This window comes from Cotesia glomerata, linkage group LG7 (assembly GCF_020080835.1).
Source record: "Cotesia glomerata isolate CgM1 linkage group LG7, MPM_Cglom_v2.3, whole genome shotgun sequence".
NCBI classification, from domain to species: Eukaryota; Metazoa; Arthropoda; class Insecta; order Hymenoptera; family Braconidae; genus Cotesia; species Cotesia glomerata.
Window position 1 is genome coordinate 9,999,362 of NC_058164.1, and position 121,860 is coordinate 10,121,221.

General features: G+C 32.1%; 11 protein-coding genes across 13 annotated transcripts; 3 read left to right on the forward strand and 8 right to left on the reverse strand.

Moving 5' to 3' along the window:
- Window positions 1-4,027: 4,027 nt before the first annotated feature.
- On the reverse strand, window positions 4,028-5,536 carry LOC123269549. Its single transcript, XM_044735338.1, has 2 exons — window positions 5,405-5,536; window positions 4,028-4,638 (listed from the first exon to the last, which is right to left on the reverse strand). Exons 1-2 carry the CDS (start codon window positions 5,414-5,416, stop codon window positions 4,285-4,287), a joined length of 366 nt encoding a protein of 121 aa, XP_044591273.1. The 5' UTR covers window positions 5,417-5,536; the 3' UTR covers window positions 4,028-4,284.
- Window positions 5,537-20,845: 15,309 nt separating this feature from the next.
- LOC123269054 (cuticle protein 38-like) lies at window positions 20,846-21,136 on the reverse strand. Its single transcript, XM_044734553.1, has one exon. It carries the CDS (start codon window positions 21,134-21,136, stop codon window positions 20,846-20,848), a length of 291 nt encoding a protein of 96 aa, XP_044590488.1.
- A 3,997-nt stretch (window positions 21,137-25,133) lies between these two features.
- LOC123268831 (cuticle protein 38-like) lies at window positions 25,134-25,693 on the forward strand. 2 transcript variants are annotated; one of them, XM_044734226.1, is made up of 2 exons: window positions 25,134-25,335; window positions 25,366-25,693. In XM_044734226.1, the coding sequence occupies exons 1-2, from the start codon at window positions 25,209-25,211 to the stop codon at window positions 25,587-25,589; spliced, it is 351 nt and encodes a 116-aa protein (XP_044590161.1). In that variant the 5' UTR covers window positions 25,134-25,208; the 3' UTR covers window positions 25,590-25,693. The 2 variants fall into 2 exon arrangements, with proteins under 2 accessions (XP_044590161.1, XP_044590160.1); XM_044734225.1 differs by having other exon boundaries at window positions 25,134-25,693.
- A 2,485-nt stretch (window positions 25,694-28,178) lies between these two features.
- Window positions 28,179-28,657, reverse strand: LOC123268931 (A-kinase anchor protein 14-like). Its single transcript, XM_044734392.1, has one exon. It carries the CDS (start codon window positions 28,574-28,576, stop codon window positions 28,277-28,279), a length of 300 nt encoding a protein of 99 aa, XP_044590327.1. The 5' UTR covers window positions 28,577-28,657; the 3' UTR covers window positions 28,179-28,276.
- A 5,179-nt stretch (window positions 28,658-33,836) lies between these two features.
- LOC123269504 (cuticle protein 65-like) lies at window positions 33,837-35,592 on the reverse strand. The gene is made up of 3 exons (XM_044735242.1): window positions 35,142-35,592; window positions 34,307-34,486; window positions 33,837-34,213 (listed from the first exon to the last, which is right to left on the reverse strand). Exons 1-3 carry the CDS (start codon window positions 35,151-35,153, stop codon window positions 33,962-33,964), a joined length of 444 nt encoding a protein of 147 aa, XP_044591177.1. The 5' UTR covers window positions 35,154-35,592; the 3' UTR covers window positions 33,837-33,961.
- Window positions 35,593-36,608: 1,016 nt separating this feature from the next.
- LOC123269065 (tubulin beta chain-like) lies at window positions 36,609-39,860 on the reverse strand. Its single transcript, XM_044734564.1, has 3 exons — window positions 39,123-39,860; window positions 38,572-39,036; window positions 36,609-37,475 (listed from the first exon to the last, which is right to left on the reverse strand). The coding sequence occupies exons 1-3, from the start codon at window positions 39,177-39,179 to the stop codon at window positions 36,660-36,662; spliced, it is 1,338 nt and encodes a 445-aa protein (XP_044590499.1). The 5' UTR covers window positions 39,180-39,860; the 3' UTR covers window positions 36,609-36,659.
- Window positions 39,861-42,785: 2,925 nt separating this feature from the next.
- On the reverse strand, window positions 42,786-43,671 carry LOC123268821 (wiskott-Aldrich syndrome protein family member 2-like). Of its 2 annotated transcripts, none has more exons than XM_044734202.1 (2): window positions 43,463-43,671; window positions 42,786-43,321 (listed from the first exon to the last, which is right to left on the reverse strand). In XM_044734202.1, the coding sequence occupies exons 1-2, from the start codon at window positions 43,597-43,599 to the stop codon at window positions 42,883-42,885; spliced, it is 576 nt and encodes a 191-aa protein (XP_044590137.1). In that variant the 5' UTR covers window positions 43,600-43,671; the 3' UTR covers window positions 42,786-42,882. The 2 variants fall into 2 exon arrangements, with proteins under 2 accessions (XP_044590137.1, XP_044590135.1); XM_044734200.1 differs by having other exon boundaries at window positions 42,786-43,417; window positions 43,544-43,670.
- A 4,293-nt stretch (window positions 43,672-47,964) lies between these two features.
- Window positions 47,965-49,698, reverse strand: LOC123269356. The gene is made up of 2 exons (XM_044734978.1): window positions 49,550-49,698; window positions 47,965-48,685 (listed from the first exon to the last, which is right to left on the reverse strand). The coding sequence occupies exons 1-2, from the start codon at window positions 49,565-49,567 to the stop codon at window positions 48,407-48,409; spliced, it is 297 nt and encodes a 98-aa protein (XP_044590913.1). The 5' UTR covers window positions 49,568-49,698; the 3' UTR covers window positions 47,965-48,406.
- Window positions 49,699-52,898: 3,200 nt separating this feature from the next.
- LOC123269055 (cuticle protein 16.5-like) lies at window positions 52,899-58,620 on the reverse strand. Its single transcript, XM_044734554.1, has 4 exons — window positions 58,550-58,620; window positions 58,099-58,467; window positions 53,336-53,428; window positions 52,899-53,249 (listed from the first exon to the last, which is right to left on the reverse strand). The coding sequence occupies exons 1-4, from the start codon at window positions 58,562-58,564 to the stop codon at window positions 52,920-52,922; spliced, it is 807 nt and encodes a 268-aa protein (XP_044590489.1). The 5' UTR covers window positions 58,565-58,620; the 3' UTR covers window positions 52,899-52,919.
- A 1,921-nt stretch (window positions 58,621-60,541) lies between these two features.
- Window positions 60,542-61,201, forward strand: LOC123268841 (cuticle protein 16.5-like). Its single transcript, XM_044734241.1, has 2 exons — window positions 60,542-60,636; window positions 60,802-61,201. Exons 1-2 carry the CDS (start codon window positions 60,625-60,627, stop codon window positions 61,060-61,062), a joined length of 273 nt encoding a protein of 90 aa, XP_044590176.1. The 5' UTR covers window positions 60,542-60,624; the 3' UTR covers window positions 61,063-61,201.
- A 45,666-nt stretch (window positions 61,202-106,867) lies between these two features.
- LOC123268771 (putative protein TPRXL) lies at window positions 106,868-107,846 on the forward strand. Its single transcript, XM_044734125.1, has one exon. The coding sequence runs from the start codon at window positions 107,104-107,106 to the stop codon at window positions 107,746-107,748; it is 645 nt and encodes a 214-aa protein (XP_044590060.1). The 5' UTR covers window positions 106,868-107,103; the 3' UTR covers window positions 107,749-107,846.
- Window positions 107,847-121,860: the final 14,014 nt, after the last annotated feature.

Genomic DNA, 121,860 nt, shown 5'->3' on the forward strand with positions numbered 1-121,860 from the left:
ATTTTCTTTGATATTCCGCTATCTTCGAATGTGAAAAGCCAAATAAAAACTTAATTCTTCATACCTTACTAGCAACCTGCAGTTACTATGTGAGAATTACGAATTATGAATAAAAGAACTTTGGATTCGTGGCTTTTCGATACTTTACATTACAATATACATAACTTGTGTACCTTTAAAATTAATTTAAAAAATAATATTGCTGTGACAGGATCAATTATCAATAATTTAATGGACAAATGTGATGTATCAAACAACTTAACATAAAAAATTGAGTATCACCAAATACATAAAATAGTAAAAAAGCACAAATTCACGTTAAGGCCTTTCTGATGATACTATAAGAATCCTTTTTAACATAAAATCTACCTTAATTATATGGATTAATACTTGATAAATAACGTCATTAATATGGACAAAACAAAATAAATTCATCATTAAATTTCATCTAGCGCAAAATCTTAATTTATTTAGAATTAATCCGAAAAAATAATCATAGGTAATAAATTAACTATCACTGGAAATCATGTGAAACCTTGAAAAAGCACCAATTCATATCAGGACCTTTTCAATGATACTAATTTAAACTTTGAAAATCCATTTTATCATATAAATACACAGGGGACAACATTTTTTCTTATTCTCTTGAGGGATATCATTCTGGTTCCGGCGCTCGAAAAAAAGCCAATAATCAAGATTTTTTTACACAAAAACTATTATAAATATTAATATAAAATTTATCCAGTTAAACAAATAAACTCTTAAATAACATAAAAAATATCTCAATTAATTTATTTTTAATATTTTTTATAAAAATAAACAACGGGTGAACGGAGCTCCTCTAAAAGTTGGTGTGTCGCTGACGAATATGATAATTTTATAACGGCTCATCTAAAATACAAAAACCAAAATTATTTACGTTCAATATATAAGTAGTTATTACGTCAACTACGAAGATTAATATTCATAGTTTTTAGTTCTAAAAGAATAGTAAAAAACCAAAATTTTGATTTGGTTGAAGCTGATGCAATAGCTACACGGAAAAAAGTAAACTATAATAAAAAACAGTCGATTTATAATAAGTAATGATCAACTTCTAAAAATTACCATTTCAAACAGTAAAATCGTGATTTTACTATTTACTTTATAATATTTACCATTTAAATGTTATACAATTTACTCTTTACATGGAAGAAAATACTATTTCAAACAGTAATATTCGCTATGTAAATGTCTAAAATATTAAAGTATAATAATTAAGAATTTTGACTTCGATATTTATCATTTCGTACCTAAAAAATAATCTTATGATATGTAAAAAGTATAAAATAAAGTTAGTAAATTTCTAATACAAGCAACGTCAATATTTACAAAGTAAAATAGTAAATTTTAAACGCAACGCTAAAAATCAAACTGTAATTATTGACTTGCTTGGACTGTTAAAATGTATATTTTAAAAGTATAATTTTAACTGTTTCAAATGTTAAATTCTCCCAGAGTGAGACCCCCTTCTCTTTCATCTAAGTTCCCCTTCTCCTCATAATATGGATTATATATTGAAATGGCAATTTTACCTGTTTGTAACTGTAATTTTTAAAAATGAGAGTCGTTATTTACTATAGTGACAGCTACTAATCACTTATTTTGGATATTAAATTATAAATTGTGGCTTTTATACTTTCTACATTAAGTTCTGTAATATTTATATTTTTGCCACCGTGATGTCCACTTTACTGTTTGAAACTATAAAAATTAACCGGAATCCGAGTGAATATTACAGTTTACTTTTTTCCGTGTACTACTATGTAGAATATGTGGTTTAAATTTCATTAAGATCGGGTCAGTGATTCCTGAGATAGCATGTTCGTCAACCAGAAAAACATAGTTCTAAGATAATCACGTTTTAAGGTTTTTAATTGAAAAAAAAAAATATATTACCTAAAGTCAATCAGCGATGCCGACACCATACTAAATCCCTTCAGCCTTTAAAAATTTTAATTTTTTTCACTCAAAAATTCACATAAAAATCATAAAATAATATACTTATGGTCCGATATATGTGCTTTCAAAAAATAATTTTTTCGAAAGTTACAAACCTGAATAATCCCTTAAGTATATAGATAAATTATTTAGTAGTACATAAAAAAAATCTTAAAATATTAAATTTAGGGGTGTGCGAATAATTCGAACTTACGAATTGTTCGTTCCGAATCGAATATTAATATTAAATTAATATTAATATAAAATTCGTCGCACTTTAAGCTAGGTAGATTTCAACTTCACTTATGAAACCTGCAATTATTTTAACTATAACTTTCAATGCTCATTTCAAATTTTTTTTTCGTGTCAATTACTATTCATTTTTGGAATAAAGCCACGGGAATGTTACAGTGATTGTACATTAAACGTTACAATGAATATTAGCAAGAATAATTACATGGTTAAAACGTCCCGTGCAAAAAAAATTTCGCTTCATTCTGAACTTAAATCTTAATTTCATTTTGAAGTTCATATTATGACACAAATATGTATTTATTTCTAAAATCAATCTAAATTTAAGAAAAGTTCATATGTAGAAACAAGAACGGCAAAAAAATTTTGAAAAATTTATTTCAAAATCAACTTCACTTATGACAACGCACTATCGTTATTAAAACGATAGTGCAGAAACTTACAATCACTCTAATAAATTCATTTTCAATTCATAATCATATTAATTTTTTTATATACTAATTAATATCCATTACATATTTATTACATAGCTTTGTAAGATTATTTTTAGATTTAAAATGTACACAGGAAAATATGAATTTAGCACATCGCTTGAAGAAATAAGATAAGAAATAAGGTATGTGTGATTTTAATTTAAGTTTAAAGTTTATTCATAGATAATTCATTACAAAATATGTATTGACAATTCAATTAATAGTTTGAACTTAAAGTAAGTTTAATTTAACTTTAAATCATGTGTAATTAATGAGTAACTGTTTGTAACAAAATTATTTTTCATTATTTGATTACTTTTTGATTAAATCATTTTAAATTTATAAGAAATGTGATTAAAAATTATGTAGCGTGTAGTATGAAAATTCGTATTGAAATTATGATAATTTGAATAATTTTTTTTATAATTGAAGTTTTAGAATAGATTTTAAAAGAAATGTTAGATTAGTTAATTAGTCTAAATTAACAAAAAATTAGACTCAAAATCGTGATTAAATAAAAAAATTATTGCTTATTTATATTAAACTCATAAAAAAAGGATTTTAAATGTTAATGATAAATTTGGTGACACGCGTTAATATCTCCGGACAAAATATCCCCGCGTTTTTGTTGGTTTAATTTTGAATAAACACACAAACACACTAAAAAAATAATGTTGAGATTAATTTTCAAATTATTATTGATGAATTTTTATATTTTTAAGAATTTTGTCGCGGGGATATTTTGTCCGGGGATATTAATGCACGTAACCGATAAATTTAGCCTAATTTAAACTAAGATAATTTCAGTACTTCAAATAGTTGATATTTTAAAATATTTTAAAATATCTAAATTTAGATTGATTTTAGAAAGAAATTCATATTTGTGTCATAATATGAACTTCAAAATGAAATTAAGATTTAAGTTCAGAATGAAGCGAAATTTTTTTTGCACGGGGTACAGGCTAATCCGATGGAATTTGAAATCTGTGCAAGTCAAAACAATACTTCAATTAAATTTCATGTCTAAATCTAAAAATACCCAGTGGAGCGGGTGGGTAACAGCTAGTAAATAAATAAATTTATAAATATAATATTTTTATGCACGATGTAATGGAATTCAAATTGGAAACAATAGAAGACCCAGTAATATTTCGGTGATTCGCGAATTTTTCGAACTATTCGGCAATTATTCGAAAATTTTCGAATTATTCGATTCGAATTTCCAATCGAATATCAATATTCGATTAGATTCGATTCGAACGATATTCGTACACCCCTAATTAAATTATGTATATCGTGTAAAAAAATAAAGAAAAGTGTTGTTAATTAGAAATAAAAAATATTTTATTGCATCGAAAACAAAATAGAAAATTTACAAATATTAAAAGTGTCATCAGGTCTCAACAAACGCAAAAAAACATTAACGACCTCTCAGAGGCTCATGAGACTGTCGAGTATAAAATTTGAAAGTGATAACATGATAAATTTGCAAAGTAACGATACTTCTTCAGACTTTTCATTAAACTACAAAATTTATCATGCTAAAAACTATCAAAAATTTGAATCAGCTGTTGAAGATTTAAAGGAAGTGTAAATTTGAGGCGTATGCGGTGTGAACAGTTTGAAGAAGGGGTGCGTCGTGAACAATGCTGTGGCCATGGTTTGAAACAGTTTTTTCAGAAACAAGAGTTGATACGGCTGGTTGGTAGATGGTCTTGACTGGTTGAATGTACTGAGTTTCTATTAGAGGAGCTGCATGCACTGCATGTACTCCTGTGTATACAAGGGGTAAAGATGGTTGAACAACTTTCGTATTGCCGTGGACGACAGTATTTCCATGGGATTCAATTATTTTTTCCTGGACCAAAGAGCTCGTTGGAATAACATAGCTGGGTTTAGCAGTTGCCACGGCAACAAAAGCAGCAAGAACGATCTGCAAATAAATTTTTGATTAGTAAATGTATATAAATAAAAATTGAACTGAAATAAGTGATTTTAAAATTTGAAAAAATTTAATCTTTTTTTAACGAGTAGTTGAGTTAATAAACATTAATAAATTTATGAAAGTAATTAAGATAGAATGACATTAATTATTTGATTTTACGTGTAAAAACAGATAATTAAAAAAAAATATTTAGAAAATGTAAATTTTTTCAAAAAAAATTGAGATTTTTGAAAAAATTTTTCTTTAATTATTCGAATTCTTAGTATTTATTTCGCTTTTTATAGATCATAGATCTTAATAAGAGTTCGGCGACTAGTTTGGCATGTGCGAACTTCCGCGTTAGGCATGTGCGGAAAATGTTATTTAAATATTCTATTTTCGATGAACTTAACAGGCGAGAACATCTTTTTCTCGCTTTGCTCTCACGGAGTTCAACGAAACTATCTCTGTCTCACTCCCAACAGCAGATCAATTGCAGTTTCGATTGGTTTCACGAAATGAATGAAATTTTTGAAAAAAACGCTTTGTGGTGAAATAGTTTATTAAATTATCTATTATCTCTAAAAATGTTTTTTCAAAATATCCATTGGTTTCGCTAAACCGATTGAAACTGCAATCACTGGCCTCGCATGTTAAAAAAAATTGTTATTGTTGAAAAAAAATTAAAAATATCATTTTCATTAATTGAAATATCGTTAACCCGATTTGCAAGTAAGTATCAGTAATTGAAATTATAAATCAAAATGATACTTACCAACTTGAACATGATGAATTGATAAACTTTTGAATGCGTCTGTTACGGCCTCAAGAACCTTCTGACTGATCTTCTCGGTCCACATATACAGCTTATATACCTCGTCCACCTATTGGTCGTAGGGACCTTCAAATGCATTCAGAATAAAATCCAGCGTACACATAGAGATGGAGATGATAATAGTACATAATACCCCACCTCTCACTCATTACTTTTTGATCACCAATTACCAACACCTTCTTCCGTATTATTAATTTTCGACAACTCGATTTACTGTTACATCATTCGCAATAATCGATACTAAAAATTCTTCATTTTGCAGGCATGAATAGATTGTACCTGTCAGGAAGAGTTTGCTGAGGTGATTTTCGAGAAGTCATGCCATCAGGTTGATGAATAGCTAAATAATAATATTGTAAGAGAAATATTTACTTACGTTCAGAGAGCAAGGACAAAGTTGAACGACTTGTAGTTGTTAGTTGTACGGATATGTATATTTTAAAACATCCTGATTCGCTATCCAGCGCGTGCAAATTTTTTAATTCGAATTGCCCGTAAGTCGTAGTTAAAATTTTTATTGTTATTGTTAATGTGATTTAATTATTACATCAGAATAGTGAATTAAAGATTGACACATTGGTACTCATTATGACAGAGATAAAATTTAAATTTATGTAGATGAAGAATAAATAAATAGAATATATGTAGAGAAAGAATAAATTTTGAAAATGTCCTCGATGAGTTTAAATTATACATTGAAAAATTTAACTTATTTCCTAATACATGTCCAAAGTATTAAGTTTCTCGTAAAGCTGACGTTGATACGTTTCAATTAGATGTCGAAAATGTTTTTCTTTATCGCTAAAAAAAAAAGTCAGTTAAATTGATTGACCTTCATTCTATTGAATAGATCCCTAACCAAGGCCACTATGGTATTGTAACGTTCAAATGCACTTTCACTTACTCATGGGAATCACATTAACATGTGTTGTTCTAATGACACGTAACATCTACGATCTAAGAGGGTAATTTAGGTAACGAGTCGGTCACACCGACAGAATATAAATGTACATTTAACAACAACTAAATAATAAGCTTTATTGTATGAATGACGTGCAACGCGTTTACAATTTCTCAATGTTTAAAAAAATATTGCTGTACTTATCAAAAGTTACGTGAACTTTACTCGGACGATTTGTATGCCACAATATTTTGCTAACCAAATTTTAATTATGTAATCGAGATATCGAGAGTAGTCACAAAGAACTGTTGAGTTATTTAAAAGGGCAATGGATTTTCTTAGTTGATTTATTTTGTTATGTAGTTGTCACCATGTTATGTTAAAAAAAAAAAAATTAAGAGATCTCTGTACTTTTATTGCATAGTTTTCATAATAAAGTATATTTTATAATTACATTTTTATTAACTGACATAATAAAATTTATTTCTATGTTAGGAAAATGTTATAAACAAATCGGAGTACGCTCCGAAATGTCAAAAACATTGAGGAAGAAAAAATAATTTTTCTAAAAATGGTAAATTTAATTTATCCAGTTAATTTTTTTCATTCAGCTTAAAATTATTGAAAATTCAAAAGTTCATGAGTATAAATTTTTTTTTTTTATACTTAAGGGGTGCATAAAAATTAGAATGCAACATAACATTAAAAATTTGTATATTGATACAAAACAACTAGATCAAATTGGCAGTCCAGGGTAAAACAGTCACTTTGGACTTTGTGATACTATTTTGAAAACGGCTGCCAAATTAAAAAAGCAAATAACTGATATTTTTTAATTTTTTAAAAATTTTCCGTATAAAAAAAAAGTTTACACTCTAAACTGATAAAAAATTCGATTTATACAGAAAAGACATACAGACGAAAAAATACAAAAAAATTAGGAAACCTGTTGACCCTGAAGGCCATTCCTGCAACTTCCCGCTAATTCCGTTAATACCTGGGCGCTTAAAATTGCACCTACGAAGTTTTTGAGCTCTTCGGGCTCAAAAATACAATCTATGTGTTGTTTTGAGCTCTCCAAGCTCAAAAAGATACCTTTTATATGCTTTTGAGCTCTTTGAGCTCAAAAGTCTGATAAAAGTTTCATAGAACACTATTTTTTGAATTTTTAAACCGCAATAACTTTTGAATGAATGAACCGATTTTTACGCAGTTGGCGGCATTCTACGCAGTTTTTTAAACCTCATAAAGAATTTCTAAGTTTTAATTGGTCAAACTAGAAATTTTGGAGTAATTCCCAAAAAACACTTTTTTGAGTTTTATTTCCTTCACGATATCTCTCGAACGAATCAACCGATTTTGACCGGATTAGCGGCAATCGACGTCGTTTTTTTATGTTAAGAACTGAATAGTTTTTGGAGTTGATTGATAAAGCCGTTTAAAAGTTATTCCAAAAAAACCACTTTTGAAAAAAATTTTTTTTACAGTTTTTTTTAGATTTTACGAAATCCATCCGTCTGAATCAGTCCAAATTGTATTCAAAATTTAAGTTTGGCCAAGCCCTTTCGAATGGCACCAACCGCGATGAAATGGGTTTAACCGTTCAAAAGTTATAAGAGGTTTTCTTACTACGCCGGTCGAAAGTACGGGGTTCCCGCTGCGATTTCACGGAGGAAAGCCTCAGTTTTATGCCGTAATCAAGTCGCGCATGCGCCCTACGACGGGGAGCCGAAATAATGTATTCATGCACTGACGAGACACGAGGCGGCAGTAAGTCCGACAGTCGGTAGTCGCGCTCACTCTATTACTTATGTTTATAAGCCTAACCTTACTTGTGATTGTTATGAATGTATCTGTCTTGTTATGTGTCGATGATTTCAGGTTGGAACTAAGTTAATAAGAGAAAATAAATATTTATTTTAATGAAATGAGACTTATTAAATATTTAAATTACAAAAAAAAACGAGAAATATTTTTTATTCTGATAGATATTTTCAAATAAATAAATTCATTATTGAACAAATAATTATTTTAAAAAATACACAAACAGATTTTTTTCTTAATTTTTTTTTCTATGCATTTTACGATTATTATTTCATTTTTTTGTTTTTTTCTATTATTAAAATCAGAGTTAATTTATAATATATTTATAACTTTAAATTTATTAAATTAAATTAAGATCTTTTCTCAAAAGAAAGTAGTAATATGATAGATTATAAATTAATATCTTTATTGACAAGTGTATTTGATGCCTTCCCCCCCCCCCCCACCAGCAGCACTTGCTTCGCTCGTGCCGCAAATGTCGGGGGCAGGCATCAATTTTTTTTCAAAGCAATTTTTTGCGTACTTTCGACCGGATAGCAAGAAAACTAGTATACACTACACGGGCAGAAATTTGAGAGCCCTGAACTGCGCGCCATGATGCCCTCGGCTTTGCCTCGGGCACATGGCGCGCAGTGCAGGAATCTCAACTTTCTGCCCTTGTAGTGTAATATACTATTTATATTTTAAATGTTTTTTTTCAAATTTTTCGATTTTGATTTTGTTTTATTATTATTTTTTTTTTTTTGTTTAATTGAGGTCTTTTTAACTTTTCGCTAAGAAAATTGAAAATTTTCAAAAATCGGGAAGTTATTGGTTTTACCCCGTTTTTCGAAAATCGAGTTTTCATCAGATCTCGACACTTTGAGGTCCTAGGAAGCTTCCCTGACTATTCCCGCGAGGGTGTCACTATGTCTGTCTGTATGTGCGTGTGCGTGTGTGTGTGTGTGTTTTTTTTTTTTTTTTTTTTTTTTTTATTATAGAGGAGGTCAAATAAATTTACGTATATTATTTATCTTCTTTTTTAATATACTTATCTTCTTTTTTGATCATGCAGGTTACTAAGCTCTCAGGGGAGAGCGTGGTGCCAATAGTTTCATCAGTACTGCTTTTGTAGTCCTTCCACCGGTCACACTCAAAGAACGTGTGCTCGACGTTGTCAATTTTGTCTGGGCAGTATTTTCACGTTGGTGTGCTGTGCAGTCCCATCTTAAAAAGATAGGCATTGAACTGCACATGTCCCGTCAATAGCTGGGTCAAGAAAAAGTCAGTTTCTCCGTATTCTCGAGAAAGCCAGACGTTGATGTTTGGGATCAGGCGTGCCGTCCATCTGCCCGTCTCTCCCGATGTCCATCGGTCCTGCCACTCTTGTTGCGTTTCCGCCTTTATCCTCGCTCTTGCGTCCTTCATGTTTTCGTCACTGTTTTTAGCGTCATAGAGTTTCGCTCTCTCAAACGCGAGTAGGTCAATGGGTGCGGCTCCCGCAATGACCAATATAGCCGCCTTGGAAACCGTTCGATAGGCGCAGGCAACCCTGAGAGCGCCTCACCGCTGCACTGCCGCTATTTTTCGTCGGTAGGTCTTCTGTTTCAATATGTCTGCCCATATTTCTGCTCCATAAAGCAGTACCGAGTGGACTACTTCTAGAAGAACTCTTTTCTTTTTGGTTCTTGGTCCCATAGTGTTGGTCATGATTCTTGCTAGGCTAGTCACCGTCTTGCTGGCTTTCTTGCATGCACTGTCAAGATGTTTGCGGAAAGATAGTTTCTCATCTATCATTACCCCTAGATAGCGCCGGGCCCTTGTTGACGTCAGTGTTGTTCCTTCCATGTCCACAGCGAATGGTTTTGGGAACCATTTTTGACGTGTCAGAACAACCATCTCGGTTTTATGCTTGGCGAGTTTCAGGTGGTGTTTCTCAAGCCAGGTCTCGACGGCGTCAATGGTTTCCCGAACCAGTAATTCGGCCTCTTCTACGCTGTCTACTACTATCGTGGCCGCAACGTCGTCTGCAAAGCCCGTTAGCTCTACTTGCTTTGGTAACGAGATTTCAAGAAGCTCGTCGTAGTCCGCATTCCATAGATCGGGCCCCATTATTGAGCCTTGCGGTACGCCAGCCGTTATGGCGTATTCTTGTGGGCTTTCCGTAGTTTCCGCTATTAGCTTTCTTTCGTCCAGGTAGTTGTTGACTAGTGCCAGATTCTCTAGCTCCGCGTCAAACTTGTGCTCCAGAGCATCTAAAATGTTTCTCCAATTTGCGTTGTTAAATGCGTTTTTGACATCTAGCGTGAGGAAACATACTTTACGAGCTTTGAGGCTTCGGCGCTTCTGGTGAAGTTTTTCCAAGTCGTTTGGTGACAATATGGTAGGCTTTGCCCCAGATGTCCTTGTCGAGATCATTACAGATCTGTTTCCACAATATCGCTTTTCTTGCTTTAATGGCTCGGTTTTGCGTCTTTTTGGCCTGTTTGTACTCTTTCGAATACAAGTCCTCGCTTGGGGAGCGTTTCGCGGCTCTCGTTGCGCGACGACGTAGCTTATGACATCTTTTGCGAAGTTCTGCTATGTCTGTTGACCACCAGTACGCCGGCCTGTGGAAACTCCTATTTTTCAGACGCGGCATAGAGGCGTCACATGCGGCAGCAATCTCCTTCATCATATTTAGCACTGCCTTTTCCGTCTCGCTGCAGGTATCCGGAGTCGGGTTGTTCTGAAGGATAGACCAGCTTCGTGCAAGTGAAGCTCGCAATGCCTCTGGATCAAGCCTTCTGGCATTCCACTTCCACTTAGAAAAGTCGCGTTGTGAAACCGGAGTAGATGACAATCCAACGTTGGATGTCACAAACTGGTGGTCACTGCCACTGTATTCTTCGGATACAGTCCAGTCTTCGATCATGTTGGCAGTCCTTAGAGTCACCAACGAAATGTCGAGGATGGACTCTTGGTACCCTGGTCTTCTAAAGGTCGTGGTCCTCCCGGTGTTCAGCACTATGAGGTCGAGTCTAGCCACGACGTCAGCGACCTCGTTACCTCTGGTGTCGAAGAAAGCAGCGCCCCACTTAGCCGATTTAGCGTTGAAGTCTCCAGCTACGATGACTTCGCCGTTGAACTTAGTGACCGTATCTTCTATATTTGCCAGTTTCTGTCGGAACACACTAATTCCTTCGTTAGGTGAGAGATAGACGCTCATGAAGTAGGTTGTGGGTGTTTGAATCCAGACAAAACCTGCTCCACTTCCGCTGTTGTTGACGGTAACGTTCTTTGTGTTCACAATCCAAATTGCTGCCGTGCCAGTTTCGTTTGCGAACCATGTTTTACCTTCGATGTTTAGATATTGCTCGCAGATAAAGCAGACGTCGATTTTATCTTCAAAGACACGCTGGTGCAGCAGGTTTTGCGCCAAGGCGCACCTATTCAGGTTGCCTTGTAGTATGCGTGTCATTTCTGTTCTCTTTTGGCTTCTGCAAGTGCTGTGCGGAATGCCCTGCAAGCTCTAGTGCCAGAAATATGGCATAGACCATCCTGGGCATCTTTGTCCGGAGCACAAAGGAAGCATTTTGGCTTCTCCGTGCAGTTTACGGCCTTGTGGTTCTCTCCGCCACATTTGTAGCAGCACCTGCTTCTGTTTGGTCCTGCACACTGGCGTGTTTGGTGTCCAAAACTAAGACATTTAAAACAGCGGGTTACTTTTGCAACTGGGCGTATGCGACAGTTCACCCAACCGATCATTATATGGGCCTTGTCAAGGGCCTTAATCGCACTGGCCTCGTCTACTTCGCAGAAGGCTGCCCGATTTCCTCGTGGTGTGGGTTTTGTCAAATTTACCCGTTTGACCTCCAGGCTGTCAGTGAATTCACGTTTGAGTGCTTCACGGACTTCGCTCTCGGTAGAGATTTCGTCCAAGTCGAGGATCTCGATCGTTGTTGTTTGTGTTAGCGTCTTGACCGTGCCGATGTTTGCAGTGGCTGACCTTACTGCATCGGTGAAAGCCTTGCTGTCTTCGGTTTTTCGAGCCATTTCAAGGAGAACGCCTCCGTGTTTCGTCTTTTTAATAAACTTTATGTCTACGCCCGTCTCGACAGAGCTTACCTTGGCCTTGATTTCCTTTAGGATATCGGCATAAGTTTGGCTGTCTACTGGTTGGACAAGAACAGCCTTAGTTCTTGTCTTCTTTCTACTTGGTTTCTTAGAGGCACCCTTACTTGGCTGGTTTTGAGCTTTATTATTAGGGGGAGCCGCTGTTTCATGCTCTTTTTCCTTCTTCTTCCTATTTCGGTCCACTGTAGTCCAGACGTCCTCCCGGGCTGTCTTTTTCTGTGATGGCTTCTCAATTATTGAAGAAGGGCTGGGCGTGGACTGCTGCCTCTTCTTATTATTGTCCTTTCCTTGCTGTGGTAATTTTTTAGGAGTGATTAAAGATGGCTGTGGTTTTTTGATCAGACTCGGAGTTGTTTGGGTCGTTGAGGCCGACATGCCTGGTGATTTGTTGGCTAACCTATATGCTGTGGTGATAGATGTAACCAATTTTCTAATCTCATGATGGAGATTCTTCTTGTCTTTTATAAACTCGGCTAACTCTTCGATCTTGCTGCCGAGCCTCTCCATTGGTGACTGTTGGCCTGTAACGGTCGGTACAGAGTTGATTCTTCCTCGGTAGGTTTGATTAGTGACAGGAGCAAAAGGTCCTCCACTTTTTGGAGGAATGTTGCTCAGCTGTCCGTTCTCTGCCATCTGGGCTTTCTTACTCCCTGTAACCTTGCTATCATTGCTAGACAGCAGAGCCATGGGGTCTACTCCGCTGTTCAAACGGTTTTCTGAGCAAGGCCTCGTGACGTTGTCAAAATAATTTGGCAACGCAGGTAAGCTCAAAGATTCGGGGACTAGGATAGACAGAGGAACGAACGAACGAGACTCTTGTAAGGGGGATAGGTGATACGGCTCAAACAGGTCTTACGGCTGCACCTCCCCGCATGGGCCCCGCTGGTAACTGGTCGGGTTGTTATTATATTACCGATCAGGCTAACGCAGTCGTTGAATGGGTTGATACAGTTAACTAATTACGAGGAAAGATTGACATTAAAATCAACTCAATTCACATCTGTCCTATGATAGCGTAAATGCTTGAGGACAGGGTTTTTCCTTGCCGGCAAACTTGGCTGTGTATTTCCTATGTGGGGGTAGGACAAATATACGTGCGTGTATAGCTCTTTTGAGCCCAGGAAACGGCCTCTTCGGAGGTAGGCGAAAGCCTCACCATATATTCTTCTGTTCAAACGGTTTCTGAGCAAGGCCTCGTGTTCTGAGCAAGGCCTCGTGACGTTGTCAAAATAATTTGGCAACGCAGGTAAGCTCAAAGATTCGGGGACTAGACTAGACAGAAGAACGAACGAGACTCTTGTAAGGGGGGATAAGTGTTATGGCTCAAACAGGTCTTACGGCTGCACCTCCCCGCATGGGCCCCGCTGGTAACTGGTCGGGTTGTCATTATATTACCGATCAGGCTAACGCAGTCGTTGAATGGGTTGATACAGTTAACTAAGTACGAGGACAGATTGACATTAAATTCAACTCAATTCACATCTGTCCTATGATAGCGTAAATGCTTGAGGACAGGGTTTTTCCTTGCCGGCAAACTTGGCTGTGTATTTCCTATGTAAGGGTAGGATAGATATACGTGCGTGTATAGCTCTTTTGAGCCCAGGAAACGGCCTCTTCGGAGGTAGGCGAAAGCCTCGCCATATATTCTTCTGTTCAAACGGTCGCTTGATAACGACGAGTTTAGGCCCGTTTGCACGCCTTCCCTCGCCGGCACTGAGGTATCCCCCCTCTGCACCGTAGACGATGTTTGAAATTGATCTGTCATTTTCAGATCATCTTTTGCTAGGTTTTGGTCCACCCCGAGTATTCTATTTCCTCGGTACCCGACGCATCTGACGTGCAGATATGCCGGGCATTCCCCTATCCGCCTCCTGGGGAGGCGCCCGATGCGGGACCCAGCAAGCCCGACACGAGATGTGTGTGCGTGCGTGTGTGTGTGTGTATGTGTGTGCGTGCGCGCGCGTGTGTGTGTGTGTGTGTGTGTGTGTGTGTGTGTGTGTGTGTTTTTTATCTTAGGGGGGGGAATCCTTCTTACGGATTCCAGGCATAGTTGTTTGGCCTGGATATGTGGCGACTCGACGCAGTGTCATACTAAAACTCGACCCTAACGCCCCTACCCACTAAACCGTAAACCCCTTTTCTTCTTTCCTCTAATCCCTCATGGAAACCGCCGTCAGGCATTACTTCGTGAGGGGAGGATCCAGCTACCGCTATTCCTTCTGGTGGCTAAGGTGTTATTTTTCCTTCCTTCTAGTTTCTGTCATTTGCTCTTTTTCTTTCAATGGAACGCAGCTCTGTAAGCACTTCTGTGGCAAAAGTGCTTGTAGCGTTCCAAGCAGTTTGATTCGACAACATTGCATCTACTATTGTCTCTGGTTGGATTCTCCAGTTCAGGATCCTCTCTAACTCCTCACGCTGAGGATCGAAACGTGGACACACAAAGAAAACGTGCCTTGCGTCCTCAATAACCCCTGGACAAGACGGGCACTCCGGAGAATCGTCGTGCTTAAAGCGGTGCAGATACTCTCGAAAGCACCCATGTCCTGACAACATCTGCGTTAGGTAATAGTTGACTTCACCATGGTTTCGGCTCAGCCAAACGTCGATCTTTGGTATGAGGCGGTGTGTCCATCTTCCTTTTGCTGCGGCGTCCCACTCAAGTTGCCATCGCGAGATGCTGTGCTGCCGTTCTTCTGTTCTTAGTTCTTCAGCGCTCAGTGTAGTTGACCTCTTTCGATGGTAAAGGGCCCGTCTTTCTTTAGCTAAGACTCTAAGCGGCAGAGTTCCAGAAATGACGCACACTGCTTCCTCTGATAGTGTTCGGAAGGCGCTGGCTACTCTTAGCGCGCTCAGTCGGTAAACCGGACATGCTTTCCTCCATGATTCGTGGGTCTCAAGTGCGTCGGACCAAATGGATATACCATACGTGAGGACCGATGTAACTACTGATGATAGCAATAACCTCCTTGTCTGCTTCGGGCCACCGATGTTTGGCATCAATCGTACTAGGTTAGCCACTACTGCTGATGCTTTGGCGGTCACGTGTTCAACTTGTTGTTTGAAGTTAAGTCGGGAATCGAGCATCACTCCCAGATATCGAATGAATGGTTGGGATGTGATTTCTTGGTCTCCGACGTTTAAATTGATCGTTTCCACCACTTTTCTGCTAGTGATAAGTACAGCCTCGGTCTTCTGTTTAGCCAGTTGTAGGTTTACTGTGTCCATCCACTGGTTAATTCGCTCAAAGGTGATCGTGAACATATGATTTATCTCATCAATATGCTTGGCGACGATTACTACGGCTACGTCGTCCGCGTACGCTACCAGTTTGACATTTCTTGGTAGTTTCAGTCTCAGCAATCCGTTGTACATGATATTCCAGAGAAGTGGACCGAGAACAGAACCCTGCGGGACGCCTCCAGTAACATCATACTCCTTTGGACCATTCTTCGTGTCATATCTAAGGACTCTATTCGTGAAGTAGCTAGCGACTATCCTTCGTAGATATCCTGGTACGTTCATCTCTTGAAGAGCTTGCATGATGCGATCCCAGTTGGCGGAGTTGAAGGCATTTTTATGTCTAGGGTTGCCACCAGACAATATTTCTTCGTTCCACCCTTCCATCTGGTACCGGCGATTGCGTCTTTGGCTATACCGACAACCAGGTTGATTGCGTCCAGGGTTGATCGTCCTTTTCGAAATCCGTACTGATTGTCTGCTAATAGTGGATCGACAACTGCTTCTATCCTTTGGTGGATTATACGTTCGAGTATCTTACCGGCTGTATCCAACATGCAGAGTGGACGATAAGATGACGGTTCTTCCGGTGGCTTTTTCCTTTAGGAAGTAGTACCAGCCGTTGTTGTTTCCACTTCCGAGGAAAAATCCCTTCCTTCAAGCAGATGTTGTAGACATCGAGGAATAACGCTGGCGCTGCTTTAATAGATGTTTTCAAGGCAATATTAGGGATTCCGTCCAATCCCGGCGCTTTATTATTCCCGACGCGGTTACAAGCTTCCATCAGTTCTTCTTTCGTCACAGGTGGGATATCATTCAGTTCGTCTTGTGTCAACAGGTAGTTGAAAACGCGCTGTCGTGGAAACAGTGCAGTCACGATCTTCTGTAGGAGTTGAGGACACGTAGGAGACGGCATTGGCTGGTATTTCAAGTTTGCCATGACCACCTTGTAAGGTCTGCCCCACAAGTCTTTGTCCACCTCGTTGATTAGCTCTTTCCAGCAGTTCTTCTTGCTATCCTTGATGGCTTTGTTTAAGTCTCGACGAGCTTTCTTGTATTCTGCGACTAGTTCCGCTGAGTCATGCCGCCGATAACCACGCTGAGATATTCTTCTTTTCTTGAAACACTCTTTCCGTAGGAAGCTGATGTGGTCGTTCCACCAGTGCACCGAAGGTCTTTGGTTCATGCTCCGTTTACGGGGCATGCAGGTGTCGCAAGCCTGGGACACTCTCTTTATCAACTCCTTGGTCATTTCTTCTGCAGATCCAGTAGTAAGCGGTTCACTATTTAGGGCAGCTGCTAGTGCACTTGGGTCAAAGGATTTCAGCTTCCACCCAACGATGTCAAGTTTCTTAGCCGGTCTTCTAGGATTCGGGTCCTTTGATACTTCCCAGAGAATCGCGTTGTGATCGCTGGCCGTGTAGGTCTCCATCACTTTCCAGTCGTAGTTTCCTCTGATGAGGCTGCTGCTGACAAAAGTAAGATCCACAATAGAACTTGCGTCGCCTTTAGTGTACGTCGGCGCATCGCCACTGTTCAACAACACTACGTCTAACGTAGAAAAAGCTTCTAGTAGTTCTTTACCCCGAGCGTTGGTGTGTTTGCTGCCCCAATCCACTGCCCAGGCGTTGAAGTCCCCAGCTATTGCCACTGGGTAGTACTGCTTCGCGTCCTCCGTCAGTCGATCCAGAAAATCCATGAATTCAACAATAGTGAGGCTAGGTGGTGCGTAGCAGCTGTAAAAACGGATGCCATCTACCGATGCTGCTACAAAGCCGGCGCTGCCATTGTTAACGATACTCTGGAAGGGGAGCTTGCCGCAGGACCATATGACAGCTTTTGTGGTGCAGTCGGTTTCCCATGGTTGGGTACTCAGGTGCCTGTATGGCTCTGCTATTAGTACTAAGTCTAGCTCATGATCGCGCACAGTCTGCATGAGCAGGTCTTGCGCAGCCTCACAATGGTTGAGGTTGAGCTGTAGTATCTTCATGTTCTTTGGTTTGTCATCCTCTGAAGCGCCTCTTGGAATACCGGGCATTTGTGATTGCCGGCACAGTGGGCGGAGTCCTTTGCACTTGGATTTTCAGCGCATAGTGCACATTTGGCTGGGTTTTTACAGTCCGCGATTTTGTGCCCTTCTTGTCCGCACCTGATGCAAAGCTTGGATCGGTCTACGCTACTTTTGCACTGAGATCCATGATGCCCGAAGTGCCAGCACTTGAAACATTGGGTTGGTCTTCTCGTGGCTCTAATTCGGCAGTTGACCCAGCCGATCCGGATTTTACCGCTTCCTTCCAATATCTTCCGCGCTGCAGCTGCTGGTAGAGTCACTACGGCAGTCTGAGTACCTCTGTAGGCCTTACGGATCTTAATTGCCTCTAGCGATACCTCGCAAGATTCTCCGGTTGCCATATGCAAGGCGGCTTGAATGTCTGTGTGTGTGTGTGTGTGTGTGTGTGTGTGTGTGTGTGTGTGTGTGTGTGTGTGTGTGTGTGTGTGTGTGTGTGTGTGTGTGTGTGTGTGTGTGTGTGTGTGTGTGTGTGTGTGTGTGTGTGTGTGTGTAAGTATGTAAACCTCTTATAGCTTTTGAACGGTTGAACTGATTTCATCGCGGTTGGTGCCATTCGAAAGGGCTTCACCAAACTTAGATTTCCTGAAAATTTGAACCGATTCAGACCGATAGATTTTGAGAAATTTGGAGAAATCTAAAAAAAAAATAGGAAAAAAAATTTTTTTAAAAGTGGTTTTTTTTAGAATAACTTTTAAACGGCTCTCCCGATCAATTACAAACACTATTCAGCTTTCAACCTTGAAAAACCACGTCGATCACCGCCAATCCGGTCAAAATCGGTTGATTCGTTCGAGAGATATCGTGAACGAAAGAAAACCGAAAAAAGTGTTTTTTCGGAGCTACTCCGAAATTTCTAGTTTGACCAATTGAAACTTACAAATTCTTTATGAGGCTTAAAAAACTGCGTAGAATGCCGTCAACCACGTAAAAATCGGTTCATTCATTCAAAAATTATTGCGGTTTGAAAATTCAAAAAATAGTGTTCTATGAAACTTCTATCAGACTTTTGAGCTCAAAGAGCTCAAAAGCACAGAAAAGGTATCTTTTTGAGCTCGGAGAGCTCAAAGTAACACACAGATTGTATTTTTGAGTTCGAAGAGCTCAAAAAAAACGGCCATGTATTAACGGAATTAGCGGGAAGTTGCAGATAGGGTCAACCGTTTTCCTAATTTTTTTTTTTTGCTTCATGTTGATTTTTTTTTTCTGCGAGTTCTCGGCGATACTCAAGACTCGTAAGAATCATGATTTTCCCTCGACGCCGTTTTCTGGGAGGAGAATCTCTAGATTTTGATGGTAATAACTTTAGTAAAAAAAATTTTTTTTTATATGATTTTTTGGGGAGAGGGCCGTTGTGCCCCAGAAAAAAAAAATTTTTTTTTCGATTTTTAGCGAAATTTTAACTGATTCGTTCGAAATAGATGGAAAATAAATAAATTTAATGGTTAAAAGCCACAAAAATAAAAAATAGGCTTAAGGGGGCCGTCGTGCCCCAGGCTCCCCTAAATATTCTTACAAGATTTATTTTAACGAATCTATTTTTAGTTCTAATATATAAAATTTGTTGAATTAATCAAACTACTTTTGTTATCGTAACAAAATTATTAATTATTTGAACAAAATAATTTCGTTATTTTAACATCACTTTTTATACTAATTAACTGGTTTATGTTAAACCAGCTAAAGATATTTGTTACTTAATTCAATATTTAACTTTTTTTACTTGTTGTTTAATTTGATTCAATAACTTTTTGTCTCGATCCAAGACAATCGAATTCTTTTTTTTTTTTTTTTTTAGTGTATATATAATTATGAATCTTTCAAATTTTTAAAAACAGAATTTAGAATAATTAGTCCATAGTAAATGATTTTGGGAGTAATTTTTTTCATATGTAACGCTCGATTGCTTATATATTTGAAAAGGAGATTTTTACCGAAGTTTCTTATACCTTTTTCTTTATGTAAACACAATTTAAAAAAATTTCACTAGATTCTTACGTGAATAGAAATTACTTCATAAAAAAAATGTTTTTTAATGTACAAAAGAACTAGACAATAAAACTCTTCAAACTTGTGCAACTTGTAGTGCAACACTAAAATACTAAAGCATGTATATTTTACCACAAACATAATAGTACATAATGATACAATATAATAAGTTTTTATTACATGAATAAAAAACTCAAATTCAATGATTCAGTCTTTTAATTCATGTAAGAACTGGTAGTCAATTTATGAGTAGATTTGTATAAATCAACTCAAATAAAATGTACTATAACTTATTATGACCATAACTAAGTATATTATCAATGGATCAATCTTAATCTTGATGTTATTAAAATGTAATAAAATGAAAAACGTGCTCGATTAAATAAGTCAAAAACTCATAATTTTTCAAAAATAAAATAAATTTTGTAAACAAGATTAATTAAAAAAGAGAAATTTTATCAATAGTTAATGATGTTTTATTGATTGTTAAAAATCACACACTAATTAAAAAATACTAACTATGGTACTGAAATCAGGAGATATGACCATTTTTTTGATTTTATTAAAAAATAAATTAGTCTTAAAAAAGTATTTTTGAAAAATTGAAATATTTTTAATTTTTTTCTCTATATGTAATAATTTTTATACTAAACAAATTTTGGGAAGTATCCGATGCCTGTTAATTTCAGTAATGCGTATAGTCATATTTAAAGAATTATAATATAAAAATATTTATTTGGACCTATTTAAAAATCCTGTGCAATTTTATTATTTTTTTATAGCCATGAGGTTTGAAAATTATTCCAAAATTTTTAAAAATTAGCTGCCACTAATTTCACACTTACATTTCAGTTGTTTTCAACTAGCAGAAAAATGTTTTCTGTCTCCAGTTTTTTATGACTTGTCATAAACATCGGAGATGAAATACAATTCAAAAATTTAATTACCTTGTCTATTGATTGATGCAGTGATGAAGCATACAGAATATAATAGTACAACTATTTACTTGTCTATGCAATTAAATACTTATATTTAATTAAATTTAGGATTCATTATAATAACATAAAATATAATAAATTAAAGACTTGGCAGGTTAAATATAACTCAATAAAATTATAATTTTAGATAACTGAAGAAATATTTTTATTGCAAATGCTGTATCATTTTAATGCATGGAAAAACAATAAATTCAGTATAACAGTAAATTTTATATATTTTGTTGCTCAAAATTGTGAATTTATTGAAGATTCGAGTGTCCCATTACTGTTTATGGGTGAATAGCGACAGCGGGGTGAGCGTAGGCGAGAGGAGCCGCGGCGTAAGCTGTTGCAGCATAAGCCAATGGTTGTGCGTAAGTCAGTGGTGCGGCTGGTGCAACATATGCTGCAGGTTGAATTACTGGACTTTTTAATGTCACTTTGTATGAATTTGAATAGCTGGAGGCGGAGGGAGCGGCGACGTGAGCAAGCACTGGTGCAACTGCTACATAACCGGGCTTGGGTTCCGGAGCAGCGGTAACGAACGCAACCAAAGCAAAAAGTACAGCAAACTTGTACATACTTGTAAGTTTATAACTGTTCGTACTTCGTAACTGAAGATCGAATGATGCTCTAGCTTCGATTCCGAGCTGCTTTTATTCAAAATCTTGTACCTCAGAGCATCGACAGCTGACCTCCTCTTTCCCTCCCCTTGGTTGACTCTTCCACGCAAAACTAAAATCGACTTCCTGATAGGCAGCTTATTGGCTTTATATTACTCTTTACTTTGCTTGCACCATCTCGGCAGTGACTTGTTCTTGTGAATACTACTTTCGTCCATACCAGCTCGAGCATTGTCAAGGACTTGACTTGAGACACTCGTTTGCTGTCGATTTTTATTTTTTGTCAGTTACCACTTGTAAAGCCTTCAAGTTATTTTTAATATATAATATTAAATATTTAAAAGTAATGCAATAACTAGACTCTTATATCAACAATACATTTTTATAATTAATATTGATGATAATAATAACATACTCGTGATATCTATTTAATTTTTTTATCTTTTATTCTGTGTTGAATATTTTATTTTGGGATGCATTAATAACCATGAGATTATATTTTTGTAGCTATATTTTTTACTGCGAGAGCAGTACGAATACTGTCAAGGCTTTTTTAATATATTTATTCAGTGTTCTCCATAAATGGTTTGAGTAAATTCGACAGCTTTTATTTACCACGTAATTTATTTTGTCTCTTGCATGACTTAATTTTTTAAAAAAATACTCCGTTTTGCGATTTGTGGTAAAAATCGAATATTTGAAAATCAATTAAATCTTATTAAAACAGTATTTGATAGATTTATCAGACAATTACATATTTTTGACATAATAAAGATATTTTGATTTTAAACAGATTGATCCTATGAAAAATACGATACTTACTACAACTTATAATGAAGTTATATAACTAAACAAATATTTTCTTGGCTAAATTCTTAACCAATTAGATGTTTGCATTTTATTAAAAATTTAAGTAAGTCTATTTTGCTACTATGAATATTTTTCCATACTGAATTAGCTATAGTATAATAAATAGATTTATGAAGTAATACAGATTTTATAAATTTAATACGTTGCAATAAAAATTTGAGACAAAACGACTACATGCATTGCTAAGATCTTCGATGAATTTACAATTCACAAGAGAATATTTAAGTTTAGATAAATTAATTTGATAACTTTTATTCATTTTATTTAGTTGAAAATTTCTCATGAAATCTCACTGACAGCAACATGAAATGTAAAATGACAATTCAATCTTTCATTGTTACTAATCTTGTCATGGATAGCGTCAACAAAAAAAGTAATGTAATAAATATACACATAAAATTGATTAAAAAAAAAGTTCTTGAACCAAGAAAATTATTTTGAAGGGTATCGTCTTAAATCGTGTAGAGAAATTCTTGACCAAGGAATATTGACTGGAGCCAAGGAAAATTTCTTAGTCCAATAATTTTTTTACTTAATTCAAGATGATTAATTTTATCAAAATTATGTATTTGGTTTAAGAAATTTTTTCCTGAATCAAATTTACTTTTTTTTCATTGTTCATATTTTTTATAGCTAAAACAGGAAAAACCACCGAAAATAGTAAATAAATCCTGTTCCAGATTTAGAGAGTGATAAATAAATAATAGATAGTACGCGATACATACATTTTTATAAAAACAGTTCAAGTATAGAATCAAATTAAATTAAAAATAACTTTATAATACTATTAGAAAATAAATATTAAAAAAAACATTCATCCTCAAAATAGATCATTTTTAAAAGTAAAGATCGTGGTAAACTATAGATAATAGATATATAATTTTATTTAATCCTGGAACCAAAGCTTCCTCAAGACTATCAACAATACATATACGTTGATATTTATATACATTTGATACAGTGCTTATAGAATATTTTTAATTTTGAATAATGAATACATCAACAATAGCAACCACATTGATTGCAAGAAACAAAAAAGCATAATATTCTTCAAAATTATCAGTCACACCGCGTTCTCGACCGGAAAAGAAGTCCAGATATAAATATATTTTTTTACAGAAACGAAAATCTTTATTGTTTACAAACTAAATTCTAGATTTCTTCAAATGATGATTACTTAAGTTATTAATTATATAATGTAATGTAATATTGTATAAAATAATTAATTGTATAATAATTAATTAAATCATTATTCAGTAGATGATAATATTTTTGAATAAAAAGGTTAAAAATTTTTTTTTGAGCTTTTTAAGGAATTCTTTAACGCGTTTTGAAAAATTGAATTCTAAAAAATCTAAATTCAACGATAGTTTAGATTATCTGATATAAAAAGAATCAATATTCATTATTACTTCATCTTTTTTGTTACTTTAATATATTCGATCAGATTACAATTAATAATAAACTCCAAGTGAGAAGAAAATTCAAATTTTATTAAAAGATTTTTGTATCACAACACATTAAATATAAAGTTATCCGCAAAATATTTTTTATTTATTCTGGGTAGAAATAAACTCCAAACATTCGTAATTTTATTCAATAATAAAAAAATGACGGTACAATTGAGTATGAATCAATTTTTTGTCGATGGTATTGCTCAGTTTTTATTCCGAATTCTTTAACTTGTTCTGCTTCAAGAAATTTAAATATTTAATTTTGCTCTCGTTTTTTATTTAATCTCAATCTTCTTAACATTAAAATATATTTTATTTAATTCTTAAATAATTTTTTTAGTTAAATTCAGGCTTGGTATCCTTCATGAAGTTAAATCTTAAAATTAAGAAACATAATATCGAGCAAGAATATCAAATTTTTCAAGAATTAAGAATAAAAATAATGAGGGCAGGTGATCGCAAGATAATTTTTTTGCGTCTGACCAATGTAGTCTCCGTTGTAAAATTTTATCTAATTGAATGTGGATGATATATTATATTGTTCATCACGTAATCTTTGTTCTTATATAAAGGATTCAATAAAGTTTGACCCTCTCGTAGTTGTCTATTATTACCGATAAAATGAAGGTGATTGCAATGGTAATTGCCGGACTAGTGAAAATAGCTCAATTTACATAATACTGAAAATGTTGAGTGTTGATTGGTATACTATTCTATTACTTGAGTTTTTGAAATAGAATCCAATCTAAAATGAACTCACATGCAATATGTTATTTTTCTATAAATATAAGTCTAAAGTTGCAATAAATAGCATGGATTGTGTCACTGATGATAAAATTATTATCGTAACTGAATGCGTAGGTGCAATATGTGATTAATCATCGAAAATAGAAACTTCCTCATGTGTCCTAATATTCTTTGATACTAATTTAATGATACGTAATATTGTTACATTACTGAAGGTGAATAATTTATATTATATCATGTATATATAGACAATATCACGTACTATCAGTTGTATTATAGAATTAAGCCTATTACATATTAATTCATTAAAACTATTAATAAAAATATTAAACATTTTTTTCAAGTTAGCATGGATTTTAATTAAATGTAACACAAATTATTATTTTTTTAAAACTTTAATAATAATAAAATAATAGTAATTTTTTTATCATTATATAAACAAAGTTATGAAATTAACTCAAAAAAAAAAATAATATAAGTAAATTCGTTTAATGCATTTATTTACATACGCCTCACTCATAATAATTTTAGTTGTTCTTACAACCCATATGTCTCAATATAATGTTAAAAAAAATAACCAAAAAAAAAAAAACAACTGTACAGTAATAATATTACTGAAACATGAATTTATATTATATATTTAAATTGTTATTATAAAGTTTTTTGTTTAGACAATCGCGCAATCTGAAAATTAGCTCAGGTCAACAAAAAATTTTTTTTTAAGCCTTGGCCATGTCAATCTACAGAATTAAACTTTAAGCTTAACAACCAATAAAGAGATTGTCAGATATTGTGGTATCAAAAGAGAAAGATTATTTTAACAGTTTCTTTCCCTTCTTAAATTTTCAGGATCGAAAAGTAGGGAGACACTAGTATATAATCTCTCCGGAACGATGTTTGAGTACAATTCGATCATATTTTACGAACGAATAGTAAATAGTAAAAACAACTAAAAAACCATGTTCAAGTTTGTGACTTTGTTTGCTCTTGTGGCTTGTGCTTTCGCTGCACCTGCACCAGCACCAGGATACGCTGCCGGACACATCGTCGCTGCATCAGTCCACCCTCAGACCTACGTTGCTGCACCAGCAGTCCAAGCAACTTACGTCGCTGCACCAGCAGTCCATGCATCGTATGTTGCTGCACCGGCTGTTGCCTACCAATCAGCACCGCTTACAACATACGCTCACGCTGCTCCAGTAGTTACTGCCTACCACACTCCAGCTGCAAGCAGCCACCAACAGACCACTCAAATTCACAAATCAGAAGCAATTGTCACTCAACCAATTGCTCATCTCACTGCCTACCATGCTGCTCCAGCCTACGCTTACTACCACTAATCAACAATGAACCTGGCTCCATAAAAAAATTATATTTCATATATATTTTTTTGAATTCTGTATGATATGAATCAAAATTTATGAATAAAAGAATATTTGAATTTAAATATTAAGTCTCAGTAAAATTTATTGTTCTTGTTTTGTGCAAGCCTTTTTGATATGATTAAGAATTTAATTTCTTCAAACAAACTTTATTTTTATAGATTCTCTTTTAATTTATAGTTCATAGTGCTATTCAGCAAAATCAATAAATTATTTATGTGACTGACAGTAAAGTCGAGTAATTATTTATATACATAATTAATTTCGATAAAGATTTATTTTCTTAATTATAATGAAATTCAACTTCCAATTCCATGAGAAGTGATTATTCTAATAATTTTTTTGTGATATCGCTCTTTCTGTTGCTTTTATACTTTTTTGTTGGCTGATAATATCCATTTCTCGAATTTTGAAGCTCTGTTAATATGATTTTAGCGGAGTTTCACTGTATTCTAAATTTTTTATAAAAAAATTGTAAAATTACCTTGAAAAATTAAAAAAAATGGTCTATTTTTATAGACTGTTTAATGAAAATAAATTATAGGAGATAACATTCGATGTTGAAGTTGATTTAATGTGAATAAATTAAAAATGTTTTGTCTTTACTGCCACTACAACTCACACGGTCGACAAAGATCTCCTGAAGTTTCATAATATTTTTCTGCTGCAACTAACTCGTGCAGGTGAGTTATGAGTATTACTAATGTATTTTTTATTGTTTATACCATTACTTGTATAAAATTTTTAAAAGATCTAAATGTAACCGTGTATTTCGTCAGTGTATTTGCTATTATTTTATTAAATAGAAATCTTAACTGGTATAGAACTTACATAACTTTATTCAATTTCGTAAAACATTAATTTATATTCAATTTTATTATTTGAAGCTACAATGGAATCAATGAAGGACTCACAATACAACAAGTACTAGGATTTAAAGATGTAATCTTACTTTGATGACGTCAGATAAGATTTAAAAAAGTTAATATAACTTTTTTTATTAAAATAATTATAAACTTAAAGTATCTTCAAGTTATACTGAAAGTATATTCATTACTTGAAGCTGTTCAAATTTTAGGGTGACTGTTTTTTTTTTTTATTTTAAACTTTAAAGATTAATTATTTTAATAATAATCTCAAAAGAATTAAATATCTTCATCAATTATTCGCCAATTATTCCAGGACATAAATTATTATGAAAAATTTTTGTTCGTTTTAAAGTAATATTAAAATTATTTATTTATTTAGTGAAGTTAAATGCTATGACCCAAAAAATATAATTAAACTCTGTAATATATTTGAATGATAATAGTTTTGTGAACAACATATTTATTAGATAAAATTTCTATAGCTTTTTAACATAAATAATATCTTATAAAAGTTGAAATTATTATTTTATATCGGTTAATTTCGTATTGAAGTTTTTTAATCACTATAAACTCCAACAAGCATAAAAGATTAGTAATCATTTTTAAATTACCATACTGATCAGTGATCAATATTATAATCTAATCGGCCCTTGAATAAAAAAAAAACTGTCGAATGCCCAAAACCTAATCGAAATTGGTTCATCTTTTCGGGAGATATCATTAACGAAAAATTTGCAAAAAAAAAAATTTTTTATACCTTATATCTAAATTTTTTATTGGAAAATTTTTGGGTTGCAAATAAATTTGTTATCCTTAGAAAATAACGTTAAATGTCGATAATTGCATAAAAATCTATTGATTCCTTCGGAAGATTTCGCAAGCCAAAATTTTCAAAAAAGAGTTTTAGTAATGCAACTAAGGTAAAAGAACCCATTAGTGGCACATTTTTGTTCAATGAAAAAATGTTCTACTTGGAATAAAAATTAAAAATGTTTTTGATCTAAAGGTCTTAAAGATTAGAAATAATATATTCATTATTGAAATTAATGATTTCATTAATTGAATAAGTACCAAAATCAAAGATAGCGTCAGTAATAGGGTCTTTTACCTTATACTAGATTTTTGAGCTCAATAATTTATAAAATTGTATTCGTAAGCTTGAAAAGCTCCAAACTGCGTGATAGGCAAATTTTAGAGAGTTTTGAGCTTGAAAATATTGGAAAGTTCCAGAGATGACTTGCAGGATCAACCGCTTTTCAGATTTTTAAACTTTAAAATTGCTGATCTCAGTCTTATAGCAGTTTTAGAAAATGCACTTTGTTCTTTTGTAACCTCAGTTCGAATTTGAAAATAGCAACAAGTTTTGCGACCAAAACTACTCAACCATTTTTCAGATTTCCTTAACTACACCTTTGCTTCTTCATTATGTAATAATAGAAATGATATTCTTCAACTCCATCTACAATTTTGATTAAGCGCAGGATGTCAGAAAACAGCTATTTGACAATTCCACCAATAAAATTTCAATGAATACCAACCTGAATCTTTCAAAAAATGGAAATGAACATCGGAAACTTATATATACTTTAATTTACTTAAAATAATAAGTATACTCTTATATAATAAAATTACTATACTAATAAAAAGTTAAAAGGACTGTAAACAAGAAAACAATGGATTAAGATGATTGCATATTTTATTATACAGAAAAAATCAAATCATTTTTACCATGAAAATAAATAATTAAAATTGATACAGATACAGTGATGCCGAAGTTTAGTGATGAATGATGGCAGTGTGGGCGACTGGGATGGCGTGAGCTACGGGAACTGTATGAGCGATGAGAGGTGCTGCTTTGACAATCGGAGCTGCGTGAACAACAGGAATGGTCTTCACTAGAGGTGCAGCGGGAATCACTGGTACGACAGCCTTGGCTACTGGTGCGCGGTAACTATGAGATGAGCTAGTTGCCAAAGGTTGAACAGCAACAACAGGCGCTGCAGCAAGAATATGGCCAGGTTGTGGTGCAGCAGACACACAAGCAACGAATGCAACCAACACTACGAACTTCAGCATGGCTGATAACTTTTAGTTATAGTTTTACTTTAAAGCAAAATTAGCACGCTCTTCGACTTGGTCGTCGACTGTTTGATGCTTCTTTCGGCGACGACCGCTCTTTTTATATCCTCAACTCAACAATATCTGGTCCTTGTAACCTCCACATTCAAGATTCATACATGTGTGCTAATTTTGCTTTCGACTTTGCAACGAGCAAAAAAAATGGCCCAACGACCCTCAACATGTATGAGCCTGATCTTGCATGACCTTGGATCTTGAAGAAAGAGAGATCTCTAACCTGTCTGGTGTACGCGCAATTCAATGTTCGAGGGCTTTTCGAATTGAAGAGCTCATCTCGCCAGACAAATTACTCTGCTCACAATTTTTTTATTAATTAAAATTTTATTAATATTGGAGAATAATTGACCTATTAAACATAAAAGACATTATTTATTTATTTATTTCTTTTTTTTTTAAGATTTGAACATTGTATCAACATATATTTCAATTTTGTTAACTTAAGTCTATTCAATAATCGATGGATCATTATTAATGGAGTGCGTCAAATTATATATGCCACTCAGATTGATGAAAGAAGTCACAATATCGATTTATCTTAATGTCAAAATTGACAGTGATTTTTACTGTGTATCTCTGTTCCACTTTCATCATCATTGTACCCACTAAAGTTGTGCAATCAGTAATATATGAGCATAACTTTAGATTTGTATAATGCATAAACTGGTCCACCCATTAAATCTTCTTGTATGACGTTACCATAATGTAATTTTTTGGATAAATCGAGCAATGGAATCGTTGAAAAATAAATTGCTAAATTTGAAGTGATTACTCTCTTAAATCAAAATCGTGACTTTCGAATATGAAATAGTGACTATTCACTATTTAGTAGTGAAAAGTATATCACTATTTGAATTAGTGATCTACTCTGCACTGCAAAAATAGTGAATAGTCACTATAGTCACTATTTCGATTTAAGAGAGTAAATATATCAATATTGAAAGAAAATTATTTGTAAGTTTTTTACAAAATTGCTAAAAAAAGGTAAAAATTTTTTAATTAGAATAATGAATTAAAAATCAATCAAGATGTATTGTAAATTAAACTTTTAGTTATAATCTCTTGTATTGACAATTTCATTTATTGTATTTCTATCAAGAAGGAATTTTTAATAGAAAAAAAAAAAAAAAAAATAATAATTTCCAAGCTATCTCGGCGTAATTATTAAACAAAACAATCAATTAACTGCAGGAAATTTTTTATATCTCAATTAGCACTAACTGATCTGAAGGCGTCATTCACTTCTTTTAATTCTTACGTTTTTATTATTTTCAACAATGAATTAATTTTATGTTTGTAAAAGTTGAATTAAAATCGGAAACACTCTATTTTAATTATTATAAGTTATTAATACGATAAGAATAATTTGCGTTCATTTCATATATTTTTATTTTCTTATAGCCAGAGAGTTATGTATTTTTTTAACAAAATAAATTATATTATTCAATTAAAAAATTAATAACTTGGTTTAAAATTTTTTTTTCAAATTTTTCACACTCCTTTTCTAAGTTGTATTTTTTTAGAATTTCATGAAAGAAAGTTACTTAAATAAAAGTGTTTAAGATTTAAGATCAAGCTGAAGATGATTTTTTGTCTTAAAAAAAAAAAAAAAAAAACCGTAATTATTTCAAAAGTGCTATAGAGTTTTTTAATTTATTTAGCGCATAAAAAATAATTCAATAATAACTTTTAAGGATAAATTATTATTATTTACTTTTTTTTCATCATCGAAATTAATATAGAGTAACATGTTAAATCATTATAGGTTGCATATACATCTGATTATTTTAAATAAGAAGTTATTCAAGTTTGACTATAAAGCTATACTTATTAGATTTACGAAATCAATTTAACATGATGCACAAAATCATAATATAATAAAGAACAAAGCTTGGGATGTTGAAGATTTATTTAAGAGATAAAATCATTGCCTCGCCTCAACCTTGATCCACTCCAGTGTGTACCTCAAGTATTTTTTTTATCTCATCTGCGTTTCGTATGACGCAAGTACTCTATCTCTTTTCGACTTTCGACTACTAACCATAAGTACTTAGTTGAAGAGGTGATATTTAAAAGTCTGGAAGCTTGTATTGTTTGCTATCCATAGATTACACCTAGGGTAATACTTACACCTATAATAATACCTTTCAACTACATATATGTTTTGAAATATTTTTGACAAAAATATATAGATAGGTCTAATAAAATTTAAAGAAATCGAAAAACACGCAGCTAAAATTTGATTAATGTATTTAATTAAGAATCTAGCAATAGGGGAGCCTAGGGCACGACGGCCCCCTTAAGCCGATTTTTTCTTTTTGTGGCTTTTAACCATCATATTTATTTATTTTCCATCTATTTCGAACGAAACAGTCGAAATTTCGCAAAAAATCGAAAAAAAATTTTTTTTTTCTGGGGCACGACGGCCCCCTCCCCAAAAAATCATATAAAAAAATTTTTTTTTTTACTAAAGCTATTACCATCAAAATCTAGAGATTCTTCTCCCAGAAAACGGCGTCGAGGGAAAACCACGATTCTTACGAGTCTTGAGTATCGCCGAGAACTCACAGAAAAAAAAATCAACATGAAGCAAAAAAAAAAGACCTCAATTAGACAAAAAAAAAAAAAAAATAAAACAAAATCAAAATCAAAAAATTAAAAAAAAAAGAACATTTAAAATATAAAAATGATGATTGCCATTGTCTTTATTGCTATGGACTTTCTTCAGAGTCCTCAGAGTCATGGATTCAATGTAAAAATTGTAATAAATAGTCTTATGATTCTTGCACAGGTATTGGCGAAGATAATTCTGACGAATATGTCTGTGATAATTACGAATAATCGTATATTCATTAAAATATCTCGATGTGATTTCCTTATTATCGAACATTTATATTTCATGTTTTATTCAAAGTTTAATTTTTGTTAATGTCTTAAAAAATTATTATAAATTTCATTTTTAAGCTGTTAATTAGTTTTAAATAGATAATAGTCAAAAATATAATTAATTTCTTTTATTGCACTCAGAGGTTTTAAACCTACGTACAAGAAAAAATGTAGATGTTATTTAGCAATGAATTGGTTACATTAGTTTACATTAATTTTGAGATTAGGTTTCTGTCTGGTGCAGAGGATAACGTGATCAATAATTAATAATATAATTATTACTTATATATATTTTTTACAATTGTAAATTGACTATGTTTACAATTTTTTCAGTTGAATTTATCTCTAATGACAAATTTAAAATAAGAATGAAAAATTGTTTATGCCTGGAGGTAATACAGGCTAACAAAAATTATAAATAATTAGAGAAAATTGTGCAATAGACTAGATAGCCAATAACAATTGTAAACATAGTCAATTTACAATTGTAAAAAATATATATAAAAATAGACTAGTCTTTAGAAATAAAATTATTGTAAAATTGTAAAAAAATAATTATTACTGTTTTAATTCCAAAAAACTGTGTTTTCAATTTTTTATAAGCTATATAATTCAACTTTTCATTAAATTTTTCAGTTTAATTAAATTCATTCTGATTCATTGACCTGAAAAGGCCTAAAATAATGAATTCTTTAAATTTGTCGTTTTTTTTTCGAGTGATCCATTATGCTCCACGTATCACAGATTGGCCCAAAATATCATAAGAACATTATAGACGTCATAACTTGAGAGAAATTAAAAAAAAGATTTTTACCTAATTTTTGAGAGGGGCCGTCGTGCCCCAGGGGGGCCTTCGTGTCCCAGATTCCCCTATAATATTGTTATATTTATTTCGATTGCATTTAAAATTATTCACGTGACACTAAGTAATTTATGGAATGACTAAATTAATATACTTTCGAGTGTCTGTCAATCTTCACATTAATATTCTTGATTTATCAATGAAATTTTATTGAAGGAGATATGTTACACTGATAGGTTATTATGAAAGCATTTTAAAATATTAAATTTAAATGTAAAGAATGGGGGTTTTTCATAATTTACAATTGTATATATATTTATTTTTTACTCCGTTTTTCTATTAATTTTTTCTATATTTTTTCATAAATTAGACAGAAGAAATTCTAAACCTATTAAAATCATTACTTTATCGATTTACCAAACTTATTAAACGCAAAGGTAAGTTTGAAAAAATATGAGGAACAGTTGCATATAAAAGCTGTAAAACTAATAAAATCATAAAATTAACCGACATTTTAACAATTTTCTTTAAAAATTAAGAATAAAAATTTCTGTTTTTTAACAATTATTTATCGGAAATTTTTTTAACTTCTCGCTAAGAAAATTGAAAATTTTCAAGAGTTAGGAAGTTATTGGTTTAGCCCCGTTTTTTAAAAATCAGGTTTTCAACGGATGTTGACGTTTTGATGTCCTAGGAAGCTTTTCTTAAATCTTGAAAAACTCTTCATGTGAAATTTTTTGAAATTTTTTTCCCGTCACTTCCTTTAAATTTATTTAATAGTTTTCAAAAATTAGCTGTCAGCCGATTACACTTATAAATTATAATTTGGTTATACTTTCCTTTATAAAATAAACAAGATATTCGTGGAAGAAATGATAGAGGATCTCTACTAATAATTTATCAACGATGTGATAGCGAAAAACCTGAATAGAATCCTAAAAAAGGGAGTATACGTTTTTCGAGTGATGAATGCATACATTTTTATTTTTATTTGCCTCGCACATTTTGTAGCCTAAACGGCTTGATGGATTTACATAATATATCTTTCCATCTTTAAATACTGTTCTAATTTATTGTACGCAAATAAAAAATTAAATTGATTCGAGAGTAAAAGTCTTAAACCAAGACAATTATTTCAAAAAATTAAATTCTATTGAACTAAGAAGAAAAATTCTTAGATCGAGTGAAATTCATGTGCTCAAACAAATAAAAATTTCTTCAAAATGATATTCTCGGCTTAAGATTTTTACTCTTGAATCAATTTAATTTTTTTTTTTATCGGTATATAATTTATAGACAAAACTTTATGGCAAAATTACTGGATTTGCTAAATAAAAAGCTAAAAAATTCTAAGAATATAAAAAATCGCCCTAATTTAATATAAATGATTCAATCCTTAATTAGTTTTGATTTTATACCCTTTATCTAAAAATTCATTATTGTAAATATCACTAATTGCCTTATGTTTATTTAAATATCAGATGGACGAATTGACAAATAAAGAGTTCATAATTAGAGAATTGCAAAAATATTTATTATCCAAAAAATATAATTCATATAAAAACAACGATTATTTACATCCGTCCTTGGGTACTTAAGTTTACATCTTTCATTTAATTTAGTTCAATTTCTGGAATTTAGTGCCAGTATCCGTGTCCGTATCCATAACCATGTCCCACACCGTATCCGTGTCCCAAACCATAACCATGGCCGTAATTAGCGTATCCACTTCCATATCCGTGTCCTAAACCATAGGAACCGTATCCATGACCGTAGCTCAATCCAGAGTAATGAGGTGCAACGTAAGCGGCAACTGGAGTAGCGTAATGAATTTTAGTGACTGTTGGTGCCGCAAGTACTTTAGTCACTACAGGGGCAGAGTAGGCGATCTTTTGGAAAATAAAAATATAAATACCAATTAAGATAAAATATCCAATATTTATCTATTAATTAAATTATTTTAAATATTGACAATGTTATACCTTATGAGTGTTTGCGTAGCTGGTAGCAAGAGGAGTATGATACACAGTTGGTGAGTAGCTCACTGTTGGAGCATGGTATACACTGGGATAGTTGTGATAAGAGTATCCGTGACCGTAACCGTATGGAGCTACAAGTCCTGATCCTGCAGAAGCGTAGGCCACCAGGGCTAAGAAAACCACCTGAAAAAAATAATAGTCAATCTTTATTCATTTTCTTGGCTAGGGGTGATCATTGACATTGTTAGACGAGTATTGAAATAATTTATTCGTTTTTTTCTTGCTTAATTATCGTCAAATTAAAATTTTATGATTTTTTTTTTTAATTATAAACTTAGAGTATCGATATTAAATTTTAAATCATTAGTTTATTTCAATTTATTTTTTTAAGTGATTGTTTTGTACTTTTTTCACTAAGAAATTTAGTTATTTTTCGAGTGAAGATAAAAAATCTAAAGGTATTTTATAGAAACAAAATTGTTTTGTAATAGTAAAGCTAGCAGATAAAAAAAATTTGGATTCTGATTTTTAGAATTTTTCTTTTTTAAATTAAATTTAAAAATAATTTTTCGTGAAGAAATTAAAAAAATTTATAAGTCTAATTTTAGGAAGATATTTTTATTATCATTAATTAATTTTTTTTTAACAAAACTAAAGATCATACATTTTTGGCTATTAATTATTTAAAAGAAAATTTTAAGTTTAAAAAAAATGTATTGTTTTGAAAAAAATCTAATGAGATATCAACTAACTTTGATACAAAAATTTATGTTCCGTTTAGTGAAATATTGAATATAATAATTGATGAAAATGATCAAATGTTAAAAGAAACACTTACCAGCTTGAACATTTTGTTATAGTTGCTGTTGTAAACACAGAAGTATCTGATTCTGTCCTATCCCTAGGATCTCTTATATACCCCATCAATAGAAGAATCTTGAGAGAATGGACATACAATGCGTTGTGTGTTGTGATAGCGAAGGTTAGGAAAAAAATTTCCCCCATTCGTTGACTTACGGTGTAGAGTCACACTAGAAGCGTTAGAGCGTGACAATGATGCTGATGCCCTTCTCGATGGATCAATCGAAGTCATTGCGGGGATGTAATGTAGGATTTATCACTCGCTTGATCCTCATACCCGATCTTTCAATTCCAAGGATCGATAATCAATGATCGACGTTGAAGAGATACAGAGGTAGGGTCGCGAAGGCCAACGTTATTAAATTACAAAAGAAGAAATCGCTCAGAGTGAATTTGTCGTGAGAAAAAAAGTTATTCACTTTAGTGGCTACTGTTGATACCTTGAAACAAAAAGACATGATCACCTGCGTGTATATAATTATAATTATAATGTTATATGCGCATTTTTATACTTTTTTTCATACACCTTGGGAACTTGGGCTGTCAAGCGTAAAAACAAAATGAATAGACACACCCACGAAGGAGACACCATGAGCGATCAACTGTAAAGAGAGATGCGAGGTCGTTGAAATATTTTTATAGTTACTGTTACCGTTATTGTTTTTAAGAAATTTTTTCAAGGTCTCCTCCTAATCACTCAATTATCTATGATCTACAATAATAATAAAAAACAAATTGTATTATTTATTATTGCTTTTTAACTAGAGTATTATATTTATTTTTTGTTCCTTGAATAATTACATTCTTTCAAGTTTAGGACAAAGGTTACAATTGCCATATAACTACTAATCATCTTAGAATTGTGTGAATTGTTTGTAGAGTAAGGACAACGAGATTTCTCTTCTTGCATGATTATAACATATATTATTACAATATTGAAGACTAAAATTATAAAGATAAACATTATAATTAACGTTGTTGTTAGATAGGCTAATGGTTTATCGACAACTTTATAATCTTGAGTCATCGCGATAAATATCAACTTTGCTGTCTTTAATAATTTCATTTAATAAATAACATATTTAATTTCAATTTATTAAATTAGTCAATTTCTCGTATATCTGATTAAAATTTTAATCACCAATTTTTTAATAATTAATTAATTATGCAATGTTACTAACCAATAATAAAACATTTATAATTAAATGATCAACAAATCAAAGTAATGTAATTTAAAATTTTACACGATAAAAAATTTTCTGTCATTGCGTAAAAAAAAACGTTTGTGTAAAGTTTTTTTGTTAAATATTTTTCATACAAACTTTTTTAACAGAAAATTCCTTACTGTGTACGAATCCCATTTTAAAATTATTAAATAGTAATTTTAATAATAATTTGGGCGATTTGATGAAAAAAAAACATTTTTTTTAACTTTTTCTCAAAGTCAAAATCACAAAAAAAAAGAATGAAACAAAGAAAAAATGATCGAACGCATTCACGCATCTTCGCCTTCTTCATCTTCATCAAAGTCTCCTTCTTCATCTGCCGCAGCTTCCTGATACTGTTGATACTCAGAGACCAAGTCATTCATATTAGACTCAGCTTCAGTGAACTCCATTTCGTCCATCCCTTCGCCAGTGTACCAATGAAGAAATGCTTTGCGTCTGAACATGGCGGTAAATTGTTCAGAAACGCGCTTAAAAAGCTCCTGAATGGCAGTAGAATTTCCAATGAAAGTCGCAGACATTTTCAAACCTCGCGGTGGGATGTCACAGACCGCTGTCTTCACGTTACTTGGTATCCATTCGACAAAGTAAGTGCTGTTTTTGTTTTGTATGTTCAGCATTTGTTCATCGACTTCTTTCATAGACATCCTGCCGCGAAAAACAGCCGCCACGGTGAGATACTTTCCATGACGAGGATCGCAAGCAGCCATCATATTTTTGGCATCAAACATTTGCTGGGTTAATTCAGGAACGGTGAGTGCTCGGTATTGCTGTGAGCCTCTGGATGTCAATGGTGCGAACCCAGGGATGAAGAAATGAAGACGGGGAAATGGTACCATGTTGACAGCAAGCTTTCGTAAATCTGCATTTAGTTGACCAGGGAATCTCAGGCATGTTGTAACGCCACTTAACGTTGCGCTGACCAGGTGATTCAAATCTCCGTAGGTTGGAGTGGTTAGTTTCAAAGTTCGGAAGCAAATGTCGTAGAGTGCTTCGTTGTCAATGCAGTAAGATTCATCCGTGTTTTCTACCAGCTGATGAACTGATAATGTGCAGTTGTAGGGCTCCACTACTGTGTCAGATACCTTGAAAAATAGTTTATTTTATAGTATTAATTGGAAAAATAATAAGATAAATTGAAGAGAAAAAATAGTGTAAAGAATAAAAGGATACTTTTTCAAAAAATCTTATTTTTTTTTATATAATTTTAAGAATCTTCTTCGATAAAAAAATAGAGGATTCTTAGAATTAATAGATTTATAAAACATTATACTTAGTGTAAAATATTTTTTGTGTTTTTACTAACAGAAAAATATGTCTGAGCTTACACTGTAAATATTTTTTGTTATATCTTTAAAAAATGTTGGTTTTCGATTTTTTAACACTATTGTGCGTTAATTTAGTAAAATAGAGTTATCAACACGCAAATGTTAAATATTTAATACAAAGATTTTTTACACAAACTTTTTTTTAAACGATGACGGAAAATTAGTTTTTTAAGTTTATTCGTTTATTTTTTAGGATTATTATCATTTTATTATATCTCGAATGGCTAAAAATGGTGTTTGTATGAATATTCAAACTTATAATTCTTGCCAATAAAAATACGAGTCATTTTTTTTTACCTAAGTTTTATTCTAGATTATTCTATAAATTAAAAAAAAATTAATGTATTTCATTTTTTTTTATCGTTAGAATATTCTCAAAGAAGAATAGAAATTTTTTTGAATAAAAAAAAATGATTTAAAGAAAATTTGTTTTTTTATAAAGAATTTTTGCGTTTGTTCAAAATTCCTTGTTGATTTAAAATTTTGTTATTTTAATAGACCAAATATATTTTAATACTTCCTTTCTAAAAAATGACAAGTTGTTCTTTTTTGGAATGTTAGAGACTTTTAGAAAAATTAAAACACAACTGAAAGATTTTAGGGAAGACAGACTGTCGATTGAATTTAAAAAATGTTCATTGCTGATGAAATTTTTTTGTTTTTATCAAAATTTTTGTTTAAATTCAAGAGGTTAGAACTGAAGTGATGTAAGCAATAATTTTTATCACACTAATTTTGAACCCAAAAAATATCTTTTAAAGAAAATATATTTGAAAAAATTACCAAATTTTTCTAGGTTACAACTTTTCAACTCAAATCCCTTGAATAGTAAATATTAAAAAATAAAAATTACTTTTGGCGATGGGACAACACTGAAAGTCATCATAATGCGGTCCGGATATTCTTCCCGTATTTTTGAAATCAAGAGCGTGCCCATTCCTGCACCAGTGCCTCCGCCAAGTGAATGAGTAAGTTGAAATCCCTGGAGACAGTCACAGCTTTCAGCTTCTTTTCGGACCACATCCAACACGGAATCCACCAATTCAGCACCCTCAGTGTAATGACCTTTGGCCCAATTGTTCCCTGCACCACTCTGACCGAACACAAAATTGTCCGGACGAAATATCTGGCCAAAAGGCCCTGAACGAACAGCATCCATTGTTCCGGGTTCCAGATCAACTAAAATTGCTCGAGGTACGTATTTTCCTCCGGTTGCTTCATTGTAGTAGACGTTGATGCGCTCCAGCTGGAGGTCTGAGTTTCCGTGATAGGTTCCGGTTGGATCAATTCCATGCTCATCTGATATCACCTCCCAAAACTAAACAAAATTTAAATAAATAATTTTAAAAACTGTTTGTTTTTAAAAAATAAAAAAAAAATTAAATAAATAACAGTAATAATTACCTTAGCACCAATTTGATTGCCACATTGACCAGCTTGAAGATGAACAATCTCACGCATTTTTACTTATTTTATTGAACGTTTAAATTTTAAACAATATACTCAATCGAATTAGTTTTATTAATTTTAAAACGTAAGAAACCAAAACGCTTATGAAAGATTTATTAATGGGTTCAAAAGATCGAGGATGTTAATATTAGTTCAATGATCTGCTTGATGTAATGTTTCGTTGTTTTTTCACTCTCCAAGGTAACCGGATCTTGATTTAAGTCACAATATAAATCTAATTTTAACAAAATACTATCGCTTCTACATTCACGCAACTAACGAAACTTTTTTTTTTTATTTATAATTTAAAGTAAGCAAAGAATAAAAAATTGACTATTTAAATTGAATTATTTTGTGTTCTGTAACTTCATAATTAGCGTAGACTGTTGGTGTAGGCGAAAGGTTTCCAATTTTTATAATACTTGTCTGTAATTGATCGGATTCCATATGTTGAGTACTTATTGGCGATTGTTCTAATTGTAAGCCCATGCAATCGTTGTTACCAGCGGCATTTTCTTTTATTCTTTTAAATAACTTTCCCGGTAATAAAGGTGTTCTATTGAATTCTCTAAATCCTGGACGAAATATTTTATATTCGTTCGATGGAGTTTGATTTATTGTGGGTCTAGTAGCAAACACAAGTTTTCGCGGCATCGCGTAGTGAATAATATTGTCGTTAGACAATCAGAGTTATTTATCGTGAACTAATGACTCATTTTTTTATTAAAAAATATTGTCGTTAGTCAAAAAGACAAAATAAATGTTAATAACTCCGATTACATGAAGACAATTTTAAAAAATGCTTATCGATAATATGATTTATTCATTTTTATCATATGATATTTAAATTTTTAATGAAACGAAAAAATATTTTAACAGTAATATTGTTAAAATTTTTTTCATCTCTTGTGAAATTGAGATTTGTATTTTTTATAAAAAATTTAGATTATTGTTGTTATACCCTTTTTTTTTTTTTTTGAGAAAACTAATGTTTGCATAAAAAAAACGGCAGCTAATTATCGATAATTGGTTTCCAAGAAAATTCATATCTTTTATATAAAAAATTAAAACGTGTAAACTACAAAGTTTTAAATAATAACATACTTGTTAAAAAAATATCTAAAAAATTATTATAGCATGATATAAATAGTTTTCACTGAAACTTCCAGTTGGTTTTGAGCTTAAAAATTTTTTCACGATAACTTTTGAGCTCGTCAAGCTTAAAGATATGACTTCTTATTATTTTTTCAGCTCTGCAAGTTCAAAAATTCAATTGTCGATGAATTTTGGAACTAACTTTCATTTTGTTTTATAATAGGATTCTAAGAAAGCATTTTTTCGATTTCAACTGGGCTTGCTGACTGTAACTAGAGAAGCATATGTTCTTAAAAATCGATCGGTAAAATGATAAAGCAAATATGCAAGCAATTTTTTTTATTCTATTTAATAACTTCGAAACAATACCATTGTTTGATCTTAAAATTTAAGTGAATTGTAATTTTAATCAATTTTTTTATAAAAAACAAATTAAATTAAAAATTAATCTCAGACATTAAGAAAAAAAATTAGAAAAACGGTTGACCCTGAAGGCCATCCCTGCAACTTCCCGCTAATTCCATACCAAGGCGCTTAAAATTGTACTTATGACGTTTTTGAGCTCTCCGAGCTCAAAAATACAATTTATGTGTTATTTTGAGCTCTCCGAGCTCGAAGAGATAGCTTTGCTATGCTTTTGAGCTCTTCGAGCTCAAAAGTGTTATCAAAATTCGATGAAACACGATTTTTCTAATTTTCAAACTGCTGTAACTTTTTAATAAATCAACCGATTTTTACGCGGTAGGCGGCGATCGATGTGGTTTTTTAAGCTTTATAAAAAATTTGGAAAAAAAATTTCTCTGATGAAAAATTTCGGAGTTATTACAAAAAAACACGTTTTTCGATTTTTTTTCGACAGCGATATCTCACGAACGCATCAACCGATTCTGACCTTCTTTCATGGTTAAGAGCTGATTAGTTTTTGAAGTTGATCAGTTCAGCCAATTCGGAGATATTTAAAAAAAATGAAAAAAAAAACAACTTTTTTTATCACTTTTTTTGCAATTTCTCAAAATCTACTGGTCCGAATCGGTTTCAACTTACAGGAAATCTAAGTTTGACGAAGCCCTTTCGAATGACACCAATCGCGATGAAATCGATCAAGCCGTTCAAAAGTTACGAGAGGTTTACACACACACACACACACACACACACACACACACACACACACACACACACACACACACACACACACACACACACAGACGTACGGACATCATCGTGAAAATATTCAGGAAAGCTTCCTAGGACCTCGAAACGTCGAGATCCGATGAAAACTCGATTTTCGAAAAACGGGGTAAAACCAATAACTTCCCGATTTTTGAAAATTTTCAATTTTCTTAGCGGGAAGTTAAAAATATAAAGTTACTATGCCAATAATTTAGACGTTTATAAATATAAACGATAAAAAGTAACCTCCATTATTCTTAAAAAAAAAAAAAAAAACAATAATTCAAGGTTATCAAATTGGCAATTAAATTTGCAATTAAAAAAAAAATGTAATAATTATAAAATAGTCAAATTGTCATAAATATATAAATAAATTTTGTTTTTTAACTATTAAATTGATAATAAATACTTGATTTCAATTACATCTTTACTTTGAAATAAATTTGTAATGAAATATATCTTTCTATCGAGTTTATAAAGTCTGTATTATTACATCAAATCTTACAATGATGATCCCGTTGAAATACATTCATCAATTTTCTTCGCCGCTTTGTGTTGCCAAAGTCCAACAACAACATTAACCAGACTGAGTGTGGTAGTTCCAACGTTTGACCAGAAAAACATGTCGTTTTGAAGTTCTTCAAACTTTTTTTTCGTTACTTTAATTAAAGTTACAGTAAGTAATATAATAAAACTTACGAGACCAACTCCCAAGTGAGCTAAAACAGATTTTGTCAAAGCACCTGACAATGCTTCACATTCCGGTGTTAAAGATATTTTCTTCACAACATTGTTCAACCTGTTACCAAGACTTGAAACTGACAATCGATTCATTTTTATAATTTTAACGTAATATACTTTTGATAATTATTTATTCAATCTAGACTTTGTTTTCTTGTCTAATAATACGAATTTAGTTTTGAAAATTTTTGGATTAACTTTTTTCTTTATCTAAATATTATATAACTTTAACTTATATAACTTTAACAATTGGTTAAAAGTTTTGTGGAAATTTACTGAGGATTTCTCTTTATCTAATAAATAGTAAAAATATTTGAAAATTTTTTAATTTTAATTTAGAAGAATATAATAATTTTAATCGTTTATTTTTTTATCTAATTATAGCGTAAAATAATCAAAGTTTTTGTTCATAAAATTTGTTTTTATTTTTTTATATTATTGATTGCCAACTAACTGTGGAGTATTTTTAAAGTTTACAACTAAATAAACCATTATAAACCAAAAAAAAAGTTTTTTCATAATAAATAATTATATTTTCCAATAATATTGATTATTAAATAAATAAAAGATTCAATTTCTTCTGTATTTTACGCTTCTTCTAATTATGAAAACAAAAATTTCATTTTTTTTATTTTGAATATAATTACATTTTCTTTAACATGATGAAAACTGGTATATCTTCATAAATACCAAGAATATTTTTCTTAGGTTAGGTTACGTTTTTTTTTGTAAATTTCCAAACGTTGATGTTAAACTTTTCAAAGGTATAAAATACTATCGAGAGAGATAAACATATAATAGATAATATTTTGAATAATGTTTCTGTTTTTTTATATACAATAATGCCGACTACTATTATAGGAGCAATTATAAGCAATGAGTTAAGAGCTTTCGCTAAAAGCGGTTGTTTTTTTTCATATGAAAAATCAGCAGCATTATTTTGACTTGAATCTCGTTTAAATTTTTCACTGTATTCGCTTGAGTTTGATATGCTTCGAATGGGAAAAGCAGAACTCAAATTTGAATCTTCAATACCATTTCTCTCTTTGTAAATTTGAACTGCTTCTTTCATCACTGGAGAAGCTTCATCCACCGTAATTTTCGAAGGTGGTGGCGACGACGTTGATGGTAGTGATGGTTGTGGTGGTGGTGGTGGTGGCGGTGGTGGTGGTGATGATCGTGGTCGTTGTTGTGGTGGTGATGGTGGTGGTGGTGGTGGTGGTGATGATGGTGGTGGTGGTGATCGTGATGGTTGTGGTGGTGGTGGTGGTGGTGGTGGTGATCGTGGTCGTTGTTGTGGTGGTGATGGTGGTGGTGGTGGTGGTGGTGGTGGTGGTGGTGGTGGTGATCGTGGTCGTTGTTGTGGTGGTGATCGTGGTGGCAATGGCGGTGCTTTTCGTTTCAGTGAAGGCAATTTAGAGGCCATGATTGTTTTTTTTTCCTTGAGATTCAGATTTTTCTGGATTTTTGAATATTTATTTTTTATCTCTTCTATATATAGGTAATAATTATAATATAAAATTGACTTGATATTAAATTTTTATAGAAAACTGATTATTAATAACTAATTACTTACTTTTCTATTTTTAAATAATTAATTCAGCGTAATGTTTATTCATAAGTAAGTAGAACTACGGCTTTGTATCATTAAAAATCGATAATATTGTTCTCTAAAACTATTTTGCTTTTAACAGCAGTGATCCATTTACTTCTTTTCAATATAGTAATTGAGATCTTTCATATGAATAAAATATTTTCTTCTGAGAATAGAATTTTCATTTCTAATTTATCTTCTCCAAATAAAATCTTGGTGTTGATTTGGTGGTCTTGTTGCTAGGCAACGGTTGCATAGAGCGTTGCTAAGAGGAGGAAAATGAAGAGGAGCAGAGTATACGCTAAGCATCAAAAAGGAAGTAGATATTTTGAATTGTTCAATATTTTAATTGATAACTTCATCCATCCGTTTATTTCATTGGCTTCAATCAATTATTTTAATTCATACATTTCGTGATCAAAATAAAAAATTTAATCGTATTAAATTGTATAGATCATCTATCATATACGATAAAAATATATTTAATGTAGAAATTTAATTAATGTGTTGCATACCCGGGAAAAAAAGTTTAGATCTGCTCTGATCAAATTTGATCTGAGCCGATCAGATTTTATCTGAGCAGATCAGATTTTATCTGAGCAGATCAGATTTGATCTAAATTTAGATCTAAGTAGATATGGACAGATCTAATTTGATCTGCTTAGATCAAACCAGATCAAGTTTGATCAAAATGAAATTGAAAAGTAGATATGAATAGATATGTTTTGATCAAACTAGATCCACTCTGATCAAATTAGATCAATCCAGATCAAGTTTGATCGAAATGAAATTAAAAAGTAGATATGAATAGATCTGTTCTGATCAAACTAGATCTGATCAGATCAAATTAGACTAATCCAGATCAAGTTTGATCAAAATTAAATTAAAAATTAGATATAAATAGATCTAAATTGATCTATGCAGATCTAATTTAATCTGCATATTACTAGAAATTTGAATAGCGTGCTACGCGTGCGCCTAAATTTTAACCAATAATGAATCGTGGCCCGTTTTTTGCGAGTTTCGACCTTTGCCTAACTTCAAGACTTTCATGTATTTTAATTTAAAGGATTACGCGGGAAAAAAAGTTTAGATATGATCAGATCAAGTTAGATCAAATCAGATCAAGCTTGATGAATATATGTAATCATAAAGGCGATATGGATAGATCTAATTAGATCTGCTCTGATCAGAGCAGATCTACCTAGGTATGACTTTTTATACTTTATGTTCTAATAAATAGCTCTTACAATTGCACTAACTTGATCAGGTTTTTTTTTATTTAATACAAATTATAACCGGATGTTATTATTTCAATAGAAACTTTGAGTATTTTTCTTTACAATCACGTGCATGAAACCTGGTGTTGAGTAATTTATTTATTTGTAATTAATCATCAAAATTTTTGAAGATCAAGAATTTTCAATTTTAAAAATTTATAACTCAGAAACTATCAACTTACGGCAAATTTTATAAAAGTAATTTTCATCTTAAAATTGCCTAAATTATTGAAAAAAAAATATCCGATCTCAAAAAAAATTATTTCTCAAATAATTGTTTAAACAAATGGCTATAAACAATAGATGGCCCGGGATTTCGCAAAAATGACTGTGATATTCGGTTTCAGCGGGTTAAAATACATAAAGTAAGCATATTTTGTACACCGACCTCAAAATTTTAAGAAAAGATAATACAGTGCCTACACTATTATCTGAAGAGTAAATCAGTAAGTTATTTCTAGTAGCTGAATGGTACGCTCTTGGACTGACATGCAGGAGGAACCAGGTTCGAATCCTCAACATTGCAAATTGTTTTTCAACGATAATTCGACTTCAAATCACGGAAAATTGATATAAAATATAAAATTTCTAATTTGCAAGTAGAAATAAAATAAATTTTACTATTATTTTTATTTTATAAACTTTTTTATAAATTGATTCTGTTTCAAACGAACCAGATCTGAACAGATCAGATTTGATCTAATCAGATCAAATTTGATGTGGACAGATCTGATGAATTTGATCTGAGTTGATCAGAGCAGATCTAAACTTTTTTTCCCGGGTACTCATGATTATTATATACTATTAACTTCTAGAATAAATATTCTATTTTACTTTAAACATCATCGAAAATATTTGTAAAATAAGTGATGGAAAATAATCAATTAATTGACTTTTGAAAGAATTCATTAATGAAATATTTGTAGATCAAAATTTATAAGTGCATTTATGAATTTTATAAGTAAATAAAAATAACATTTAATTGTAAATAAATATTTGACATGTATACTAGTAAACTTAATTATAAGAGATTGTAAGCATTTATAAAAAATTTTAACATTATTTAGTAGAAAAAAAAATTTATGAATATTCAAACAATTTTATAATCACTGTCATGACAATGTAAGCTCATGGATAGGGCAATATAGTTATTGAATTACGAAAACGTCCGCTTACTTAATTTATTTCAGAGACCAAAGTAAAAAAAAATGGCAGTTTTAAATGCGTGTCAGTAAATGAAACACATTTGAAAAAATTTGCTTTTCACAAACGTATTAATCGAGTCGACGTGATTAATCAACTTTTTCATCGTGTGCTTAGTACGATAAAAGAACTATCCAAGACAAAAAAAATTAGAGACTCGCATTATTTCATATTACAAGTTACATATGAAGAGATATACTATTACTATATTTTACCAATAGAACTTTCTATGTAGTATTGAAAATATAAATAATAATTATATCCTCCCTTCTATTCTAATAAAAGACAATTTTAATTATTAATTTATACCAACAACTTGCAGTCATTATGTTACTCTCAGAATTACGAATTATGAATTAAAAAACTTTGGCTTTTATGAATAAAAGCATGTGAATTCTTAAAAAGGCACACCCATTGAAGTCAATACCTTTGCAATGATACACAGAAAAAAATTTTTAATAATTCTGAAGAACTTCATCTTCTTGATTTAAGTAAAAAAATTCTTAAACTAAAAAATTCTTCTTGTTTTAAGTGAATTTTACTTGATTCAAAAATTTTTCGTCTTATTCAAGACAACGGAACTCTTCTAAATTTTTAACTTCCCTCTAAGAAAATTTCAGATTTTCAAAAATCGGGAAGTTATTGGTTTTACCCCGTTTTTCGAAAATCGAGTTTTCATCGGATCTCGACGTTTCGAGGTCCTAGGAAGCTTTCCTGACTATTTTCACGATGATGTCCGTACGTCTGTGTGTGCGTGCGTGTGCGTGTGTGTGTGTGTGTGTGTGTGTGTGTGTGTGTGTATGTGTGTGTGTGTGTGTGTGTGTGCGTGTGTGGATGTAAGTATGTAAACTTCCTATAACTTTTGAACGGTTTGACCGATTTCATCGCGGTTGGTGCCATTCGAAAGGGCTTGGCCAAACTTAGATTTTGAATACAATTTGGACCGATTCGGACAGATAGATTTCGAAAAATCTAAAAAAAACTGTAAAAAAAATTTTTTTCAAAAGTAGTTTTTTTGGAATAACTTTCGAACGGCTTTATCGATCAACTAATTAAAAAACTAATTATCTTTTAACCTTGAAAAGCCACGTCGATCGCCGCTAATCCGGTCAAAATCGGTTGATTCATTCGAGAGACATCGTGCAGGAAAGAAAACCCAAAAAAGTGTTTTTTCGGAATTACTCCGAAATTTTAAGTTTGATCAATTTAAAACTAAATATTTTTCATAAGGCTTAAAAAACTGCGTCGAATGCCGCCAACCGCGTGTAAATCAGTTCATTCATTCAAAAGTTATTGCGGTTTGAAAACTCAAAAAATAGTGTTTTATCAACCTTCTATCAAACTTTTGAGCTTGAAAAGCTCAAAAGCATAGAAAAGTTATCTTTTTGAGCTCGGAGAGCTAAAAACAACACATAAATTGTATTTTTGAGCTCGCAGAGCTCAAAAACTTCGTAAATGCAATTTTAAGCGCCCTGGTATGGAATTAGCGGGAAGTTGCAGGGATGGCCTTCAGGGTTAACCGTTTTCCTAATTTTTTTTTTTTGTTTCAAAAATTTTTCTCTTGGATCAATTTAATTTTTTTTTCGGTGTATTTAACTAAACTAAAGAAACCCATTCTATCATATAAGTACACTAGGAATAAAACTTTCCTTATTCTATCAGTTATACAAATCAACAATATGTATATTGAAAATAAAAAAAAAATAGAATGATATATTTGATAAAATTTTTATATATTTTATAAATTTTAATATTTATACAAAAATTATAAAGTTAATTTGTATTTGTATGAATAAATTTTTTTGTAAAGACGGATTGAGAGATCAAGTGCTAGTGGCTCCATCGCCCTGTAATGATCAGTACCGATAAATCGGTAGATCATTATAACAAGCCAATTGACCACCAGTGGGTACATCAGTTCCTCGATCATTTCAATAAACAGGTAATGGTATCGTTTTAATCGTCATCCTCTTATCGATCACAGGATAACTGTTTATTCTAAAATCCGACTGAACTGATGTACTTAGAAATCAATATGTATTGTTATTATTGTTAATAATCATGACTCGGTAATCTTAATAAAAGTATCCTCATTAATATTTATAAATAATCAATGACTGATATCAAAAAGATTTTAGATGTCGGATCGAAAATCATTAACGGCGTGCAATGATGGGTGCTGCGTATGCTGAGTATGCTGCAGGGTATGCTGCATGGTATGCTGCTGGTAACGCTGAGTATGCGGCTGGATATGCTGAGTACGTTAATGGAGCTGCTGCTAATGGAGCAGCGGCCGCGACATAAGGTGCAGCGTACGCGTGGTTGATTGCATGTGCATTGTAACTACTTGCGTATGTTCCTACCGTGAGAGCAGCTGGTACTGCAGGCGCAATTATACCCGCGGAGCAAGCAGCCACCAGGGCGAAGAAGAGGATCTGTTTGAAATTCAAAAAAAAATTTTAATTAATAAAGTACGTTAAAAAAAAATTTGGAAAATTCAAAAATACACATTAAATTTTTAATAAAAAATATAATCTATTGCTGATTTATAAACTGAAAAAAAAAAAAGAAAATTTATTATTGTCGGCTTTTGACGTTTTTTGTATTTCAAATGTTTCGCAGTATTTTTTTTCAAACCAATCTGAGTGTCAGTTCTCATTAAAATGAATTTGCGCGTAGAGAAACAACTCATCGATATTTATATAGATGTACAGAAGACTGATAAAATTAATTTTTTGATTGTTAATTATAGTTAAACGACACCGAGTTTGGTAGCCATTTAAGATAGCAGTTCTTTTCGGGATAAAACGAGTCTATTTGAAGAAAAAATTTTTTAAAGAATTGATTTCTTGTCAATTCGTGCTTCTAAGCTACATACTTTTTTATATTGCTTTGTTGGTATAAGTATTTTTTTTTTATTTCTATTACACTGCATCAATTTTTTTTATTTACGGAATTAATTTTGATAAATTATCTGTACCATGGTTTGTAAGTTATTTTATTTTCATGAACTGACTTGAGTGTGACATGTAAAATAGTTAAAGTAAACAGACAAAAATCGTAGAATTTTTGGATAGTAAACACTCTCTAATGATTCGCATTGAGTCTAGTAATGAAAACAAAAAATTTACTAAATATATAATATATGAAAAAACAACAATTTTTGAATATTTTAATTGATGGTAAATTACTACTAAAAATTTTGTTAGTTTTGTTTAGACACTTAAATTTTGATCGGATTAGGTTCGAAAATTTTGCCTTATGTTATTAACTTTAGAAGATATTTTTCGGATACTCACAAGGCACTTGGTCATCATTGTAGAAGAATTAGTTGCTTATGAGGTTCGCTGAGGAAACTGCGATGCTATTGAAGAGTTTCCAGGTGCTTTTATACGGTCTTGCTTTAGATTGCTAACAAAGAAGCATCCCCTCCATCAAGGGGATCCCTCTTGCCGGTCATTCCTACCATACTTTCGCATACTAGATGGCCTTTGACTGACCGGAGGCCACACCCGATTGGAGGGGTTCGTGGTTCGTATTTTCTGAGACGTGAAACATCGAAGAGCTTCGAGAACACGTGCATCAAAATACAGCAATAGCTTGTACAATGATTATTTTAATATTATTGTTATTATTTTTTATTTTTTTATGAAAATTGAAACTTGCACGTGATGTGATCATTAACTTAATATTCACTCTTTGTTTCTATAACACTATCTTCTCTCCACGCAGTCACACGCAATTAATCCTTCAAGGTTTTTTACCCCAGGTTTTTTTTTTTTTTTCACCAATAATATCGATTATTCTTACCACTTACCACTCTTCAAAAAGTTCGAAAATTATATAAACAAGGTGAGAAAGTTTAGCTATAAATATATACGCATTAATTTGGTCACCGACATAAATTTTATTCCGTACGCGTTTGTGTACAAGAATCATAAATTTATTTTAAAACAATTGAAAAAATAACATTTCACTTTTTTAAATTGCGTATGAATATACGCATAATTCGGTCATTGAAAGAGAAATGCAAATACTGAATCCGTATGCGGACTATTAGATTTTCGGTTTTTTTCGACATAAATGTTGTACAGAAAAAAAAATTTTTTTGTTCATTGTTCGCACAATTGATACATAAGACTTGATTTAAATTCACAATGAGTCGGTCTCTGAAATTATTGAGACACGCTGTCAATCAAAAAGGTGTCATTGCAGTAATTGTTTATGTAATAAATTTTAAATTACAACAGAGATTGATCTATTTTATTTTATTCGTATCATTAATATTCAAGCTCATTCTCAAGAGCTTCATATAATATATGTATTATAATTTATATTATAGATATCCTTAATAGAGAGTTAATCCTTTTAAAATTATATATGTTGACATAATCAATCAAAATATTACCGTGTAATGAAAATATGAATAAGTAAAAGTCTCCAAAAATGGTAATCGATCGAAATTTTATTTAAGTGATTTTTTAAATCATCAAAATGATTTAAAATGTTGAATAAATGAAAACGTAATTCTCAGTAGAAATAAAATTTTTTAACTTTTGGTATTTCTCATTTTTTATTCCAGCGCATTGAGGATCGATTGCCACGTGCCACGGGAAGATTAGAACCTGACTGGTTCGTGTTCTGCACCAGACTCAGTCGTGTGCAAGAAAAAATGGAAGAAAAATTAGTTTACACCAGACTGAGTCGTGTGCGCACCAGAAAGAGTCGTGTGCGCACACGACTCGCTCGTGTTCTGCACCAGACTCAGTCGGGTGCTGCACCAGAATCCGTGCATAATAACCACTCTGGCGCCGCACACGACTGAGTCTGGTGCAAAACACGAACCAGTCGGGTTCTAATCTTCCGTGTGGATCAAGCTACCCTCATCTCCGCTACTGACATTAAAACACTGTTGGGAATACACTCGATAAAAAATGTTATTACATTGGTTCTTCTATTATCAACTATCACCCAAAAACCCACATGTCGATTTAAATTACATAACGTATAGACTTTCGTTTTTTGTAAATTGATCGAGCATTAATTGTGGGATAATATTCAACTTAACAATCAAGGTTCATTATCATATCGATGGAGCTTTCATGAGTAACATCACGCTCCTAAAATCTTGAGACAATTAGCTTTATTTCACGATTGACTAGATTAATATGTTATCTATATACACTATCTTTAAATAGAACTGCCATAATTAATCTGGACGTTTTATAATTATAATTTGTGGTCTATAACTTAAAATAAATAGACCAAAATTTGTATATACATCATGATTTTACGGAAGTAGTGTATTTTTAATTTATACACAAAAAAATATTAACTTGATTCAAGAGAAAAATTCTTGAACCAAAAATATTGTTTAAAAAAAATTCAATATATTGGTTTAATTTTAAAAATTCTTGAACAGAGAAATTTTTCTTGATTTAAGGAAATTTTATTTGATCCAAGAATTTATCGTCTTGATTAAAGACAATAAAACTCTTTGAAATAATTTTCTTGGCTGAACAATTTTCCTCTTCAATCGAGTAAATTTTTTTTTTTCCCTGTAATTTGATTTTTATTACATATACATAGCAAATACTTTTACTTACAATAATATGCATAATATGTGTAGAAATTTTTTAATTTATTTTTTAACACTAACAAGTGTTTCATTACTTAACTCATTTAAAAATTAACATCTATAAATTTGAATAAATAAAATCAAATTACACTTACAAAAAATCATCACATATTAACCGAAATAATGTCAGTCTTTTTGAATTATTGTTATCATCAGTGTAAGTTATTCTTGAATACTAATTGAGATAATAAATATCATGATAGTTAATGATATTTATCAATGTCTGATATTCTAAAGCATAAAATAGAAAATTTTCACGGGCTTATTTCTTAACTTTTTTTATTTATTTTTACTTATTCGCAAAGCAAAAACAATCTCTTTTCACATCAAAGATATTATCTGGATTAAATAACAAACCAAATATCTTTTTTATTTTTTTGGTAAATATTTTATTGATCTACATATCCCTTCCATCTGTTACTGTTGTAAGCCGTAATTCAAGGTTTCACATCCTGTGTTCGAAAAATCTGAGAGAAGGTAATTTTATTTATTGGAGATTGTTACAAATCAATGTTTTTAATGAACTCTTTTCTTTACCTTGTTGCAGACTCTCGGCATAAAAATAAAATAGGATAAATTAAAACTTTCGATAATCTTTGTACACTGACAAAAAATTAATTTGATTCAAGAAGAAAAATGATTGTATCTAGTAAAATTTATTTAAATCACAAAAAATTTCTTAGTTCAAGAAATTTTCTGTTTAATTCAACAAGAAAATATTCTTATACTTTTTTGGATCAAGATTTTTTTCTCTTAAATCAAATTAATTTCTTTATCAATATGCTTAACACCTTTATCAATTATTGATGTAAAGTAAAATCATAAACTTAATGTGCATGATAAAATGGGACTGAGTTTTATTAATGTACACAAATTTATTTATATGACAAAAAATTTTATTTAAAGTTCTTAAAAGAAAAGAAGAAAACATTGCAAGAGCAAAAGGTCAACAACAATAAATAATAAAAACATTCTACGAACGATAAACAAGTATTCATCAAGGCAAGGTAAAATTCACGTTGTAAAACATTTTAACCAAAAATAGCCGCGGATCTGTAGGCTGCAAATGGAGCACCGAAGAAACCAGGATGTGCCGCAACTACTGGAGCTGTTGGTGCTGAAATTATTGGTGCCGAAACAGCAGGAGCAACAACGTAAGGCGCGGCTAATGCTCTTGTACTGATATCAACTCTTGATGCATGAGGTGGAATATTGTGAGGAACTGCATGAGCATATCCAACCAAAGGGGCTGCTGCTGGCAGTGGTGCTGCTGCTAATGGTGCTGCAACAACCGGAGCGATCACTCCTGCCATACTGATTTGACAGGCGCAAGCCAATAAAATGGCACAGTTAAAGGTCAACTAAAAATAAAAATTTATTATTGATAAATTATTAGCTATGTTAACGGTCAAGTGATTAATTAATGAGTAAAATTTTTTGGACCTACACTTATCTTTCCGATCATAATTGAAGTATATTGATTAGTTTTATGTATTATTGTCGTCTTCACTGGACTGCAGTTGAAACTTGAATGATCATTGTTTTAATATCTTTCGCTTTTATATTGACCAAGACTCATTGAATGCTTTCTTCTTCGACGTGATTCAATTTTGAATGAGCTAATTGTTACGCAGTTGATGACGCAGGTTTCTTATACTCGCTGTTTTATACTATCATTTTTAAAACATCTTTTAATATCACGTTCATGTACGTTTTACATTTTTACCATCAACAAAAATTAATCAATTATATAATAGTGAATCAAAAGTTTAGATACTATCAGTTATATGACTAATTATTAGTCAGTATTATTTTAATAAGAACAATCGATGTATATATTTATTATTAATAGATACAATCGAAATAATATGTATAATTTTCTTCAAACCTTATGCTTATGAGTAGTAAATCAGTTAAATTAAATTGATTCGATACATAAACTGAATTTTACGTTCCTTTAAAATCAATGCGTATACTATATACTTAATAGTAATATTAAGGTACCCGTGAGTAATAAATTATTATTCATGATTTTTAATGATTCTGTAGATATAAGAGAGTAAATAAATTATTTTTTTTTCTACCTCGGTCGAAAGTACGCATCTTTTGCACCTATTTCGATGCAGAAAGTTAAAGATTTGTGCATTAATGCAAGTTTGTTGAATTCAAGAAATTTCAGTTTTATTTAATCTAAAAATTTTTCAAAAAAAATGTTTGTTAATTATTTTTTATTTGATTTTACATTAATTTTTTTGTATTTGATGCCTGCCCCCAATCCGATCAAAAAGTGCAGAGGAATTTTGTATAGAAAATTAAGGACTGAAAAATATATAAAAAAAGACTATTCGACAGCCGAAATGGAAGTAGATTTCTTAAATAAAGAAAACTTATTTTTTATAATATAATAGTAATAATAATATATAACTTAATTCATTAATTTAAAAAAAATTCAATAATTAATTTAAAACGATTTAGAAGTTCTTTGAGGAAAAATCAGTAATAACATAGAATTAGCGAATATTCAAAATTTTGAAATACTGTAATTTCTAAACTAATTGTCCGATTAAGCTCAAATTTGAACTCCATCTTCGTAATCGTTCATAGAATAAGTATGTTGAGTTTCATTAAAATCCCTTAAGAATTGTAGACGCTTTTGTACTGACAAACCGCGTTATATTGTATATATATGTAAATATATAAATAAACTTTTGAATCATATGTATATTTTCTGACTCAGCTCGTCGAGTTAAGTCGGAATATAGCTAAATTTTTTAAAAGTTGCGTCATGAGAATTAATACAAAATAGTTAGATTTTTATAAAACCTATACTAAAAAGAAAACATTCATACTTAAAAAAAAAATATACTTAAATGATGAATAAGATGAATAATATATTCATATTCATAAACGAAATAAAAATTTCTTATCGCTGATTAAAGTATTGGTGACAAACATTATTTTGACTTCAAAAATGTTGGTCTTGAATGTTTTACTGCCGTTTGAGAAAGTTATATAACTAATGGCTTCTTTTCTTGTATGTAGTCAAGTCACATATTTTTGTGTCTATGCCATTGTTTATGGAATTAGTTTGACCTCTTCAATTCATTGTTAAGTATTGTTCTTAAAAAGATTTTTTGGATTGATATTTTTGGTATGATTGCTCACGTTGATGTTAAACAGTGAGAAATTCATTATCGTATACTGATTCACGTATACATTTTGCCCTTTCTCGTTGGATAAAAAATATTGTATTTCATTTTTCATAGCTTAGATGATTTTTTTAAGATCAAGTTAATATTTTCAGACTCAAAATTTTTTAAACCAATTCAAGAAATTTTAAATTTTTTATAAGATAATTTTTATGATAATAAACTTTAACGAATAAACATCTATTAGAACTGAATATTAGAATTAAATGATGAAAAAATGTTTGAATTCCCATAAGTAATTTTTTTTTTTAATCGCAAATTCAACAGTCATGAACTAAAAAAATTTGTATCATCATATAGCAGAGACAAGCAAGATTATGAGATCAGAATTGACGTCGATAACCTGTTACTTAAAATAGTTCGCAATCGGAAGCTTTTGATTCTTAATGGATTCGGATTATGCAATTTAATTACAATCATGAATAATGTAACATTTTTGGTCGATCGCTTTCTCATATAACGTATATTTATTTCTATACTTCAAAAGATTCTTCCGTCATGTAAATTAATTTTTCTAATAACAAATTAACTTTACCATAGAAATACCGCGATGATAAGCCATATGTCAACAAAAGTACATAAATAATTATAAGAATGTATTTTATTAAATATAATAAGTATATTATTTTGAGTGCATCATTCTAAAACAAGGTTATTTTTCAATATTACGCAAATAATCACTTTCATATAAAAATAAATTGTAAATGAGAAAAAAAATAATTTTTAATTATGCACTAATAGAAGAATTAACTTGATGTAAGAATAAAAAGTCTTGAACTAATAAAATCATTTAGGGAATTTGATAATCTTTCATTGAGCAGCAAAATTTTTAAACTAAAAGATTTTCTTGATTTAAGTAAATTTTACTTGAATCAAGAATTTTTTTGATTAATTCAAGATCATAAAGTCTTTAAAATAACTTTCTTAGTTGATGACTTTTTCTTTTGAATTCAGTGAATTTTTTTATCAGTACACTGTAAAAAAATTTCGGTGTAAAGTTGGACCCAGGGACTTTTACACCGCCGTGTAAGTGTGAAATGTCGGTGTAAAATTTCCTCCGTGTTAAATTTTCACTCGTGTAAATTTAACACGGTGTAATTTACTGTTTTACACTATTCCGTGTTATTATTTATAACTTTGAAAATTTAATAACTATTACTAGCAGCTTTGCAGTCTCTATGTGACTGCCGTGACTTGTGAACTATAAATAAATAAAATTTTGGTTTCTGAAATGATGACTTTTGTTGAATTGCACTGTACTTTTTCAACTATTGACGTTTCTATAGGTATATATGAAAAATATAGCAAAATGCATGCGGGTACTCAAATGAAAGGTCTTGATGGGTGTAACATCGGGATGAGCTTATATCTTTAAAAATATCAATAATCACGAAATGACCTTGTATCTTGTGAACGATTGACATTTTTAAAGATATAAGCTCATCCCGATGTTACACTCATCAAGACCTTTCATTTGAGTACCCACATCAATTTTTCATATATTTATATATATTATATATATGTATATATGAAAAATATAGCAAAATGCATGTGGGTACTCAAATGAAAGGTCTTGATGGGTGTAACATCGGGATGAGCTTATATCTTTAAAAATATCAATAATTACGAAATGACCTTGTATCTTATGAACTATTGACATTTTTAAAGATATAAGCTCATCCTGATGTTACACTCATCGAGACCTTGCATTTGAGTACCTACATGCATTTTGATATATTTTTCATATATACATATATATAATACGAGAATTTTATATATTAGAGATATATAAATATATGAAAAATTGATGTGGGTACTTAAATGGAAGGTCTTGATGAGTGTAACATCGGGATGAGCTTATATCTTTAAAAATGTCAATAGTTCACAAGATACAAGGTCATTTTTTAATCATTGATATTTTTAAAGATATAAGCTTATCCCGATGTTACACTCATCAAGAGCGTTCATTTGAGTACTCACATGCATTTTGATATATTTTTCATATATACATATATGTAATATATATAAATATATGAAAAAATGATGTGGGTACTTAAATGAAGATTCTTGATGAGTGTAACATCGGATGAGCTTATATCTTTAAAAATATATAAAAATATATTTAGCACTATAAACATTCGCATTTTTATCAATAGACTCTAATATAGAATCCACCGTATAATTAGATAAATTTTTAACAGCTTGAATATTAATATTCTTGTTGCAGACTTTCCAATGATATTAAGATTTACGTTGGAATGATTTTAATCCGTAAAATAGCATAATATAAAAAAAAAAACATACTTTTAAATATTTATTTCTACATGTTTATATTTATGATTTAATATCGTATAAGTCTGAAACTAAACAATCAAATTAATTAATGAGAAATTTTCAGGAAATACATTTACATGCTTGGTGGTGTGAAATTTAGGATTCACACCGTTCAAATTTAACATTACACTTAGTGTGATTTTCACACCGTCCGTGTTAAAAATTTTAACACCGAATAATTTACACTACACCGAGTCCAAAAAATTTTTTACAGTGTATACGATCCCGCAGCAAAAAATTATCTGTTCTGTAATTACAGCTAACAAATTAAAAATTTAGTGTCAAAAATTGACCTTAAATTTAAAAATTTTCTTCAAGTAAAATTTTTTTTCGACAAACATCTAAAACATTGAAACATTTAGAATTTTATATATTATATTTATTATATATATATATATATATATATATATATATATATATATATATATATATATATATATATATATATATATATATATATATATATAATATACTCCCCCTTTATAAATTCCGAGAACGAAAACTCAGAACAATGGTTAACAATGCAACGATTTATGCCATGAATTATTATTACTACATCATAGCAGTAAAAAAAATAAAAGTTATAATTATGCTTAAAAAATGTTTATTTCATTAGATAACACGTATAAAAGATTTAAATACCAACAATTCAATTATAAACTCATTACTTTTTAAAAACTAATGGTCCAGATGCGACTGCTGGTGCAGTGTATGCAAGTGGATGAGCTGGTAGAGAGTACGCAAATGGATGAGCTGGTACAGAGTATGCAAATGGATGGGTTGCTGGAGCAGCAAAAGCAGCTGGTGCAGCAATAGCCGCTGGAGCAGCAATAGCAGCTGGTGCAGCAAGAGCAGCTGGTGCAGCAAGAGCAGCTGGCGCAGTGTAAGCCAAAGGAGCTGCCGCAAATGTATTGTAATTCCTTGCAATTACTTGGCTACTTCGTGCAGTAACTATTGGTGCAGGAACTCCAGGTGCTATTAATGGGGCTGGATGTACAATGCCTGCTGAAGCAGCCGCAATAAGGGATAAGATACACTAAAAAGAAGAAACAAGAAATAAGTCAGCAATAATAAAAATTAATTTTGATTCAGAAAAAAACAAAGGAACTTTGACTTACGATAAGGCTGAACATTTTAAAGTCTTATTGTTTGTTCTTCGAGTAATCAAAAGGAACTAAAAACTCACCAGCTATTGATCCATTTTATACTTATTGAAACTTAACCCCGCCACTACGCATCAAGTACGTTTTGCGGTAATTGTTTCGAAATCATCACAAATCAGTAAGTATTCAAGACAATACGTGAAAGTATTTTAATTCAAAACGAATCGTACATTTAAGTATTTCAAGACCACCATCACACTTCATGTGTTTTATAATAAATATTTTTTTTACTTGAACTAATTTCAAAAATTTATACTGATTAAAGAATCAGGGTAGATTTTTAAAGGTTGAAATTCTACGTAAAAAAATTATTTACGATAAAAAAATAATATTTAATATAGCTTGGAATTATTAAAATTTCCTGTTATTGAAATACATATTTGGTGTGTGTTAATCTTCAAAAAAGCTGAGGATGATCCGACAAATGGACGATAATAATGAAATTATATAATTATATCTCGTTATTTAATCTATTATACAAGTTGTGAGGACATGGGATATTCCATTACTTTATTTGTATGCTGAAAAATTTTGAAATACACATCGCTTATTATGTAGGGGTTATTATATAACCATCCCTTATGCGTTGCCGATTTATTTCTTGATCTATTAATTATTAATTTTATGCATTGTCATAATAAAAGTCTAATCTCATTTGTATATATATATATATATATATATATATATATATATATATATATATATATATATATATATATATATATATATCAATTCACTAATACATTAATTAATTTATAAACTCATTATTGTATGTTCATAAAAATAGATTATCAGTCCAATTGCAAATGAATTTTAATTGATTGACATTTGAATATCTTATATGATCCTAAATCTCCGTACTATTTAATTGGCAATTTAAGTGTAAGTGTTGAATCTTCAAGAATTATTCAAAATAATTCATTTATTTATTTATTTATTTATTTATAGTACTTTTATAAGTTACAAATAAAATTTTGATATAAGTAAAAAGAAATAATTACTCATTGATAATCATAATTTTTTATAACCTTCAATTGTCTGTTCTATCAAAATTGTTTATCAATCAAAATAATTTTGATGTTTTGCATAATTTTGTCTCACCCTTCAAAATCTTTTTGTCTACTTTTAACGAGATCTTTGTGAAATTACTGCTGCATACACCAAAATGCAAGATTTTACAACATATTGAACGGATGTTGATGAAACTTGGACCGGAATCCGTGAATTCTTGATCTGCATATGACTTACGTAATCTACATAATCTTTAGATTTTAAAACCTTAATCACATGGGTTAAGAAAGTAAGTTTTCAAGAAATGTCTAAAGATTACGTTTCAAGACAACGAAATACGTTTCAAAGAAAATACAAATTTTATTCTATTTATACTACAAAAAATACAAAAAAAGAAACTGTTAATGAAGATTTTAAAGGGATGAATTCAATAATCAAAAATACTTAACCCAAAGTTAATAATTGTGTATTGCGAATATTTTTTAAACCAGAATTTTCATTTATGAATTATTATTTATTTTGATTATTCAAATTTTTCTTTTCACAATATAAAAATTTCATATTTTTTATTTTTGGCGGACTATTTCTTATTATTATAATATAAAATATTGTTTATTAAATTTTCTTTGTCTAAAAAATAATTAAAAAAATAACTTCTGAAGGACAAATAAAAATTTTAATTAAAATAAAAATAATAAATAATCATTAGATAATAGTAATCGATCTAATTTATTAGATACAAGTTTAGACATAATTCGTACAAGTGCATGAAAGAAAAAAAAATATATCGTGTACCTAAATGAATTAACAATGACATAAAGAACAAAGAGTGGTGGTTAACAATCTCTTCTCGGTTGTTGATCGTCACGCTCGACAGGTTCTCTGTGAGAAAAATACGTCATGACCCTGAGAACTTTGCTTCTTGGGGGTATAAAAGCTTTTAGATTCACTTGGATCTTCACAGTTAGCCTTCAACTTGCTTATAGTTCGAATCGCAAACACAAATCCTCTCCATAATCATGTTCAAGCTGGTAAACTTATTAGTATAACACTACTATAGATACATACACTAAATCGATATGCTTAACTATCAATATTAAAAATTATATTTCTAACTTTTTGCTCAAACAATGAGAAAAGATAATAAATTTTAGTTTTTATCTAGAATAAACTAATCCAAAAATTTTCTATTACAGTGTGTTTTCTTTGCTATCTTGGCTTTTGCCGCCGCTGCACCAGCTCCAGCTCCAGGACCATCACCATTGTTCCAGTATGCTGCAGCACTTCCAGTGGCATCAAGTAGCCAATCAATCGTCCGAAACTACAACACACTTGCTGCTGCACCACTCACATACGCTGCAGCTCCAGCATACGCTGCAGCTCCAGCATACGCTGCAGCTCCAGCCTACGCTTACCATGCTCAAGCTTACGCCTACCCTGCTCAATATTATATTTAGATGATCAATATATAATTGAAAACTGGACCACATCAACATCAAATTTTTCAAAAACAGTCCATACTTTTTTGGATCTATCTGCATCATAATTCTAAATTTATATGTTAATTGAAAAATAAAACTGCCATTCAATCTTAAATTTATCTCAAATTTTTTTATCTACCTTGTATTAGTTAATAATGTTCCATGATTATTACACTGTTAAAAAAATTAACTCGATTCAAAAAAAAATTTTTTTAACTAAGAAGTTATTTTTTATTCAAGTACATTTTACTTGAGTTAGAAATAATAAAATTTTCCAAAATAATTTTTTTTAATTAAGATTTTTTCTCTCGAGTAAAATTAATTTCTTTAACAGTATACAACTGTTGAAAAACTAAAGTATTATTTTTGCTGGAGGAAATTTAAATTTAAAAATAAGCAAAAAAAGGTGCGACAAATATTTATGTAATTATGGAAATCTGCGGTAACTGCGGCTTTGATTAAGAAAGAAGTAGATAGAAGAAGAAGCATGTAATTTTCTGAGAGGGTGCTCGGTAAGTACGCGCGGTCAATGACTCTAGATGAAGGACTGCTTGGACCTTGGTTGGGTTCTTTATACTTAATACTCAACTTTCTCTACTACTCTATACATACGTGCAAGTACCTCAAGTTCAAGTTCACTAAGTATAAGTACACATATGCTGGACATTCAGTAGGTAGCTAACCAGTTCTCTATAGCGCAGTTTACTTCGTAGGTATTACCTTTTACTTTTAATTGGATGACGCACTTTGCACACTCTTAGATTCAGATAATGCTACTTATTTTGATGATCGAATATCAAGGTTCATTATTATTATCATTAATCATTAGCATTCAAATTGATCATTTCAAGTACTTAAAAACCCATTTTATTTAAATATACTCCTGTAATTGGTAGGTTTCAGTTAATTATGTATAAATGAATACTTTTAACTCATATTGTATAATGATTTTGCCGTATAAATGACCGTATTTTCGGCATGATATACAAACAAGACGTAATTGACAATTTAAACAATGCATAAAAATCAAATAAAAAATTCATTGCGTTCAATTTAAAATAATAACACAAACCTGCGGCGTATATAAAAGTTTCGTTGCATTTCATGATTGATCTTTGAATAAAATTTACTGATAATTCTATGAATAATAATTTACATTGAATGTCACGGTAACCATACTGAACATTAATACATTTTTTTTTATTTATATTTTTCCAATATCAAATTTTTAAATTTACATTAAAAAGTTATTGTTAGACATGAAGGATACGTTGAGTTCTTGTTAATTTATTTTTTTTTTTTTTTTTCATAAAACTAAAAATACCTGAGAAACACTAAAAAATTTTGGTGTATTAAATTTCTTTAAACGCTTGTAATGTATATCGGTACGCACGCAGTTATGTAATTTTACGGAATTATTGTAATTTAACGCAACATGGAATGAAATGTTTCAATTAAAGTTAAAAAATTGAACACTATTCATCATGTAATCTTTATACTGTCAATGTTTAAAATTTTAACATAAAATCAATTACACCACACCTGAAACCATCTATGTCTTACGGTAATGAGCTTAAAATTTAAGATAATAATATCATATTTCACATTCTGAGGCTAAAAGGAAATTGTTTTTAAAGTTAATCCATAAAAAAAGAGTAAAAAAAACATTGAAAAAAATTGACTTAATTCAAAAGAGAAAATTTTAAACTTGAACCAAGTAAATTTTACTTGACTAAAGATTTTTTCTATATGATTAAAAACAAACAAATTCTTCAAAATAATTTTCTTAAAATTTTAAATTAAATGAATTTTTATCCGTATAGCAATAAATGGATCACACCTATTAAGTATTAAATTTCGTTTTTTAAAAGGTGCAATTCCAATTTCTTAATTTAAGGAATTATTTCACCCTGATATTTTATACTTACTCAAAGAATCAAGTTTCATTGGAGATTATTTTTTACGATTTATCAAAATACCCAAGTGTTCGGAATAAAATCGACCAGTAAAGAAAGACTGGTACATTTGATGATCATTTGTATCAATCTCCGCAATCATGCATAATCATAAAAAGTATAAAAATATATAAATAAAAAAAGTGAGTAAAACAACTTTGCAAGTTTCTTAAACAAAATTTTCCACGTTATAGTTTCAATGATTTCCGTTTAAAATCGAGTAAATCCTAAAAACAAACAAGTCTGACCACGCCTGGATCCCATGTCCTTGGAATCGGCACTCAAGCCCTTCTCCTATTTCTCCTACCTTTATAAAAGTAGGTATACTATATACAAGCTTTTTTGCGAGCATCATCGTTCATTGGCCGAGAGTGTTTATTGTGTTAAAAAAATCAAAACGAATGTAATACCGCCGGGCGAGGTCTCTGATCCTACTCTTTGTCTACTGAACTATATAAAGATGAGAAAATCATACTTTAGCATTACTCGTTCTTGAATCAATAGAACAAAGTTTACAAACCCTCAAGATGTTCAAGCTGGTAAGTTTAAATAAATTGTTTATATTTTTTAACGTTATTCTCATACAATTATATACTTATTTTATTAAGTTCGATGCATTTGTTCGTCATCTAATATGAAAAACGTTGTTTCAGTTCTTATTTGCCGCCATCCTTGCTTTCGCTTCTGCAGCACCTGGGTACCTAAGCGCACTACCGGCATACACTGCATACTCTGCGCCGATACCATATTCTGCACCTTTGACCTACAGTGCCTACAGTCCCTACAGTCCCTACAGTCCCTACAGTGCACTTCCGTATGCATACGCCGCAAAACCACTTGCATACGCAACTATTTAATTGATCAAAAAAATGACTCCTATATTGACAACTGATAGCACTTAATATAACCCTCAAAAATTTTATTTTAAACAAAAATTTTTTTCGAAATTTTTATTCATTACAAAAAATTATGAGTATTTTAACTTTAAATGAATATGAATGTTGAAAATGTTTTTCTATGTTGGCTATTAATTACTTTTTAAAATTTATTGATGTAATAAAAAATTAAATTTATTGCGTAAAAATTATTTTTTCTTTGATTAAATTACACCATTTTTATTTGATCCTTGTCGATTGATTGATTTTTTTGAATAATTTTTTAGTTGATTTAAAATTGCGCATGCAGAAAAACTCGATTTTTCAAAACTTATAGGTGAAATTATGTATTTTGGTTTCGTTGTTAACTCGAATGTTTGTAGGAAAATCTCAATAAATATACAAGTAGTTATTATCCCAGTCAGCATCCAAGTCAGAAAGATTTCAGTATGAAGTCTTTTAAAAAACTTCTTATAGAAGTCCTAATGTGACGTCTTAAGGAGCTCTTTTTTACGAGGTCAGAACTAAGAGCTCTTAATGAACTCATAAGTTTGGAGTCAATTTTCTGACATCTAACTGAGTCCCTTTTTTGGACTTCTTTTTGAGTTGCGTATAATGAGCTTATAGACATTATAAACAAAAACACAAATTTCTTTTTAATATAAAGCTGTCAAAATCTTATTCATTTTTCATTTATTACTTTCCTGATTGAGAAATTAATTTGAAAATGATTAAAAATAATTCGAATTAAATGATTTAAAACAATTTGAATAGATTAATATATAGATATACAATTGGCATAGGTTAACTCATTTCTCTTAATCCAGGTTAATTAAATTTTTCAAAAATTTTAAATTATATTATGAAGTAATTGGCAATAATGTTAAAATCTGGTTCGTAATCAAACTAATTTAGATAAAATAATAAAATTGGATTCTAATCTGAAAAAATTATGTGAACTTTCTACATTTAAGGAGTACTTTGCATGTATCAATTTTAAACATTTTATTCGAATTTAACGATATCTTATAACTATATACTTATTAATTATTGTTGAATTTTTAATATTCATTAATTTATCTATTAGATTTTATATTGTGAAAAGTAAACAAAATTTATATAGACTATTTAAAAAAATATTACAGGTAGACTTTTGAATATTTTTTAGTATATAAATATTCGTAAAAGTTACTTTTTCTCTATCGATACACAGTATCAAATAGAATAAATAATATAGACAATGATCGCAACATTTCATCACTATATAAACTTAGCTTATAAGAATAATGAGATGTGCAACGACATATCGTTTGAACAGCGTAGGGGGTTAGGTATCAATCTAGCACGCGCGCGACTAGGGTTCGAATCTTAGTTAGGGCAATTGCGATTTTCACTTTCTCTCTTTAAACCGACAATATTAGGTCTAACTAAAATAATAAACATTCGAAATCAGCATCGATGCTTCATGAAACTCTGAATTATTTTTCATAATTTACTTTTATTATTATTATTATTATTATTATTATTATTATTATTATTATTAATATTATTTTTGTTGTGTTCTTATTATTGTTATCATTATAATAGCGTATAGAGATAAAAAATCATTCATTTGTGCGAGTTCAGAAAAAAGAGCTCTTTAAGAGCTCGTTTTGATGAGTTCTTAAAGTCTACAATAAGCGGCGCATTCGACCTCTTCAGAAGGTCTTAAAGACGTCTTTTAGACGTAGACTCTGACGTCCAAATCAGAAATCTGAGCTCATTCGGAATAACTTAATACGTCATTTTGCTATCTGGGATATCACACAACTGATAAGAAATATTAATTTAATTTAAGAGAACCAATTTTGAACCCTGCTAAGAAAAAAATTATCCTTTTTTATTAAGAAAATTTTCTTGTCTAAAAAATTAGATGAATATTTATTAAAATAGTTTTTATTTAATTCAAATAAAACTATTCGATATGTTTGCTTATAATAGTCATATCAATAAATTCTTAAGCTAAAAAAGCAAACATTTTTTTGTTACTCATGTTCAAAGAAAATCCTGGAAATGTTTAATTTTAGTAGGGTTATTAGCTTCATACGTTCGACTCAGTTTTTCATTAAAATTCATAAATTTTATAAAAATTAAATTTAAATTAAACTGCAATAAATTAAAATTCAGTACCATGTTATCATAATTGAACAATTTTTCAAAATTTTAGAAATTTTCATTTATTCATACCAATATTATATCATAAAATTTAATTATTTCTTTGGTATCATATCAATTGATATTTTAGATTAATGTAAAAAATTCATAGAATCTTAACATTTCTATAGACGTATATAGTTAAACAATTGAATATCGAAAAGTATACTAAACTTTATCATAAAAAATACCCCGAATTTTCGTATTTTTTATTATTTTTAGTGATTAAAAACAAGATATCTCAATATATTCAACATACAAATAGTCTATGACGCACAGAGAAACCTGTCATATGTCATTGGTAAATGCATTGAAGAGAAGAAATAACAGAAGGTATATCAAGACAGAAAACAGATGAATTCTGACGTCGAATGTGGTGACGACATTATTTTGTAAGTGGTGACAATGACGTTTTACAATAAGTTATTCACAATGAAGCCTATATTTAAATTAATCGAATACTCTTTAGAAAAGTAACCGGATTATAGGCCGTTTATTTTTAACCACCCACTTGATAATCATTACATACCTCAATTCGAGAACTATAAATATAAAAAATTCTCAAGAACAGAAATTTTTAAAAAATAATCTTTTATCACACCATAAATTGTTGCATAGTAATTTAAAAAAAAAATGAGTTACTTTAACAAAAAAATACTTGAAAAATTTCGTCAAAAATGAATATAAAAAAATAATAGTTTATTACTATTTTTTGAGTGAATTTTTAATCGTTTGAGTTTTGTATTCAATGTAAATCCAAAATAATGTTAACGCACAAAATAATAATGTAATTGACAACCGTTTAATTATCACATAAAGGTCAAGGACATTCAACATGGATATTATCAAGTAGAGACGTCATCATTGTTGATAATGAGATAAAATATAATTTATTAAATAATCAAATTGTCCTTTTTCTGTTTTCAAAGAATTCAATTGTTTAAGTTATCCACTTTATCTATTGAAACTTTTCAAAGATTCAAAACGTTTACAATACATTTTGACATTTTCGGGTGTAATTAAACTAGAATATGTTTAGAACGTCACAACTTATTAGGATCAGATTTATGAGTTTTTTAACTGATCAATTTGAAAAAATGGTTCACAAAATTTCACAATTGTTGTACAAAAAAATCAACTGATTTTTATAATATTCTACATTCAACACAATTTTCAAACGCAGATTGTCGTAAGTTTTATCAAATTGATAGATCAGAAATTTTAAAACCTGTTTTGAGTAACATATTTTAATAATTTTTAACTTTCTGATATAAAAATCAATAATTTTCATAAATTGAGAAGTAACTGATCAGTTCCCGTGAAAAAATTTTCTGATCAGACTATATCAGGCCTGATATAAACCATATCAGGCCTGATATGGAAATTGGCCATATCAGACTATATATGCCTTGATATAAGTATATCAGACTATGTACCCGCCCGGGAAAAAAAAAATTATGTATCATTATATTACATAATTATAAATGAAAAACGGCCCTATATAATTATGTATAATTAGGTATAATTAGGTATAATTATATATAATTATTTCCATAGGAAAAAAAAGTCGGCGCGAGTAGGAACTGAACCGTGGACCTACCGCTTGAAAGACTAATTCACTACCCGTTCACCTAAGAGACTTACTTGGTAACAAAGTTTATTATAACTACAAGTAATGCAAATCGTATACATGATCGATTCGTAATGAACAAAATTTTTTATCTAATTTATTAATTATTAATTGTCAATATTTATATATAATAATGGTATCTATATGTAGATTTATGAAATTATCTATGTATACATGAAATCGCAAAAATGATTCTACGATATATTGTTAAGGTACTTCGTTGCTTTAGAATTTATAATTTCTTTGAAATTAAAAAAATAATCGAGGTAAAATCAGAATTGAAAGCTTAAATTTTGATGGAATTATTTGTTTAGTATATGGAACTATATATTGCTAGAGGGCCTGGCTAACAATTTTTGAACTTGACAAAACTAATAATTTTTGTGAAATTAAATTTTTTTTTAAGTTCCTATTATTTCATCCGAAAAATACTATATATTAAAAGATTGTTAATCATTGGAGTAACAGACTTTTAGATAGAAAAAGATAATTTTTTATGGTAATCACAAAATACCCACTGGAGTAAAAAAAATTATATAGAATTCTATATGATTCATATATAATTGTATATGAATTATATATACATCTATATAATTATAAATGAATTACATATGCTTCTATATAGTTAGATATGAATCATATATAATGATATATAGTTTTTTTTACACGGGTATGCCTTTATATGAGTACATAAGACTACTTATGTGCTGGTAAGGCTATGAGTATATCAAACTATATGAATCCATATCAAGTTATATCAACCCTGATCAGGGATTTTTTTTTTTCAAGTTTATCAAAGTATATATAACTTTATCAGGTTATATCAGGGTATATCAGGACCTATTAAAAAATAATGTGAAAGTAGATATGAGCATATCAAGTTTGATATAGACATATCAAATTGATAAGGCTTGATCAGGCCTGATATGGCCAATTTTCATATCAGGCCATATCAAAAATTAAATGTGGACATCAGATCATATCAGGCCAGATATGAACATATCAAAAATTTTTATATGGCCTTATCAGCTCATATCAAGCCTGATCAGAATATTTTTTCACGGGTTAATTAAGAGGGATAGTCACTGTGACGGCCGAAAAAATGAGTGATTTTCGGCATCTGACCGGAACAATAAAGAAATATCAGAATTGTAATTTATTTATTCTATTAAGTGTACATCATACAATATTGACATACATTTTTATTAAAAAATATAAAATAGTTTTAAAGATATGAGCGTTGCAGTTTTTTGCAAATTTTTTCAGTTGTTCAAAAAATATACAGCAAAAGCTCTGATTTTTCATAAGGTTCGCTGTTAAAAAGGTAAAAAATGATTAATAATGATTACTTTTTTTTTTGTTCGCAGTAGCTCTTTGAAATTTTAGGTGCCCGAGTCAAAATTCGAGTCCCGTTTTGACCGTAAAAATGTCCCAACTCTTTGAAGTCTAATATGCCGCTAAAAATCGAGTCTGTTTTGACCGTACAAGACGGTATCGGAGAATAAGTACGGTTAAAACAGGCGTACGCAGGTCTGTTTTGACCGTAAAAATTTCCAGGAGTATAATATTATCATTATAAATATTATTACTATATTTGTCATCTTGTTGATTATTATTATTTCTCTTGCCATCTTGTAGTTCTTAGGCGCGAAAATTTAAATTAATAAAAAACATGAAAAGTTGACATTTAAAAATTAAAAATTTAATAATAATAATAATAATAACAATAATAATCTCAGAGAAGGGTTTTTCTTTCAAAAATTTGAATTTTGGAAAAAAAATATTATTCTTTTCTAAATTCAGCTTAGTTCACATATTTTCACTGAAAAAAGTTTTAAAATATATAAGAATCGCAGGTAATTGTTTAATTTCACATTTTTTAAAAGTAATTAATTTTTTGATATTTTTTCATAGTTTTTTTTTTAATCCAACAACTGACGTTTTTCATATTTTTTTTTTACTCTAAAATTGAAATTTTTCAAAAAATTAAAAAAAAATTTTCTATTTTAGATTTACTCTGATAAAAAAAATATTTTACAAGTAGAAAAAAAAAATTTTTTTAATTATCGATTTTTCGATATTTTGCTAAAACTTTTTTTTAACCCAAAATTTGAAATTTTTCATAACTTGTTTTTAGTTAAAAAATTGAAATGTTTCATAATTTTTCTTATCCCAAAATTAACATTTTTGAAAAAAATTTTGAAAAATTTTTCTATTTTAGATTTATTCTAAAAAAAAAAAAAATATCTATTAAGTAGAAAATAATCTAATCATGTTGATTTCACACCCCGTGAAAATAAGCAATTACCGAATCTTACAATTGAAAATAGAAGTATAAGATTAATAATTGAGAATGGGTAACTAAATTTCAATTTTGAATGTCTATAAATATAATTATTACTATTCATTTAATTTCTCCGTAAAGTTCTTTTTCAGATTCCACTCAGAACTTAGTCATTTCAAGACGCGTCTTTTAAAAAGCTTATGAGACTACTGAGATTCGCCTTTTACCAATCGGCAAGTAGCGATGCGGGTAGCGCGTAAATCTTGACGAGCGATAGGTTCCAAGTTCGGTTCTCGGTTAGGGCAAAGCGATTTTTATTTATTTACGAAGCGTATTAGGTTAAGTTACCATAAGTAATCCTTTCCTCCTATCTCCTTACTCCTTAATATGTATAAACTGGACAATAAATAACCCCTGTTCGTAAAAAAAAGACTCAAATTTGGGAAATCATCCATTTTTGTTTTTTTTATTACAAAATTAATTTATATATTTTTTTATGCTCATAAACGATTTTGATAGTAGTAATTGTAATAATTGTTAATTACAAATTTTTATGTTAATGACAATTATTATTAATTACTATTACTTATTTCTTATAACAATAATAATTATTATTCATAATAATAATTATTATTGCAGTGATTAAAACAAAAAAAAATAAATAAATGGGATTTCAATTGGATTTGAACCCGGACCCCTAAGAATTTAAAAATTTAATTTATTATTAATTATTATTATTATTATTATTATTATTATTATTATTATTATTATCATTATTTCAAGCCTGGTTTGACCGTAATTGTGGTAGAATGGGACAAAACTCCACTAGTTACGGTGAAACCAGGCTCAGTTTAAATTAGCTATCAATACAGCGCCAAGTCTGTTTTGACCGTAAAATTGAGATGGGAAAAAATTACGGTTAAAACGGAACTCGAATTTCGACTCGGGTGGTTCATTACCTTATTAAAATCTACCAATATATTACCAAGTTTCATTAAAATCTGAACTGTAACTCTTTAACTGACTGTATACTATCTTAATAAACTCCAAACAATTGACATGTGACTAATTGTGTGATTGTTTCTTATAGAAAATTTCCTAAAATAGATTATTTAAAAGTACGTATACCGAATAATATGTTTGAAATAAACATAAAAATAAAAACAAGAAGCGAAAGATATTATTCTGCCTTCCCCGTATAACTGACCCTGAGTAATACCGATACGAAGAGATCAAACTCGAATGTATTATTTTTGATGATTCCATCTGTGAAAGACACAGCAATAACCCTTTAGAGTGCATGTTCAACAGAAATCAATTGCAAGTAAACTCGAGTGGTAAATCAATGACCACTAGATATGAATATAACTCTGTCAATTTTTTCTTCTGTTCCCTATAATTTATTATCTCTGGGGTCACTTAGTTTCTCAGCACAGAATACCAAGCTGTATAGTTATTCATAAATGACAATTTTTTTCTCTTAAATTGCTTGTTTCATATTATGTACATGTATATATTTGACATCATTTAGGGATCAAAATAATGTTGAGACAATCTTGCCTGTCCGTGTATTACATAGTTGTATTTCTAAAAATTGATGTCTATGTCAAATTGGAAATGTAGATACCGAAAATAATTGAGAAGTTTATAGACTGAAAGAAAAAAATGAGCAATGTTGTAATAAGAAATTAATCTGTTGAAAATTTTCAAAAGTTTTATTTATTAGCTGAAAAAATTAAAATTTTTCTCACAGTAACTTTCTTGACGAAAAAAAGTTTTCCAGATTTGGGAAAAAAAAATTTTGGATGAAAATTCGCTAGTTGTTTATCTAAAATTGTTTTTTTTTTTCCAAATTAAAAAAACTTTTTTTCAACAAGAAAGTTACTGTGAGAAAAATTTTTATGTCTTCAGCTAAGCAGTAGAATTTTTTAAAATTTTAAACAAATTAATTTTTTTTTACAACAATGCCCATTTTTTTTCGAAAGAAATGTTTCCTCAGTGTATGATAAAAACATTTATTATTGACAGGGATCCAATTATCTATACTCTACTTTATTTTAAGATTTATTCAATTTTTTAGGATATCAATAAAAATATTGTATTCTATGTACAATCTTTAAAATTAAAAGAATTGAATAGTTGTACAAAATATTAAATATATTTATTAATAAAAGAAAAGAAGTTAACTCGAGTTAATTGAAGCAGTTTGTGAGTATCAAATTCCAAACTTATTCGATTAAATAAGCGTTCTCTTCAAAATATTTTATTTTTATCTATTCACTTTCACATTTTTTTCTTTTTTCTTATTTCTTAATGAAATGTAAAAAATCAACAATATTTAAAATTTATAATCAATTTAATGTTTATTACTTTTAAAATAATGGGTGTCAATAATCGGTACATAAAATTTCAGTTGCATTTATTACTGACAGGTAAGTTTAAACAGCACATTCACCTCACTTTTTAGATAAAAATACATTAGCAAGCTTTACGCGATAACTGCAGATATACAAGCTGTTATTTTCTTAAGTTATTCATAACTATTACTGTGAAGAATTCAAACTTTTTGTTATTGTTTTAATTTTATAAATTTATTTAAAAAATCTTAAAAATAATTTGTATGACATATGTAACTAATCAATGAACATTAATTTAATGTAGATTTTATTTTATATACATGTCAATAATGGCATCGGTTGATTTTGTCAGCCTTTCAATAATTGGGTATTTCCAGATGGGTGATTGACTTTTACCAATTTAAATTAATTACTCAATTTCAGAAATGACTATAGTAGTTCATGAATTTAATTAGTAAAGGGTCTAATAAATACAATGTTAAAAAAAAAATTCAACCATCTTAATTCTTAAGATAGAAAAAAAGTTTAGAAAATCCAAAAGTGCACGCCTCATAACGCTCATTCATTTTTTAAGCAAAAAATAAATTATGTAATTTAGTTTTAAAAGAAAAAAAAATAATTAAATAATTTCTCATAGAGTGTTTCTATTTTTTTTAAATTATTGGTGCCCGTTTTTCTTGTCATATGCGTGCGCAGTCTAAAAAATCTAACTTGATTAAGTGGCGCCATAGTTTTCACGTGAGAGAAATAAGAAAAGTTCTTTTATTTTTGTATATGTGTATCATAGTAAATTTTAAAAAATCCATTAAAAAAAAAGAAAATTACGTAAACTAGGCTGCTGATATGAAATACGCACCAGTTTATCAAATTCTGGAACTAATGAAAAAAGTCCGGTCTCGATATATGCTTTTGTTCGGGAGTAATCGTTGGTACATAAAAAATCAGCGAGTGACATCAGGACTTCCACGTAAAATTTTTTTCAAAGTAGCAACATAAAATGATTTTTAAAAAGTATGAAATGGTTTACTTCAAGTATTTTCTCGATGTAAGTCTACTCATATTATTGTATAAGTGCAATATGGTTGTAATAGAGGCATTTAAAGATAAAAAAATTGCTTATTGACCTTGAAGAATCGGGAACGAAGCAATACCTCACGCGCTTCGCGCTATAAGGCGTGCAAAAAATTGAAGTCCTAGTGATGTCTCTTCTAGTGTCAATAATTTTTGCGTTTATTTTAATTTTTATTTTATAAATAACCTTTTTTTATTCTTTGCATACCAACTAATGGTTTGCTACACATACCTACTGATTGTATGCAACTCATTAATAAGAATGTAATTACATAATTCCTATATACATTACTAGATTATTAATTAGTATAATATAAAGTGATACAAGGTATAAATTGTACAATAATAATCAAAATAACCATGAAAGAATTTTATATTTAATTTTATTTTGTCAGTCGTAAGTATTTCATTTTATATATTTATTTTTAAAATGGGTATTGTTGTGTTCGTAGATTGCATGATCGCTGCTTCTGAGCCGACGTACTTGAATTGAATACATGATTAAAAAGTTCAATTGCAACGGAATAGTAATTACCTTTCTTCACGTACAATTTCCCAAATGATTTCTTTCGTGCAATGTCTCAATCGTATTATTTTCGATGTAAATAATAATTGAAGACATGTAATGTGTGTAACCTATCAACAGTGCAGGAAGTTTAATAATTAATTTTTTTCACGCATTATTATAAAAAAAGTAACCGAAAAAAGTACATAAATGTCTTATTTATAAAACCTCCAATTTCATGGGCGTTTACTCAATTATTTTTGAATTTATTTTTAAGTATTGCATCTACTTATGTATGTTTATCGTGATAATTACCCCGGATACTGCTTGTCTGAAATTGCGTATGCACATTTATCTTAATCTTTTATGGAGTTAACCAGAAATGTCGGAAACGAGTGTTGAAAACTTTAAGAGATCTTTTTTCAGTAATACGATCAATCATTAAGATACTTTTACATCCTTTGCTTTGAATACCGTCCTTGATACCGATTATTTATCTGATTTGCTCCATTTTTTTATTAGTTCTTTTAATGAAACGAAAATACCCATGCATTTATTACTGATGATGAAAGTTAATTTCTTCAACTTATTATAATAAGGTTGAATACTATAATAAAGTAAAAGAATACAGAACATTGCACTACTTTGGTTATATTTATATGGATAATTTTTTTTATGCATACTTCGCAATGTATGACGTAATTAAGTATTTAAATGAGAGAATAAGTTATTTTTTTTAACATTAAGATATCACAAGTTTTTTTTTCCGTTAACCATTTAAATTTAAATTACAGTTAAATATCGAGCAATTTTCAACTTGTCAATTTTAGAAAAAAAAAGTAATTAACAGTAATTAATTAAATTTTTGTTAATCTGTAACCAAAAATTTTAAAAACCCTTGATAGTTAGGGAGCCGGTGGGAATTTAGGTATGCGATCTGCTCATTGCTGCCGATTACACAGAATGAAGTTTACGTCGGTACGATACTAGTAAAGTACTTCATAAATCTAGATAGCTCTGCGTTTGTGAAGAGTCGAATTTCTAAATTAAAAAAAAAAAAAAGCTCTTGTAAACAATGTGCTCATGTCTGCAAATTGTAACACGTAAACTTCAAATGAATTTTAAGTCACTCATACAAGTTGCAGACATTGGAACTTTTTTTTTTTTATTATTTAGAATTTCTTCATCGTAAAAAAAAATAATGAATTAAATGATGTTATCCATATGATGCTCATCCATATAGTTTTTTCTATGTCATCGTTATAATGGTTAATAACTATACATGAAGTTTGCAAACATTTTTGATGCTGGGTTTTCAACTTAACGCTAAGAAAGTCGAAGATTTTCAAAAATCGGGAAGTTATTGGTTTTACCCCGTTTTGCAAAAATTGAGTTTTCACTAGATCTGTACGTCGGTACGTCTGTACGTCGGTATTTGTGTGTGTGTGTGTGTGGGGGGGGGGGTATGTATGTGTGGATGTATGTAAACCTCTCATAAGTTTTGGACGGTTTGACCGATTTTATCGCGGTTGGTGCCATTCGAAAGGGTATGACTGAAATTAGATTTTGAATATAATTTGGACTGATTCGGACGGGTAGATTTTGAGAAATCTCAAAAAAACTACAAAAAAAAATTTTTTGAAATGTGGTTTTTTTTCAATAACTTTTAAACGGCTTTACCGATCGATTCCAAAAACTAATCAGCTCTTAACATAAAAAAACCACGTCGATCGCCAAGTCGGTCAAAATCGGTTGATTTGTTCGTGAGTTATCGTTGACGAAAGAAAACCGAAAAAAGTATTTATTTGGAATTACTCCAAAGTTCCTAGTTCGATCAAATTCAACTTGAAGATTATTTGTGAGGCTTAAAAAATTGCGCTGAACACCGCTAACAGCGTAAAAATCGGTTCATTCATTCAAAAGTTAGTGCAGTTTAAAAATTAAAAAATTAGTGTTTTATTAAGCTTCTATCAGGCTTTTGAGCTCGAAGAGCTTAAAAGCATAGAAAAGCTATCTCTTCGAGCTCGGAGAGCTCAAAATAACACATAAATTGTATTTTTGAGCTCAAAGAACTCAAAAACGTAATAAGTGCAATTTTGAGCGCTTAAGTATAGAATGAGCGGGGATGGATTTTTGGGTCGACCGTTTTCATAATTTTTTTTCTAAGTAAATAAAGCAATATAAATTACATTATAAAATTAATTATAGATAATAATTTAATTCATATTGGTTACTCAATTAAAAAATTAACAGCTTACTTGGCAATATGATTAATGTGTCAAAAATGTCTTATCAATTATCATGATTCCCTTAAACTGTATACAAAATGAAGACTAATAGAAAAATTTCAAATTCAATTCTCAAATTAATAAATAAAACTTGTTATTGACTTATGGACTATCTTATAAACAAATTATGGTACAAATTCCGGTTTATTTTAGATTTTTACTACCAAATAAAACGATTGGTACTTAGTAAAGATGTTTATTATTGATTTTATAGTCAACAAGAAAATTAAAAATAATTGTTTTTGATAATATTGCTGAAATAGGAATTTTGACATTTTAAAATTCTATAGAAACGATTTTTAAATTCCTGCTAAGAAAATCGAAGATTTTCAAAAATCGGGAAGCTATCGGTTTTACTCCGTTTTGCAAAAATCGAATTTTCATCAGATCACGATATTTTAAGGTCACAAGAAGCTTCCCTAACTATTCCTGCGATAGTGTCCGTGCGGCCGTATGTGTGTGTGTGTATATATATGTATGTAAACCTCTTATAACTTTTGAACGGCTCGGCCGATCGGATTGAAATAGGTGGCGATCCAAAGAGTATCATTTCCATTAAATTTCATGAGAATTTGAATCGATTCGATTCACTAGACTTTGAGAAATCTCAAAAATAAAATTTCCAAAAAATCGTTTTCTTAGAATAACTTCAAAATGGCTCCATCGATCACTTCCAAAAACTATTCCGCTCTTAAGTTTAAAAAACCACGTCGATTGCCACCTGTGTGGCTTTAGGGATGACCTTTAGGGTCAACCGTTTTCCATATTTTTTTGAAAAAAACAAAACGACTTTTAATTGATTCATCTTTTAATTTTTCTGTTTTTCCTCTACTTCAACGTCTTCCATACAAGGGGGGTCAGCAAATTCAGTTCCTTCATCCATCCAACTTTATACTACAAGGTTACTATATACAGATCTAAATATGCCGCCACCACGCGGATAAAATATCAAGTTTTATTTGGCGAGGTCAATTTCTAAATTTTTCACTCAAAAATGTCTGCAACGTTACAATATAAACTGAAAACGTCTGGCTTATATATTTTTATATTTTTTAGGCATAAACCAACCAATTAGTCAAGTTGCAGATATGAACAAATAATTTAATTGAATTATTTTTTTTTTGTATTTTAAAAAATTGATAACTTCCCTGATAAAAAAAAAAAAGTATTGAAACAAAGAAAAAAGTATTGAAAAATATTGGTTTTCTAGTCAATCCAATACTTTTCAATACTTTTTTCTTTGTTTCAATAATTTTTTTTATTCAGGGTTTTAATCACAAAAAAATTAACGCTGCAGAAATTGATATTTATAATTTTAAAAATCAGAAGTAAATTATTATCAAAGTCTGCAAAATGAACACATCATTTGTTTACATTTAAGCAATTAATTTAAAAACAATAATTGATAACTTATTGATGCAGAAATGAACATGTCTGGGACTTGTATATTCAAACTATAACTAGCCAACTGTACATTCTGCATTAAAGGCAGACGTGAGCAAATTATTTAAATCAGGTCTTTTTTTTTTTTGTTATTTCATACTAATATCAATTAAAAAAACAGCGCAACTCAAACTGCAGAAATGAATTTTTCTCACCTCCGGGCGGAAAGCGTCAATTTTCCTCCCGCTGCGCTAAACGAAAATGCCGCTTTCCGCCTCCGTCGAGGAGAAAAATAGTATACACACCACGGGCAGTAAATAAGAAAGCCTCAGATCACATGTTTATTGACCTCGGCTTCGCCTCGGACAACAATTACATGTGATCTGAGACATTTCTTATTTTACTGCCCTAGATGTGTAATATACTATTTCTTACTACGCCGGTCGAAAGTACGGGGTTCCCGCTGCGATTTCATCGCAGAAAGACCATTTTTTATGCCGTGGTCGAGTTGCGCATGCGCTCTACGACGGGGAGCCGAAATAATGCATTCATGCACTGACAACGAGACTCGAGGCGGCAGAAAGCCCAAAAGTCGGTAGTCGCGCTCACTCTAGAACTTATGTTTATAAGCCTAACCTTACTTGTGATTGTTATGAATGTATCTGTCTTGTATGAAAATTAAGTTAACCGACACTCAACAATTTTTGATTTTTTTATTAATTAAAAACTAGAACTAAAAAACTATTTTTAAAAAATTCCACGCATAATTTTTGAAATTTTCTACATGTGAAAATTTTTGTTTTAATTTTTTAAAAATTATTTATCAATAAAATAAATTATAAAAAGTTTCAAATGTCGGCTAATTTAATTTTCATCTATCTTGTTATGTGTCAATGATTTTAGGTTGAAACTAAGTTAATTATAGACAATAAATAATTATTTTAATGAAATGAGACTTGTTTAATATTTAAATTACCAAAAGAAACGAGAAATATTTTTTATCCTGATAGATATTCTCAAATAAATAAATTCATCATTGAACAAATAATTATTTGAAAAAATACATAAACAGATTTTTTTCTTAATTTTTTTTTCTATGCATTTTACGATTATTATTTATTTTTCTTTTTTTTTTTTATTCTTAAAATCAGAGTTAATTTATAATATATTTATAACTATATATAACTTTAAATTTATTTAATTAAATTAAGATCTTTTCTCAAAAGAAAGTAGTAATATGATAGATTATAAATTAGTATCTTTATTGACAGGTGTATTTGATGCCTGCCCCCCCCCACCCCGGACCAGCAGCACTCGCTTCGCTCGTGCCGCAAATATCGGGGGCAGGTATCAATTTTTTTCAACGCAATTTTTTGCTTACTTTCGATCGGATAGCAAGAAAACTAGTATACACTACATGGGCAGAGAGCCCTGAACTGCGCGCCATGATGCCCTCGGCTTCGCCTCGGGCACATGGCGCGTAGTGCAGGAATCTCAACTTTCTGCCCTTGTAGTGTAATATACTATTTCAGTTTGGCTTACTGAAAAATAACTAATTTATCACTTCTGCACGATGAGCAGATCATTTAAAAAAAAGTGCCACTAGCTCTCTAACTATGACCTTGTAGGCAATTCATGAGAGTTCCCATTTGAACAGTTTTTAAGAAATTGTTGAATATTTTTATCAGGACTTTTTTTTCGAAAAATTTTTTTTAATTAATTTTAAAAATTTCTTACCAGTATCATAAAAAATCAGTAAAAAACGTTAAAATTACTCAACTATCATAAATTCTAGAGCAGAAGTGCTGCTTTATTAGGGCATCTTAATACCGTTTTTGACCAGTCCAAATTTCAATTAATGTGTAGAGAATTCCAATGTTACACTAACATTTTCATGGAATTTTTAAACTTCGATATTCATACGAAACAAATTAATGAAATTTTACACTTTTAGAACTATTTGGACATCAAGTGGCCAAAAATTATACATAAAGAATTTAAGTATCTTGGTTGCTGTAGCTCCAGTAGAAATAGCTGGAAAGAACACATGAGAGAAATGGCAGGGACGGCCAGGGTGGCAATAAATGTGACCTGGGGCTTGGTTCAAAGAACAGCTAGAAGTACATTCAGAGACAGGATGTACTTATATAACTCTCTAGTAAGAGCGAGCGCACTGTTTGGAGTGGAGCTTTGGGGATGGGAGGACAATAAGGAAATGGAGGCAGTTTACGGACGTTATTGCAAGGCGGCCTTAGGCGTGGCGAAGAATACGCCTGGGTATATCTGAAAGACAGAAAGTGACGCTGAAAGCTGGAAAGTTTCGTGCCGAAGAAGAGCGAGCAAATACATCATGGACATCCTGGGAATGGAAGATGAAAGGTGGCCGAAAGTTTGCCTGAGAGAGACTTGCAGAAGCATCCTGAATGGCAAGCCGTCAAAATGGGGGGGGGGGGCAGGATTTGTCAAGGCATTAGATGAAATGAAGTGCAGCGATGTCATACAAATGATATGGGACAAGAAGGAGGCAGTGACGATTGAGCAGAGACTGATTGCAGGCTTAAACTCCCTGATGAGGGAAACGAGACTGGAAGATGACAGAAAAATCATGGAGTCGACTTTTAATCGCAAGTACAAGTTTATAAAAACTTCCATTGGTACCGAGCCATACTGGACAGACAGTAGAATACCAGGCTGGATAAAGGAGGTGTGGTGCAGAATCAGGTGCGGTAATATAGTGAGAGCAGGTAAAAAAGGCTTCAAAGACTGGCAGTGTAGATTGTGCCAGAACGAAGATGAAACCCTGGAGCATATCTTCAGATGCAGAAGCCTAAAAGCTGCAGCGAACAAGAAGACAGTAGAATTTGTAGAGAGGTAGAGTGGCCGAAGAGTAGAGGCAGACTTCAACTGGCTCCTAATGCAGACTCAACGAGGTGAACCTATAAAAGAAATCTGTGAATACGTCCAAAGATTCGAGAATCTAGTCAAGGCAGGAAGCACAGCGATGGAAGATGAGCAAGTTCGTATGCAATAGTCAGCAGGTGAATGATGTCCGAAGTGCAGTGATTTTATTACTCCATAATAGAGTCTATAAACATTATTATAGTTGCAGATAAATTTATTTTATTAAAAGTTAAAATTAATAAGTGCAGTTTATAAATTAATTAAAATGTTAGCTAAATAAGCAGTTAATATATCTAATAGTATTTAAGAAAAAATGTAAAGGGCAGTCACCAATGCCATACATTGTAATAAATATAATAATAAAATATAATATAGCCTACGTCACCTGGGGATAGTGTAGCTTCCCTACAGCGAAAGAATTTTTCAAATCGGTTCAGTAGTTTCGGAGCTTATTTAATGCAAACAAACAAACAAACAAACAATCAAATCTTTCCTCTTTATAATATTAGTATAGATTATAATAATACCGAAATATCAATTCAAATCAATTTAAAGAATCATGAATCATAACATATATTCTCCTTGTTGGAATAAAATTATGTGCTTGAAAAATAATACTTTAAATGAAAAAATTTTGACTGCACAGTTAGTCTCATGATAAAGTGATGTAAAAAGAATTATTTTAGTTTTTATACGAATTCATACGACAAAACAACATAATATGTATAATATTAATTTTCCGAAAAATAATGAGTTGGCAATTATACTAATAGTGATAGAATTAAACAGACGAGGAATTATTAAAAATAGTTGCGTTAATGAAATGCATTAGTTATGTTTGATATTTATTGGGAATCTGCTCTCACCAGCATGCTTAATTGTTTCGATAATCACTCATCCTATACTTGCATTAAGTTATAAATATACTTGACAGATTAAAATTGTCTATTTCAAATCATAAACGTAACAAAAAACTGATGAATTTATCGCATAAGAATAACATATCTATAATCAGAACTTAAATTTTGTCATAATTTAATTATAATAACATATTACGTGAAAATAATGCATAAACTGCATTCTCCTTTCGGTTACATATAATATCATATCTATTTTATGCACCCCTCAAAATTTATTTATAATTATAAGCTCCATTACTATTTCTTCATAACACAAATTAAAGTATTATTAATGATGTTTATTTATAAAATTATATTTCAAATGATTATGTAGCTAGTTTAAATAATAGTTTGTTCTTCTAAATAAATATATTCTAAAATGATTGAATTCTTATATCATTTTCATCTGATAAGAATTAAAAAAAATTAGAAAAACGGTTGACCCTGAAAGCCATCCCTGCAACTTCCCGCTAATTCCATTCCTGGATGCTTAAAATTGCACTTATGCCGTTTTCAGCGCTTTTCGAGCTCAAAAATACAGTTTATATGTTGTAGATTTCATACTTCAATAAAAATAATAAGTTTCAAAGCGTTTAATCAATTAAAAGTTTTAAAATTTCAGTATTTTCGAGAAAAAAAAAACAATGCAACAGCAAATTTTATAAAAAGATAGCAGATTTGAATGTAATTTTTATTTGACATATACAACAAAATATGAAAATTGAAGATTATTTAAAGAGCTTTCAGGTACATTTTACAGAAATTCAATACAATGTCGCATTCAAAAGTTTTTCGATGAATAAACTGTAAAAAGTGTATTTTTAGGATTTTGAAAATTTCAAAATCCTGTAATTTGAAAAATACATGACCGATTAAGCTCATATTTGAACTGAATTGTAGATTAAATATACTGAATTTCGTAATGACCAAAGCAATTGATTTCTATGAAATTTACTAATTAGTACAATTATAGTATTCAATATGCATAATAATGGCTTATTTTTTCCAAATTTAATCATTATAAAATAAAAACGTTGAAGAACTGAATTTTTATAAATAAACTGAAGAAAATTTTTCACTATAGATCATATCTAAGTAATGTCAAAAAAACGACAGTAAAAATTATTTTCTCAAGCTGTTAAAACTGCAAAACTTAGTTTCAACCTCTGCCGGTTATCGAACTTTATAGATATAATAGTCTAAGAGCCAATGAACGGCAGATTTGACATATTTTAGGAAAGCCTTAAATTTCCTTAGCGAGTCTGTTGTACCTACCAACCATGAAATGGGGGCTAGCTAAGCGCGGTCGTGGTGGCCCCAGCTACACTCAGGTGCGACAGGTATGAAAATTTCATGAACTAAAAATGTATTTTAGGAAAGCTGCCGTTTGGATATGTTAAAATATACTATTATAGCTATCTAAAATAAAAACGGCAGACGATTATCACGGTTCTAGAGTGGTGGCAGATATTTTGGAAATTTCAAAAAAAAATTTTTTTCAAAAGTATTTTAGGAAACTTGAAATTTATATATGTTATTCTTTAACGTTTCAAAAGCTTATACTTCTGAAGGCAGACCTTTACGTCGGTTCTTTTGACCTGGCAGACAGTAAAATCTTTCTCCCCCGCGAGTATTAGTCCCTCGGCTATAGAGGAAAGCCCGTATGCACTTTTAGGTCCCCGGGTTCTGATAACTAGGATTTACGTATTTTTTGTCGAGGATTATAAAAAACTAGGTTATTTTGCTCGCCGATGGTAAATTTAATTGTTAATAACAATTTAATTATTTAAACTGCGATAACTCAGGAACGGCTGATTTGACGGGGAAGTTGATAACAAAAAAAAATGTTGAAAATTAAAAAGGAACAAAAAATGATATAATAAATTTTTCGATAAAATTAATATTTTTGGAGATATCGGGAAAAATGACAAGTAGCGGTTGGACCTCTCTCTCGCACGCACGCATCCCATTGACTCTATCGACAAACGACAAGCAAAAAATAATTAGAAGCTTGGTGTTCATCAAAAAATGAAAGATGAACGCGATATGTACCTTAAATAGACACATTCTAGAGTGTCAAAAAATTAATGCGAGTTTCATCCACCCCATATATACGAAGAAATAGCCCCATAACCGAAGATTTTCAGCTAATTTTACAGAATTTTAACATTTAAAAATTAGGTTCACCCTAAAGGCCATCCCTGCAACTTCCCGCTAATTCCATACCTGGGCGCTTAAAATTGTACTTATGATATTTTTGAGATTTTTGAGCTCAAAATATAATTTATGTGATATTTTGAGCTCGCTGAGTTCAAAGAGATAATATTTCTATGCATTTGAGCTCTCCCAGCTCAAAAGTCTGATAGAAGTTTCATAGAACACTATTTTTGGAATTTTCAAACTGCAATAACTTTTTAATGGATTAACCGATTTTCACGCGGTTTGCGGCATTCGACGCAGTTTTATCATCCTCATAAATTATTTTCAGGTTTTAATTGATCAAACCAAAAATTTCGGAGTAATCCCGAAAAAACACTTTTTTCGGTTTTCTTTCGTTCACGATATCTCTCGAACAAACCAACCAATTTCGACCAGCTTAATGGCGATCAACGTGGTATTTTATTGTCTAGAGCTGATCAGTTTTTGAAATCGATCGGTGGAGCCGTTTAAAAGTTATCAAAAAAAAACCACATTTGACAAAAATTTTTTTTTTAAATAGATAGTCGCTAGCTACTTCACAGATAGAGTCCTGAGATATGACACGAAGAATGGTCCAAAGGAGTATGATGTTACTGGAGGTGTACCGCAGGGTTCTGTTCTCGGTCCACTTCTCTGGAATGTCATGTACAACGGATTGCTGAGACTGAAACTACCAAGAAACGTCAAACTGGTAGCGTACGCGGACGACGTAGCCGTAGTAATAGTCGCCAAGCATCTTGATGAAATAAAACATATGTTCGCTATCACCTTTGAGCGAATTAACCAGTGGATGGACACAGTAAATTTACAACTGGCTAAACAGAAGACCGAGGCTGTACTTATCACTAGCAGAAAAGTGGTGGAAACGATCAATCTAAACGTCGGAGACCAACAAATCACATCCCAACCATTCATTCGATATCTGGGAGTGATGCTCGATGCCCGACTTAACTTTAAACAACAAGTTGAACACGTGACCACCAAAGCATCAGCAGTAGTAGCCAACCTAGTACGATTGATGCCCAACATCGGTGGCCCGAAGCAGACAAGGAGGTCATTGCTATCATCAGTAGTTACATCGGTCCTCACATATGGTATATCCATTTGGGCCGACGCACTTGAGATCCAAGAATCATGGAGGAAAGCATGTCCAATTTACCGACTGAGCGCGCTAAGAGTAGCCAGCGCCTTTCGAACAATATCAGAGGAAGCAGTGTGTGTCATTTCCGGAATTTTGCCGCTCAGAGTCCTAGCTGAGGAAAGACGTAACCTTTACCAACGAAAGAGGACAACCGCACAAAGTGCCGAGGAACTCAGAGCTAAAGAACGGCAGAACAGCATCGCACGATGGCAATCGCAGTGGGACGCCGCGACAACAGGGAGATGGGCACACCGTCTCATACCAAGGATTGATGTTTGGCTTAACCGGAATCACGGCGAGGCCAACTACTATCTGACCCAGATGTTGTCAGGACACGGCTGTTTCCGGGAGTACCTTTATCGCTTTAAGCACGATAATTCCCCAGAGTGTCCGTCTTGCCCAAGAGTTGCTGAAAATGCGGAGCACGTTTTCTTTGAGTGCCCTCGTTTTAACCCACAGCGTGATGAGTTAGAGAAGATCCTGAACAAGAAAATCACACCAGAGTCAATAGTAGAAGAAATGCTGTCATCCGAAGCTGCCTGGAACGCCACAAGCACGTTTACCACCGAAGTGCTTACAGAGCTGCGTTCCATTGAAAGAAAAAGGGCAAATGACAGAAACTAGAAGGAAGGAAAAATAACACCTTAGCCACCAGAAGGAATAGCAGTAGCTAGATCCTCCCCTCACGAAGTAATGCCTGACGGCGGTTTCCATGAGGGATTAGAGGAAAAAAGAAAAGGGGTTTAGGGTTTAGTGGGTAGGGGCGTTAGCGTCAAGTTTTAGTATGACGCTGCGTCGAGTCGCCACATATCCAGGCCGAACAGCTATGCCTGGAATCCGTAAGAAGGATTCCCCCCCCCTAAGATAAAAAAAAAAAAAAAAACACACACACACACACACACACACACCTCGTGTCAGGCTTGTTGGGTCCCGCATCGGGCGCCTCCCCAGGTGGCGGATAGGGGAATGCCCGGCACATCTGCACGTCAGATGCGTCGGTTACCGAGGAAATAGAATACTCGGGGTGGACCAAAACCTAGCAAAAGATGATATGAAAATGCCAGATCAATTTCAAACATCGTCTACGGTTCAGAGGGGGGATACCTCAGTGCCGGCGAGGGAAGGCATGCAAACGGGCCTGAACTCGTCGTTATCAAGCGACCGTTTGAACAGCCGTTCTGAACTGACCGTTTGAACAGAACCATGGGTCTGCTGTCTAGCAATGCTAGCAAGGTTACAGGGAGTACGAAATCAGCCCAGATGGCAGAGAACGGACAGCTGAGCAACATTCCTCCAAAAAGTGGAGGACCTTTTGCTCCTGTCACTAATCAAACCTACCGAGGAAGAATCAGCTCTGTACCGACCGTTACAGGATAACAGTCACCGAGTTTATAAAAGAAAAGAAGAATCTCCATCATGAGATTAGAAAATAGGTTACATCTATCACTACACCATATAGGTTAGCCAACAAATCACCAGGCATGTCGGCCTCAACGACCCAAACAACTCCGAGTCTGACCAAAAAACCACAGCCATCTTTGGTCACTCCTAAAAAATTACCACAGCAAGGAAAGGACAATAACAAGAAGAGGCAGCTGTCCACGCCCAGCCCTTCTTCAATAATCGAGAAGCCACCACAGAAAAAGACAGCCCGGGAGGAGGTCTGGACTACAGTGGACCGAAATAGGAAGAAGAAGGAAAAAGAGCATGAAACAGCGGCTCCCCCTAATAAAGCTCAAAACCAGCCAAGTCAGGGTGCCTCTAAGAAACCGAGGAGAAAGAAGACAAGAACTAAGGCTGTTCTTGTCCAACCAGTAGACGGCCAAACTTATGCCGATATCCTAAAGAAAATCAAGGCCAAGGTAAGCCCTGTCGAGACGGGCGTAGACATAAAGTCTATTAAAAAGACGAAACACGGAGGCGTTCTCCTTGAAATGGCTCGAAAGACCGAAGACAGCAAGGCTTTCACCGATGCAGTAAGGTCAGCCACTGCAAACATCAGCACGGTCAAGACGCTAACACCAACAACAACGATCGAGATCCTCGACTTGGACAAATTTTTACCGAGAGCGAAGTCCGTGAAGCACTCAAACGTGAATTCACTGACAGCCTGATTGTCAAACGGGTAAATTTGACAAAACCCACACCACGAGGAAATCGGGCAGCCTTCTGCGAAGTAGACGAGGCCAGTGCGATTAAGGCCCTTGACAAGGCCCATATAATGATCGGTTGGGTGAACTGTCGTATACGCCCAGTTGCAAAAGTAACCCGCTGTTTTAAATGTCTTAGTTTTAGACACCAAACACGCCAGTGTGCGGGACCAAACAGAAGCAGGTGCTGCTACAAATGTGGTGGAGAGAACCACAAGGCCGTAAACTGCACGGAGAAGCCAAAATGCTTCCTTTGTGCTCCGGACAAAGATGCCCAGGATGGTCTATGCCATATTTCTGGCACTGGAGCTTGCAGGGCATTCCGCACAGCACTTGCAGAAGCCAAGAGAGGGCAGAAATGACACGCATACTACAAGGCAACCTGAATAGGTGCGCCTTGGCGCAAAACCTGCTGCGCCAGCGTGTCTTTGAAGATAAAATCGACGTCTGCTTTATCTGCGAGCAATATCTAAACATCGAATGTAAAACATGGTTCGAAGACGAAACTGGCACGGCAGCAATTTGGATTGTGAACACAAAGAACGTTACCGTCAACAACAGCGGAAGTGGAGCAGGTTTTGTCTGGATTCAAACCCCCACAACCTACTTCATGAGCGTCTATCTCTCACCTAACGAAGGGATTAGTGTGTTCCGACAGAAACTGGCAAATATAGAAGATGCGTTCACTAAGTTCAACGGCGAAGTCATCGTAGCCGGAGACTTCAACGCTAAATCGGCTGAGTGGGGCACTGCTTTCTCCGACACCAGAGGTAACGAGGTCGCTGACGTCGCGGCTAGACTCGACTTCATAGTGCTGAACACTGGGAGCACCACGACCTTTAGAAGACCAGGGTACCAAGAGTCCATCCTCGACATTTCGTTGGTGACTCCAAGGACTGCCAACATGATCGAAGACTGGACTGTATCCGAAGAATACAGTGGCAGTGACACCAGTTTTTGACATTCAACGTTGGATTGTCATCTACTCCGGTTTCACAATGCGACCTTTCTAAGCGGAAGTGGAATGCCTGAAGGCTTGATCCAGAAGCATTGCGAGCTTCACTTGCACGAAGCTGGCCTATTCTTCAGTACAACCCGACTCCGGATACCTGCAGCGAGACGGAAAAGGCAGTACTAAATATGATGAAGAAGATTGCTGCCACATGTGACGCCTCTATGCCGCGGCTGAAAAATAGGAGTTTCCACAGGCCGGCGTACTGGTGGTCAACAGACATAGCAGAACTTCGCAAAAGATGTCATAAGCTACGTCGCCGCGCAACGAGAGCCGCGAAACGCTCCCCAAACGAGGACTTGGATTCAAAAGAGTACAAGCAGGCCAAAAAGACGCTAAACCGAGCCATTAAAGCAAGAAAAGCGATATTGTGGAAACAGATTTGTAATGATCTCGACAAGGACATTTGCTGGGGCAAAGCCTACCAAATTGTAACCGAACGACTTGGAAAAGCTTCACCAGAAGCGCCGAAATCTCCTGCCTTAATGGACAGCATTGTAGCGGAGCTTTTCCCCAAACAGCCGCCGCGGGAGAAGAAACACTACACTAAAAACAGCGAAGTAACACCCTTCACATTTAAGGAACTACAAGACGCGGCCAAGTCACTCAAAACAGGAAAGGCACCTGGACCTGATGGCATCCCGGCAGCGGTGATCAAGATTGTAGCCCTGGAATATCCAGACATACTCCTGAATACCTACAACGCATGCTTGGCAACTGGCACTTTTCCCGCGGTCTGGAAGCGGCAGAGATTGGTTCTCTTAGACAAAGGAAAGGGGACCCCCGTAACACCTTCGTCGTTTAGACATTGCTGGAAAACTGCTCAAGAAGCTCATACAAGGGAGACTTCGCAACGTCATCGACCGTGCTGGAGGTTTTGCCACCAACCAGCATGGCTTCCGGAAAGGTCGTTCGACAGTCGGAGCGATCGAGAAAGTTATAAAGACAGCAACACAAGCATGGTCTGGTAGCCTCAAAGCTCGTAAAGTATGTCTCCTCACGCTAGATGTCAAAAACGCATTGAACAACGCAAATTGGAGAAACATTTTAGATGCTCTAGAGCACAAGTTTGACGCGGAGCCAGAGAATCTGGCACTAGTCGACAACTACCTGGACGAAAGAAAGCTAATAGCGGAAACTACGGAAGGCCCACAAGAATACGCCATAACGGCTGGCGTACCGCAAGGCTCAATAATGGGGCCCGATCTATGGAATGCGGACTACGACGAACTTCTTGAAATCTCGTTACCAAAGCAAGTAGAGCTAACGGGCGTTGCAGACGACGTTGCGGCCACGATAGTAGTAGACAGCGTAGAAAAGGTCGAATTACTGATCCGGGTAACCATTGACGCCATCGAGACCTGGCTTGATAAACACCAACTGAAACTCGCCAAGCATAAAATCGAGATGGTTGTTCTGACACGTCAAAAATGGTTCCCAAAACCATTCGCTGTGGACATGGAGGAAACAACACTGACGTCAACAAGGGCTCTGCGCTATCTAGGGGTAATGATAGACGAGAAACTATCTTTCCGCGAACACCTTGACAGTGCATGCAATAAAGCCAGCAAGACGGTGTCTAGCCTAGCAAGAATCATGACCAACACTATGGGACCAAGAACCAAAAAGAGAAGAGTTCTTCTAGAAGTAGTCCACTCGGTACTGCTTTATGGAGCAGAAATATGGGCAGACATATTGAAACAGAAGACCTACCGACGAAAAATAGCGGCAGTGCAGCGGCGGGCTGTTGGGGCTGTTTCTTCGTGTCCATGGGGTGGATCGATTGATTATATGTCTGAAAATATTTTGTAGAGTGTACTCTATAATTTCCTTAAGTTTTTTTTTCTTAATTTTCAGTGGACAACGAGGAATGAATTTTTAAATGTTAAAATTCTGTAAAATTAGCTGAAAATCTTCGGTTATGGGGCTATTTCTTCGTGTATATGGGGTGGATGAAACTCGCATTGATTTTTTGACACTCTAGAATGTGTCTATTTAAGGTACATATCGCGTTCATCTTTCATTTTTTGATGAACACCGAGCTTCTAATTATTTTTTGCTTGTCGTTTGTCGATAGAGTCAATGGGATGCGTGCGTGCGAGAGAGAGGTCCAGCCGCTACTTGTCATTTTTCCCGATATCTCCAAAAATATTAATTTTATCGAAAAATTTATTATATCATTTTTTGTTCCTTTTTAATTTTCAACATTTTTTTTTGTTATCAACCTTCCCCGTCAAATCAGCCGTTCCTGAGTTATCGCAGTTTAAATAATTAAATTGTTATTAACAATTAAATTTACCATCGGCGAGCAAAATAACCTAGTTTTTTATAATCCTCGACAAAAAATACGTAAATCCTAGTTATCAGAACCCGGGGACCTAAAAGTGCATACGGGCTTTCCTCTATAGCCGAGGGACTAATACTCGCGGGGGAGAAAGATTTTACTGTCTGCCAGGTCAAAAGAACCGACGTAAAGGTCTGCCTTCAGAAGTATAAGCTTTTGAAAATTTAAAGAATAACATATATAAATTTCAAGTTTCCTAAAATACTTTTGAAAAAAATTTTTTTTTGAAATTTCCAAAATATCTGCCACCACTCTAGAACCGTGATAATCGTCTGCCGTTTTTATTTTAGATAGCTATAATAGTATATTTTAACATATCCAAACGGCAGCTTTCCTAAAATACATTTTTAGTTCATGAAATTTTCATACCTGTCGCACCTGAGTGTAGCTGGGGCCACCACGACCGCGCTTAGCTAGCCCCCATTTCATGGTTGGTAGGTACAACAGACTCGCTAAGGAAATTTAAGGCTTTCCTAAAATATGTCAAATCTGCCATTCATTGGCTCTTAGACTATAAAGCCACTGATAAGATCTATAGAATAAACTTCTGGGGTTGATCAAGAACCATTTTTACCACTCGGGGGAACACATTCGATAAGGAAAAAACAGATTCATTCTTCTTATCCGTATTGAAATAAATTTAAAATAACTTAATGCTTCTTGTCGACAATTCTTTTCAAATCTTAAGAAAGAAATAATCCTGAGCTTAAGAGGAAAGCGTTTTTTCTAAACATTTATAAAATATAAATTCGACGCCTTAAATACTTAAAAACAGAAACAGTATCGTCGAATTCCGAAAGAAAAATTCAATTAACTTCCTGAATAAAAGAACGAAAACAAATTTGTCGAGGGTGAAAACCCGTCTCAGAGCTCACAGGGTGAATGATCTAACCAGAAGAGGTGTACATGTCGAAATAATGAAGTAAAAGTGACTGAACGAAGAGACGGAAGAGTTTAAATTAAATTTGAATTAAGTCTCAAGTTCGGTGGCCATGACAAGAATTGTAACAACATTCTACACAAAAAATTATCTGTCGAATATGTTTATATACATTTAAATACATTAAAAAGGTAATAACTTTTACTTATGAATTCTAAATAATTTTTGTAGTCAATAGTTTTAAGTTATTTATAAAAAATATTTTTCATTAATCATTGTAATATACATACTTTATTTTTTCATATCATAACATTCCAACTGACAAAGACGAATGCTTAAGAACGAAGTTATATACTTACTTGAACGAACAAAAAGGAAAGAATAAGTGATAACTGTAGAAATAAATGTTAAGATTTTTTATGAAAAAGTTCAGAAAGGTCAAACACCTTCTGTAAGGAAGTCTCTCGGCGCTCTGTTTTTTTTTTTCCTTTTATTTCTTGGTTCTATTGAGGATAGTTGAATGTACAATTGAATGATCTTTTTACGTCATTAACTCTATGAAGCTCGTGTATATAATACGATTGCATAATATAGCAGAAAAATGTCAACCTTCATGTGAATTACGACTAACCATAAATAATAATCATTGATGAAATTGTAGGAAACTTAGAAAATGCCTATCTATTCATAAACACATTAAACAATCTGCATATATGTATTCTCTCCTCGATTAGATAATCTCATTAATTGAAGATAATCTACTATTACAACCAGATTTAATCCTTCGAATATGAATTCAATTGATTACTGATCCTCATCATAAGTCAGAAGTATTCATATCAATTGTCCAGTGATTATAGATGTTCAACAGTGGGTGAATGCTGTGATACTAATAATAGATAGTCTTAACAATTAGCGTAAACTACTAATGAGATGATAATAAATTTTTTTCTGTAGACTTATGTAACATGATATTTTAGAATATTACTAACTAATTCCAGCTTTAAATTTTGATATTACAATTCATTTTTTATCGTTGCTTTAAATAAGTATTAAACAAATTTTTCGTTCCGATTTGAACGGCTTTTGAATAGAAATATGTTTTAAACATAAAAATACAAAACTTAAGTTGATATTTTAATAGATAATACAATAAACAAAAATCCCGGGAAAAAATGAATTTGCCTAATCATATATATTTATATATGATTATACGTAAATTTTTATATAAAATATATATAATCATATATAGACTAATATATTATATGTATATTTTATATATATCTATATATGATTAGATCTGAATTATCTAAGCCTATATATGATTATATATAAATCTATATATAATTACATCTGATTAGACCTGAGTTATCTAGGGATATATATGATTATATATAAATCTATATATAATTAGATCTGATTAGACCTGAGTTATCTAGGGATATATATGATTATATATGAATCATATACAATTGTATCTAATTTTTTTTATTCCAGTGGATATTTTGTGATTACTATAAAACATGTTTTTATCTCAGAGTCTGCTACTTCAATGATTAATAATCTTTTAAACTATAGTATTTTGTGGATGAAATAATGGAACTGTATTAATTAAGTTAACTTATAAAAATCGATTATGTATACGATTTGCATTACTTGTAGTTATTTCAAACTTTTCTCTTTAGGTAAGTCTCGTAGGGAAACAGGTAGCGTGTTAGTCTCATGAAGTGGTTTTTCAGGACAATTTTTCCACCATAGTATTAAGTTTTCTTAACTAGAAAATTGAGTATTTTAGCTAAAACTAAAATATTAAAACATATAGCCCAGGGACCAAAATTTAGACATAAAATAGTATATTACACACCTAGGGAAGTAAAGTAAGAAATGTCTCAGATCACATGTAATTGTCGGCCGAGGCGAAGCCGAGGTTGACAAACATGTGATCTGAGGCTTTCTTATTTACTTCCCGTGGAGTGCATACTATTTTTTTGCTCGACAAAGGTAGAAAGCGGCACTTTCGTTTAGCGCAGCAGGCCGAAAGTTGACGCTTTCTGCCCGGTGAGCAAAAAAAAAAGTTTTTCTTTATACCTCGGTCGAAAGTACGCATCTTTTTCACCTATTTCGATGCAGAAAGTTAAAGATTTGTGCATTGGTAAAGCTACACATTCGCTCTCTATAACAGCGGGAGCATAAAATGCTTTCGTTACTGCGACTGATATTAGTCATTCGTTACTAACTATGTTTTGTTTACGCTGATCATTTACGATTGATGGTACAATACAACTTGGTTATATTTCTTTCTTTCTTCTACTTACATGAAATATTTTATGTATAAATGGAGATATAGATAAAAATATAACTGCCGTAAGAGTGAGTAGATCATCCGATGTAACTTATAACCAGGTTGTACTGTACTAAGATTCAGTTTGACAGTGACGTATGTAAAATGGATCAACTTTATTTAATTAATGAATTATTTAGAAAAATGTACGCAGTAACAACTATTTAATTTGATTTTTATTAATTATTGTTAATTTTCAGATAATATGCTCGTTTTTTTTTTTTTTATTTTTAACCGAGAATAATCTTTATTATGTTTGTTGAATTTAAGAAATTTCAGTTTTATTTAATCTAAAAATTAAAAAAAAAAAATGTTTGTTAATTATTTTTTATTTGATTTTACATTAATTATTTTGTATTTGATGCCCCCCCCCCCCCCCGACCAGCAGCAAATGTCTCGCTTCGCTCGTGCCGCAAATGTCGGGGGCAGGCATCAATTTTTTTTCGATGCAGTACATTAAATATTTTACGTTCTTTCGACCGGCTATAAAGAAAAATAGTATACACTACACGGGCAGAAGTTTGAGAGCTCTGAACTGCGCGCCATGATGCCCGAGGCTGCGCCTCGGGCATCATGGCGCGCAGTACAGAAATCTCACATTTTCTGCCCTAATAGTGTAATATACTATTTTTTTCTGAAACTCGAATAGGCATTAGCTGCTCCATTCAAGAAGACAAAGTAGCCTAAAAATGATATGTCCATGTTATACTAAATTTTAAGGTTTTTTTTTAAGTATATTTGCAACCTACACTGTAATAATTAACTAAAAAATGTATTTTTGTTGAAGCAAATAAACTTCTTTAAAAAAAAAAAAAAAAAAGTAGAGTGTTAGTACTAAGAGTGTTAGTACTTTCAGCACACGCTGAATTCTTTTTTTTTTATAGAAATAATTACATATAATTCTATATAATTATATCTAATCATATATAATTATATGTGATTAGATCTGGCCAATTTTCAGGTCTAATTATATATAAGTGATTATATATAAATATATATGATTAGGCAAATTCATTTTTTCCCGGGATATTAAATAACAATTAATTATCATTTTTCCGATTTTAAAATTAATTACTCATGAATAAACTGGTTAAGACGCGTGTCATAGCGTTTATAAGGGTTATTGATACTTGAATCAGACTATATTTTTAGTAAATCGGTCAAGCTGTTTCGAAGATATTAAAACAATTAAAATTAATTTGAAAATTTTTAAGATAACCTTAAAAAAAATGTTGTAGAATAATTCTTATAGATATTTGAGTTCTGAGAGCTTTAAAAAATCAACATTCAAGCATGAAACTTGATCATGATCTTAAAAAAATTACATGTCAAAAAAAAAATTTTTGAACAATGAAACGTGAAAAAATCAATTATTATGTCATTGGAAGTGAGTAATATAACAATGGTACACAAAAAATTGAAGTTTTAAAATTTTATTACTCTGTCATTTTTACTTCTACAAATTATAATAATTAGATTGAACCTTGGAAAAACTTTTTTTCACATAAGTTCATAAAAAAATTTTCTATTTTAATTTTTTCGATTTTTTTATTTCAATTTTTTGATAATTCTTTTCTTGATAATTTCATAATTATTGTTATTAGAATTAGTCAATGGGAATAAAAATAGATTCTGAATCCTAATTAAGCTTTCTACTGCGAATAAATACCAACAAGTTTTCTTTAATGCAATCAAGTCCCCATGGTACTTCTTGAATCATTATCGTTATACCATTACCCATTACCATTACTATCAAATATTCAAAGGTCAGCATTTCAACTTCAATTTACTGACTCCCGCTGAGGAAGAAATTTTTGAAACTAACCTAAGCCAATCATCCATTTGTGAATAGAGGTTATTGCAAAGTTAAAATGTGAATGTAAACAAGTTTGTCCTTAGAATGATAGGAGTATTGATTAAAAAATAAGATGTTTTGAAACATTATTAGGCAGATTTCGTTAGGAATCTAACTATTGCATTAGTCCTCATAGCGGAATTTTCACCTGATTTTGCTATCATATGTCATAATTAGTCAAGTAGCTAATTTTGAAAAATTCATGTGATAGTTCATAAAATTTCCTTTAATTTGACGTAGATAACATTGACTTTTTGTCAGTTTTTAGTTATTTAGAAAGTTAAGAGGTTTATTGAACCATTTTCGTCCAAATTTGGTACACAGATTCCTTGGACAATTAGCTCGCATTAGTCCTAGGATGGACAAAATCAGTAAATTAGTTTTGAAATAGTAGCTCTTCAAAATTATCAAAATAGTGAAAATCACGTTTTTTGTGGCTTTATTGATGAATAACTTCTGCTTTGTTTAGAAATAATATTTATTTTTTTACGCCCATAAAATTAAAAAAATAATTAATATAATTATTGCTCTTTTTATGAATCATAATAATAGTCTTTTTAAACAGATTTTGCTCATCTTCGAACTATAGTCCAAGATAATTATCCAGATAGTAAATACACCAAAAAAACTTTTGCAGAACTTTTTTATTGTAATAAATTTAAAAATTTGGTTTTCAACAAATTACAATAGGGAAGAAAAAAGTGAATTTCATATCAAACGAAATCTACCTTCCCTTTCGGGTGAGGCTGAATGATATTTTATTAAAGATTTAATTATTTAACTTTTTATAGATTAAAAAAATTTTTTGCTTTCTGTAGTGCGTCATTTGGATAATTATCAACTTTTTATTTTCATTTCAATCAGGTTATAAGTCTATATTTAAAAAAAAAAAAATAGTTATATTGCTCCTTTGAAATATATAATTTTTTCAAAAACTTTTTGGATAACCATAGCTATCAAATAAACTTTTGATGAATACTACTGATTAGATAATCAAATTATTCAGCTAAGGAATTCATCATCAGTTACCCAAAAAAAAAGTTAGAAAAACGGTTGACCCTGAAGGCCATCCCTGCAACTTCCCGCTAATTCCATACCTGGGCGCTTAAAATTTCATTTTCGATGTTTTTGAGCTCTTCGAGCTCAAAAATACAATTTCTATGTTGTTTTGAGCTCTCCGAGCTCAAAAAGATAACTTTTCTATGTTTTTGAGCTCTTCAAGCTCAAAAGTTTGATAAAAGGTCGACAAAACACTATTTTTTGAGTTTTCAAACCGCAATAACTTTTGAATGGATCAACCGATTTTCACGCGGTTGGAGGCATTCGACGCAGTTATTTTAATTCTTATGAAAAATCTTTAAGTTTGAATTGATCAAACTAGAAATTTCGAAGTAATTTCGAAAAAACACTTTTTTGGGTTTTCTTTCCTGCACAATATCTCTCGAACGAATCAATCGATTTTGACCGGATTAGCGGCGATCGACGTGGTTTTTTAAGGTCAAGAACTGATTAGTTTTTGGAGTTGATCGATAAAGTCGTTCGAAAGTTATTCCAAAAAAACCACTTTTGAAAAAATTTTTTTTTACAGTTTTTTTTAAATTTTTCGAAATCTATCGGTCCGAATTGATCCAAATTGTATCCAAAATCTAAGTTTGGAAAAGCCCTTTCGAATGGCGCCAACCGCGATCGAATCGGTCAAGCCATTCAAAAGTTATGAGAGGTTTACACACACACACACACACACACACACACACACACACACACACACACACACGTCGTGAGACGCAACACGGACTGGATTGAAGCAATGCTAACGCGGTCCCGATCTAGTCTTCCCCGTAACATTTATGGGGAAAGAGAGAGGAGGATGTTTAGTCGGTACTGTTGTCAATAATATTGACTTCCGAGTCCGACATACCCAGGACAAACATCTCGTCCTGGTATACGTAAATGTATTTGACCTCCTCTATGAAAAAAAAAAAAAAAAAAAAAAACACACACACACCGAGATACCATCGTAAGAATAGTTAAGATAGCTTTCTAGGACTTCAAAACGTAGAAATAATACCTATCTTTATGAATATTTTCTTGAGTCCAGAATTTTTTACCGTATGCAACATTATATTCTTTTTATATACTCAAAGAAACATTTCTTTTAGAACTTTCATATTGAAAATTGCGCAAAAGCTAACCAAGTTATTATTCATTATAATTTTTCTGGGAATTTAAGCTTTTCGAATGGCATAAAAAATTTAAAAAAAATTAAAAATCAAAATTTTACTTTGTAAAATATGAAAGCTTAACAAATTATAAGGTGTATTATGATTAGAAAAAAGTCTTTTCACCGTCTATTTATTCAGCTTTTACCAACAGTGAACCCGCTAACACAAAGATATTGAAGAGATAATGCGTTTTTATATTTAAAACGCTGCTAAATCTTTAACTTTTCATCTATTTCTAAAAAAAAAAAATCTGGAAAACGGTTGACCCTAAAGGCCTTCCCTGCAACTTCCCGCCAATTAGTTACCTAAACGCTTGAAATTGCACTTATGACGTTTCTGAGCTCTTCGAGATCAAAAATAAAATTTGTGTGTTATTTTGAGCTCAAAGAAATAGCTTTTGTATGCTTTGAGCTCTTCGAGCTCAAAAGTCTGATAGAAGTTTGATGAAATAATATTTTTTGAATTTTCAAACTGCAATAATTTCTAAATGAATGAATCGATTTTCACGTGGCTGGCAGTATTCCACGCAGTTTTTCAGAATCTATGATAAACTTTTGAACACAAACTGATCGAACCGAAAATTTTAGAGAAATTTGAAAAATTCACTTTTTTCGAATTTTTTCGACAACGATAACTCACGAACCAATCAACCAATTTTCACGTTCTTGGCAGCGATCGACGTGATTTTTTTAGCTCTAATAATTATTTTATTCCGTCAAAAACGATCAAAAAAGAAATCGTGAAGTTATGTGAAAAAAACACTTTTTTCGAAATTTTTCGTTTTCGATGACTCGTACGAATTAACCGATTTTAATGGGACTGGTGGCAATCGACGTGGTTTTTTAAGCTTAAGAGCTGATTAGTTTTTGGAATTGATTGGTGAAGCCGTTTAGAAGTTATTCCAAAAAAACGATTTTTTGAAAATGTTATTTTTGAGATTTCTGAAAATCTAGCGAATCGAATCGATTCAAATTTTCACGAAATTTAATGGCAATGATACTCTTTGGATCGCCACCTATTTCGATCTGATCGGCTGAGCCGTTCAAAAGTTATAAGAGGTTTACACACACACACACACACACACACACACACACACACACACACACACACACACACACACACACACACACACACACACACACACACACACACACACACACACACATACACACACACTGAGTAACCAACCCTGGGAATCCGACCGCACTAACAAAGCCATCATCTGGTCCTGCGATAAATGTCCTTTTCAGAGAACAGTCAACAATAAAAGAAGCCGGCTTCGTATCAGCATGGGTAGATGGCCTCTGCTTCAACAGTTGCTATGCACCACCTAGTCTCTCTAATGAACAGTTTGAAGACTTCCTTGATCGGCTAACTGAGGACGCAAGAAAACACTTTCCCGTGGCAATAGCTGGTGACTTTAATTCCTGGGCAGCAGACTAGGGCAGCAAGTTCACTAATACACGTGGAAAAGCACTTCTCGAGGTGATGGCCACACTGGACGTGATCCTTCTTAACACCGGTGACACGCCAACGTATACTAAGGGAGAGGCAAACTCAATTGTCGACCTTACATTTGTCAGCAGTTGCTTAGCTCGAAGAGGTTTTTCTTGGAAAGTATTGAACAACTACACAGCCAGTGACCATAGTGCGATACTATGGGAAATATCAATTGGCCAGAATCTAACAAGTGTCAACAGGAACGCCAGCGTGGTTGGGTGGACAATTAAATCTCTCGACCTCACTGCTTTAGTAGTAGCCCTAGAGTGCGATCCGATCATCGTAGAAACTGCTGAAGAGAAGACCAAGAACCTAATGAGAAGAGTCACCCAGGCTTGCGACGCTAGTATGTCTCGGAAACGTGGCATGAATTTAAGACCTTCGGTGCACTGGTGGAACGATCACATTAGCATTCTACATTCAGAGTGTCTTAAAAAAAGAAGAAAGTCTCAGTGTGGCTACAGACGACCTAACTCCGCAGAGCTGTTGGCAGAGTATAAAAAGGCCCGTCGAGAACTAAACAGAGCCATTAAAGAAAGCAAAAGACGCTGCTGGAATGATCTGGTCGTAGAAGTAGAGAAAGATCCATGGGGCAGACCGTATAAGGTGGTTATGACCCACCTGAAATGCCAGCCAATGCCATCACCTACGTGTCCACAGCTCCTAGAGAAGACTGTTACTGCGCTGTTTCCCCAACAGCCGGTATTCACCTACAAGTTGGAGCAGCTCAACCCTGAAGACATCCCAACTATCACGTTGGGCGAGTTGATAGAGGCAGGCAATCGAGTAGGGAATAATAAGGCATCGGGATTGGACGGAATCCCTAATATTGCCCTGAAATCAATCCTTAGGGCAGCACCGGCATTATTCCTGGACGTTTACGATACATGCCTGAAGGAAGGGACTTTTCCCCAGAAGTGGAAACAGCAACGGCTAGTGCTACTTCCGAAGGGGGAAAAGCCGCCGGAAGAACCGTCATCCTATCGACCACTCTGCATGTTAGACATGGCCGGCAAGATATTCGAGCGCATAATTCATCAGAGAATAGAGGCTGTAGTCGATCCACTCCTGGCAGAGAACCAGTTTGGTTTCAGAAAAGGACGGTCAACTCTGGATGCGATCAAATTGGTTGTTGATATAGCCAAGGATGCAATCACCGGAACGAGATGGAAGGGTGAAAAGAAGAAATACTGCTTGGTGGCTGCTTTGGACATCAAGAATGGCTTCAACTCCGCTAACTGGGACTGCGTTATGCGGGCTCTAGAAGAAAAAAACGTACCAGGATACCTTCGCAGAATGGTAGCGAGCTACTTCACGAATAGGGTTCTGAAATATGACACGAAGAACGGTACGGAAGTGTACGAAATCTCCGGAGGAGTGCCACAGGGATCAGTTTTAGGTCCTCTGCTATGGAACATCATGTATGATGGCCTTCTGAGAATAGCATTGCCCACGGGAGTCAAACTTGTAGCATATACGGATGACGTAGCTGTCGTGATCGTCGCAAAGCACCTAGAAGAGATAGAAATGGCATTTGATATTATATTCAGACGAGTCAATTTGTGGATGGACATGATGAACTTGCAACTAGCCAAGAATAAAACCGAAGCAGTGCTCATCACTCGTAGAAAAACGGTAGAAACCATCAAGTTGAGAGTCGGAGAACAAGAAATAACATCGCAACCATTTATCCGTTATCTGGGAGTGATGCTGGATGCCCGACTCAACTTCAAGCAGCAGGTGGAACACGTTAGTGCCAAAGCATCAGTAGTGAGGGCTAGTCTCGCACGGATGATGCCTAACATCGGAGACCCAATGCAGAGTAGGAGGCTACTATTGTCATCAGTAGTCACATCAGTGCTCACTTACGGAATATCCATTTGGGCTGATGCACTGGAAACCCAGAAATCATGGAGAAAAGCTAGACCAGTATATCGACTGAGTGCCCTACGAGTAGCTAGTGCCTTCCGCACTATATCAGAAGAAGCAGTGTGCGTCATTGCCGGAACCCTACCTCTTAGAGTTCTAGCAGAGGAAAGACTAGCCCTTTACCAACGAAAAAGATCAACTGCACTGAGCCCTGAAGAACTTAGAATTGAAGAACAGCAGAACAGCATAGGCCGATGGCAACTACAATGGGATGCTGCAGAGAAGGGTAGGTGGACGCACCGCCTCATACCTCGGATCAACATTTGGCTTAACCGGAATCACGGCGAGGTCAATTACTATCTTACGCAGATGTTGTCGGGACACGGGTGTTTTCGAGAGTATCTACACCGCTTTAAGCACGATTACTCTTCGGAGTGCCCGTCCTGCCCAGGAGTTGCTGAAGATGCGGAGCACGTCTTCTTTGTATGTCCTCGTTTCGATCCACAGCGTAAAGAGTTGGAGAGGATCCTGAACCAGAGAATGCAACCAGATTCACTAGTGGAAGCAATGTTGTCATCAGAAGCTGCCTGGAACGCTACCAACACATTTGCAACAGAAGTCCTCAAAGACTTGCGTTGCACCGAAAGAAGAATAGCAAACATCAGAAGATAGAAGGAAGGTAGTTAACACCTTAGCCACTAGAAGGAAGAGCAGTATCTAGTTCCTCCCCTCACGAAGTAATGCCTGACGGCGGTTCCCATGAGGGATTAGAGGAAAGAAGAAAAGGGGTTTAGGGTTTAGTGAGTAGGGGCATTAGCGTCGAGTTTTAGTATGACGCTGCGTCGAGTCTTCACATATCCAGGTAAAACAGCTATGCCTGGAATCCGCAAAAAGGATTCCCCCCTCTGAAAAAAAAAAAAAAAAAAAAACACACACACACACATACACATACATACATACATACAGCCGCACGGACACCATCGCAGGAATAGTCAGGAAAGCTTCTTGTGACCTTAAAACGTCGAGATCTGATAAAAACTCGATTTTCGCAAAACGAGGTAAAACCAATAACTTCTCGATTTTTGAAAATTTTCAATTTTCTTAGCGGGAAGTTAAAAATAGAAGAATTTTTAATGCAGAAAGAAAAAATGTATTTATACATTAAAAGTGTAAGATAAAATAATTTGTCAATAAACATTTTTTGCAAGCACTCCACTTTACCTGACTTTTCTCTACGAGAATAAGTATATCGTATATTATCGCGTAGTTCATATACAAATAACGTAGCTCACCCTTGAAAATAACGTTATTATTTTCTTCAAGGATATGTGTCCTTTATTTTAATTTTATTGAAATAGAAGCATTTAATGTTCAAGGCTCATTTGAAAATGGTATCCTATTTTCTCATTATTATTTTGAATAAATTTCAGATTTAAAACCTTATAATTTCTATAAAATAATATATACCAATACAAATGAATAAAAAAAGAATTCCAGTTTTTATAAAAGAAAAATATACGTAAAAATCAGCATGTAACTCTAAATATTGCAAGCAATTGTTGGAAAAATATAATTATGTCTTTAATGAATCAATATTTCATTAAATATATCAAAATATAATTGCATAAATTATAAACACTATAAAAAATCAAATTTAGAAAGAAACAAAGCAACAAAAAATTCGTTTTTGTTTCCACGTACACACTAATAAAAAAAAAAAATTAAGTAACTTTATTTAAAAGAAAAACCCTTGAACCAAGAACATTATTTTGAAGAGTTTAATTGTCTTGAAATAAGCAGAAAAATTTTTTAAATAATAGTAATATTTACTCAACCTAAGAAAAATGTCTTAATTTAAAAATTTTTGTATTTTAATTAAAATAATTAAATTCTCCAAAATGATATTCTTGGATTGAGATTTTTTTTTGCATCAAATAAATTTTTTTATCAATATACGCTATCAGTTATAATCTCGTCTCTTATTATCCGTAAAAACACTTAAATGTATTTATTTAAGACGTTTGTTACAAATAAAACGAATGTTATATTTACATCACCGAGATGATATTTATAACTTCTCAGTATTTCTCTAATATAGTACTTCTGTTTGGCACACGAGACCGTGGGTTGAACCTATACGTAACAACAAACAACGTGACCCGTCTGGTTTTGCTCTTAGCAAAATATCCTGAAAACTTTGAAGAGCGTTGTGATCGGCCTTCAGTTGTATACCATGTTGTATAATTACAATTAATCTACAACGGCTTCGAACGATTGAAGTGCAAAAATGATGGTATTATTTAGTTATTGAATATTTTATAAAAACTTAATTTTTTTGCTGTATCCATCACGTGTCTAAAGTCTGACTTATGATACAAACTTGTAGAAAAAGATAAGATGCTCATAAGTTTAAATAATTCGATTAAATGAGTTGATCCTACAGGTTATCTTTAAAACTTTCCATTACTTTGAACACAAATTAACAAAAACGGTTATTAAGGTTATTTAATTCAAATATTTTGCCTCAAGATAATTTTTTTTTTCTATTTGCATGCATGGTTCCATTTTCTTGCAGTTCGCGGCTTTCTTCGTAGCTTTTTAAGTAAAAAAATGTATTCAGAATAAGAGATTGATCAGTTGAAAAATCTCAAGCATCTCAATAAAACGTAAAAATAGGTTTATTTTTAACTTCCCGCTAAGAAAATCGAAGATTTTCGAAAAATCGGGAAGTTATTGTTTTCACCCCGTTTTACAAAAATCGAGGTTTCAACAGATCTCGACGTTTTGAAGCCCTAAGAAGCTTCCCTGACTATTTTTACGATGATTTCCGTACACGGAAAAAAATAAACTGTTGCTGCAACAGGATTTTCCTGCAGCTGCAACAGGAGGCAGCCATGTTGCAGCAACAGGATAAAATCCTGTTACAGCAACAGGATTACTACTGTTGTTGCAACTTAATAGTAAAATATAGTTGGGTTATTCCATGTTAAATTGACCAACAGTTAGAATTGAGCCCTTTTGATTTGGATAAATTTTGGTCAGAAATTTTTTTTTATCATACAACGAACTTCTGCCAGAGGAAAAAAAATTAAAAAATTTTTTTCAAAAGATATGCAAGTTCAAAATTTCGCTATTTTTTCAGTTTTTCAATTATGTTTTTGAAATATGTCGTACGCTATTATAGATACAGAAATGGCCTTTCGATCGTTTGAAAGGGGACACTTGGGGCTATTGAAAAAAAAAATTTTTTTAAAAATGCCAAATTTGTCAAATTTTAAATTTTTAAAAATCGTCAAAAATGACGATTGACATTTAAATTTTGACTCAATTCTTTTTATATAGTACCTTGTACGGATCTTAAAAGACCCTGAAATTTTGAGAACTGTATGTTTTTTTTTTAAATATGAATTTTTGAATTTCAAAAAAAAATTTTTTCTTGTTTTTTGCAACTTTTAAATGAGGTAAAGTTATGCAGATACATAGTATTGTAATTTTGAGCATTAAAAAATTAAATGCATGACGTGGAAATATTAAATAATAAATTAATTTCAATTTTTTTTTGTTTTTTTAGAGTAATCTTAAAGTTAGGCTTAACACATGATATAGTTTCTTATTTTTTTTAACGCATGATATATTTTGTCCGTTTCTTCACTTCAACAACAGTTTTTAACGTCAAATAACTCAAACAGATTATAAATTTCCAATAAAAATCAGAAATAATGTGATGAGAATATCAACTTTGTTTCGTTTTTTCGAATACAAAAAAAATTGGGCCAAAATTTTAATGTCGATCGTCATTTTTGACGATTTTCAAAAATTTTAAATTTGACAAGTTTGGCATTTTTCAAAATTTTTTTCCAAAATATTTTTTTTCAATAGCCCCAAGTGTCCCCTTTCAAAAAAATGAAAGGCCATTCCTGTATCTATAATAGCGTACGAGATATTTCAAAAAAATAATTGAAAAACTGAAAAAATAGAGAAATTTTGAATTTGCATATCTTTTGAAAAAAATTTTTTAATTTTTTTTTCTCTGGCAGAAGTTCGTTGTACGATAAAAAAAAATTTCTGACCAAAATTTATCCAAATCAAAAGAGGTCAATTCCAACTGTTGGTCAATTTAACATGGAATGATCCAACTAGATTTTACTATTAAGTTGCAACAACAGTAGTAATCCTGTTGCTGTAACAGGATTTTATCCTGTTTCTGCAACATGGCTGCCCCCTGTTGCAGCTGCAGGAAAATCCTGTTGCTGCGACATGACTGCCTCCTGTTGCAGCAACAGCTTATTTTTTCCGTGTACGTGTGTGTGTGTGTGTGTGTGTGTGTGTGTGTGTGTGTGTGTGTTTGTGTGTGTAAACCTCTTAGAACTTCTGAACGGCTTGACCGATTTGATCGCAGTTGGTATCATTCAAACGGTCTTCGTCAAACTTAGATTTCCTGTAAGTTGTAACCGATTCGGACCAGTAGATTTCGAGAAATTGCAAAAAAAGTGAAAAAAAAGTTTTTTTTTTATTTTTTTTAAATATCTCCGAATTGGCTGAACCGATCGACTTCAAAAACTAATCAGCTCTTAAACCTTGAAAACCCGCATCGATCGCCACCAAAAACGTCAGAATCGGTTGATGCGTTCGTGAGATACCGTTGTCGAAAATAATCGAAAAAAGTGTTTTTTTGTAATATCTCAGAAATTTTTCATTAGATCAATTTTTTTGTTTATAATTATTTATAGAGCTCAAAAAACTACATCGATTGCCGCTACCCACGTGCAAATCGGTTGATTCATTCAAAAGTTATAGCAGTTTGAAAATAAAAAAAATCGTGTTTTATCGAACTTTGATGAGATTTTTGAGCTCGAAGAGCTCAAAAGCATAGGAAAGTTATCTCTTTGAGCTCGGAGAGCTCAAAATAACACATAAGCTGTATTTTTGAGCTCGAAAAGCTCAAAAAAGTCATAAGTGCAATTTTAAGCGCCTAGGTATGGAATTAGCGGGAAGTTGCAGGGATGGCCTTCAGGGTCAACCGTTTTCATAATTTCTTTTATTAACTTTGATACTGCTCGGTCAATCGACTTCAAAATCTAGTCAGATCTAAATACAAACAAACCCTTTCAAACTTGCAAAAACAATTTCTTAACATATTTATGAACATAAAAATGAATTTTAGCATTGCAATATAGTTGCAAAAATTTTTTTGATTAAAAAAGCGTATTTAAAATCAATTAGATAAATATTCTTGCTGGTTAAAAAATCTTAATTTCATTTTTATTACAACAGTAAAAAAATTTTATCTGATTTTTAGTATTTTACCTAACTTCTCAATTCTTTAAAAATTTTTTAAGACCCGCAAGTAACTATGTAATAATCTTAATAAAAAAAAATCTATGAAATTTGCTTTAAAGAGCAATACATAAAAATTTAATAATAACTTATTAAATCCTTAATACGAATAAAACTATGAATTTAACCTTGCATATTCCTTAAAACAAAACAAAAAAATTAAAAAAAAAAAAGTATATCTTATTCTCTAAAACAGAAAAAGTAAAAATTACTATGAAACAGTAAATATTCACTATTTCACAGCTGTAACACAGTCTGTGTAGGTATATACTACTTGGTATATTTATCACTGTAAAGTAATGAAGGATTACTGTTTCAGTTTTAAAGTAAAAAATCTAAATTATCAAATTTGTTCGATAACAAAAACTAATCCATCTATAATTAAATATAAATTCATTAATAACTTGTTAGATAATTAAAATATATCGAATGGTCATCTAATAACTATTTATATAAAGGATTAAAATGCAATGCAAGCTCAAAAATTTTCACGTGGTAAAAGAGGCGCAGGCGTATGGACCCCCTGTGCGCCGCAGGATGATAATATATAAGGGTGCGACAGCCCGTGTAAGCTCAGTCAGGCACAAACTACTGAGTAATAACAATTACTCTCTAAGCTTGAATAAATTTATTCGTATCTCCATTGATAAAAATAAATAAATAAAACACCAGTGTTTAAAATAAAATAATAAATACTCCAGTGTTTCTATTTAAACTTATCTATCAACACTGAAATAAAAAGTCATATTTAATTCCTAATAATATTATTATTAAAATTTATAATATTAAAAATAATAAATATCGACTGTAAATCTATTTAAAAAAAATGGATAAAAAACTACGAATTAAAAATTCATCACACCATCAAAAGCGTTCTGAATTCATTGATGACGAGTGTAGTACTGACAGTGGTTGTAGTAGTGGTGGAAGTACAGGAAGTGCCGAACGTCTATCACGGGTCAATGACCCAAGATCGACATTTCAACATCGCTGTTATATTAATCATGTTCATTATCATAATGAACCGTCTACTACAAGATCACAAGAACGCTTATCTAAGCCTAACGTCACCTCTAATCAACGGGGACGTATCAGCAAATCATCGAGATCATGGAGTCCAAGTAACTCAAGAAAACATACTGAAAAATCACCAACTCCATCATCCAGCCCATCAGATGCTCACAGCACCGACAGTGATTCATTAAAAAGCACACCTAAAACTGACGTTTTCCGGCGCGCTTTACATTATCTCACACTTACTAAGATAGAAACCAGTAGTAGTAGTAGTAATAATAATAGTTGTTGTAGTAGTAGTGGTACTAGCAAAGAAAAGAAACTCACTAAAAAAAGTCCGAAGAAAATTTTAAGAAAACCTGTTACTTACACATACGTCAAAGGATTATCCGGTTTACCAACGCAACGAGTGCCTAGAAATTCAACACCAGAACTTCCTTCATCTTTTACTTGCTGAATATATACTTCAGTCTATTCATCGTTTAATAATTTATTTATGGTAAATAATAGGATTATAATTCATTAAAATTTTAAAAAAAGGAGAAAAATTTTACTTTAATCAGACTATTTTAAAACGATGAAATATTAATTTTTATTGAATTATTTTAGTGCTCAAATAATTAAAATTTTCATTGCTTATTTTTCATTATTTAATAGAAGTATTTAATTATATAAATAATACTCAAACTTAATATTAAGTATATTAAACATTTTTACATAATTTTAATGGTACATAATATTAACTGTAATCTAAATAATTAATATTACTAAAATGATAATTAATTAAATATCATATAAAGTACTTAAATTTCCATAAACTTCTCAACACTTTCAAGTCAAATTAAAAAATGCACGAGCTTAAAAATTTATTATAAATTAATTACTTATCAAAAGTTTTGAAAAATATCTTCAATTATTGTCAATAAAAATGTAGTTGATAAAACGTTCGATTTTCATTATAAAAATCAGTTTTTTTGTGATAGAAAAATTTATTTTTGTTTAATTTTTTTGATAATTATCATGTTTAATTATCTTAATAATATTTAACAATTTTTATGATAGTTAAAATAATTTTCGGTGAAATTATTTTAAAACTAGTACATGAGTATCAATTAAAATATATGTTGAAAATATTTCATTCTCACGGTGAATTATCAACTTTTACAAGATAATTTAATGTCAATGTTTAACGACATTTTTTAAAAATTATAATTATTAGTATTAATTCGAAATACCATATCATAAAATTGTTAAGGTCCGTCTTCAGATCGTTCTTTATTATTTATTCCGTTAACAATGCCGTAACGACGATTACGTCAACCATCAAAAATAAACTAATGTCAATTACAAACAATACTCAAAATTATTATCATTATTTATTATTATTGTATTCTATAAAATGCATATTGACTCTAAAGTGAATAACCAATGAATTATTGTACTAATCTCAAATAATCTTAAACTAATAATTTTTTTTTTAAGATATACTTGGTCATATTCTGTTTATCTCAAAAATTATTGAAATAAAATGAAAAAGTCTAAAATCGATAGTGATTAAAATAAATATTTGCCTAAAACTCAATATGTTTTTTTTATCTTGCGATGTGCACTCAACACTTTCAACAGTTATAATCCATATAATACGGGCAAACAAATATCAAACTGTTCGATGACACTTCCGCTAGAATGGAAATTTTAGAGATAAAAAATTCCTAATAACAGACAAACATTTTTTTTTAATTTATGATTAAGTTATTTCCCCTATCAATATTATTTGTACGATTCACTCTAGTGCCTTTTGTAGATTTCCCTTGTATGAATGATGTATTTAATAATCACTGTTTTTATGTGAAAATAAAATTTATTATATTAGTAAATTGTGAATGATTGTGAGTTTTAATGGTGTAAGAAATATGTAATTCAAAAAAGGAAAAACAATTTTAAATACTGTAAAAATATTACTCATGTGTGTATTTTATATGATATTGTATCCTTGTAGACTTACTTGTAAGTTATGAATAAAAATTTTTCATGCTATAAATGAAATTTATACGTTTTATTTCTTTAACAATTATATCTTTAACTTTATTTTAATAAAAATGAGTTCAATGCAGCATATCTCAACCTCGAGATCTTTTTTTCGTAGTTATAAATTTATTGTAGAGCATCGAACTTCAACACCTTTTGACCCGATTACAAGTCAGCAATACAATCTAGATTCAACATCTTATAAATCGATTTATTTCGGGACAGTTTTTATGAAATTTTAAAATATTTTCTTGGGAGTCGTAGCGGGAGTTTGTCAATTAAGAAACAGTGGTAAGCTATTATTAAGGATTAATCACATAGAAAATTAAAATTACTCGATATTTGATAAATTTTTGCATAAGAATTTACTAAAAACACTATAAAAAAAAAATTTCAAACTAGAGTGATTTTTTAGTAAATTTCATAGAAATCTAACTATTGCATTGGTCCTCATGACGGAACTTTTGAAAAATTTCGCTAGATTTCGACTCAGTTCGTCAAGCGGATTCAGAAAATGCAATGGTTTAAAAGTTTATATATGTATGTATTTATATAATCGGCCTTGTCTCTTAGGACGATTTCCGAAATTAAGTTCGAAGATGAGCCAAATCGGTCGATTAGTTTAGAAATGAGAGCAATTCAAAAATTTTCAAAAATTGTAAAAATTCATATTTTGGCAGTTTCTGTCGCGGATAATTTTTTAATGAAATAACATCGAATTTTTGTAAATTGCATTTTAAAGCCTATTAAACGAGCTTTAATTTTCATATCATTTCATTCTCCTAGACTTTAAATAACCTATTCATCTGTAGATATTTAATGAAATTTTACTATTGCATTAGTTTCAACTTAGGGAAAAGGGCTTCTATCAATGTGATTGAAGTATTTGTATTGTTTGTGTTGTGATTTTATTTAAGTAGGAAATCTACTTCCATTTCAGTTGCCGAATGACACTTTTTCAAACTATAAATAATGTTTATAAAAAAATTTTCAAAAATTTGTATTTTGACGTTTGAATAATCGAATGAAAAGTTACGGATACTTTTTTCAAGGAGTATGAGAAGATTAGGTGAATCAAATTCGTAATGATCGATGAATATACATAAAATATTATACTTATTGATTATTGAGCACCGATTATTTTTATTGATGAAATGCATATGATAGTATCGCAAGCTATACTGTTCGTCAGCGTATGAGGGAGTTTATCAGCTGTACAAGAGGCGAAATACACAACGTACGTCAGGATAAATCCTTGGCCGAGTTTAATAACCATGTTTGGGTCTATTTCTAAACAGGTAGTGAATTAGAATTCACCCAGGTAAGTAGCCTTGATAAATCGCTTGTTATTTAATACTGAAAAGGCTGTTATTAATATTGTTTGTATCACACTTCGATTCATAATTACCTCCTACTAATCAGTAACCAGATATCGATGGTTTAAATTCAAAATTTAGTCGCTCAATGAATTGAGAACTTTGAAATATTTCCTGTCTTCGGTTAACTAGTAAATAAATGTACATCTTACAGTTCAATTGACAGTAAATTTAACTCTCGGTAGTCAATAAAAAAAAATTTTTTTTGTCGAGCATGAAACCAAAAACTACGAAAATTTGAAGCGTATTTTTATTTCAATTGCATTGAATTATTTTTAATAAATTTAATAAAAAAAGAACTATTTTTTAAAATAATTTCAATTATTATTCAATTCTTAACAACTAAAAACTCGTTATTTTTTTATTTAACTTAACGAAAAAAGTTCAGAGTATTCGAGTTCAACACAGTTCATTTCATCGTTTTTCTCCTTTTTCTGATTTATTATTTTTATTTTATCTGTTATGATTCAATTATCCAATTCCACCCGGGTATTCAGTAACTATGTTGTGATTAACAATACTATATGAAAAAAAATATTGATTGATTTATTGAAGGTAGAAAACTTTGCAATTAATGTATTTTTATACATATCGATTTATTCGTCTTATTTTTGTCCTCGCAATCTACTCGTAATCTCACTTCTTAGTGATGATAATATAGAAGGGTGTGACATAGGAAAAGTCCCATCATGACTTTCGGTCGGAAGAATTAAAAAACATTAATTAAAGGTTGCATTTTCGTTCACAAAACATGAGTTGTAATTAAATAAGTGGCTATAGTTTGATGATCAATATATATTTACAAGCTTGGCATTTTCTTTTTCTTTTGATTAAATAAAACAAAGATAAATTTTCATTTTTTAGTATAAAAATTTAAGAAATCATTTAGGTTTAGATTCTAAAAAAAAAATTATGAAAACGGTTGACCCTAAAGGCCATCCCTGCAATTTCCCGCTACCTCCATACCTAAGTGCTCAACAATTCACTTATTTTTTAAGCTCTTCGAGCTCAAAAATATAATTTTTGTGTAATTTTGAGCTCCCCGAGCTCAAATGAAACGCTGTTCTGTGCTTTTGAGCTCTTCGAGCACAAAAGGCCAATGGAAATTTTATAGAACACTATTTTTTGAATTTTCAAACCGCAATAACTTTTGAATGAATTAACCGATTTTCTCGCGGTTTATGGCATTCAACGCAGTTTTTTGAGTTCTTTGAAAAATCTTTAAGCGTAAACTGGTCAGACTAAAAATATCATAGAAATCGACGTGGTTTTTTGAGGTTAAGAGCTGATTAGTTTTTGGAATTGATCGGTTCAGCCGTTTAAAAGATATTTCAAAAAAATGAATTTTTGGAAATTTTATTTTTGAGATTTCTGAAAATTGATCGACTCAAATTCTGTAAATTAGTATCAGAATTCTAGGGGCAAAGGAACTCTTCAGAACACCGCGTATTTCGATCGAATCGGATGATATGTTCAAAAGTTATGAGAGATTTACATACACACACACACACACACACACACACACACACACACACACACACACACACCTCGTGTCGGGCTTGCTGGGTCCCGCATCGGGCGCCTCCCTAGGTGGCGGATAGGGGAATGCCCGGCATATTTGCACGTCAGATGCGTCGGGTACCGAGGAAATAGAATACTCGGGGTGGACCAAAACCTAGCAAAAGATGATATGAAAATGACAGATCAATTTCAAACATCGTCTACGGTGCAGAGGGGGGATACCTCAGTGCCGGCGAAGGAGGGCGTGCAAACGGGCCTAAACTCGTCGTTATCAAGCGACCGTTTGAACAGCGGAGTAGACCCCATGGCTCTGCTGTCTAGCAATGCTAGCAAGGTTACAGGGAGTACGAAATCAGCCCAGATGGCAGAGAACGGACAGCTGAGCAACATTCCTCCAAAAAGTGGAGGACCTTTTGCTCCTGTCACTAATCAAACCTACCGAGGAAGAATCAACTCTGTACCGACCGTTACAGGCCAACAGTCACCAACAGGGGACGTCTGGAAATTGTGTGTTCCGGCCGCGGGGGTCAGTAAAATCTTACATGAGAATCATGATGCGCCATCATCCGGCCATTTAGGCATCGCAAAGACGATCGCTCGCGTTTCGAGTCATTATTATTGGCCGCGCATGAGGGCAGAAATTACTACATATGTGCGGCAGTGTGAGACATGTCAAGCATACAAAGCCTCACAACAGCCTCCGTCGGCCCCAATGGGGACAATCCCGGCTTTGAAACCCTGGTCCGTCGTATCTACGGACATAATAGGGCCAAAACCCCGATCGTCGCGAGGAATGTGCTACCTCGTGATATTTCAAGACAAATTCACCAAATGAGTAGAAATTCAGCCACTACGGCAACAAACAGCCACTGCGATCTCCATTGCGTTCAAAGAACGAATCCTGCTGCGTTTTGGGAGGGTAGAGACGGTAATTACCGACAATGGTACCGCTTTTGTCAGTAAGGAGTTCACCTCCTTATTACAACAATTTGGGATCAAACATGTCCGAACCCCACCATATTCGCCGCAGTGTAACCCGGTCGAGAGAACAAATCGAGTGATAGGGAAGATGATCGCGCAATTCGTCGGCTCGAACCAACGAAACTGGGACAAGCAAGTCCCAGAATTCGTTTTCGCCTATAATACCGCAAGACACGACGCGACAGAATTTTCTCCCGCATATCTGAATTACGGACGTGAAATCCAGTCTCCTGCGTCGATTAGGTCGCGAATCGAGAAGACAAATGGTGAAGTCTATGACCCCCATCGGGCGACCAAGACCTTGGAAGATACCATAGAGTTGGTCAAGGTTAACTTGGCACAAGCCTATGGGAAACAAGCCAAATACTATAACCGTAAACGAGGCTCATGGCAACCCGCTCTGGGAGATCTGGTCAGCAAAAGAGAGCATCACTTGTCGTCCGCTGTGGATCATTTCTCAGCTAAATTGGCTGAAAAATTCGCGACGGGTTTTACCGTGACCAATATCGTCGGACCCTCAGTATACGAGGTCACGAAAGACGGTAAAACTTTCGTCGCGCACATTAAAGACTTGAAACCCTTTCATGAGGGAAATCCTCCGGAAGCTGACCATGGAAATCCTAACCGTGAACAAATTGACCGCGAAAACCCTGAACCGGATTTAGATGAAACCCTGGGACCGCGTCGTGTAACCCGAGCTATGGCCAAAAGGGCAAAATTAGTTTCTGCCGCCGGAGAACCGGGTTGAAAACGGAACGCCAGAAAACTGATAGAATCAAGTTGCAAATTCAGACTGGGTTAGATTGAAAACGTTGTTCAATTTTACCACCGAAGTAGCCTATCACGTAGTTTCTTAAAATCGAAATGTCTGTACAGGGTTATGAGTCAAATCATGTCAAACAAATGCCAAAGCTCTCATAGAAAATGTTAAAGTTTCATTTTGTTTTAAAAGTAAAGTCAAAACTGATCTTGCTAACGGTCTAGTCACTAGTTTTATTTTATTTAATATTTAGATTGTATAAAATGGACTACCAATTCACCGAAGAGGAGGAAATATGGTTGTTGGAGGAGATGCTGCGCAGACCACTTCACGTCGTCCTCAGCCACCTACCTGAGCCAACCACGTCGTCAAGCCCTAGCTCCGGAAAAGACGCAACGGCTGTCCACGAGCCCTATGATCCGGCCAATCCCGGCTTTGAAAGACTGGATCGACTGCCAGCCAAGTCGATCACTTCTGGGACTACAACAGTAAAACAGACCCACCACGGCCTGTTTAAACGAAGGAGGCCCAAGACGCTGATCAGGCCAATCACGGCCAGCTTGCTAAAACTGGCCAGAAGGCCAGAAACCAAGGTTGACAAGAGGGCCGCTCTTCAATCTCAAAAGTACAATCTGTGTGTTGTTTTAAGCTCTCCGAGCTCAAAAAGATACCTTTTTTATGCTATCGAGCTCTTTGAGCTCAAAAGTCTGATAGAAGTTTCATAGAACACTATTTTTTGAATTTTCAAACCGCAATAACTTTTGAATGAAGGAACCGATTTTTATGCGGTTGGTGGCATTCTACGCAGTTTTTTAAGCCTCATAAAGAATTTCTAAGTTTCAATTGGTCAAACTAGAAATTTCGGAGTAACTCCAAAAAAAAATTTTTTCGGTTTTCTTTCGTTCACGATATCTTTCGAACGAATCATCCGATTTTGATCGGATTGGCGGCTATCGACGTGGTTTTTCAAGGTTGAGAGCTGATTAGTTTTTGGAATCGATCGGTTAAGCCGTTTAAAAGTTATCCCGAAAAAACCACTTTGAGTTATATATACATTAGAAATAAACTTTCTTTGTTGCTGTAAGATGGACAGCGGTGCTTCTCGGCCTATCTTCCCTTACCCCTCCCCAATGCTCTGTTAGTACGTCTGGGGATGTTGTAGGAGTATTTAGTAGCATAACATTAAAAATTTTATATTTGCTATTAATTTGTTGTATTTATCACAAATTTGAGTTATATATACATTAGAAATAAACTTTTTTTATTATTAAAAAAATTTTTTTTCCTATTTTTTTTAGATTTCTCCAAATTTCTCAAAATCTATCGGTCCGAATCGGTTCAAATTAACAAGAAATCTAAGTTTGGCGAAGCCCTTTCGAATGGCACCAACCGCGATGAAATCGGTTCAACCGTTCAAAAGTTATAAGAGGTTTACATACTTACACACACACACACACACACACACACACACACACACACACACACACACACACACACAATCGGAGGCCCAATGCAGAGCAGGAGGCTACTATTGTCATCAGTAGTCACATCAGTGCTCACTTACGGAATATCCATTTGGGCTGATGCACTGGAAACCCAGAAATTATGGAGAAAAGCTGGACCAGTATATCGACTGAGTGCCCTACGAGTAGCTAGTGCCTTCCGCACTATATCAGAAGAAGCAGTGTGCGTCATTGCCGGAACCCTACCTCTTAGAGTTCTAGCAGAGGAAAGACGAGCCCTTTACCAACGAAAAAGATCAACTGCACTGAGCCCTGAAGAACTTAGAATTGAAGAACGGCAGAACAGCATAGGCCGATGGCAACTACAATGGGATGCTGCAGAGAAGGGTAGATGGACGCACCGCCTCATACCTCGGATCGACATTTCGCTTAACCGGAATCACAGCGAGGTCAATTACTATCTTACGCAGATGTTGTCGGGACACGGGTGTTTTCGAGAGTATCTACACCGCTTTAAGTACGATGACTCTTCGCAGTGCCCGTCCTACCCAGGAGTTGCTGAAGATGCGGAGCACGTCTTCTTTGTATGTCCTCGTTTCGATCCACAGCGTAAAGAGTTGGAGAGGATCCTGAACCAGAGAATGCAACCAGATTCACTAGTGGAAGCAATGTTGTCATCAGAAGCTGCCTGGAACGCTACCAACACATTTGCAACAGAAGTCCTCAAAGACTTGCGTTGCACCGAAAGAAGAAGAGCAAATATCAGAAGATAGAAGGAAGGTAGTTAACACCTTAGCCACTAGAAGGAAGAGCAGTATCTAGTTGGTACCTCCCCTCACGAAGTAATGCCTGACGGCGGTTCCCATGAGGGATTAGAGGAAAGAAGAAAAGGGGTTTAGGGTTTAGTGAGTAGGGGCGTTAGCGTCGAGTTTTAATATGACGCTGCGTCGAGTCTTCACATATCCAGGCGAAACAGCTATGTCTGGAATCCGCAAAAAGGATTCCCCCCTCTGGAAAAAATAAAAAAAAAAAAAAACACACACACACATACAGACATAGTGACACCCTCGCGGGAATAGTCAGGAAAGCTTCCTAGGACCTCAAAACGTCGAGATCTGATGAAAACTTGATTTTCGAAAAACGGGGTAAAACCAATAACTTCCCGATTTTTGAAAATTTTCAATTTTCTTAGCGGGAAGTTAAAAAGTGTCTTGGAATACTACACTGATAAAAAAATTGACTTGACTTAAGAGCCAAACTCTTGAACCAAGAATTCCATTTTGAAGAAAATGATTTTCTTGAATCAAGAGAATAAATTCTTGACTCAAGAAAATTTTCTTAGACCAAGAATAATTTCTTAGCTCAAGAATTTATTCTCTTGACTCAAGAAAATCATTTTCTTCAAAATGGTATTCTTGGTTCAAGAGTTTGGCTCTTGAGTCAAGTTAATTTTTTTATCAGTGTAGACTTGATAAGTCAAATAGTTTGAAAGTTATTTAGAAAAAAAAATCGAAAACATTTTTTCGGTTTTTATTAACCTCCCGCTAAGAAAATTGAAAATATTATTTCGACAAATTAAAAATTTTTCGAAAATGAAAAAAATTTTCAACACCCACAACTCAAAAACTACTTGGTAGAAGTTAAAATTATTGGTAAAACCAATAACTTCCCAACTTTTGAAAATTTTCAATTTTCTTAGCGGAAAGTTAAAAATATTCTTTTTTATTTTTTTATTTCAGATTGCTAGGAAGTTTGGAATCGTGGGCATGGTCACGTGCCAATTTTTTGAGACCCCCCCCTCCCACTTCATCAGCTGCTAATTTTTTGAATTTTTAACTTTTTTTATTTTTTTCTGTATTTTTGTAATGTTAATAAATAACTTATAAAAAAATGGATGATAAAAATATTGACTACCTTTTTTTTTACGGCACTTCAAAAAATTACCTGAAATATCATGCTTCTAGACTCTAATACCCCTCTAAACTACTATATCGTATAATATTCTTAGAACTTTTAGGAAAAAAAAGTTTTTTCACGACATTTTTGGGGTTCCCGTTTCGTCTCCGACGAAAATCGATTTTCAAACATTGAGCTGTATGAAAAATTATTATTTTCTTAGCGGAAAGTCGGCCATTAATTGTCTAACTGTCTTATAATATGAATTGCCTTAATTAATCTTTTAATAATAATACACAATAACTGATAAACCTAAGAATTAATAGCTAGTAGATGGTGAGAAATTTTCACTCGGAATAAAAAAGAATAGACAAGTTATATAATTAACAAGTACATAAAAGAGTAAACAAACCGGTGTGTATAGCCATGAAAATAGTGAACGTGACTGTTAACGGGTATTTCGCAGTAACCCTGATGAGGCCAAGGAATGACCTATTTTCCTAGGGGTGCATTCTATGACGTATAACTCCATTCACGACCCTGCCGCATGACCTAAATTCATCGAGCAATGAATAAGAACCAAGAAATACCATAGTTCATTAATGTATATATATTATTAGCTATAAAATAAAGGATTGATTTTTCTTTATTTTCTTCGACCATTACATTTAATCTGCTTTATATTGCTAATCTTCAGTATTTTAATTTTCAAATAGTTTATTGCATTTTTATAAAACTCCAATTCTACAACCCTTTCATGAAAAAGTGAAGAATATGGGCACAACATGAGACAGATTACAAATAATTTATCCACGATTATATATGAATCATATATGAATCCTTCTTCTTCTTGTTCAGAGATCTTAAAATTTTAATAAAAGCTACATATTACTATGAATTTTTTTAAAGAAATTTATGATCAACTTAGTGATAAAAATAGTCTTCAAACATTATAAGTCGTTAATAGAAGATGATAAATAAAAATTACAAAATCTTCTAAAGTACAGTTGTCCTTTCAATTAAAAAAGAGCCAATTCTTCGAAAAAAGGATATCAAGATAGTAATAATCAATGAATTCTTAACCAACATTTTTTATAAATTTTATCTTTAAAATTTCTATTTCAAAAAAAAAATATTTGCCTGTAATATTGATTAAGCACGGAAAAGAAATATTGTTAAAATAATTATCCAACCTATCCTTAAATGACGTTTCCTTAAAATAACAATCCGGTTTTCTGATTTAAGAATTCATTTGTTTTACTTAAGCATACATCGAATAGCTCTTGTAAATATATGTAGTTTCGTCAAAATAGGCAATTGCTTTGTTAATTTAAGGATCTGTATAGTTAAATCAACTAAATGTAACACCTATAATAATGATACGGATCGTCATTTTGACTATCCGCTGTATAGCTGAATTAGCTATACTGAATATCTCTAAGAAAAATGAGTATACGACGCATAGTCAGAATAACGATACGTATCCTTATTCTGACGATATTTTTTTCTCCGTGAGACATTATTGTTTATTTCCATGCATAAAAATTTCTTCTAAAGAAAAAAATTAAAAAATTTATAGTTTTGAAAATTTTGCATTCAATACTTTTTAATGCATCAAATCAATCAAACTGTTTTTACAATATCAAATAACGTCAAATTATTAGAGAATTTGGATTGAAAAATTTTTTAGAAGACCAAAATTTTGCTAACCCAAGAACGATTTTATTTCGCCCAAGATAATTCCGGTTTTATATAACATTTATGTAATTCAAAAACATTTTTAATACTGCTAAAAAAATTTTTTTCTTACTGGGAGTATTGAGTATTCAAAATTTTTTATTTTTTTATTTTCTTCCAATTAGTTTACGTATGGACCAAAAGAAAAAAAATTCCAAACAATTGTTTTCAAGCGCTTATTTTTAACTTTTCATAGGTACTGTGTCACACTCCAGCACACTTTAAATATGACAAAATTTTTTATTACTCAAGGATAAGTTGTAAAATTTTTTTAAAATCAAACTTTTCGTAACAAATGTATACCATCAATACAAATTATGTAAGTAAATGAGCTATTGTAAATGATTGAAAAAAAAAATTTTTAATAATGACGTATGTAGCATTTTTCGATGTGTTTTATGAAAAATATCAAAACAAATTTCTAAGTGGCTTGTGACAAATTTTTCTACAAATTTTATTTCAATCAAGTTGATTTAACAAAAAATTAAAAAAATCTTAGCCCCTCTACAATGGCCCAGTTCTTGCGATTTCTCGTGCACGCGTATGACGTCACTTTCGTCATTGATGTAGCCAACGAGTAACCTGCCCCAGTTCTCGAGACTCTACTATTATACATATATACACACAACGGGCTGAGCTACTGCAACCCCTTTAAAATCCCTTGAAGCTTTGTCCTTCAATCTGAAAGCTATACACGAATACAGTTTATCAGTATCGTCATGTACTATTTATTTATTTAATTGTTATAAATAATTAGATTTCATAAATCAAGTGTTTCATATGCAGACAATACGTTTTTTATTTTCCAATTCATAAAAAGTCGCAAAATATTTTTTATCAGAGAATAAAAAAATTATTAAATTGTGAATTTTACTCTAAAAACTGATTTATACTTTTCAGATAATCATTATAAAATATATAAAATATAAAAATTCGGATTAAAAATACAAGTAGGATAAGGAAAGATTGCGTTGCATCGCATCATTCACCCTTGCAACCAAGTTCGTTGCACTGACACGATGACGCGTCGATTACGTCATGACTCCGTGGATACTCTTTACTACGCACGCTCGAACCTCCTGTGATATGTGGGTTTGCGACCTCAAACTAGGACAATCCCTTCTAAACTGCATACTTACCTAGCTCAGGGACAACATCTGCCGACAAGGGTGGCTAAAACGATGCGCCAAAAGCTGAAAGTGCATTCACCTTGTCTGTGACCTAATCAATTTCAGCATTCTATTTTTATGCTTTCCTGCAATATTTTTGTCCTATTTTATTTTTAATTTTCTATTCATTTATTTATTCAATCATTAACTTACTATTACTATTATTTTTTTTGGAATAATGTAAATCTTATTCAAAACTATATTTTTACTTAAAAAAAAAAAAAAAAAAAAAAAAAAAAAAAAAAATTAGCTGTGTATAAATATTTATTTTTTAAGTAAAAAATCTGGAGGTTAGAAACCTGTGCCGTAACGTAAACACGCAGTTTTTGTGCGCTCTCGTTATTTACACAAATTTTAGTAAATTATGCAATAATGTTGCTGTGAAAAGTGGTGAACATTTGAAAAAGTGTTAAATTAAATAAAAAAAAATATCAATAATATCATTTACGGGACAATTATAGCAGCTGTTTGTATTGTTTGAATCGATTTTAACTTTTAGTTTAGAACGTGTGTCTAAATTAACTTACAAAGATATATAAAACTAAAGTGCCTATTCACGTGGGATGTGCCAATCCTTTTGAAAAGCTTCAAAAAACCGAATTAGAATGTTCTCTGGTGAAGAAGTCAAGAAAATTATTGCTAACAACCCGCCTAGAATAATCATCTTATAAAAAATACCCGCGCCAGGACGTTCACTTAGCCATCAAGATTCAAGGCAAGTAGCTTTTGATTGGAAGACTCTAGATGAACATCAAACTCTATAGCTAGATGATCATCAAGCTCCCAAGCAAGCAATAACTATCCCAGAAGTCTCTGACATTCACTGCACCCCAGTACAAGCAACCAACAAACCTGGAAGAAAAATCAAAGCACTTAATTTCACCAGAGATCGTGTGGGCTCAGAAACTGATATCAGGGATTTTCTTAAGCGCAAAAGAGACGAGAATAAGGAACTCGATACATCCTTGTCCGACTCTGAGTCTAACCTACATCCGCTCAAAAGGGTAGATAGCTCCAAAACCCTTGATAACTCAGTTAAGTCTAATTCTGATGACAATAACCCCAGCTAGAGATTGAAATCACTGAACTCAAGCAACATATATCAGATAAGTCACAAACGTCGGATAATGTGATGACTCCCAAATCACTGGAATTACTGGAACTAACTAATAAAAAGCTTAAGAAGATGGAACAGTTACTAAATGAACAGGAAAAAGAAAGCAAGAAAATGAACATTATCATTAAGAATCACAACTGGGGGCTCAGCAGGCTGCAAGAAAACACTCTGCAATTTCTCTCAGAGAAATTCAACGCGAAAGATGATATTGTAAAAATTCAAACTTGATAGATTTGGTAAGATTATTCGAGTCAAACTGAATTCTCATAACGCTAAAGACAGGATAATGTCTAACAAAGCCACAGTACTAAAAGAAAGCAAAATATCTATTGTCAACGACTTGACATCACGTGAACTTGAACAAAGAAAAAACCTGATCTTAATTGCGAAGGAAAAACATGATTTAGGAATGAAAACTGAAATAGTCGGCAATAAATTAAAGATAGACGGCATTTTGCATTTCCGGGACCACAACCAGAATATTTTAAAGCCTGACAAAAGCTTAAAACAAAAGCGTATGC

Coding starts and splice junctions, on each gene's coding strand:
- LOC123269065 (XM_044734564.1), bottom strand. CDS start 39,179: ATGCGTGAGATTGTTCATCTTCAAGCTGGTCAATGTGGCAATCAAATT. Junction 39,037..39,122: donor GCAATCAAATTGGTGCTAAG/GTAATTATTACT, acceptor AATTTTGTTTAG/TTTTGGGAGGTGATATCAGA. Junction 37,476..38,571: donor GTGTTGTCCCATCGCCAAAA/GTAATTTTTATT, acceptor CTATTTTTCAAG/GTATCTGACACAGTAGTGGA.
- LOC123269055 (XM_044734554.1), bottom strand. Junction 53,429..58,098: donor GACCATTAGTTTTTAAAAAG/TAATGAGTTTAT, acceptor AGATATTAAAAC/AATGATCATTCAAGTTTCAA. Junction 53,250..53,335: donor TTATGATCGGAAAGATAAGT/GTAGGTCCAAAA, acceptor TTTTATTTTTAG/TTGACCTTTAACTGTGCCAT.
- LOC123268771 (XM_044734125.1), top strand. CDS start 107,104: ATGGATAAAAAACTACGAATTAAAAATTCATCACACCATCAAAAGCGT.
- LOC123268931 (XM_044734392.1), bottom strand. CDS start 28,576: ATGCTGAAGTTCGTAGTGTTGGTTGCATTCGTTGCTTGTGTGTCTGCT.
- LOC123269054 (XM_044734553.1), bottom strand. CDS start 21,136: ATGTACAAGTTTGCTGTACTTTTTGCTTTGGTTGCGTTCGTTACCGCT.
- LOC123268821 (XM_044734200.1), bottom strand. CDS start 43,599: ATGGCCTCTAAATTGCCTTCACTGAAACGAAAAGCACCGCCATTGCCA. Junction 43,418..43,543: donor CCGCCATTGCCACCACGATC/ACCACCACAACA, acceptor ACAACCATCACG/ATCACCACCACCACCATCAT.
- LOC123268831 (XM_044734225.1), top strand. CDS start 25,209: ATGTTCAAGTTTGTGACTTTGTTTGCTCTTGTGGCTTGTGCTTTCGCT.
- LOC123269504 (XM_044735242.1), bottom strand. Junction 34,214..34,306: donor GCTACGCAAACACTCATAAG/GTATAACATTGT, acceptor ATTTTCCAAAAG/ATCGCCTACTCTGCCCCTGT.